The 104,922-nt window shown below is 35.4% G+C and overlaps 4 protein-coding genes and 1 long non-coding RNA gene across 8 annotated transcripts; 4 read left to right on the forward strand and 1 right to left on the reverse strand.

Moving 5' to 3' along the window:
• Positions 1 to 20,629: 20,629 nt before the first annotated feature.
• LOC123533077 (DBH-like monooxygenase protein 1) lies at positions 20,630 to 52,748 on the forward strand. Of its 2 annotated transcripts, none has more exons than XM_045314697.2 (11): positions 20,630 to 20,727; positions 21,935 to 22,130; positions 37,575 to 37,707; positions 38,088 to 38,186; positions 38,624 to 38,803; positions 40,949 to 41,115; positions 41,837 to 42,080; positions 48,008 to 48,104; positions 48,792 to 48,955; positions 51,235 to 51,322; positions 51,760 to 52,748. In XM_045314697.2, the coding sequence occupies exons 1-11, from the start codon at positions 20,714 to 20,716 to the stop codon at positions 52,109 to 52,111; spliced, it is 1,734 nt and encodes a 577-aa protein (XP_045170632.2). In that variant the 5' UTR covers positions 20,630 to 20,713; the 3' UTR covers positions 52,112 to 52,748. The 2 variants fall into 2 exon arrangements, with proteins under 2 accessions (XP_045170632.2, XP_053375722.1); XM_053519747.1 differs by lacking the exon at positions 20,630 to 20,727 and adding an exon at positions 33,448 to 33,650 and having other exon boundaries at positions 21,991 to 22,130.
• Positions 52,749 to 54,030: 1,282 nt separating this feature from the next.
• Positions 54,031 to 57,081, reverse strand: LOC123533078 (uncharacterized). Its single transcript, XR_006682809.2, has 2 exons — positions 55,846 to 57,081; positions 54,031 to 55,136 (listed from the first exon to the last, which is right to left on the reverse strand). It is a non-coding gene; the product is annotated as an uncharacterized LOC123533078 (long non-coding RNA).
• A 5,661-nt stretch (positions 57,082 to 62,742) lies between these two features.
• Positions 62,743 to 71,804, forward strand: LOC123535190 (beta-1,3-galactosyl-O-glycosyl-glycoprotein beta-1,6-N-acetylglucosaminyltransferase-like). Its single transcript, XM_045317748.2, has 3 exons — positions 62,743 to 63,991; positions 65,948 to 67,074; positions 71,360 to 71,804. The coding sequence occupies exons 2-3, from the start codon at positions 65,982 to 65,984 to the stop codon at positions 71,641 to 71,643; spliced, it is 1,377 nt and encodes a 458-aa protein (XP_045173683.2). The 5' UTR covers positions 62,743 to 63,991; positions 65,948 to 65,981; the 3' UTR covers positions 71,644 to 71,804.
• A 10,098-nt stretch (positions 71,805 to 81,902) lies between these two features.
• Positions 81,903 to 88,260, forward strand: LOC123535137 (general transcriptional corepressor trfA-like). Of its 3 annotated transcripts, XM_053519750.1 has the most exons (7): positions 82,007 to 82,540; positions 82,755 to 84,042; positions 84,691 to 84,731; positions 85,178 to 85,212; positions 85,975 to 86,100; positions 86,657 to 86,672; positions 87,281 to 88,260. In XM_053519750.1, exons 2-7 carry the CDS (start codon positions 83,836 to 83,838, stop codon positions 87,546 to 87,548), a joined length of 693 nt encoding a protein of 230 aa, XP_053375725.1. In that variant the 5' UTR covers positions 82,007 to 82,540; positions 82,755 to 83,835; the 3' UTR covers positions 87,549 to 88,260. The 3 variants fall into 3 exon arrangements, with proteins under 3 accessions (XP_053375723.1, XP_053375724.1, XP_053375725.1); XM_053519748.1 differs by lacking the exons at positions 84,691 to 84,731; positions 85,178 to 85,212; positions 85,975 to 86,100; positions 86,657 to 86,672; positions 87,281 to 88,260 and having other exon boundaries at positions 81,903 to 82,540; positions 82,755 to 83,827; XM_053519749.1 differs by lacking the exons at positions 84,691 to 84,731; positions 85,178 to 85,212; positions 85,975 to 86,100; positions 86,657 to 86,672; positions 87,281 to 88,260 and having other exon boundaries at positions 81,905 to 82,380; positions 82,755 to 83,827.
• Positions 88,261 to 92,958: 4,698 nt separating this feature from the next.
• On the forward strand, positions 92,959 to 95,724 carry LOC128545959 (uncharacterized). Its single transcript, XM_053519751.1, has one exon. It carries the CDS (start codon positions 93,043 to 93,045, stop codon positions 94,204 to 94,206), a length of 1,164 nt encoding a protein of 387 aa, XP_053375726.1. The 5' UTR covers positions 92,959 to 93,042; the 3' UTR covers positions 94,207 to 95,724.
• The last annotated feature ends 9,198 nt before the right edge of the window (positions 95,725 to 104,922 follow it).

Genomic DNA, 104,922 nt, shown 5'->3' on the forward strand with positions numbered 1-104,922 from the left:
TCAGGATCCAAGCTGTTCGCTTTCAAAGTCTATTGCAATTAGAGAAACTGTTAGCGAACAGCATGGATCCTGACCAGACTGCGCGGATGCGCAGGCTGGTCTGGATCCATGCTGGTTGCAAAGCCACTATGTTGGTTTTCTCATGGCTCGGCTCATATTATGAAAAATTTTCTCTCGCGGCCTTGGTGGTAATAATTTAGTGTTATTGAAAAAAAAACAACAACAAAAGAACATTCATCAGCAATACCCATCTTAAGGCGGTTGCCTCTCAACTATCCGTTCAACATTAGCTTTTCGGTTTTTAAAAATGAATATTACGGAGACTTTCCTTAACGCAATCTAGAAGTATTTGAATAAATGTTATGGTAAAAAGAGGATTACTAAAATCAAGTAAAACAAAATATGATAATAAAAATTTAAACGGAAAGAGTGTAAATTATTCCTTTCCGCTTTTAAGGTTCTGGATAAAATTGTATGTTTCATTTCCAGTGTTTGAACAAGTGCTGTAGATCCTGCTGTATTAATATACGAACAAGTAAACCATTTATTAAGATGCAGATTTTCATAGTCTAGATCTCCCATTTTAGTATAATTTGTAAAAAGGGAAATCATTAAAGATTTTTTCCGAATTTCGTGAAACTTAAACAACCGTTTACAAGCGATATGTAGGTTAATTCAATGTAGAGCTGCTTTCTTTCAAAATACTTATAGTATTTCTACTTACCTTTTGCAAGCCATAATTATATCCAATTCAAATGACCACTAAGACGTGTGCGAATATACTTACACCGCTTTAAGCTGCTGGATCAATATATAATTATTGGACAACCTCAATTTTGAACTTTCCACTTATGCTTCAATAAACACTAACTGATTTCTAAATGTGTTACATTATAGTCAAAGAATGGTGGATGACACCCTTGTTTTTTTTAGCTCATATAGCCGCGAGCAACCATTTTAAAACTACAAACACCTCAAAGAAATTACGCGGATATATGGTGGTTTTTGCTTAAACACTGTAGTATGAAACAAATGGTAGCAAATTTGAACCTTGGTTGTCCAGAGTGTAGATAAAGTCATTTTTGTACAGATGTGCCGATAAAAGAAAAATATTCAAGCACTCTCTTTTCAACAAGCGTCCTTTAATTAAATATTTAACCAGTTATTTCATTTCAAAACACACACAAAAACAGTATATAATCGACTAGTAAAACTTTTAGGGGTCTCCGTGGCCGAGTGGTTAAGGTCGCTGATTTCAAATCACTTGACCCATTTCGTGTTGATTTAAAATGACTGTACCAAGCATTTTTGTGTTGATTTAGAATGACTGTGCAAAGCCTTTATTGCGGTACCCGTTTCGTGTTGATTTAGAATGACTGTGCAAAGCCTTTATTGCGGTTCCCGTTTCGTGTTGATTTAGAATGACTGTGCGAAGCCTTTATTGCGGTACCCGTTTCGTGTTGATTTAGAATGACTGTGCAAAGCCTTTATTGCGGTACCCGTTTCGTGTTGATTTAGAATGACTGTACGAAGCCTTTGTTGCGGTACCCGTTTCGTGTTGATTTAGAATGACTGTGCGAAGCCTTTGTTGCGGTACCCGTTTCGTGTTGATTTAGAATGACTGTGCGAAGCCTTTGTTGCGGTACCCGTTTCGTGTTGATTTAGAATGACTGTGCAAAGCCTTTATTGCGGTACCCGTTTCGTGTTGATTTAGAATGACTGTGCAAAGCCTTTATTGCGGTTCCCGTTTCGTGTTGATTTAGAATGACTGTGCAAAGCCTTTATTGCGTTACCCGTTTCGTGTTGATTTAGAATGACTGTGCAAAGCCTTTATTGCGGTACCCGTTTCGTGTTGATTTAGAATGACTGTGCAAAGCCTTTATTGTAGTACCCGTTTCGTGTTGATTTAGAATGACGGTACTGGGCCTTTATTGCGGTACCCGTTTCGTGTTGATTTAGAATGACTGTACTGGGCCTTTATTGCGGTACCCGTTTCGTGTTGATTTAGAATGACGGTGCAAAGCCTTTATTGCGGTACCCGTTTCGTGTTGATTTAGAATGACTGTGCAAAGCCTTTATTGCGGTACCCGTTTCGTGTTGATTTAGAATGACTGTACTGGGCCTTTATTGCGGTACACGTTTCGTGTTGATTTAGAATGACGGTGCAAAGCCTTTATTGCGGTACCCGTTTCGTGTTGATTTAGAATGACTGTGCGAACCCTTTATTGTGGTACCCGTTTCGTGTTGATTTAGAATGACTGTGCAAAGCCTTTATTGCGGTACCCGTTTCGTGTTGATTTAGAATGACTGTGCGAAGCCTTTATTGCGGTACCCGTTTCGTGTTGATTTAGTATGACTGTACTGGGCCTTTATTGCGGTACCCGTTTCGTGTTGATTTAGAATGACGGTGCAAAGCCTTTATTGCGGTACCCGTTTCGTGTTGATTTAGAATGACTGTGCAAGGCCTTTATTGCGGTACCCGTTTCGTGTTGATTTAGAATGACTGTGCAAAGCCATTATTGCGGTACCCGTTTCGTGTTGATTTAGAATGACTGTACTGGGCCTTTATTGCGGTACCCGTTTCGTGTTGATTTAGAATGACTGTGCAAAGCCTTTATTGCGGTACCCGTTTCGTGTTGATTTAGAATGACTGTGCAAAGCCTTTATTGCGGTACCCGTTTCGTGTTGATTTAGAATGACTGTGCAAAGCCTTTATTGCGGTACCCGTTTCGTGTTGATTTAGAATGACTGTACTGGGCCTTTATTGCGGTGCCCGTTTCGTGTTGATTTAGAATGACTGTGCGAAGCCTTTATTGCGGTACCTGTTTCGTGTTGATTTAGAATGACTGTGCAAAGCCTTTATTGCGGTTCCCGTTTCGTGTTGATTTAGAATGACTGTGCAAAGCCTTTATTGCGGTTCCCGTTTCGTGTTGATTTAGAATGACTGTGCAAAGCCTTTATTGCGGTACCCGTTTCGTGTTGACTTAGAATGACTGTACTGGGCCTTTATTGCGGTACCCGCTTCGTGTTGATTTAGAATGACTGTGCAAAGACTTTATTCCGGTACCCGTTTCGTGTTGATTTAGAATGACTGTGCAAAGCCTTTATTGCGGTACCCGTTTCGTGTTGATTTAGAATTACTGTACTGGGCCTTTATTGCGGTACCCGTTTCGTGTTGATTTAGAATGACTGTGCGAAGCCTTTGTTGCGGTACCCGTTTCGTGTTGATTTAGAATGACTGTGCGAAGCCTTTGTTGCGGTACCCGTTTCGTGTTGATTTAGAATGACTGTGCGAAGCCTTTGTTGCGGTACCCGTTTCGTGTTGATTTAGAATGACTGTGCGAAGCATTTATTGCGGTACCCGTTTCGTGTTGATTTAGAATGACTGTGCGAAGCCTTTATTGCGGTACCCGTTTCGTGTTGATTTAGAATGACTGTGCGAAGCCTTTATTGCGGTACCCATTTCGTGTTGATTTAGAATGACTGTGCGAAGTCTTTATTGCGTTACCCGTTTCGTGTTGATTTAGAATGACTGTACTGGGCCTTTGTTGCGGTACCCGTTTCGTGTTGATTTAGAATGACTGTGCAAAGCCTTTGTTGCGGTACCCGTTTCGTGTTGATTTAGAATGACTGTGCAAAGCCTTTATTGCGGTACCCGTTTCGTGTTGATTTAGAATGACCGCACTGGGCCTTTATTGCGGTACCCGTTTCGTGTTGATTTATAATTACTGTGCGAAGCCTTTATTGCGGTACCCGTTTCGTGTTGATTTAGAATGACTGTACTGGGCCTTTATTGCGGTACCCGTTTCGTGTTGATTTAGAATGACTGTGCAAAGCCTTTATTGCGATACCCGTTTCGTGTTGATTTAGAATGACTGTGCGAAGCCTTTATTGCGGTACCCGTTTCGAGTTGATTTAGAATGACTGTACTGGGCCTTTATTGCGGTACCCGTTTCGTGTTGATTTAGAATGACTGTACTGGGCCTTTATTGCGGTACCCGTTTCGTGTTGATTTAGAATGACTGTACTGGGCCTTTATTGCGGTACCCGTTTCGTGTTGATTTAGAATGACTGTGCAAAGCCTTCATTGCGGTTCCCGTTTCGTGTTGATTTAGAATGACTGTGCGAAGCCTTAATTGCGGTTCCCGTTTCGTGTTGATTTAGAATGACTGTGCGAAGCCTTTATTGCGGTACCCGTTTCGTGTTGATTTAGAATGACTGTACTGGGCCTTTATTGCGGTACCCGTTTCGTGTTGATTTAGAATGACTGTGCAAAGCCTTCATTGCGGTTCCCGTTTCGTGTTGATTTAGAATGACTGTGCGAAGCCTTAATTGCGGTTCCCGTTTCGTGTTGATTTAGAATGACTGTGCTAAGCCTTTATTGCGGTACCCGTTTCGTGTTGATTTAGAATGACTGTGCAAAGCCTTTATTGCGGTACCCGTTTCGTGTTGATTTAGAATGACTGTACCGGGCCTTTATTGCGGTACCCGTTTCGTGTTGATTTAGAATGACTGTGCAAAGCCTTTATTGCGGTACCCGTTTCGTGTTGATTTAGAATGACTGTACTGGGCCTTTATTGCGGTACCCGTTTCGTGTTGATTTAGAATGACTGTGCAAAGCCTTTATTGCGGTACCCGTTTCGTGTTGATTTAGAATGACTGTACTGGCCTTTATTGCGGTACCCGTTTCGTGTTGATTTAGAATGACTGTACTGGGCCTTTATTGCGGTACCCGTTTCGTGTTGATTTAGAATGACTGTGCAAAGCCTTTATTGCGGTTCCCGTTTCGTGTTGATTTAGAATGACTGTACTGGGCCTTTATTGCGGTACCCGTTTCGTGTTGATTTAGAATGACTGTGCAAAGCCTTTATTGCGGTACCCGTTTCTTGTTGATTTAGATTGACTGTGCAAAGCCTTTATTGCGGTACCCGTTTCGTGTTGATTTAGAATGACTGTACTGGGCCTTTATTGCGGTACCCGTTTCGTGTTGATTTAGAATGACTGTGCAAAGCCTTTATTGCGGTACCCGTTTCGTGTTGATTTAGAATGACTGTGCGAAGCCTTTATTGCGGTACCCGTTTCGTGTTGATTTAGAATGACTGTGCAAAGCCTTTATTGCGGTACCCGTTTCGTGTTGATTTAAAATGACTGTACAAAGCCTTTATTGCGGTACCCGTTTCGTGTTTATTGAGAATGACTGTGCAAAGCCTTTATTGCGGTACCCGTTTCGTGTTTATTTAGAATGACTGTGCAAAGCCTTTATTGCGTTACCCGTTTCTTGTTGATTTAGAATGACTGTGCAAAGCCTTTATTGCGGTACCCGTTTCGTGTTTATTTAGAATGACTGTACTGGGCCTTTGTTGCGGCACCAGTTTCGTGTTGATTTAGAATGACTGTGCAAAGCCTTTATTGCGGTTCCCGTTTCGTGTTGATTTAGAATGACTGTGCGAAGCCTTTATTGCGGTACCCGTTTCGTGTTGATTTAGAATGACTGTGCGAAGCCTTTATTGCGGTACCCGTTTCGTCTGGATTTAGAATGACTGTACTGGGCCTTTATTGCGGTACCCGTTTCGTGTTGATTTAGAATGACTGTACTGGGCCTTTATTGTGGTACCCGTTTCGTGTTGATTTAGAATGACTGTGCAAAGCCTTTATTGCGGTACCCGTTTCATGTTGATTTAGAATGACTGTACTGGGCCTTTATTGTGGTACCCGTTTCGTGTTGATTTAGAATGACTGTACTGGGCCTTTATTGTGGTACCCGTTTCGTGTTGATTTAGAATGACTGTGCAAAGCCTTTATTGCGGTACCCGTTTCGTGTTGATTTAGAATGACTGTACCGGGCCTTTATTGCGGTACCCGTTTCGTGTTGATTTAGAATGACTGTTCTGGGCCTTTATTGCGGTACCCGTTTCGTGTTGATTTAGAATGGCTCTACTGGGCCTTTATTGCGGTACCCGTTTCGTTTTGATTTAGAATGACTGTGCAAAGCCTTTGTTGCGGTACACGTTTCGTGTTGATTTAGAATGACTGTACCGGGCCTTTATTGCGGTACCCGTTTCGTGTTGATTTAGAATGACTGTACTGGGCCTTTATTGCGGTACCCGTTTCGTGTTGATTTAGAATGACTGTACTGGGCCTTTATTGCGGTACCCGTTTCGTGTTGATTTAGAATGACTGTACCGGGCCTTTATTGCGGTACCCGTTTCGTGTTGATTTAGAATGACTGTACTGGGCCTTTATTGTGGTACCCGTTTCATTTTGAATTAGAATAACTGTACCAAGCCTTTATTGTGGTACCCGTTTCATATTTCATTTAAAAATCTGTACTGGGCCTTTATTGCGGTACCCGTTTCGTGTTGATTTAGAATGACTGTGCTTCGACTTTATTGTGAACGGTCGTATCTCGATCAAATGACCTCATTTTTTTACCAAAATTGCAAAGCCAGTAAAACGATATAATATGATTGTGCAATATTTCTGTCGTATAACTATTTCATCATAAGATGGTCATAAACGCTTGCATGTGCAAAGTAACATCTCTGAAAAATTATTGTAACCTGGCATCGGAAGAATTTTAAAAGAAAAAACTGTTTTCTTTAAATACGAATGCGTTAATTTTCAACAAAAAGTAAATGCGCAAATGTTTTAAGTCGGACAAATATGAAATACAAGTATTATTAGTATAGCATGTTTTTGTCATTTCTAAGCTGTAATATCGTGGATCGGTTATGAGTAACGCCTAAAAAGGCTTGGTGAAATACTTGTTTTGTTTTTCTTACTCTTTCCGTGTCTTTCACAATGTGATTCGTTAGATTTAGCTTTAATCAATATATTATAAAATATAATTAAGCACTAACATTATTTTTTGAGCGACCCTCGTATTACTATCGCGTTTTAAAGGCTCATAAATGTGACTGTCACATTTTCCATTATGAACATAAAATACATTAATATCTTGTTAAATCCTATTTCGGATAATTAGTTTCTTTAACATTTGTCAAAGGCATGAATATTGCTGAATATACAAGAATGTTTTATTTAATCTATTGTTTTATTACCTCCCTGTATGACTCTAACTATAACAGTTCAAAGTAGTGCTTTTCTAACCATGTAAGTACGCATAACATCTATTTGGAAAGCTATTTCATCTGTTTTTAAGATTAAAATTTAAAGCACAACGGACCTGTTAGTTCCCCTAAGGATAAAATAAAATCTCATCTCACGTTTATAATACGCATCAAATACTTTCTTTACAAAGACAAGTCGCATATTTTGCTGAATAAACAGACACATGCGATAATTGCAGTGTTTTCAGGCGTTTACAACTATTTTAATGCTTTTGAAAAGACAACCACAGTAAGATAGTGATAATGCAATAGCTATTGTTTCCCTAAAATATTCCTTCAGGGTAAACAGGTCAGCGGACGGATTTTATCTTCATTATTTAGCGGAATTCAATGTAGTCATGATTTCATTTCAATTCTTTTTTGTTATATACGAAAGCTCGGTTAATAATGCATAATATGTTTTGGGATATATCTTGTCCTCTAATATGTATATAAGAAGAACCAATTGAAAACATAAAATGCTACGAAGCAAAATACATAATAGCAGAATCGGTTAGATTGAATTTATTCATGAGAGGTAAGTCGCAACACCACTCCCATCCCCAGCACTGACTCAAGAACCCTGTTGCACATAAACCTTGAATGGTCTCCATGATCCTAAAATGTCAGAAAACATAACGAAACCAAATCCGAGTATAGGAATACCTTTTACGAGCAGCACCAAACCCTTAATTCCGGCGGAAAATTAAATATATCCCTTTAGACTATATTTGGAATTGAAGTGAAATGTTGATAGAATAATTAATATGATTAAGAACAGGATGGAACAGGGAAAGAACAATTATCAAACCATACTGTTCTTTGTGAAGTTTTAGAGACACACGTTTACTCTCCTGTTAAAGCACATCCTGAAAACAACCGCCTCGGTAGCCTAGTGGTAGAGCGTCCGCTTCGAGTGCCGGAGGTCGTGGGTTCGATCCCCGGCCGCGTCATACCAAAGACGTAAAAAAATGGTACTAGCAGCTTCTTGGCTTGGTGCTCAGCATTAAGGTGGTAGTGCTAGGACTGGTCAACCTAGTTTCAGTATAATGTGACTGGGTGGGGTGTCGAGCCACGTGTCTACGGTATAAAGTTGGGCATTGTGCTCACTGCTGCAAGTAGACACCGTCGTTTATATGACTGAAAAAATGTTGGAAAAGACGTTAAACCCTAACACATACATCCTGAAAACGTCAAAACAGCAGTTTCATGATTACTTTATAGTAAGGCTTATTTTGCTGTTATATTATTTGGTTATTTGTCAGTCTTGCATTTTGGCGCTCTTGAAAAGCGCCCTCTTGAAAAGTGCCAACACGCCTAAACGAAATGGTAGAAATCAGCCACCATAGATATATGTCTTAGACTGTTTACTTCGTTTTTCACGCAGGAAGTTATACGCAACAGGATAAAGTTTGGTTTCTTATTAAAAATATTACGTCAACTATGCAAAATAATTTTTGAAAGAATGTCGAAAAGTATCGCATTTTTACATTGTGTGCTATTTATCGAACTATGTACACTGTGTGCTGTTTACTGAACTTCCTTTGTGATTTCGAATTCTTTTGTTAAACCGCAAAACTTCAAAATTTATGTAAACCCTATTTACCCTTAAAGCCGCGATTGAGGGCGTTAAAGTTTTCAATAAGAACATTAACATAAGATCGTTTACGCTAAGTGCTTATTAATTCATGTCAGATGTTTATTGGAGGTTTTTTAGAAATTTCTTAGCCGAATTAAGACGGATTAATTAATTTTAACTTGATTAATATGCTAAACATATTTAGCCTAGGAAATGATAAAAACATATGAAAAATTGTATTATGTTCGCCAAAGGTTGCATTTAAGACAATATATTTAGCCGAAATTTTTAAGTAAAACAAAATATATACTAGCAAGTAACTTCTGTTATTACCTTCTTTTGATCATCTTGGTTGCAACCAAGATAGCTCGGAAATAAATTAATTCCGAAACTATATAGATGCAGTTTAGTTTTAAATCTTACCTGTGATTCAAATAGTTGAATACCCCGATGACTATCAAATGAAAACGTAAAAAAAAAGAACTTTTATTGAAATGGATATTTTTCATATTACAGGTAATAATTAGCTTACTATATAATTATGTAAGGGGTTCCTTTGTTCCTTAAGGTATCCGCTCTACAAATAAGCAAGTTCTATATAACAGTGCTATTAAAACATATCAAATATTGATGCATGGTATAGTTGTATTGTCTACTGAAAAAGGAGTAATAATTACACATCATTGTGTCATTTTATTTAAGGTTTCTCTACCTTGGTTATGTAAGTACGTTTGACTGGTAGGATGAACTGTGAGAAATGTCAGTGAAATATATGTAGAACATTGCTACTAAGATACAGCCTGCTAGCTAGCTTAACGTCAATGTATGGTGTTGTTATGGCTTGATAGTTAGTTGCACATAAAACTTTAACCACATTTCTAAATCGAAAAAGTGCATAATTTACATTTAATAAAACCAGGAGTTATATAAGTTAGCTATGTTGTAGCTTGGTAAAGTTTCAGTCCAAAACATACAATGGTTACTGAGATTAAAACAAAAGTATAGTACAACCCTATCAGGAACAAAGATTAATACAACCTCGAGATCTGCTACATGTCGGCCAAAGTACACCCAAATCGATGTAAGCACGCCAAAACTACAAACGCGGTGTAACTGTATAAGAAAATGACGGCGTGACACAAGTAAAAACGTGCCTTTATACTAGAAGCCACAGAGTTTTAGAGTTTATTCAAATATATTCCACTGGGTTATAAGCCCACGGTGTCACACATATACATAATATAAACATAAAATAGTCACACATGTTTACCTGTGAGGCCCGTAACAGAGGGTGAATAGTTTCGTTTGATGAAATCATATTTAACTACCAAAGCTTAGAAATCGTCAGTTTATTGTGTGACTATTCCAGAGGCCTGCTTAGCTTAGTGGGGAAAGCGCAGATCTGCGGATCGTCGATTTGATAAGATACATGTCTGAAATCATTCGTCCTCCACCTCTGATTTATACGGAAAGCCGTAGTTCACCCCCGGAGTACTATTCAGATTTCTCTATATAACCATATTTGTCTGTTCTTCTACTTCCCTTATTCATTGTTGGAGAAGTAGACAGAGAAGTATCGCGTTGAAAAGTTGTTCTTCATCTCAATTTTTAATTTAGAAACCGACGGAGAAGAACACAACATAGTTCGGGAGTTGTATTACATGCGGTTGGTTGTTCTTCGTTTCCTTACAAACATCGATGGAGAACACAGCATAGTTTATATGCTTCGTCGAAAATGTACAATACCGTTGTTGGTTGTACTTTGTCTTTCTTAAAATCGGCGGAGAAGAACACGATATTGTCTGGATACTGCTTCTCCGACAATGAATAAGAGAAGTAGAAGAACAGCCATATAAGGTTATATAGAAAAAAACTGAATAGTACTCCGGGGGTGAACTACGACTTTCCTAATTTTTTTATTTAACAACCGACGGAGAGGAACACAACATAGTTTGGAGTATCGAGAAAAAACGAGCGAATTGTATAACATGCGGTTGGTTATTCTTCGTTTCCTTACAAAAAGCGACAGATAACACAGCTTAGTTTAGATGCTTCGTCGGAAAATCTTTGGGAGATGACAATACCGGTGTTGGTTGTTCTTCGTCCTTTTATAAAATCGGCGGAAAAGAACACGATATAGTCTGGATACTCCTTCTCCGGCAATGAGTAAGGGAAGTAGTAGAACAGCCATATATGATTATATAGACCATATATGATTATATAGAAAAAAATGAATAGTACTCCGGGGGTGAACTACGGCTTTCCATAGATTTATATGGGGAAGATGGCAGTTTTTAACAGGTTTGTACTGGCACAGAATCTAGGAAGTCGGATACACAGACTATTTTCCGCACACCTCTCGTGCGCTAAAGGTCGATGGTTCTATCGAAGTGCCTGCGTTTGCCTGGTGTCTTTCTTAACCTTTAAAGTTGAAAGCCGCAGTAAGGGCCACAAATGCAAAGGCAAACCATACCATTGAAATAGTTGACGCTATATTTTAAGCTTCGAGAAGCTACTGCGGCAGTCCGACCCTATATAAATCAGACTATTCTCAATCAATCGCATAGTTGTATAATACGATTATCTATGACTGCTTATATAAAACAATTGTGTATGGATGGGCCTTTACCCACGACATAAAGATACATATACATACAAAGAAGTATTGAAAATTATTACAGTTTTTGTTCCTCTGTTCTCACGATTCTACTCCATTGCTCCTTAGACTTTTTCAGACTGCAAGTCATATATTTTCAAAACCAATTCTGCGATCATATCCCTTCAACGGAAATATTTTGGATTTGAATTGATTTTAAATACTAGTGTGTTTAATTGTTTTCAAATAGAAATGTTTTAAACAGCAATCTTTAGAAAATAATTTTGATTAATGATACTTAGTTGGTATCACAACTAAGACAGACGAGAAGTTCTAAAGGCTATATACCAATAAAAGAAATTGTACTTTGTTTCATATAAAATCCATCTACTTCAGTACAATTTTGATACAGTTTCTAGATTTTCACTCCGTCGTAGACCTATTTTCCACAAGATATCCATACATTTGCTTCAAGAAAACGAAAAGAAAAAGGGGTGTTGAATAGTATGCAGTAAAATGCAAGCAAACTGAACTCAGGTACCCTCATATTGCCGCATTTCAGAAAGCGGTCTGCAGAATAAACACCCTACTTTCGTTTTCAAGTAAACAACTCGAAAACATGCGAATATTAGCATGAAAAGTATCTTATTTTATGTAGAATTCATTCCACGAGTGAAATAAAGTCCATTTGGCCCCCGATTTACGCGCAAATGCGCGAAAAATGGAAAAATTAGGATCTATTTATTAGGGACTTCTTTCGACTACACCAAGGAAGCACATTTTTGACCGAATTACTGCTATATAACCTAAAATTCGCACTCCATTTCCACTCTTTCATACCCTGTACTGTGTTGTAATACTAGAAAGCTAATTCCCACAAAGGCGGAAATTCCCGCATTTTTTACGCTAGGGATAATTGTCTGGCAAAAAATACTTTCGGATGTGACTATTTCATCATGTGTTATCATTTTATGCACACGTGTGCAAATCTTGCACAAGTGAATAGCATTCACATGATAAAATATATTCACCAGAATGTAAAATTGGCGCCTGTGGACCATCGTTGTTACGCCTTTTTGCCCTTTCGCCTTATAGATCGGTAAGGGCGGCAGTACGATAATACGACGCAAAGACGCGAAGATACGACCCAAATCTCGCGAAATTACAAGGCCAAAACACGATAACGTGATAACGACAAAGGGGTGTTGTGCTTTTCATTGCCTGTAATGAACGGGATCTGATATTATTTTGCTTGGCTGCATTATATGTCAAAATTTTAATGGCTCCATTAGCATTGTTTATATTGTAATACAAAAGATTTTACTAGAAAACCATCCCATTAATCATGAATGCGTTTGAAAAAAAAGTATGATATTTCAAATGATCAAATCAAGATGAAAGTGATATTAATATACTGTTCCGCATTTCAATGTGAATTTTCCACAAAATTAAAAACAAAATGACTGAATAAAGTCTAAGAGATTTGATAAAATTGACTAAATTTGACTTATTTCTATATTTTTTTAAATCAAGAACCTGGACGGAAAAAACCTTTGCAGGATGGACTCTGATGGTGATGGAACTTGGATGGTGATCGAAAGGCAATTTTGATCCTTACCGCATCTGGAGCATCATTGCGTAACAGAGGTCTACCATAAGGATCTCTTTAGTTGTTCGTCTCAGGATTTTGACGAACAATCAGTGATGGATGAGACTGAATCTGGAATAAAGGGGATTTAAACTTTCACATCCCGGTACATTTTCATAAATTCAAAATAAAAAGCTTTTTATTGTTATCTTAAGCGTTACTGTTGTGATTAATTGTAGGTAAAAGTGTTTCCTTTTTATACACCTGTTTTGAAAAAAACGGATGTATCATGTGATGGCGCGTGCGTCTTTTCGTCCGTCCGTCCATCAAGCTCGTATTCGTAGCATAACTTATTCAAGGTATTGACTTTAAACTTGACATACAGATAAATGGCAATGACACAATGTGCAGAGCACATAACATAGGTAGGTAGGTCAAAGGTTTAGATCACAAATGAAGCTCTAGGGTCAAATTTGACCTTCATGTTTCGTGTCCGGAGCATAATTTGATAACTGTTCAAGGTATTGACATGGAACTTGGCATACAGGCAGGTGGTGATGAGACAAAGTGGAGAGCTTATATGTAATTGTTGGTCAAAGGTCAAGGTCGCAGATGGAGCCCAAAGGTCAAATTTTCCCTTCATATTTCGTGTCCGGAGCATAACTTATTAACAATTCATGGTACTGACTTCCGTCTTGGCATAAAGGTAGGTGGCAATGAGACAATTTGCAGAGGGCATAAACCAGGTCTGTAGGTCAAACGTCAAGGTCACAGCAAATTCAGATCTGTCATATTTTATGTGCAGAGCATAACTTGATAAACATTCCAGGTAGTGACTTCAGACTAGGCAGCGATCAATTGATGTACATAGCACATAAACTTAGTCTGTAGATCAAATGTCAAGGCTACAAATATTGAGTTAAAATCTGTTCTTTGCATTAAGTGTCCAGAGTATAACTTCAAAACTCCTTTAGATGTTGACTTAAGTCTTGGAATACAGGAGGATGATAATGAGGTGTGGAGTGTATCAATCCACATCACTCACCGCCGCTCCTCACCCACACACACTAACCGCCGCCCTCGTCCCCTTTAACCCTTAAATTTACTTTTAGTTTCTTTTGCGTTAGTATTTCATCACCGCTGCCGCTCAACCCTGCTCACACCCCTTCTTTCAACCAGCCCCCACATCCACACAAGAAAACAGTTCTTTCAAGTTTACTTCCTCCTCCTTTCTCCTGCTCTCATCAATACATCGGACGTAAATTGCCCCGCTTTGTGGAACTCTTGTTTTTCTTTTTTTTTATAAACGAACCATTGTTTAAAGTATTTATTTAAACATCATTATCAGAGCAGCAAGTAATCGTGACTGAATAAAGTATAGCAGTATAGCAGTAACACTTAATTTGCTGGTCCAAAAATACTGATATTCTCAGTATCTCCAAAATTTCTGGGAAAACGACAAAAGCCCTTCTAGACTGCGTTACCACAGCATTCAGAGCCCTGCTATAATTTTGACAAGTTCAAATATAAAGTAACTTCACTCTGATTCCGGCCAGTCTCGTCGGCGTCCGACAGTGAACACCAGATGCGATATTGTCACAGTTGACTTGGTCTCAAGGAAATGTTAGATACAGTGCCTATTTGATAACACTATGTTTTCAACCGTTCCACTGGATAATTTAAACAGACAGGATAACACAAACTCCTTATACCGAAAACACACAGAAAGTGATAAATTAACCTAATAAATGAATTTAAAAAAAGTGTGGTAGCTCTGAAGTTTTATATCTTGTAAAAGCATTCATTGCGCCTGTAGTGGCAAGGTTTTACGGGTAGATATGTTCTATTTATTCAATGCCATTAAGCACAGTTGTTTCTCGAAAATGCTTAACGAAATCAATTGTATTAATGTACTAGGCGTATCAGCAGTAACCAAGGCAATTTCCAATGACAAGGAAGAACACGTTATAGCCAATGGCCAAAAATACATCTACGACAGCCCAGTGTTGTATGTGTAAGTGTTATTGTATTGCATCTTCGGAGATAAAACAAAGTAACGATGTTGCTCATTGCAGAACTGTAAGTGACGACATATTTGAAAACAGCTGCACATTTCTGTTAATTAACGTTACAGACAGTAAGTCAACTGAACAAACCGGAATTTAAAACACGTTACACGTGAAAACGGAGTATAAGAAATCAGTTTCTTTTGATTTGTCTTAACAAAAATTGATCTAGGTTTATGGTGCGCGTAAATCTACACGTTCAGTTAAGTACAGTTTCAGAATTTTTTCACAGCAATGTCCCTACAAAATGCCTACTCTCTCTCTCTCTCCTCCTCCTCCTCCTACTCCAAATTATTTATTTGAAACTTTAAAAGTATTCCTGTCCTCGTATCCAAGTTCAAAAGAATTTTACAGATATTTACTGTAGACTGTGTATCAAGTGCTGTGAGTGGGAAGAGGACTACGTGGATGGCTGCGACTTGAACAAGTTAGTAGACCCAACGAACGTAAATCCAAACACAAGTCCTCTTATTGGGAATTGGGTAGACAGTGATGCATTATTTGACTGAGAGAATATTAAATACATCTCAATTGTTTTTGTCTCCTTATTGTTTTGTAAAAGCAAATGTATGGCTTTTTCGAAAGTATTTCAAATAATAGTTTGCCGCAAAAAATTGAACAGTCGAACATGCAATTAAATCGTCATCAGATTGCGTTCAGATCTATTATACAATTAATTTTTTGATCCAGGATATCTCTTTATTAATTGATTGAAACAGATATTAAACCTTCTTTATATTACATGGTCTTATTAGGAGATTTGAATTGTTTCTTTTCAATCAATTTTCAGTGATCAAGAAAATATAGCAAGATATATTGCCCTTCAAGAAAACTGCAGAATTGGAGTATGTCTTGAAGAATGCAAGGAAGTTGTCCTTGAGATTTTCAGACATCCCTGTTATATTTCTTTTCAGTAATTCATGCTGTTGAACCAAATATGACGGTAGAATTTCCGATTACCTCTTTGAGTTGAACTTTGATATACCCTGTTTATAGCTACACAACAAATCATAAGTCAAAGTCTTTATATTTTGCTGTACAGTGAAATACCTCGCTCAGAAATTCAAATGCCACAAATGTAAATGGATGGTGAAAACGTTTTACTTTTATCCCTTTATGGTAGATACACTGAATCTTATACAAGCTTCTTTAAAGCCACTAGAAAAGGTTGCCCACACAAGCATGGGATGCATGGAAAAGTCACAAGACTTATTGTAAATCTGCATTAACCCATGTCAACAGAGTTGACTATTTATCAGAAAAAGTAAATTTCCTGATACAGAATATGCAGAATGTACCATTGAAAACATTGTTCATGTAAACAGCCTTACATAAATGCATTTCATCACTTGCCCATTTTTTAATTTGGATAAGTTAAAAAGGGTACATATCATAGATATACTTACTGAATGGCGAACAGTGCAGATCTACACAAGCCGCAAGAAACAGACTATGTCGTGTCCAGCATGAAAAGGCTTAACATTTTTACAAGAAATATTTGTAAAACACTTAAACGTACAAAATGTATGCTGTTTAATTATTTCAATAGTCCATCTTATATATTAATGCTTGTTACTTTTCCAAATCATACAGATGTTTTTATGCAGTAAATAGATCGTTTCTCCATGATATCATGTTTAATTACACCGTGAAACACACTTATTGTCCCACTTGAACTGTCTTCTTCAAGAACAGGTATATAGAAAACATAGGGACATACTGGTTACCTCAGTAAAGAAAAACTCTACTTTACTTTTTATTATCTCCTTTCATTTAATTTACTCGCAACACTTTGGTCCGGAGCATAACTCCATAACTATCAAGAAGATTTCGTTAGACCTTCACAGAATAGCAGATATCATTAAGAAAAAGCTCAGTCTATAAGATATATAATTCTTCTTTACTTGACATTGACGTTTTGGCAAAAACAAAGTGTTGCATATTAAGTGAAATTATTAAATGCACTTAGGGTAGAAATATGAGCTATAAAAATCGAAACTATCAGTTATCATCATAAACGATTTTGATAGTACATATCATTCATTTTGTACAAAAAAAAAATGTGTTACTTCATATATTGTTAAACTTTCAGTATAGCTCTTGCAAGGTAGCCATTTTTATCACCAGAGATTCTGTCTTCAGTCATTCTATATACCATGGTTCGTTTCAGTCGGCTTTATAGGTCTAAGGTACCATTTTTTGTCGAACTTTTATACAGCAGAATGCCGCGCAGCTCTTCGATTCTTCAGCTGTGTGCTTATAACGGATTTGAGGTATATCATATCCGCAGATATCTTTTATCCGAATCAAAATTAGCTGTTTATGGATTAGCGTCTCTCATATGGTTCAGGATCAGCTTACTGTTGATTGATATCGGGTCACTTTATCGTCATTTTACTACAAATGTTCACTAAAATGTGAAAATGCGGCATTAATGTGCAAAATGAATAAAATAAACAGTACAGATGCAGACCAATGTACGATTTAAAATTAAAGATCATATACAAGATGAATTTCAAACATCATTTCCAGTTTTAGTGTAAAATTGTATTTTTTTTTAAATTCTGTTTTTGTTTGTTTACATTTCGCCAAACATGTGCACACTGCCGTGACCTCTAGACCGGATGTTCATTAGGGAAGGTCAAGCAAGTTTTTTTCTGTAACGTTGACGAAAGCATAAAATATGTTGATAATCTCGGCAATATGGAATATTGAGACAAGGTGACTGGTGCACGATGGAAGATAAATTATCGCTTGTTAAATATACTAGGTACCCGTTCACCGAACTTCGCGTTTATGTTGAGAAATTTACGATTGAAACGGGTTGGTATATTTTCGCGTTGATGACCATGGTTCTTATAGAATACTTAGGGGTAGGGTATAACATATACAGAGGCATTTTCTTTCTGATCTGGCGCCAGTGTACCGGGTGAGCAAAAGATTATCACGTTGCCGTTAACATCTCCATGCATGCTACAGGCATTATTAGATTGAAAATTGGAGACAACGAGTGATTTACAGTAGAGTTCCTCACTGAAGATGCGGTTTGCTGTCGTATTAGACAGTGGAGGTGAACAAATTTGTGTCGATATTGTCATTCTGTACAAAGACTGTTTCATACTCACTTCTTATTTGGTGTATCATGTTCACTAGCATACCGGTATCTTTTTATAGCCTAAACCGTTGATTTTCCAACTTAGAACAGAGATTTGACGTGGTTTGCCGTTTTTGTCAAACATGCGGCACTCAAACATCAAACGAATGACGTGTACAATGGCTACTCTTGAATGAAAGAATGAAGAAGTTGTTTTTCTTCTAAGCAAAGTGATGTTGAAGCATCAAAGAACTGGAGAGACTCTTTGATGGTATTATGCCGAAGTAGTCTTTTTGTCAAAACAATGATAAAATGGCGTAGCCAATGTTTAGTCTTGAATGTAAAGTTTACAAAGTAGTTGTTTATGACAGAACTAGGATAGCATCGGATAAAAGACTTGGCCGTACGTATTTGTATAATACTTTAAAATTGGGAATGTGAACTATTGCAAGAAAATTGTTGGTTCTGAATCTTGCAATGCAGAAACTGTTATTGAATATTCAAATCATCAGCCCACATTTCCGAACCCTGCGCCAATACCTGCGCTTGGTGATACCGCATAGAAATGTTAATTCATTTTCTTGCGGTTAGTCAGATGAATCGTTTCTTCTTTTTTTTGTCATTGACGGTTGTACTAAATAATCTCTTCCTGTAAACCTCCATCTATTTCTGAATAATGAATGTTCATCTTTTGTTTTGCGTAAGAACTTATTAATTTAGAAACCCACCTACAATATTGCAAAATATATATTGAGAGTACCTGGATATCTATGGTATCCGATCTGCTACGAATTCTTTATCGAGCTTCAGAGTTGCCGTACTGGTTATTCACTTATTGCGTTCTATAATAAATACATAATGCCGTTGTTATATACATTGAATCTGAAATTCAACATGTCTACATGATCATGCAAAAATGATTGTTTCGTGAAGGACTAAAGTTTTTTGTTTTTTGTTTTTTCTTTTTCCTTTCCTTTTTTCCTTTCCTTTTCTTTTCTTTTCTTTTAAATACGTATAAATCTTCAGGTAAATAAGGTTTGCACGGCAACCGCTGCAATGTATTATGTAGTTATGAAATTTAAATCTTTTGGCCGATCTATTTACACCGAAAATACGATTTTCAATTTTGTAATACATTCAGTAAATATATCCGTTAAAGTAGTATCTGTTTTCACTATTATCACATGAACCAGCATTATGTACTAAATGCACCACTGTCTTTATAAAGATCTGATGTGCGTAAACAGGTACAAATGGAGTACAGTCATTCGGATATGTCTAACGCAGAAAGAGAGAGAGAGAGAGAGAGAGAGAGAGGGAGAGAGCCTTATTGACATAAATGTTGCTATGTTAAATCACCCCGAGTTGGATGATACAATAATTAGCTGTTAGCTAAATACTTATATTTATATTTATATTTGGGTTTTACGGGGCACCGACACAGTATAGGTTATATGGCGCCAACCAGGACTATAGTGGACGCAACTTGACCCCGACGGTTGACCTTTGTATTATAATACATAATGAGACACAACCTATTATTGAAAAGGAGTGTACGTAAAACGCCTCATTTCTTTAAATTCATAAACTTTAAAATTGACGTAGATTTATCGTGATATAGATTTACTGCAGTCGTGTAATCCTATCAAATGTATGTATACATACTTTGAAACTGCATTGTATACAAACTAATTCCATATAAATATACACGGCTACCCTAAGCAGTGTAAGCACACCTTATTTCTACAATGAAATAATCGATATGAATAATCAGCCTAAGGTCAACCATCGCGGTCAAGTTGCGACAACTATACAAATTTTCGTTTCACATCTCATTTACATCGAAATAAAAACATGAGGTATGGAATCAAAATTTGCATACCTGCTGGATTCACAGAGTTACAACAAAACCAAGTGTTAAGACCCTATTAGTCGCCTCTTACGATCATGCAAGGGTAAGGTAAACAGATCGTCCCAGAACCACATTGGGCGTTAGCTAAATAAATTATTAAAGAGACTGGCGCTTACAAATATGAACACTTTTTTACTAAAGTTTTATAAGTCAACATGAAATGGTTGGTAAACGTACGCAATCAAGACACGCATCGGTAGACCTATTACAATATATTTATTTATTCAATTTTGGGTTTTATCTCGTACCGACACAATTATAGGTCATATGGCGACTTTCCAGCGGGCATGTGGGTAGAACCACCGACATCCCGTAAGCTTGGTTGCTTCCTCACACCGATGAGAAGCAAGTGATTTGAAGTCAGCGACCTTAACCACTTGACCACGGAGGCCCTAACCTGTTACAAATGATTCTTAACATGTTACGTGTAAACTGCCTACCCAAGATAACTCGGTTTAAAGTAACCTTTGAAAGTATGCAATGACACCCGCTTGTTCCGTTGCATTGTGGGTTTTTTTACGTTATTTCTTTTGTGTTGACATTAGAGGTGTGCATGCTGAGTCACACTCATTTGAACTGAAAAGTAAGGGTGTCATTCCCCCATTCTATTATATTCACATTTTAGAATTAGTAACGATTTTTAGAACATCATGTGATTTCTTATTTCAAAACGCCAAAGTTTAAAATTGAGGTGATCTAGGAGCGAGCACTTTAAGTGGTATAAATATATTCATACACTTGTCTGAGTTGTCATTTTGCATTGGATATAATGGCTTATAACAGGTATTTTCAAATTAAAGTATATAAGACGAGGTCTGCATGGATCAAGGCTTTTTTTCTTCTTAAATATTGTACTAACGTCTCATACTAGTATAAATTTTTGTTTTAAAATTTACGGAATGTGCTATACAAATAAATTGTTGGTAATTATATAAAAGATGATTTATACATAAAATTGCAGCATTTCGGGAAACAGCCTGTTCCAAGGATTATAACAGAAGCACACATTTTCCATTGTGCTTATCAACCAACACTGAAAAAAATGTAAAAAAAAAAAATGAATAATTTTCACTAATTTCTTTTGGATTTTCAATATATTTATTGTGCTGATTGACTTAAGAGTCTGCTTGGTAACTATATTGTTAATTTGTTACTGTTTAAACGGAAAAAAATCGTATTTTTATTTTATTTGTTTTTGCAGTTTTAGTACGCTAACAGAAATGCAAAACATTAGACTTTACAAGCAAAATATTTACTTGTAGTACTAACGTTAGTCAAGAAGGTTGCACATGATGGTCTATAATACGGTGCCCCTAAAGTGACATGTTACGCACTTTTTTTCCACTTAGGTAAACGAAATAACTAATTCGTTTAAACGAAATAACTAATTCGTTTAAACGAAATGATTTCGTTTTTACGAAATGTTATTTCGTTTAAACGAATTAGTTATTTCGTTTAAACGAATTAGTTATTTCGTTTAAACGAAATCATTTCGTTTAAACGAAATAAAAAAAGTCTCACATTACCTAAGTGGAAAAAAAGTGCGTAACATGTCACTTTAGGGGCACCGTACTATATCATGTTTGTCCGCATTTTAAGAAGAAACATAACCACCAAATAAATTGATACAAAAATGTCATGATGGAGCGCAAAGCATTGACTTTTGCTGCATGTAAATCTTTACTCGCTTCGAATATATACAGAGGAATTCCATTTTGAGAACAAAATATACACTGTACTGGGATTTTATAACGGTCGAGATGGTTCTGCTGTTGCTGTGTTTCCCCGCAAATGTGCGATCCAAACTAGTCAATATTGCCTTGTAAGGTGTTAAAAGCAAGACAGGTAAGAACAAATGTGTTTAACACGAGAGATATATTTGCAAAGCTAAAGGTGTGTCCAATGAACTTATGGTAATACTTATACAAATAACTAATTATAGAACGCGCATCTCCAACTATCTAATAAAACGTACGATATTTTTTATCAGTTTACAGTTACTGTTGGCGCTTGGCTTGTTTCGTTTTGGAGAAAGTTACCCATCTTTTCAGCAAAACATTCCAAACGGTGAAATCATACCGAGCCCATGCAACCCAAATCACGTCTGGCAGGGTGTCGGACATAAGGTCAAGGGCGGAGGAGGAGATAGGAACCAATTTGGAATCGATTTTGATGAAAATGGATACGTAAGTTATTATAAGCTTGGTAAATTACTTAAGTTATATCAATTTATATGACTTTAAGATAATCACGTTTTAACATTCGTCACCGCTGTAATATTGTAGGGGCCAGACCTGTTTCTTTTTCACAATGTAAAATCTTTCCGCGAAAAATTGAGAGTTACCACAGGCAGCCGATAGCTGCTGGATTGTTTATGTTTGAAAGGAAATTTAGTAAAAAAACGTACGTCTATTGCAACTTTCAGTTCTTTCTATAAAGCAGCTTTGAAAACTAAGGATCGTGCTTACAAAACACTCTAAGTATTTCGTCAGCACCATAGTTTAACAGGACAGAACCATACAGGGTAAATATATCAACAGAAACTGAAAAAATGCAAGTTACAAATCCATCCAAGATTATGGTATGATATTTTAAACTGTGTGATCAGTAAAAGGTCCATTACTAAGGGAAAGTGAGTTGGCAATTTTTTTCATAGCCAGTGCATAGACTTCTGCAAGACACTAAATAATGAAGATTGACAGGTCAAAATTTACAGAAGGTCTTTGGAACTCAAAGAAATGTATGTGTATTATGTTGAAATTTCAATGAATCGACAGAATGACCCCCCAGGTCTTTTTAACTTTCTTCATACTTCATAGAAAAATAATTGTACATATACTGCGATTTATTTCGAATTTCTACATACCAACTTTCATTTTCCAATAAAATGAAATAGTTTCTGTGCTTTTTAAAAGAAATTAAAATGTTCACTTTCCTTAGTATTGGACCTTTAACCTTCTATTTATATCTTACACAACGCGATATTGCTACGGGTGTAACCGTGTGTATGAGATATATATTGAACTCCTTACCCGACACTCATTAACCTTCGTCATAGTCTCGGTCGTTTCCATTGTTTTTCGCTATATTAGTATTTTGAAAATATCTACATTTATTAAAATAACCTATATAGTTTACTATAGGTTTTTCAATATTTACATCGCTATTTAGGATACGGAATAATTATGAGTGCCAGGGCAATACTTACGGACAAATACAATAAAATAAAAACGTTTCGCATTTTTAAGCAAACATATACACTAGACCCGTCACGTTTAGAATGATAATAAACCAATGACATAGGTAATAAAAGCATTCAAATTTTAATTTTAAGTGATTCCTACAACAATTTTTAGCTATTTTTAAATGAATGAATGAATGAATGAATGAATGAATGAATCAATCAATCAATCAATCCTGAAAATAATAAAATAATAATAATGATGATGATAATAATAATAATAATAATAACTATAATAATAATGAAATTGACAACAATAAAGTTTAACAGACACAATTGAATAAGCCGAACTAACTTGAGGCTCAAACATATATTAAGAAATGCATACTTACCCATCAGTAAGAAAAGAATTTATCTCAAGTTTGCAGCACTGTAGGTTAAAAATGTTTTTACTGAAGTACTGAAGGTGGCCATTCCAAATAGCTGAAATAGAAGACAGAAACTTTTTTTTCTGAAAGATTCGCTATTTGGTTTTGGTATATGAAGTTGGAGAACGAACATTAGAAGCAAATGGATCTTTGTGATACGCAGGAGGCATCAGGGGCATAGGGACGATTTGAGCATTGGGGCGGCGGAGGGGTGGGTTTGGGAGGGGGTGTCCCCCTCCTATGAACCTAGTCCGGGGTGGGCCCGGGAAAATTTTGCATATAGCTAGAGTAAATGGTGCAATCTGGCGACTTCTTAGACTGCTCAATAGCTGTTGAACATACTCGTTTTTTTTTCGAGTTTTCACCCCTATTTACAGTTTACTATGTTTAAACACTGTAATGGAGATACGATGCTAGATATGGACAATGTCTTGCCAGGGTAAAACCAGTAATGTCTAAGTAGGGGATCGAGCACAAGACCCTGACTTAAAGGGGTAATCCCATCCTTATAGCATTTTAGTCATTAAATGGCATTATAAAGGTAAAACGCAGTTCACTGTTTTCTTTGAACCATTGAGGGTTGGACGGAGTTCAGGGTTCTTTTTACCAAATGATCGATTTGGAAATGCAAAATTGCGAGGCTGATTGGCCTTTTATTTTTTATGTAGAAGCTGTAATACTTGTTAATTTAACTAGATCTGTAAAATCTATGAGGATTTTTCTACATTTTATGCGTTTTATTTAATCATTATGATTTGTGCCTTTGATTTTCTTTAATATATTTTATGTAAAGACATCTAAAGATCCCGATTTGCGTTTGTGTTTTATTTAAGATACTTTCCTTTGTCGGCAGAATTTGAGACACAACATTTAATTTAATTAAATTAACTTTCATTAATTAAATTAATGTATTGCCTATAATCCGAGTCTGCGGGACGTGAAAATACAGCGACCTTGGTCGTTGCGGATTACCTATTTTGTACAATACCCTGTCACATTTCGCCGCTCCTCGAAATATTGGGGCGGGGGGCGCCGCCCCTGCCGCCCCAGCTCCTACGCCCTTGGCTATATATGCCATATATGGTTTTATACATGAACATTGTCTTTCTGTAATTGGACTCTTCTCTGACAAAAGGTCATCCACCAGAGTCACAAATTCCCTGATAGTCGAATATCGGTTATTTAATTTTAAAGCAGTGCCACTTATAAATTGCAAAATGCAAGTTGGGATTTTAATAGTAGTTAAACCACCAAAGAATGGTACTTGACTTATTTGGTTCTTACAGCAGTTGTTTTTTGCAAAGTTATAAAAATTCGATAAAAAACGTTTGTTCTGTTCATATAAATGAATGTAGGGATAATACACTTTTTTGTGTATTAACGTCTGCAGAAGCCCGCGGGATTGTTTGACCTTCGGTCGAGGTCACAAACATATCCCAAGGGCTTCTGCAGACGTTAATACACAAAACAAACGACGACTTTATGTCTTGTTTTCATATGTGATGACTTGAAGATTCCGGTACATTTTTTATTTACCATTCCTGTTGTTCTTGGAAACGGTAAACATGTTATAAATATCCGTATCCAGGGCCCAGAAATAAACAACACATTCAAAAGCACATCCTGAGGGTTTTTAAGCGATTTTTTATATCTCTCGTTATTACAAACATAAAATTACCAATAATTGTTCATATCATTTCACAATTTGGTGGACTCGATCACAATTTAAAGAATATTAACTTTACATTCGAGTCATATTAAATACAGACGCAGTTGGAGTACGGATGAGTACGAACGTAGTGTCAAGCTTGCAAGCTGTTTATATGAATTCTTCGAGAAATTAGATAAAAACATACCGGCTGATACTTACCAAAATCATAAATATGATTCTTAAAAACAAAGAATCGCACAGGTAAACACGCGATTCTTCCACATTCACGGTTGTCTACAAAATCTGAAAGTTGACGCCGAGTTCTAAAAGGGGAGTAAACAAGGGAAGAAACGAGTACGAACATTGTTGGGAGCAGCGCATTTGGCCATGCCATGAATATACTACCACTTTAGATTCCCTAAAGTTTGCCGGGTTGTAGTGATGAATATAGCCAGTCTATCACTCTGATCCGTGACATTCCTTGCAAAGCATGGATGTAAATTGTCTAAATACATGTACACTGCTGACTATTGTACAAAAACCAACTAGAGCTAGTGCGGTCTCAATCAAATCGAGTCTGCAATATTCACTGTTTGCCTGTCCTCGGTGCTTCCGAGGTTTTGTTAATATATTATGTTATTATTAAGTTATTATGTATATCTCTATTTCAAGAATTTTACAAAAGCAGTTGATACAATTTTAGGTTTTTATTTATCAATAACATCTTTACATGTTTAAACGATGTTTCAGCAAATGACTTTTTTATTTACGCACAATATATTCTTTGACTTTTATGCTCCCGAAGGTGGGCATATTAAGATCGCATTGTCAGTCCGTCCGGCCATCCGGCCGTAACTTTCTAAATTCTTGTCCGGGCTGTAACTCTGCCATCCATGAAGGGATTTTGAAATAGTTTGGCATAAATATTAATTTGAATGAGACGACGTTTCACGTGTAATACTCAAACCCCTAGCTACAAGGTCAAGAGCACACTTAGAAGTCAAACGTTAATAAGGTTCAAGTAAAGTCTTTTGAAACCACCCCTCGGGTGAATATTTGTTTTAGTTTTTTACGCCGCATAGGCCTTAGTCTGTCATAAAGAATACATCAAATTGTTCATAATAAATAGAAGAAACTATTAAGAGAGGTTATTCTCCTTTGGACAACACATTTTGTCTTATATCACATGTGCTTTGCCCGTTCATGTTCTATTTTGTTGAAGATATCAAACTTCTTTTTCAAAAGTATTTTGTCATTACTTTTCTTATCATTTTGCATCTAACATGTTTGTCCAGGTACTCCGGGGGTTGAAAGTGTTACAAACCACGTACATTTAAAAAAAAAGCAAACAATGCAATATGAAAGTGGAAGTAGAGCTGTCAAATTGACAAAAAAAACTGCAGTATTTCAACAAATATAAAAGTAAACTATTTTTTCATTTCCCGGAGTATCTAGATAAGTATGTAAGACACACAACAAAAACAAATTTAGAAATAAAATATGTTTGTAAAAGAAGTTTGATATTTTGTACAAAATATAATGTGGACAGTTGAAGTACATGTTTTGTAAGACAAAATACATATTTCCAAACAAGGTGACCTCTATATAAAGTATTTTCTACTTCGTCTGAAGAACTCCGTATATATATGCTATGAATATTATGGGTCTTTTGGGTATAATTTCCAAAATGAAAATTTACCCAAGGGGTGGTCTCAGACACTTTACATGAACCTTAAGGTCTTTTTCGTGTCCGGTTCGTAACTTTGCCATTCATCAAGAGGTTTTGAAATTACTTAGCATTAATGTTTATCATAATGAGACGACGTGTCATGGGCAAGACCCATATCCTTAGCTCCAAGATCAAGGTAAGACTTAGAGTTCAAATGTGAACAGGGTCTGTTTATGTGTCCGGTCCATGAAGGGATTTTGAAATATATTGGCATAAATGGTAACCATAATCAGACAATGTGTCATGAACAAGACCCAGATCCCTTGCTCCAAGTTCAAGGTAATACTTAGAAGTTATAAGTTATTAGGATGACGGGGTAGTGAAACAACTTGGCATAAATGTGTACCATATTGAGGCAATGTGTTACGTGCAAGACCTAGACCCCTAGCTCCAGGATCAAGTTTACACTTAGAAGTCAAGTCAAAGGTTAATAGGGTCTGTTTCATGTCCAGTTCGTAACTCTGTCATTCATCAAGGAATTTCGAAATTTTTTGGCATAAATATTCCTCATAACGTGTCACGCATAACAACCAGACCACTAGCTCTAAGGTCAAGGTCATATTTAGAGGTTAACGGTTTACATGGTGTGTTTCTTGTCTTCCATCGATGAAGAGATTTTAAAATTACATGGCATAAATGTTCCCTATATTGGAATGACGTGTTAGACACAAGCCGAAGACCCATAGCTTCAAAGTCAAAGTCACAATTAGAAGACAAATGCTAACATTGTATGTTTCTTGTCCAGTCAATTACTCTGCCATTCATCAAAAATTACTTGTCACAATTCTTCCATATGATGAGTTGGTGTGTCATACTCAAGACCCAGATATAGCTCCAAGGTCAAGATTACCTTCGGAGAGCCTTTTTTATCTGGTCCAAAAATAAGTCATACCTAAACTATTCTGGCATATTTTGCTTAGACAACTGTAGCATTCTTGTCCCCCCAAGTACGATACTTCGGAGGCGTTTGTCACTAATAGTGCCAGCTCTTGTTTGAGCTTCAATTCTAAATGCTTAGTATATTTTGAGAGTTATTTATACTTGTATTTTTCGCTATAAAATGTCAATGTCAGTAGTGGCTGTTGTCAAGTACCTTAAAGACACGTCACAAAATAACTGTAATTTTTTGTATTTACCATTCTGGCTTAAGTACATCTCCTATTATGCTACGCTTAGGATCTGAAGACGTGCTATTGATAACCTAGTTCTGACGACCTTTCCGCTAGCCAATCAGAAGGCTTACTGACAACATTTTGTAAGTTTTCAAAATCTATATTTAGCCTGGTTTTTTTGTTTGTTTGTTTTTTCTTTTTTCATATTTACAATTCTTATGACTACGCCCTCGTGTTTTGAGAGAAATCATAGCCATGGTACGGACTTGGTCACGTAAAGTGTCAGTTAGCCAGTTAGCTCAGCCGGTAGGGAGCTTGCCCTGTAAGCCCGGGTTTGAGCCCCGGGCTAACTTTATATTTTTCTTACTCTTTGACAGTCGACGCTGTTTTGATGTTTCAGCTGAATGCTTGTTGAAGCAAGTTCTCTGATTGGTTCAAATAAAAATAGATTTGCGAAAATAAAAATTGCAATATTGGAAATCCAAAATATACAGAAGACGAATGTGAATGGGTCATTCTCAGATCTTCGTTTAGAAGATCAAGTACTTTAGTCAGATTGTTGTATTTCCATGTCAGATGGTAATAATCACATTTTGTATGGAGAAATGAGAAATAACAAGTACCTAGTTACAATTTGACAGCAACAGATATAAGGCTAAGACAATGTATTTAATATCTAAATATATTATTCAATTAATGTAGTAGTATGTACGATACTTCATTTATTAAGGCGAGTTTAGACCACACTTTGTTTCTATAGTGTATGATTGTTTATTCTATGTTTATAAAACTATACTGAGAAGAGAAAGGCTGAATAAGTTTGCAGATGAAGTTGTGAAAACAGGGCATAGATTGCCCACCTGTCATCTTGTAGAATAATTGTATTATACCAGTATTATCACAATTATTTGCACAAGGTTCATGTGGGAGGAAAAAGTAGACCACGTGTATTGGTGGGTCTTTAATACTTCCAATGCCGTAACTACGTTGAGGCACACACCGAGGCAGCTGCCTCGGTGTTTTTTAAGCAACTTTAGTTTTTTTTTTGGTAACATTTGATATATCTATGAAATTCACAATTTCTGTTTTCGCTCTAAACAAAATAGATATACATTGTATTTGATACAAATATCTAACATGATTTGTCTCATATTTTCTCTGTTTTCATGACATGTTCAATAGAGAAATACTCGGTCTAGCAGATCTAGTCTATATATTCAATGAGGCAAATTTATTTTTGTAACTGCTGGATATTTCTTTTGTAATGACTGTATTTATTTCTTTGTCCATTTTAGAATTTTGTGTACTGTGTCCCATTAAGAAATGCCCGAGACCGCAATTTATGTTTGAAACTCATGGGAATTGGTTAGAATGTTTGTCTTGATGACTTCTTGGTCAAGTTCTAATCTTAGTCATGTGGGATAAAAAACTAGGTCATTTGGCCAAATCAAAGAAAAAGCTTGCTTACACTCTAGAGGCCACGTTTGTGACCATATCTTCATGAAATTTGGTTTGCCTTGATGATCTCTAGGTCAAATTTCGAATCTGGGTCATAGGGTTCAAAAACTAGGTCACCTGTTAAAATAAAAGGAAAACTTGTGTATGCAATAGGGGCTGCATTTTTGTTTTGAAGTGCATGAAACTTTGTCAAAATGTTTGTCTGCACGAAATCTCGGATGGACTTTTATCTTGGTCATGTGGTCAGCAGGTCAAATCAGAGAATTAGCTTGTTTACACTCTAGGGGCCAAATTTTTTTATTCTATCGTAATAAAACTTGGTCAGAATGGTTTTTATTATAAAGCCGAAGATAATTTTGAATCTGGGTCACATTGGGTAAAAAACTAGGTCACTCGGTCAAATCAAAGGAAAAGCTTGTATACACTCAGATGCCACTTTTTTGCTCCAATCTTCCCGAAACTTTGTCAGAATGTTTGTTTTTATGGAATCTTGGACAAGCACGAAGCTGGGTCATGTGGGATCAAAAAGTAGGTCACTAGATCAAATTAAAGAAAATGCTTGTTTTCACTCAAGAGGCCACATTTTTGGTCCAACCTAAATGAAAATTGGTCAGAATATTTGTCTCCATGGAATCACTAGGTCAAACATGTTTACACTGTTATGATGTGTTTCTCAGGTTAGCGACATAGGGCAGTCTTGGCCCTTTTGATTGTACTGACTTACAGAAGAGACAATGAGTTCTTTTTTTGTGTGGTGGTAGAATCAACAGCTTCACATATTTCCCTCCAAGCATTTCTCATGTAAGCATTTAATTTTGTACTTTTTCTTGTGAATCACATAACGTTTTGCTAACAAGTTCATGTTTTAACTGGCTTTAAAAACAAACCATTTTCTTATGAAACTTAACAACTTCTGAGCCCATTACCTGTTCTCCGATTCATCAGTCTAGTATGGTAAACCTGTCAACCTGAGTTGCTCAGATTCATTTGTCTGAAATGACTGAAATGCATAGTTTTGCGTTATTGAATTTCCACATTTCTCTAAGAGGGTCCAGAAGCCAACCTCTACTTTTACTCAAGTTACACAGATGAGTAACTGGTGCATATGCGTACATTTTAACCTGATTTGCTAAAATGTTTTGTAAGAGATGGCGTAAATGTCCCATTTTATCTTGTATCAATTCAAAATTTCCCGGGGAGGACCCTGGACCCCCATCCTTACTCAAGTTATGCAAGCGAGTACATGTGTGCATTTCAACCTGACTCTCTCAAATTCTTTATCGGAGATGTCTTAAAATGGATTTTGTCTTTAATAATTTCAAAATTTCTTGGGGAGGACCATTGAAATCCCATATTTACCTTTATTCCAATTATTCAGGCGAACCTTTTTACCTTATTTGCTCAGATTGTTTTCGAAGGTTGCTGTATAATTTCAAAATAATTAATTTCTTGGGGAGGACCCCGATTCCAACCCTGCACGTGAACTCCAATTATGCAGGCGTGTAGTGTGTACATTTTACTCTAATGAGCTCAGATTTTTGTCAGAAATCGCTTGAAACTAATAGCGTTGTATTGTATTGTGTCAAAACTTTTTAAGGAGGACCGCTCCAATATTGTAGACGTGCTGTGTGTACATTTCAAAACCGTTTTGTGCAGATTTTTTTTTATCTGAAATAACTTAAAACACACAATTTTTATGCCCCCGAAGGGAGGCATATTAGTTTTCAACTGTCCGTCCGTTCGTTAGTTCGTTAGTTTGTTTGTTCGTTCGTTCGTTCGTCACAACGTTAACTTTTTGCATGAAGGCACTTTACTCGCAAACCACTGCACCAAGGACCTTCAAACTTCACATGCTGATAGTACTCATTGAGTATACCATCCCTACTGACTTTGGAATCACCAGGTCAAAGGTCAAGGTCACAGAAGCCAACGTTAACTTTTTGCATGAAGGCACTTTACTCGCAAACCACTGCACCTAGGACCTTCAATCTTCACATGCTGATAGTACTTATTGAGTACACTACCTCTACTGTCTTTGAGGTCACCAAATTAAAGGTCAAGGTCACAGAAGCCAACGTTAACTTTTTGCATGAAGGTACTTTACTCGCGAACCACTGCATCCAGGACCTTCAAACTTCACATGCTGATAGTACTTATTAAGTACACTATCCCTATTGACTTTGGAGTCACCAGGTCAAAGGTCAAGGTCACAGGGGCCAGCGTTATCTTTTTGCATGAAGGCACTTTACTCTCGAACCACTGCACCCAGGACCTTCAAACTTCACATGCTGATAGTACTTATTGAGTACACCACTCCTACTGACTTTGGGGTCACCAGGTCAAAGGTCAAGGTCACAGGGGCCAACGTTATCTTTTTGCATGAAGACACTTTACTAGCAAACCACTGCATCCAGGACCTTCAAACTTCACATGCTGATAGTACTTATTGAGTACACTATCTCTACTGACTTTGGGGTCACCAGGTCAAAGGTCACAGGGGCTAACGTTATCTTTTTGCACGAAGGCACTTTACTCGCGAACCACTGCACCCAGGACCTTCAAACTTCACATGCTGATAGTACTTATTGAGTACACCACCCCTACTGACTTTAGGATCACCAGGTCAAAGGTCAAGGTCACCAGGTCAAAGGTCAAGGTGCTGCGGGGGCATTTGTCACCATTAGTGACAGCTCTTGTTTTCTCGCAGAATTTCAAAATATTTCTCAGGATGGGCCCCTGACTGTAACCCTACCTTAACATATGCCACAACTCCATGTGCTTTTTATAGTTGTAGAAAAATGTTCAAATCAATTGTTGAGTTGTAAAAGTGTAGTCTGTATCTAAGCCCATATATGCAGCACTATAGCGTAGTCACACCCGTGATCGTATAGTTACTAACAACAAGTTCTGTTACAAGGTTTACTATAACTTTTATTCTTACTTCATGTTTACTCAGACAAAAAAAAATCAGAAAAAAAAAATATTACAAATCTATAGATCAATTTTATGCATCGAGGCGTGTCTGCACTTTTAGCTCATAACAATACTGCGGTAAACACCGAGGAAAGCGGATAAGTCACGCTTCACTAATTGACGTTGAATTATAGGAACACAAATTTTTATAGCACATATATCTTGGGGCCTCGAAATTTGATCTCGTCCAAAGGACTTACAGTAAAACATCTTTGAATGGCATTTAAGTTATAATTTCCATCTACTTTGGTGGCATGGCGGATATTACACATCACGCATTAGTTAGAATATTGATTAGACAGACATCATATATATCACGTCTGAATTAACATATTACTAAAGAGTTATAAATTAGGAATTTAAACGCATGTGATAAAGAATATTACAGAAATGTTGATAAGGAACGTGATGTAGCACTAATATAACATCTGTTGTTTACAACAAATTACATGTATAACTTTCAGACAAAATTGAAATGCAATATAGATGTTATACATGTCGACGACCCTGAATAAGAAGGGCGTTAGTGTTATTTTCGCCCTTTCATGAATTATATATTTTTTGAAACTACATAACAAGGGGCACAATCCTATTAAAATATAATATATTTTACAAACTGCTGTATTGACCAAATTCACCAATAATGAAAGGGCGTAAGTAAAAACATTTTTCAGAATCATAGTAATACAAAGGCGTATCTGCACTTAAATGTTATACCAGAAAGTGCCACTTACATCCTTCTGTTACTTCTATAGAATTAGAAGGGCATATCTGTCATAGACAGGTTTTTCCGTTTTGCCGAAAACTATGATTTTCCACTTACGCCCTTCTAATTCTGAGGCGTCGAGTGTATACGATTAGAATGGACATCAAATGTAAATAAAATCAGTTACAAAACAATATTTTATAAACACATGAAAATACAAACATGTAACTATGTTACAACTCTTCTGCCTCGGTGTTTTTTTCAGGGCTGGTTACGGCACTGACTTCTTATTTCTTGAATACCGATGGATAAAGATAAATGCTATAGCCTATAATTGACGGTTAATGCGAATACGATAATGTTACACACCGATAGCCACACGAGAACTTCGTGCAGATAAAGACTTGCCACAGTTCGCTACTGCGAAAATCTAAAGTGGTAATATTGGACTGGGAATTCATGGCATGCGTAAGTTACGGATACAGTAAAACATTCTATGGTTTAGATTGCATCTTTAATGCTTCAAGAAGAGGTTTTTATGAAAGAAACAAGACAGAGGTCAATCTGCGCAGAAATACATATACGTTACTGGGAAAGCATTTCAAAAATAAAATTCGGGTATTAACAGCACGTGAATTGCCTTGTTTGCACACGATTTTTCTCCTGTTAATACATGGGCGGATCCAGTGAAAAAAGTAGTATTTATGCAAGAATATATTTATACACATATCATTATGTTCTAAATTTTAGCTTCCTTTCTGTTTTCACTTTCCTCGTGACTGAAGTTAAATATTTATTTACGCTTTCAACATATCCAGTAGATTTTGATTTATCCAGTATTTACCTAAAATCGCAAATGCATTGATAGTACCAGCCTTTAATAAATAAATGCCTAGCTGAATTAAAATACGTATAAAGTGGTGTCTTTACATGCAAGCATTAAATTACATAACACGTATATACACATGTACCGTAGTAAAGAAACATGGTAGCACGTTCATATTGTAACAGAAATATTAACTTTAAGCTCGTGCCACCTCCGGTAGAATTAGCGAGTTTATCTATTACTATTTTCTCTTTGATCGTGCAATAATGGGACGCTTGTGTGGAGGGTGCGGGGGGCAATTAGCTTTTAACCACACCCAACACACGCACACAACTTAAGGGTCTGGCTTCCCATGCTCTATTTTTCCATGCCCTGAATGATGTTTCATTGATGTTTTATCGTCTGAAACGCCACTTAATATGAATATGTAAAATTACGGTTCCACGGGGTTTGATTGTATTTCGTAATGAAAAGCATTCACTGTCTAAAAATAATTGAATATACATTGTCTTGCAAAAAAAGAAAAAGAAAACAATGGGTGAGACAAACAGTTGAGGTTTTTCGCCAAAAATATTGTTTAAACTCACTAGAGGTATTTTAGTCTCAGACAGTTTTAAGGCGGTGGCCTGGTGTATTCCCTGTTCATGTATGCTGTGTTTGTTACTTCAATGATATTATTGTCAACATCGTGATTTTTATACATGAACATAGCGTGCACGTGTATACATTTACACGTGTACTTATTCCTTATTAATAGGTTACATTCTACCAATTCAATTCCTTATTTATTTCATATTAATAACAAAACATTCAGACCTCATTTTCAGCACTTTACAGCATTTCAGTGATATGAAAACCATATATGTTCATTTAGTATAACATGTCTTCTTATCAAAAATAGAAAAATATTGACATGTTATGTTGTATATAAGAAAAATAATCTGTTCTGACAAACATCACCCTCTAAAAATGCCCCCATGAAAACAGCCGTTAAGCAATTACGCGTAGGTAGACATTTTTCGCAGAGAATAAAACTTATTCCAAGAAATTTACAATGAAAATGGTCTAGATCTATTCTCAATACTATAAGCAATAAACATAAGCCAAAAATTTAACTGTCACCTCCTCGTGTCACTAATTATACCAGATTTCATCCATAGCATGGAACTACATTTTGGACTACTTCACATGTAACATTGAGTAGTCACTTCCGGTTTGGTGTAATCCGTCCTTAAAGGAAAATTTTTCATATTCAAAATGTGTTATTTTCACTTCAATTGTACCAGTAACCTAAATGCATGAAAAAATACCAGTTTCAGTTTGATACAATCAATTTTCAAGGTTTTATTACTTTTTCAGTAACGTATGCTAGCGCGCCAAATTTCCTGGAAAAAAACTGTCGCGACATCATTTTTGACCACTTTTCCATGCTTAAGCTTATTTTTGCCATATTTTATCAAGTTTTACCATAAACTGCACTCAAATCACACACTGTTACTGTAAAATATACCCAAACTCACCCCTGACACCTAAAACTTACCAATATTTAGTCAATAAATATGCATTTTTTGAAAAAAATACACCCAAAACAGTGATTTTGAAATATTTTTAGTTTTTCTTCTTTTTCTCTGCTAAATTGCACAGAAATTGTCATTTTCTATCATAATCTGGCCAAACTTGCCTATTTACAGCCACATCTAAACAAGTTTCAATTTTTACCCCTGCACAACTTATAGCTTACATTCTATCAATTCAATTCCTTATTTATTTCATATTAATAACAAAACATTCAGACCTCATTTTCAGCACTTTACAGCATTTCAATGATATGAAAACCATATATGGTCATTTAGTATAACATGTCTTCTTATTAAAAATAGAGAAATATTGACATGTTATGATGTATATAAGAAAAATAATCTGTTCTGACAAACATCACCCTCTAAAAATGCCCCCATGAAAACAGCCGTTTAGCAATTACGCGTAGGTAGACATTTTTCGCAGAGAATAAAACTTATTCCAAGAAATTTACAATGAAAATGGTCTAGATCTATTCTCAATACTATAAGCAATAAACATAAGCCAAAAATTTAACTGTCACCTCCTCATGTCACTAATTATACCAGATTTCATCCATAGCATGGAACTACATTTTGGACTACTTCACATGTAACACTGAGTAGTCACTTCCGGTTTGGTGTAATCCGTCCTATTAAAGTCTTATTCTTATGTAACAACAATATTTAACAATAAAAATTGCAAGACCTTTTAAGATGGGATCGTAAGAGACACCAACATATGCAAAATCAAAATTATCTAATCTGAAGTCTAGTGCTAATCCTGATTTAATTTCTATCATTCGTAAGGCTAAATTCTACTGTATGAATATAATACAAAAGATGAGAGGCAATATTAGGAAAACGCTGATCTAGGGTAAAATTACTAGCACCATTTTCTCAAGCTCTTCAAAGTCTCAAAATAGAATACAAAAGTACAGAATTGCACCATTAATAGAACCCCCAGGCTGAACACTTCCAAATAATTATACAAAGGCGAATCCTAGAAGAAACTGGTATCACATACATACTAAGCAATTGCTTAAGAACTTGTAAATATGTGCGCTTAATTTAATTGAAAAAAAGAAACACCTGAGTATTGAGTATTAAGTATCTGAGTATTGTTGTGTGGGTAGCTGCGTTCTTTGAAAATGACATTTTCTGTTGGGCATGTGTTCTTGTTGTTTAGGTGGTTTAGCATGGAAACACTTGTTTATGCGCCCATGTTAGGTTTAACCTTGACTAAACTCAGATGTCAGTCAGTCGAAAAAATAGAGCGCCAAGCTGGCTAACAAATGATGTCAGTGCTTCTACTCTGCAAAGCACACGTCCTTCTTTGAAATGATAACAAGAAGCACTTAATTGGTTCTCTGATATAATTATAAGCTAAAGCATCTGCTACCACACTAGTAACGATATGGCTTAAAATCTTATATCAGCCTCCCCACCCCCGACAAAACCAAAAAATAATATCAATTCCAAATAAAAAAAAATATGTATTTAGCACTTGTTTCGTACAAAAGTGTATTTAAGGACCGGCACTGCATTAATAATTTAATTTTAAATAAACTTAAAGGGTGTGAAGTCAAATTTAAGCCTATAGCTAGAAGATATGCGTTTTAATAAGTCACATTTAATAAAAATGAAATTCTGTTAATACTTAACGTATTAATAGAATTTCATTTTTATTAAATGTGACTTATTAAAACGCATATCTTCTAGCTATAGGCTTAAATTTGACATTCTATTAATGTTATATAAAATGTAAATGAACTTGCATGGGACCAGTGTTGTTTGGCTGGCCCCGAATCATTGAGTCCATTCAATATATCTGAACTACAGAACTCAGTTTGAAGCGGTGCTAGTGCGCATGAGCAGTGTTGCATGTCTGATAACCTCTCACAAAGACCGAGTCTGCTATCATTTTTCTTGGCTGTATTTTACCCTTTCGAAGGATCTTGTAGATTTTATTGTTTACATTCAAACGATAATTTTGATCCGCTTTCACAGACCTGGACTGAGGAACTCTGCAGAATGGACTCTGATGGTGATGGAAAGACAAATGGAGAAGAACTCGGCGACCCCAACTGTAACTGGAGTAAAGGGGCTACACCACAAACCAGCCTAGGACTGTCACATCCTGGTATGATAGTTGAAGATGTCTTGTCGCAAGTTATTATAAACGGAATCACGTCAACACTGTCTTTCTAAAACCAGCAACAGTATTTATTAATCATTTCATGAATTGATAAACCGATCATTAATTAATCATCGAATAATATGGAAGTGTATTGTAGTTATTTCTAGAATACTAGTAGTAGATCTACACGTTTATCAAATAAAACATAAAAGTATATCAGCTTTATTATGAAACAAATAGGGCCTCATTAGTTAATATAACAACGATTTCTCTAAAATGAAATATGAGGTTAAGAGCCAAGACTTTTAGGGAAGAAACACGTTCTAGCATCATTGGTCATAGTTGTTATCTCTTATAATATCAAAAGTAATTCTATCTTTCAGGTATATGCGAGCCACTAGGGTCCTCTGCATGCCAGGGGAAAACCGACTTTGTTGATTGCACTACCGAAGATTTCCAGTGCAATGCACTTTCAGATCCTGGTCAGAAAACACATATCATTACCTTATAACCTTTTAAGTTCATATATTAAACTAGAAAATGAAAACTGCATGTGATACTACTATGATTACAATTTTATTTGTTACAAGACATTTGGTGCATCAAAATGTACCGTGACCAGAAATTATACTGCTTTAAAAGCTCAACGTCTTTATGCTATTAATCAAAATATATGGACGATTCCTAAAACTACACTTTTCTGATAATTCTTTACAACATCGTATATAAATTACAACGACATTTTTCTTCTGTTGAATACAGAAGCACAGTTTATACATTAATCCGTGACTGATAACAATTTTGTGAAAAAGGAAGCAGTAAAGTTTAATAAATAAATCAAAAAAGGATTTAACGTAAGAACTTTGAAAAATTCAACTTTACAATTTTACTGACCAAAAGATGTTTATACATTTTACAGACATTGTGAGTCACACTGTCAGACTTTCTGAGTCAGACGTTCCGGCACAGGAGACAACGTACATGTGTCAGGTGCTAGATGTTCCTGCAGATAAAGACTACCACCTCGTGGCGGCTGAACCTTACATTGATAACGTGAACGTCATGCATCATATCATAGTGTACGGATGTAGTGATAAAGGTAAGTCATGCATCATATCATAGACTACGGATGTAAAGACAAAGTGAGTCGTGCATCATATCATAGACTACGGATATAATGACAAAGGTGAGTCATGCATCATATCATAGACTACGAATGTAATGGCAAGGTGAGCCATACATCATACCATAGACTACGGATGTGATGACAAAATTGAGCCATGCATCAAGTCATAGACTACGAATGTGATGACAAAGGTGAGCCATGCGTCATATCATAGACTACGGATGTAATGATAAAGGTAAGCCATGCATCATATTACAGACTACGGATGTAATGACAAAGGATAGCCATGTATCATATCATATTGTACGGATGTATTGACAAACGTGAGCCATGCATCATATCATAGACTACGGGTGTAATGATAAAGGTGAGTCATGCATCATATCATAGACTACGGATGTTATTATAAAGGCGAGTCATGCAGAATATTATAGTGTACGGATGTAACTGTAAAGGTAAGTCTTATCTTATGAACGAAAATGATGCTCTGGCTGTGTGTTAATGTAATAGTATGAGAAAATTATTATTAGGATCTTACAAGCCTGATTGTGTAAGACCCGGTTTTCCCCCCAACCCGAGGGACGGCGTGGAATGGAAGATCCAAGCGCTAGCAATGATTTTTATCTACGCTGTCTTGACGGTTGGGAAACACCGTTTGTGTCGTCAAATTGTGATGTCATTATGCGCATAATGTGGCTTATCTTTTCCCGAGGGATCTTCTTCCCGAATAACAAAAATCTTTCCCCAAAATGAAGTCTTTCCCCAAAATGAAGACAAAGGCAGAAAAAAATATGTACGCACGTACATGTATAGCTCGGTGTAAAAGTTTAAATATGAGCATACACTTACTTGTGAAAAATGTTGTACGATTCGAAGTATGAGCGTACGTTCACTTATAACATGGTGATCTAATTTTATGCCAATGTAAATATGAGACACGGTCACCCTTATACTTTTATCATAGACTACGAATGTAATTTAGACCGTATAATCACTTACAGCTTGGTACAAACAATGAGGTGTGTCAATTTTTTATTTGTATCATATAGTATACGAATTAATTACGGGCATGGATGGGGCTTATAATAATTACACGTTAGTGTGGTAATTAAGGCAAGATTACTTCATTTCCTGCTAGCGTTATGTAGACTACACTAACCATAATAAGGTTTGCGATTAATGCTTGTACGTGTAGAATTTGCATTATTTGGACTTTGCTCTATAGACTGAGAAAAAACTAGTGAAATGACATTTGCTATTTGCGAATATCTCCGAACGTGCGTATATAAAAAGGTGTTTCAACAGCACGTGAGCTGGCGAATCTCTCTGTTACCATACGTTTTCTCTCCTGATACAACACCCGCGAAAAGTGTCAGGAACAGCAGTTTTATCCTAGAATGGAATTTAGCGCGAACATTCAGAACAAAATCCTATTTAAAACATGTTAAAATTTCAAACATTATCTTTATCAATTTACTCAAAGTTATAATTCTATTCATTTTATTACCTCGCCCCGTCTTTAAAAAGTAACAAAGGCACACATAAGAGTTGTGTTTTAGAATTCTAAAAAGAGTAAATGAGCCGTGCCAGTATACGCGCAGTCTGGTCAGGATCCATGCTGTTCGCTTTTAAAGCCTATTGGAATTGGAGAAACTGTTAGCGAACAGCATGGGTCCTGACCAGACTGCGCGGATGCGCAGGCTGGTCTGGATCCATGCTGGTCGCAATCCCACTATGTTGGTTTTCTCATGGCATGGCTCAAATATCAATTTTAAAAATGCTCAAATGCACATACCGATTTTAACTATATAATGCTTTAGATAGGAGAGAAAAGCGATGTTGTTATTTATTTTTTTGTTAGCATTTTTTTACGTTGTATATTCTAGACCTTTAAACGTATGAAGACCTGCAAAAAGTAGAAATTCTGCAATTGTTCTGCTTTACCTCTCAAGAACAGCAACCTCTACATAGCAGTCAATTCAAAGGGCGTTGCTGTACAGAGGTTGCACTGTACAGTGTAGACCTATATATAATTGTAAACCTTAACATAGGATTAGTTTATTATTGAAAGATTGGAATAAAATAATGAATAACACTATTTTACAAACTTATTTTTAGCAAATATTACCGAAAACCTGCGTCAGCCAAATGTATGTTTCATGAACAGAGTGCCGGGCTGTGAAGAAGTGTTGGCTATATGGGCAGTGGGATCAAACGGAGTTTGTTACCATGAAGACGCCGGATTCAAAGTAGGAATGACGGGCTACAAGAAAGTTCTTATCGAGGTTTGAGGATACTGCGTTTTTTGTTGTTGTTGTATTTTTTATTTTTATTTTTGCAACGTGAACTTTTATATTTGATACATAGTCTTTTTCTGTATATCTTTTATATAATGATTTTAAATTTGAGGAGGAACGTTCATGAGCATAGAAAGATTATATGTTATAATATACATAATATATATATATATATATATCTTTATATCGGAATTATATGCTAACAAATTACTGACATTCGTTGGGGATTAATTTTCGTGGATTTCATGGTTTAGTCGTTCCACGAATATTAATCGAAACGAACATGTGAAATTCAAATTCATTTTATGTTCGAAAATTAGAATCCACGAGGGCATATACACACGAAATTAATTGACGTTTTCACCAAAACCATGAAATCCTTACCCACAAAATTACATGACTTTACAGTATAACGAAGTCACACAGTGATGAAAACTGCGGCTAACCTAATCTAAATACAAGATGTATGGTTTTCTTACTTTCATATTTATAAATACAAAATGCACTCCAGCAGACAATTGTAAGAATACAAAAATGCTACCCATATGTTGTAACATTAAGTAACTTTGTGCAATGTGATGTAAACGTAATGAAATATTTATTTGATTTGCGATTCAAATAAAGTTTTCGAATCTTTAGTTATATTTTTTCACTGTAAGTACATTTTACCAACATAACTGAAATGTTACCACCTACTTTCGCCCTACAGATGCACTGGAACAACCCAATGAAGGTTGACACTTACAGGGATTCCTCCGGCATGACCTTACACTTGACCCCTAACCTTCGCCCGAACGAGGCTGGAATGAAGTTGATTGGCCAGAATTTGCTTGTGATTCCGCCAGGTCGTGAAAAATATTCCGTCAACTCTTCCTGTAGCTCTGAATGTACAAACAAGAAGATGACCGGAAATGTCAACATTATAGGAGCTCTTAACCACATGCATTACCTAGGTATAAAATAAATATATTTTATGAACCAGTTATGGGCCGACAACGGCATATAAATAATATATAAGTGCAATATGACAAAATATTTCATGGAACTTACAAATTTCATAGGTTTATGTACATGGTATTTGTATATTTGGGTGCCCATCTGGGAATTATTTCAGTCAAGGGCAGACACGAGTGGTATTGTCGCAAGGAAATGTTAGTTATAGTGCTTATTTGATAATTTGAATTTAAAACAAATATGTTTTCACAGTGAAAATTGCTGGCTACGTTTCTTAAGTTACTGAAAAAAGTCTTATAAAACATGCTACATTGTATTTCTAAAGACAGAAATAGTTCCATTGATTAATTTCAAGAGACAGGGTAAAACAAATGCGTTATACTGTAAACAGATAGAAAATTATTAGTGATAAACCTAACAGATGTATGAAGTCCTCCACCTCTGATTCATGTGGGGAAGTTGGCAGTTACTTGCGGAGCACAGGTTTGTACTGGTACAGAATCCAGGAACACTGGTTAGGTTAACTGCCCGCCGTTACATGACTGAAATACTGTTGAAAAACGGCGTTAAACCCAAAACAAACAAACAAAATCCTTATTCGACCAGCTAATAGCCTTCAGTAGTTATTCTGCAATAAACAAACTTAAACTATGCTGCGCGCGCGCACCATGTTTTTGGCTAAATGTCGCGGGTTAAGCTACGTTTACACTATTTTCCCGGCGGCCACGGCAATCACGGTTCAGCCCACCGTGGAGAAAACGGGATGAACGTGAGACAACGCGGGGAACGGTAGCAACGTGAAGAACCGTAATTGCCGTAAATAGGCCGCCAGATTTTTAAACTGTCAAAAAATTTGCCCCGCAGCCACGGGGCGGGTGAGAACCGAAATAGACCGTTAAAACGGGGGAAACCTAAAAACGTAACATACGTAATAGCCGTTACAAAACTGGAAGTTGTCCGTATGGGACGGAATCATATGTAACCCCGGCATCTGAAGTTCCGTCCAGTTTTGCACGTTGTGCACCGTTCATTCACGGTTCTCACGCAAACTAGGGTGCATAAAGCCGTTTTTTTACTTTCAATTTCGGGGGCGTCCCGGGGGACGCTTCACTGGCCGGGGGTTACGAACGTTGAGTTCTACTACGGGTTTACCCCGGTGACGCGGTTTTTTAAAGGGGATAAAAGGCTGCGGGGGCAAGAGCTTCATTTAGTCTGAGCAGCTGATAAACTTTATCAAAATTTGAAAGCCACCAGGAAACGACGAACAAAGGGCCCCCCCCTGCCCGGTAAACATTGAGGGCGGGCTAAAAACCCCTTTTCCCCATTTTACCGCCGCCAGATCAAGAGGGGTTACTGCTCCTGCTGACCCGGCACTACAAATGAGACCGGGAGGGAGAAGAAGACGCATGGGTAGAAAAGGGCCCCCTGGGGGCGTTACCAATTTTTCGGAGGAAGAGAAGGAATCATTATTGACTTTTGCAGCAAATCCAACCTGTACTCCAAGAGCTTGCTGGTTTCAAAGACGCGGCGGCAAAAGACAGGCTGTGGGCGGAGCAGGCCGCAGATGAAACGCACCCCTAACGAACTCAAGACGGGTACACAGCATCCACCAACTTGGGGAAAATAAAGAAAGCGGGCCCCCAAGTCAGGGCAAGCTGCAGAGGCTTTACTGCTACCGAAAAGGTAATCACATTTTATTTCTGCCCGGGGTTGCTCTAAATCCCTTTTAATATTATTTTTATGACAGCTTTACCTTTAAAATAGTTTAATAATAATAATAATAATAATAATATAACAATAAGAAAAGATTATAAATTATACAGATATTTTTTGTATAAGAAAAACTTTCAAATTCTATTTCTCAGGTGGATTTGGCACACTTCCATTCCTGTCGGCCACACTCAGATCCCAAAGGACCGTTGGAGCTTCAATCCCGACTTCAACCTTTTTCTTCGCTACATCTTCCACATATTTACCCCTCCTGACCTCAAGAAGAAACCCACTTCTCCAGCTCCGAAGACGCTCCATCTGCCGGGCCCCCAGATTTCTACCACACGTCGCTACAGCCAGCCTAAATCAGGGGGCCCTTATAGGCCTCTTTGGGGACTTTCCTGACCCAGCGACAGAATAACACACCCATACACGCTTTTGGGTGCTACGGGGGGAGGAAAATCTTCGAAACCTCCCACCACTATCCGACGAAAACAGAAGCCAGAATTTAGGACGTTGCATGGTTCATAACGAAACGGAGAACAGCAGCTTTTGGGCCGGGAATTCACACACACGACCGGCTGGGCCCGCGACACCTGCGCGTGCGGAGGGGGCCCCCACCCAACTCCAACCGTCGTTTCCCAAAGGAGCCCTCGGGCCGGCAGTGGGAGCCACCTCCCCCCAGGGCCGCTGAAGTGCCAACTCACCCGCCTGGGACCAATGGGTCGCCCTGGGTGCACACAATTTCCTGGAAGAACAACCCCACCGCCAACACTGGAAATCCAACAACCACAACGATCGTCGCAACCCAGTCGCAAACAACATCAGCTTCGAAGGGGAAAAATTCATACAGCCAATGCCAAATCCACTCTTATCTCGTTCTGGGGGGTCAACCCGGGAACAAACAATCCCCAAAAAAGAGAGAAGGGGGTCATGCTCTACTTTTTGTTTTTTTTCTAAGAACCAAATTGAAAATAATATGTTTGTGGGTTTTTTTTTTTTTTTTTTTCTTTTCTTTTTAATTTTTTAATAACCGCAATCGATGACAATTTAAACTGAGCATAATGGAAGAATTCTTTATTTTTTGAAAGACTGCCAAAAGGGAAAAAAAATAACTATTAAACATTCTTCAATGCTATTTTTTTTTTAAAAAAAGTACAATATAAAGTAATTTACTTTTACAGAAAAGAAATGTCAAGAATTTTTTTTTTGTTTAATTTCCCCTTTTTCCCTTATTTGTTTTACTACATTCGTCAAAAAAGCAGTATCTTAAAATTTTTCACAAACTTGGTTTTTTTAACTTTTTACGTAAATTTTGAACGAGGGAATTTTTACTTCAGAAAAAATTTTTCGGTGTTTTCCCCTTAATAATCAGGAAGCCCAGTCATTTACATAGACTACTTTTAGTTTTGGAATTAGAAACACAAATTCTACAAGAAAGATATTATCTAAGAAGCGAAAAACAAAGGCACTGATTAACTGCGCGGATGAACAGTCGGCGGGGTAAAATTTTTTGGTCGCAAATCATTAAGTTTTTTTTTTCTTTTACTGGGGATTGATCATTCTTCCCCCCCCACTCTACAGCACCACCTGGAGTTTTAAATCTTTAAGGGACTCCCCCCTTGTTGCTTTGCGTCCCGGGGGTCTCTGTTCCCTTTCCCCTGGGGTATCACGTCCCCATTGAACCTCATCCTCCCTTGCCAGGAAACCCAAAGGTGTTCCTCATCCCATGGTCCACCTCGTTCACTGGGATGACTGGAACTTTTCTCCTCAGGAGATTATGGAGCACGACAGCAGCCTCAATTATGTCTCGCATTGTAATTTGATTAAAATTTATTATCATGATTTTAGATTAGATCACTATAGAAAGTTTTCAAAAAGGCCTTTGCTTAAAAAAGGAAATAAGAAAGGGAAAATTTTTTTTGTACTTTTTTTGCATTTTTTTAAAAAACTTTTATCTGCCGACAACGGCATATAAATAATATATAAATGCAATATGACAAAATATTTCATGGAACTCACAAATTTCATAGGTTTATGTACATGGTATTTGTATATTTGGGTGCCCATCTGGGAATTATTTCAGTCAAGGGCAGACACGAGTGGTGTTGTCGCAAGGAAATGTTAGATATAGTGTTTATTTGATAATTTGAATTTAAAACAAATATGTTTTCACAGTGAAAATTGCTGGCTACGTTTCTTAAGTTACTGAAAAAAGTCTTATAAAACATGCTACATTGTATTTCTAAAGACAGAAATAGTTCCATTGCCTAATTTCAAGAGACAGGGTAAAACAAATGCATTATACTGTAAACACATAGAAAATTATTGATTAACCTAACAGATGTATGAAGTCCTCCACCTCTGATTCATGTGGGGAAGTTGGCAGTTACTTGCGGAGCACAGGTTTGTACTGGTACAGAATCCAGGAACACTGGTTAGGTTAACTGCCCGCCGTTACATGACTGAAATACTGTTGAAAAACGGCGTTAAACCCAAAACAAACAAACAAAATCCTTATTCGACCAGCTAATAGCCTTCAGTAGTTATTCTGCAATAAACAAACCTTAAACTATGCTGCGCGCGCACCGTGTTTTTGGCTAAATGTCGCGGGTTAGCACGCAGGTTGTAATTCACGTTTTATGAAAATACTCCTGACGTTGCGTACGTTGTTGGCGAACATCGGAAATTTTTCAGTTTCGTTCACTTCAATGTTTCATGAAATTCGTTTTAGAAATACGGTTGTCTATCTTCTTATATCACAAGAAAGGCAAAACAATCTCCCTGTTAGTAAATATGATCGCATTTACGTTTAACAATTAGTAAAAATTTAATTCGACATAGAATCATAGAAAACAACACTAAAACGTCATGTAAGATGTAACAGAATTCACCAATGCGCATTATTTAACGGCTTGGTAAATTCATAAAATTATTTTTTTCCGTCAAATAAGAAGACTCGGTGACGTGACGTTAACTATATTTGACGTCATTGCAGTCATTTGCTGTTCAATACTTCCTGTAACAAACAGGAAGCAAAAGACAGATCCAACTAAAAACGTAAGATTTAATGTCTTCCCTCGACAGGATTTGTTAAAATTTCTGTATTTTCTTTAACTATTGTATGCTTTCTATAATATTTATTTTGACAAAAAAGTACATAAATTCTACTTTTGAATTAGTACGTTTTTGTCGTATATTGACTTTGATAATGGCGTTTAATATAATTATGTATACTTTAATCTAGCCGCGATGTCACACGTGTCAAAAAATGCAAAAAATAAAATTACCATGTTGTTACGTGCCGAAATATTTAAAGAAATATGTATTTGTTTACAAAACAGCGACTACATTCTGAAAGTACATACAATTGTCTGCAAATTGATATGCATAAGTCTTACGTTGAATATGAATTAAATTTAACACATGAAAATTGCAAAATCTAGCCGAGATGTCACAGCCGTGAAATTAATGTAACGTCGACGTTACGTTTGAAAACTAAATAATGTATATGTATTACAATTATATCTGAACACCGCAATATAATTCACTGTCTGATAAATAATTATATTGAATAAATATTATATAGTACATCTATATCAAATATTTCCTTAAATATCGAAACGACATGATTTATGAAAACTGTAGTCCAACCACCCCAAGTACTCCCTGTAACGTCTAAACGGCTAAAAACGACGATAACATCAGTTACGCTAATGTACGCCAACAATGAGCGTAACGTCTCCTATGATTCTCGTTTAATTTTATTAGAAGTAAGTCGTGTTAGAATCGAAATAATAAGTATCTAAATAAGGTTTATCGCAGAATAACCATCGTTTGTCGTTTTTATGCGTAGAAATATATCACTCAGGCTTTCGGTGTTCGTGATATATTCATATGCATAAGAATTTCAAACTCAGGTTATTCTACGATAAACATAATTTTAATACTTATTATTTCTTAATTAACACATACATAAAAACAAACTGTGGTTGTTCTGAAGTTTCATATCTTCATACATTGACGGTCCGAAATTGAGTCAAGGTTGCGAGAAACCTTTGGGTTCATCTAGCATAGTAATAACTTAGCTGGGTTGTTTTAAAATGTATGTTGTGTAAATAATTGTCAGGATTACAGGCAGATGTGTTTCATTTATTCATAAAGCACAGTTGTTTCACGAAGATGCTTAACGAAATCGATTGTATTATTTTACTAGGCGTATCAGCAGTAACTAAAGCAATTTCCAATGACAAGGAAGAACACGTTCTAGCCAATGACCCAAAATACAGCTACGACAGCCCAGTGTTGTATGTGTAAGTGTTATTGCATTGTATCTTCGGAGATAAAACAGTAAAAACCAGAGCAAAGAAAGTGACGACATATTTGTATGCAGCTGTACTTGTCTGTTACTGTAACGTTACATAATTACGTTAATTTTACCAACCGCGATTTGAACAGAAATTCCACGCTAAGACAGAGTTAAAGAAATTAGTCTCTCTTTTGTTCCAAAAATTTATCTAGATTTACGTTGCGCGTTAATGAGCACGTTCAGTTTAAATCAGTGTTTTAGAATAACTTAACACCAACGTTCCCTACACAACGTCTACACTATTTGTGTCACTTTAAGTTTATTATGCCTCTCGATGTTTTCTCTTAGTATAAAGTCATCATCCCTACTCAAATTCTCATCATCCTTACTCAGTCCTGTTTCTCGATACTGTATCGTAGTGTTCTGTGTCATAATTCTCCCCTCTCCACCCCATCCTACTATTCTTTCTCTCACTTATTTATTTGAAACTTTAAAAATCTTCCTGTCCTCATACCGGAGTTCAAAAAAATTTCACAGATATTTTTCTTGCGCGATCTTCTACTTAAACTGTTCTGTGAAACTCATGGCTCTCTGGCATTATGCATAAGTGAGAATTGCAACGGCACATTATGACATGCATTCCTGATAAAAAAAAGGGGTATACATTTAAAAAGATATATGAATGTTACAGATTTGATGAACCATTGACATTGGAACCCGGATACGAGCTTCAGCTCCACTGTGACTATAAGTCGACTTCACGAAGTAAAACAACATTCTTTGGCGAAGGGACCTATGACGAGATGTGTTATGCTTTCATTATGTACTATCCTAAAAACAACTGGCTCGGTGGAAGTGAGTTACACGAATAAATTAACTTAAGTACTGAATGGCTCTGTAGTGATAGTGAGTTTAATTTCACAGGTTAAACACGACTTAATTAGACTACAAAGTAAGGACAGAAATTTTCTTTGATATTCAGACTATATTGTCATAAGGCTTAAAAACTGATTGTTTCCGGTAACATACATATTAAAAAAAATTAGGGTACGTAAGTCATTATTTTTTCGGCGACGCCGTCTAAATTCGTTTTCATTACCTATGCCACGTGACTTCAGTTTGCAAATCAAACTACTTGATAACGCATTATAGATAATTTATCAAAATGGAAGATTTATGCAGCACTCTGCCTGATTGGACGAGAGTGTCAATTTCTTTCACTCTGTTGATTGTGCTACGCTGAGTGAAATGTAGACAAAGCGTTTATCCTAAACGATGCTGTTCACAGTTTTAAAGCTAACTTTTGCTCAGTATATTTAGCAAGAATATTGATATATCTCAAAATGATAAGTAAGTTTAATAAATATGATAAAAACTTGTTCAAATACCAACATATATCAAATTAAAGAAAGAGCTGAATACGGTCTGCGTATCACATGAATAAGGGTGTGATAAGAGTCTTTTATGTAGAGAAGTGCTTTTTAAAAGATTTTTTTGTTACAGTTGTCGTCTGTATATGAAAAGGTTTATTGCTTTTTTGACTTATTCAGATTGCATATTAAAATGAGTACTTGTTTGCTTTGATATATTTGTTATAAATTATTTAACTGATTTATTATATATGAATACTTTTCTTTAGTATGGTATGCAAATATTGAACTCAGTTGAAATCTGTTTTATTATATATATGCTATATAATGACTGAATCTCATGTCCAAAGATTCATGAATAGCGAATATGCATTTGTGAAAGCGGGATCAGTTGGCCTATTTCAGAAATAAATAAAAATAATAAATAAAAAAATTCTTTAATTGATTTTTTCTCATGTATTCTAATCAAACTTGATTTGTAGCATCTTTATTAGGCCCGCAGCCAACTTTGTTCAGCTGGGACATTTAACCCCTTTTAGGGGCTGCTAGTGCTAAAACTTGAAATGCCTTTATACAGCGTCTCATGAACAGCTTGGTGGATCTTTGTCATACTTGGTTTGGAGCATCATTATAAGGTTCTCTTCCAAATTTATTTATATAGGAACTTGGGCCCTATTAGGGACCACTATAGCTAAAAGTAGATATGTCTTTCTTCGCATTAACCACTAAAATGTAATGGATTTTTATCAAACTCGATGTGTAACAATATCGTAAGGTCTCCTGCTATTTTGTTACAAATGGGGATAGGGACCAATTTAGCTAAAAATATAAACACGTTTAATGACCTCTTCTCATGAACCGCTTCATGAGTCTTCATCAATCTACTGCTGTAGTTATTCGTCTAAGGATAAACGAAACAAAATTGCAACCCTACGAAACCTTTGCGAAAAATTAAAAGAGAACCATTTAAATTGTTAAAATGCGGTGTTTAGTTTTGCAATTTGAAAAATGTTAGATGAAAGATGAATGTTAGATGAAAAATTCATAAACTTCTTTCCTTATTATAATTCGCCGACCATCATTTTTAAAGATATTTCTTGTTTTATTTATTTTTTTTTATTAACTGAGACTTTTCGGAAATTATTTTTTGTATCATAAAATGAATACAAATAAGGAGGTTATGCCTTAAGTGCATCAGTAAGTTGAATTCTAACTTCTCTGAACATGTTTAAAGCATAAAAAGTGCAGTAAGTTGTAAAATATTAGGCGAGGCCATAAAAAACATTTAGGGTCGGACAAAAATTTAGGGCAGTCGGGATACAAACAAACCATTTTTTACGCCCAAAGAACTCTATATCTAGTAAAGAAAAAAGAACAATGTGGTGTAATCATTTATATGAGAATTAAACCACAAATCTCAAATAGCAGTTTACAGTGCCTCTTCTCGAGATGTTTGTATTATGTCGCGTTATAAGAAACATGCAAACTTTAAAATCCTGTAAATACATACAAGAACGAAGTGAAAGAAAACAAAATGCGCATGAGAAAAGAAAGAAAGATTAACTTTTTTTTTGTAAACCAGTGAGGGTTTTTATTTGTTTTGGAGCCGGCCTGCCTGCAAGATGCTATGTGGGAGAGAATAAAATTATATACCAGTTTGGCCGAAAAGAATGTTATGTATGTACGTCTATATGACTGTTTCAATATAAATGTTTTTTATAAATAAATTTATTTTAAGCAACACGTATTGTTTTTAAAATACAGACTGTGTATCAGTTGGTCCGATCGACTCCTGTGAATCGGAAGAGGGCTACGCGGATGGTTGCGACTTGAAAAAGCTTGGAGACCCAACGTAAGTAAATCCAAACAAACGTCCCCTTAGAATGATTAGGGTAGAATTTAATGCATTATGTTATAGAGAGAATATTAAATATATCTGAAATGTTGTTCTCTCCTGATTGTCAAAGCAAATGTATTGCTTTTTTCGAAAATATTTCGAATAATAGTTTGATTCAAAATATGAACAGTTGCAGACCAAAATCAGCCTGCACTGTTCGCCATTCAGTCAGTATCGTTTTTTTTTTGCAAGCACCGCTTTTAATACTTACTGGCACTGTCCATATTAAAAGATAGGCAAGTTCATTACAGAAATTTTACAGGGTAAGGATTAATGATCCGGAATAGATAGTACTTTATTGATTGATTTAAACATAAATAAAATCTTCTTTATATTACATGCTATTATTAAGAGATTTTACTTTGAATTGTTTCTTTTCTATACATTTTCAGCGATCAAGAAAATATAGCAAGATATACTGCCCTTCAAGAAAACTGCAGAATTGGAGTATGTCTAGAAGAATGCAAGGAAGTTGTCCGTGAGATTTTCAGACATCCCTGTTTTCAGCCGCCTCTCAAGTACATAATGCAAGATGCCTCACAAACTTACAGTGACCAGGCTACTAAACACTTGGTGCTGGAGTATTATTACCTCATGGATTCATGCGCCGCTGAATTGGCATTTGAAAAGTGTGACGGTAATGGTGGGTGGCATAGACCGGAAGTGGGAGGCGCTGTTGGTGTACGATCTACATCGTCCTTCTTATTGATTATTGCGACAGCTTTGGTTATTGTTTTTCAATAATAAATGCCGTTGATCCAAATATGACAGAAGAGTTTCTGATTACCTATTTGAGCTGAACTTTGGTATTTATCTATCGCTTTGGAACAAATCATACGTCAGAGTCTTTATGTTTTGCTGTACAATAAATGCCTTGCTGAGCAATTTAAATATCACAGAATTTAAGTGGATGGCGAAAAGCGTTTTACTTTCATCTTTTTGGGCGCAGCTTCTATAAAACCTCTACACAAGCATGGGATGCATAGAAAAGTCACAGGAGTTTATTGTAAATCTGCTTTAAACCCTTGTCACAGCTGTTTGGTAGATCTATTTATTTGAAAAAAGTAATTTCAGATTATAGAATATGAACAATCGCCCATAAAAGTTGTGTTCATGTAAACAGCATTTCTTAAACATATTTAACATTTTTACAATAAATATTTGTAAAACTCTTAAAAGCACCAAAATGATGTTGTTTACATATATCTTTAGTCAGTCTTAACTGTTATTTTTTCGAATCAAACAGATGTTCTTATACAATAAATAGATCGTTACTCCATGATGTCATGTTTTATTACACTATGAAACACTATTGTCCTACTCTGAAACAGGTTTGTAGAAAATGTACGGACATACAGGTTATATAAATACACCAAAACTCTGTTTTACTTTACTCTTTATTATCTCCCTTCGTTTGATTTACCCGTAACACATTGGTTCGGAGCATACCTCTATAACTGTCAAAAAGATTTGGTCGTACGTTGCTACAGCTTAGGTAATATCATAGAACTGAGTTGCCTGAGGTATAACGTGTCCGTAAATATCTTTCATCAAAACAAACTTGTATGTTTGAGGATTAGCATCTCAGATACTTTTCAGGATCAGCTTACTGATGCGTTTGGCACATAGGCAATGTTCGATTGGTAAGGGCGAGTTTGTCACATTAGCACTCTTCGATTGCTATGAGTATGTCACATCGGCAGTCTCCGATTGGCATGGATAAGTGTGTCACATCGGCAGTCTTCGATCGGCAAAATGTGATTGTAACATTGGAAGTTTTCGACTGACAAAAGTAAAAAAAAAAAGTGTTTGTAACATCGGCAATCTTCAATTGCGAAAAATAAGTTTTTTAACATCGGCAGACTTCGTTTGGCTTATTGAGCTTGTTACATTGGCAGGATGTATTTCTTACATCAACATACTTTGACTGGTAAGGATGAGTTTGTCAAATCAACATACTTTGACAGGCATGGATGGGTTTGTCACATTGGCAATCTTCGACTGACGAAAATAAGTTTATCACAATGATCAAAAGTCTTTGAAAAGTAGAGATAATTTTGACATAAAGGCATTCCTCGATTTGTAAAGATAAGTTTGTCACATCACATCTGCAGTCTTCGATTAGCAGGGTAACGATAACATTTTTGTGATGAAAAGTTTGGTATTAAATTTAAGAATGCATTAATTTGTTTCATGTTCTAAAATCACTTTATGATAAAAAAGTATTGTTTAGTTGGATAAAATATTGACAATTATACATGACACCTTAAATAATTCTCCGGCCCACGGCTTTAGCTGTATGACTAGTCTATAATCAACATTTTCTGGGTAAATATGCAAAAGAAATAAAAAATTAAAAAGTGAAATTAATTTCCAATGGCATATAATTGAACACTTGCTTGACAATAGCCAAGTATATTGCCCGATGGCCGAAAGATCAAAACTGTAATTCATTTGTTTGTAAACAAATACCATATTTTTCCTTACTAGTTTTGTATAGTGCTCTTAAATTTGAGGAAAAGAAAACAACAAAGTAGAAAGAAAGACACTACATGTAAAGCATTTTCTCACTTAACGAACGGAAGTCCTTCCAAAATTATTGTATCAAAGATAATATTAAAAGTAGGGCTAACATGTCAGAAAATACTATAAAAGACATCAACTGTAATGTAAAGATTTATTTCTAAGCAAAATGTATAAACTTGAAATGTTGAAATAAATGCAAAAAAATGTAAATAAAAAAATAATGACGATTTTAACGATCTTGTGACGCTTTAAGAACATCTTAAACAGCATCATGAATTCTTACTAGAATATGGTGTTCCGTTTGGACAATCGTGACTTTTTATTTAATTCTAAATCGCGATGCACGATGATACGATGACGAAAACGCGATGGCGCGATGGCACGATGATGTATAATCAGAAGAAGTATAAAGAAGATGTATAATTTGTATCGAACTACAAATATGAATATTAGAAAATTGTGCTGTAGCTATAAATATATAAAATATTGATACAGAACGTTGAGATTTTATGTCGTTATTTCTAACGTGCTAAAATGGCAGTTAACAGTGCACAACTGTGGGTTTTGAATATTTTTTGAAACGGAGACAACTAAAATATACACAGACATAAAGATTCATGAAAGTGTTTTTGGTTATCATATGTAAGATGGTATTTTTACTGATTTACGGTTCTATTAAAGTACAGGAAAAAATATGATGATGTCAGAATATAATCAGCTCCAGTAGTAATTGTCAAGGCAATACACCTGCTTGCTAATTGATCAAAGTGTTAGAATTTATTAAACTTAACGTTGGCATATATATAAATATTCAATAAAATTATGTTATGCTCTGTTCTGTTAACTTTGGTGTTTACAGCAAAAACACTCTTTGATGAACAGTTAGAATGTCATTATTGTTAGTAGCAATTTGTGGAGTATCCCCAGCAGTCGCTGGTCTAGGCGATATAATCCGCGGATTAATACACAAATACGTGGAAAAAAACGACGTATACATTAAGCCGTCAGAATCCCATCATTAAACTGGTTGTCATTGTGATCCACTCTGGCATGCATCCATGCACTTAAACATCGGCATCTTCTCCCAATCTGTGAACATCGCTCCCATCTTCCACAATGTCTTCTAGCACAGCAATTCCGCTGACGCCAAGTTCGTCTGGCCGTAGATTCTTCCATACAAACTACCAATACCAGGCAGATCATTAGAATTATAATGCCAGTTTTCTGCATTTTCATTTGTATCCTGAAATAATAACAAAATACTTTCCTGCAACATTTTTGTATTGTTATCTACTACAAACTCTATAGAAGAGCTGTGCATATTTTTCGTAGTCTATACTCATTTATTTTAGCTCGATTGTAATGAAAACTTTAAGCTTATTGCAAATTCTCGAGTCCGCTTCCTGGATAAAAACAGTACTAAAGCGTGACTTTGACTTCTGTGGGACTCGAGTTGAACGGCCAACACCTTAACCACTATTGTAACGAATAAGTTTGTTTCTTTTTTTTTTGAAAAAAAAACACGAATGCTTGCAGATTAGTTCCAAAATAGTTCTCCCTTGAATATTGAATAGCAAAGCTTATATTTATATATAATTATGACAAAGAGAAACTAAAACATTGTTTAATTAGTGTGCACCTACATCGTGTCTGTTTTATTGATTCCAATCCTATCTTTACCAAATCATATAATAGAAGTTTGAAAAATGATCAGATTTACTAGAAACTAATACTGCGAAAGAAACATACAACTCATAAGCTAAAAGAAAAATACTATAGAGTCTAATGTGATATACTTAGACACCACAGTATGATAAAAAACTATTTTCCCTGACACAGCTACCAGGCATTGCACTTCAGATCGCATTATGGCCTGTCAATCAATCGACAGCATTTTCCAGAATGTATTTTCTAAAACCCAAACAAAACCTAACTGAAAGAAATATACTTACAATGTGATGAAATTTTGCAGGTTAAATTTTCTAGTTCCAAACGAAATAGCCGAATATACTGCTTTATGTGTCCAGTGATAAAACAGACCCTTAAGTTAAGCTTATGTAAACGCAAATGGCCGGGATCACGCGACATTTTCATCACATTGCAAATAAACGGAAAATGGTACTTTAAGATCCAATAAGTGCTTGTTTTTCTTTATCGTAATTGTTTAGACTTTGGACGATTCTGTTGTTTATGTAGTATAGCTTATAATAAACAATAATGTTAAGCGTGCATATAATGACATGTATCGATTAGACCAGTCGGGATACGTAATAAACAAATGAAATACATTCTTCAGCACAAACGGGAAATACAATGGCTCCGTATACATCAAGAATGTTGAAAAAAAAATGCATTGCCTAAGTATTTTAAAAATATAAATTATGGAAAACTGCGCAGTAGATTCTACTTATCTACTTGTATCAAATAAAGATAAAATGCGCTCAATTGATTTTATAGTATGCCCTTTATTAATACATGTATTTACGGTGGGTGCATTTACTTTTTTCAAGACTAAATTATCTCATGTGCACGACCTCTTGTTTCGTTTATACATGTACTTATATCTGTTTCACGGGTTCGCAGGGTAGTCATAATAAAAAGAAAGCAAAAATTCAGTGATGACGCGAAAGTATATGTTTATGTCCTGGACAAAATAAAGATTAAATATGTAGGCTTCGTCCATATTAATGAATTCTCCCGTTTTCCCTTAATTCATGAGTATAAGTTTTATGGTATCCTTTACATCTTTGCCTAAACTGTCCAGCTTTTAAAGCTTCTCGAACTGCATTCGCCTGCTGGACATTCAAAACATCCAACAGAAATCTGTTACCACACACCTGAAATAAAAAATATTGAGCATAAAACATGACAAAATGTGTCTCAATACAAACAAACATTTAGTTTTCAATGTTCGAGCTCTGAATTTTACGATATCTTGGTAGAAAAATCTGATGCCAGTTTTAAATTATCTAAATATGATAGCATGAGCTACTAGGCCATTTATTACTCCAATAACACTGAATAATGCGTCAACCGAAATGACAGCTTTACAATGAAGGCATGTATTCGTATCTGCAAGTCATTACGTTATTATTTCAAGGTCAAGGCGACTTAATTGATTCTGCTCAATAACTGAAACTTATTAATTTCCATACTCTAAAGTAAAGGAAGAAACTACAAATTTTCACTAAAACCAGGTCCCAATTTCACGAAAACGCTTAAGGTATCCGATCCGCAAATAGGTAAATTTCGATGCCTGGTGTCGCCATGATTTTTTGGTATCATTTGAAAGAGTTGTGTCTGCTGAACAAGAATTAATATATAAAATGACCATAAATAATATGCAAGAATAATTACAGTCCTGTTTTATGACCGCAAAATGATAAATCTTACACTGTAACAACTGGATTTCTGTTGAAGTATCATTGAAGACTATAAAGTAAAAAATTAAAAATTCTGCAACATATTTTTATCATGTAATTAATATTTTCTTTTTCAGTAGACAATACACTATCAAATGATACCAAAATTATATGAGGTTACCAGGCATCAATATTTGATATATTTATATAGCAATGTTATATAGAACTTGCTTATTTGTGGATCGGATACCTTAAGTAATTACTTAGTTAAGTCTGTTATTTAAAAATCGTACTATTGCTTAATATATTGGTATTTAATGTTGATTTTTTGCTATAAAAATGTATTTAGAGATGAATTATACTATGGTTAGTAGTATTTGTCTGCAATACTTATTTCGTTCATGAAAATATGATATTTCTATTTAAGCACGATATAATGAACTTAAGTATTTGCTTAAGTATATTTCTTATTTCTATATTTAGTTTTAAGTAAAATTCAGAACTGTTATATTTTTATCTATGAAATAGTCATATATGGTCCTGTTATAGATGAAAAAGTCATGACTGAAAACACATAAAGGGGGAAAAGAAGCATTTGAAATAACAGACTTTTTCGTGAAATCGGGACCAGGTTTTCAAATTGGCATCATGCTATCATGTTCGGTTTTAAAAGGTTATGTTCTACATAAATGACTGCACCAAGTCATACTTGTTTCGCCGTAGTCGGTGATTCTAACTCGATTTTCTGAGAAGAAACTGTTTATCTATTTATAGTAACGGTGACCCTAATCTTGACCCTAAATCATCAAAATCATAATGAACCGACTGACCCTAAGATACAGTCGCAACCTTGTATTTGATTAAAGTTATTTTCCTCATCAAGTTTGCTTTAAAAAGATAGATCTATATCCTATCTAATGATTTTAGTGGAAACCATTTTTTGAGTCTTTAGTAATGGCCAAAAGGTAAAGGTCGCTGACCTGAAATCACTTGCCCTTCACCAATGTGGGTTTGAGCCTCACTCGGGGCGTTGATTTTTTCATGTGAGGAAGGCATCAAGCTGGCTAACGAAAGGTCGGTGTTCTACCGAGGTGCCCGCCCATGATGAAATAATGCACAAAGGGGCACCCGGGAATTTCCTACACCATCAAAGCTAGAAAGTCGCTATATGACTTACAACTGTGTTGGTGCGACGTTAAACCCAACAAAACGAACAATTGTTGTGTAATAGTGATCACAAATGCAACCCAAAGTCAGTCTATTCAAAATTTGAATTGTGAACTTCACACCAGTCTGCAGTTCACAAGATTTAACGCGTTCACGATGAGTCATCAGATTTAGTTTTTGAAATCTTTATCAAGTATAGTTCTAGCAGCTGTCGTTTGAAAAACGAATTCAGAAATCTTCTATATCAATAGACAACTTCTCCAATTTTCAAAACAGTAGTCAAATTGAGGTAAAACGTGTGCGTTATAAAACATTTAAAAGGAGCAGGTGTCTTATACGTGACACACAGCTGCATTTCAATAGTCTAAGTAAACGTGGCGTCACTGTTACGCATGTTAATATATTCTGTGCCTTCAAGCTTTAAGGGACCGGGGTTTTTTTTACCGTTACCAGAGTTGTAGGCATACTTTTGAAAATCTTATGTAATCTTTATTAGAATCTTTAACATATCCAGAAGAACTCCATGCTCAAGATAAAAAGTAGTTCTACTCTGTAATTACAGCACTGACTGCATTCAGGCTGACCATTTAGATCACGTCAGATATTTCAATGATAAAGTAGTCCAGCTCAACGTTCAGTTATTGACATGAATACCAAAGCTCCTCCCTATTAGTCCTTTAAGGCTTTGATTTAATATAGTTTAATTGAAGTAAAGGCCAGATCTCGAACCACTTGCACAGTACCTCATTTACAAATATACCTCTTATAATAAAGCAGGTTATTCTAATCATATTTCTGGGATTTTGTCTGTTCAGTGTTCTATTGTATCCAATGAAGATTTTTATCTCTGTAAGTTTGCTACAGAGATAAAAAAAAAAAAAAAAAAAACATAACGTTCTATTTCTTGGCCTTTGTCGATATTACCTAAATACTTTAGTTGAAATGTTCACGAAACAGTATTAATACCAGATGTTCATGTAATTTCTTCAGTAGTTTTAGATAATTGTTTGACATTAGTTGTAACTCCAGCAGCGGTGGGAACAGCCTGCGCGACGGGAGCAATCTATATCTTACATTTGAAGTTTTTAATATGTTGTTTTGATATGAAAAGTCAAAACAAATTTTAGCTACAAACAACTAAATATTCAATTTTTGCTCTTCCATTCCGCAACTTTTTTGCCTGCCTTGAAATGTAACATGATCTCGTAAATCAAAGACTAGGTTGCCGCGGAGGGAGATGGGCGGTGTGTATTAAACAACTAGGTGGATCTGCGTTCAATGCTGCTTTCGGACAAACTAGCCACTTGACCGGGGATGAAGGTATTTCTCTTTCTTTTTTAATTCCATTCTATTGTGACAAAAGCCAGTCTACTCTAGATATTTCGTTGAGAAGTGATAGTAAAATTATCATATGATATGGGACGTAGGATATAGACTCGCTCAATTCACTATCATGACTAATAAAAACGTAAAGCGGTACATCATAGTCTAGGTCCTATTACAACTGTTGAACTACTAGACATTTAAAACTGCGAGTGGATCCCGTTTACACATCACTACTGGAAATGCACTCTGATCTCGTTTACATAGCCTGGCTCCCTGACTGCATGGTTATCTTTTATATAAATACTAGAAACATTCTATAAGAAAATTTTAACCTCTAAAATAGCTCAATTTTATCTGATGGCTGAACCATACAAACCTTTGTTTGGAGCCAGGGGCAATAAAAAATGTCAATGTAGAAACAACCTGTTGGGGTTACTTCCCTCTTAATGAAGAAAACTGATATATGTAAATAAGAACAAACATAGGGACGGGAGCCAGTCTATCGTTTACATTTCATAGTGAACTATTGATATTTTAGAGTAATGTAAGTGTGCTAATTTCAAAGTGAAAAATCTTAAACTAACTTATCGTTCACTCGTGAACGTTTTCAAACGTGTAAACACGCTACTCAAGTAAATATAGCATATCGTGAAATTGTTAAATGATTTCGATCTTTCACAGGGATAAACAAATCTGTAATTAAAGATAACTCCACCAACTTTATTAGTGGTGAAGCCTCCACTTTCACTTGTATGATATTTCTGCTGACATAGTAATTTCCTTTTATTCTGCATCCTTTACTGTGAACACAATGGAACCTAAAACAAATATCTTAAGACTCAAAGTCTTTTGTATGTGCATGCACCAAAAACCTTTTCTCAACTATTTTTTATTTCATTATCATGGAATCACCTGTTAATTAAATAGTCATTGAAGAATATATTAATCTGGTCACATGCCTTAAAATACATATGTGTTAGGCCAGTCATTTGCAGATAATACGATACAGGTCGCGGAGACCAGACAAAAATAATGGTGGGAACAACAGCGTCTCATTATCGTTCAAATTTTCCTCAAATTTGAGCTGAATCTGGATGGATGGATGACCGTTTCCATATTATCTGAATTCGGTAATCTACGATGGCATACTTATTTCACATTTTCAAACAATAAATGCAAAAGATTTTTTGTAACCGAAACATTTCGACAACTTATATTATACATGTATATGTTCTAATGAAAGTCCTATGGTTTGATAATAAAGTGAAAAAAATAAGATCACGAAATTCAAGGATATTCATATGTAGACTGTGTTACTTCCCTTGTGTTAGAGACCGGTTAGTCACATAATTTATCCACAGACTGTGTTACTTCCCTTGTGTTAGAGACCGGTTAGTCACATAATTTATCCACAGACTGTGTTACTTACTTTGTCTTACATGCGCTCATGTGGATCTTTTTTCCGTCTGCATCAGTATGATTCCAAATATAGGCCTACACAGTGTGACACGGGTAAAAACTCAGCAAATCAGTATTCGCTGAAAATCTTTAGCACACGGCTTAATAAGATAGGGATAAGTTCTTTATACTTTTTTCCTATTTTCATAAAAAGTTGGCTTTTGAAATAATAGAACTCTGATGTAATTATCTGCTCCTAATTTCTTTACGTAATTCTTTCATTAACTGCCTTATTCATTTTTAATTTACAATATCTTTTTTTTTTTCATTGTCAAATTTAATAACTTCTCCTACCAGCGGAAGAAACTTAAAGCGTATCAAGTATAGTCGCCGGCGACTTAGATCCATTTGAATATAAATGCCTTTAAAATGCACGAAATTGGTCCCCGCCATTTTAAGTAGGACCGGGTTTTGGAAAGTTAAAATTCCGTCATGTTTGAATACGTCTCGGTCGAGATAGGATATCGCAAAACATTTAAATTGTATTTCATTCGGCCTAATAGCCTAGTTAATGTAAAAATTTCTTCCGTTGTTCAGTATCGTTTCAAGTGTTCAAGATAAACTGACAGGATGTGAAACAATACAAATAAATGCTTTTTTAAATCTCATTTTCTATACTTCATATTTAGTTCAGAATATGCTGATATATATATATATATATATATATATATATATATATATATATATATATATATATATATATATATATATATATATATATATATATATATAACTGGATAAAACAATAACTAAATACCTGAACAAACAAGGAGTATTAAAAGAGCAAAAACGAAGTTTTATAATTTATGAAATGTAAGGGATAAGTAATTCATCCATGGTATTTAAAAGGTAGTGAATATCAACAGCCGACAGCAATTCCATTTTCACCCTTATACTTTATTTTCATCGCATATATTCGGCATTATAGTGACCCCAATTTGGCCGTAAATTGGTGTCATGTCCGATTATTTGAGTGTATGAAATGTCAAAACTACGCTAAAGATACAATTATATATTATGGTAAGAAATCTTTGCCAAAATTTCGTTTCAAGTAAACATTACTATGTTGATTATGTACATTTATAGTGTAAAAGCTTTTCTCACATTGTTCTAAAAATGTGTATGGTCTGTTTTTGCATGTGAAATATTTTCAAATACATTGGAAGCTGTAAAACTCCGAAATACACTCCTTCAAAAATTTGCTTGACGTGATTTGTATAAGATCGTATATACTTGCTTAAAATATAAAGGATTTAAAAATATGTTGCCGATGTTATGTCGGCAAGTGTTGTCTGAAAACTCATAATCATGCATATGTGCATGCCAACAAAGTTTAACGCGCAGTTCATTTGTACCTGATTCTCGAACAACGCACTGATATTACCGAGAAACGTCAGGAAGTTTACCGTTTTACTCATAAAAATAAACACCTGTTCATGTTAACAAAATGGCTCAGATGAACATATACACAAATGATAAAAATGGGATTTGCAGCACATGCGTCTTGCTTTATGTTTATAAAGCTTCTGCTGTACAAGATTTACAAACCCAGGTAAAGATAATTTAGGCGTCGACACCTCTCCATAGATTCATTTTTTTTTGTTTATCCAGCTGACTCCCAAGCATGTAAAACCTAACGTTAAACGATATAGAATATGAACCTGGAACTAACGTATGCAAGTTTTTGCCACGTAGTTCCAATCTTCGGAGTCTGCAGACGGATTACATAACATCATTTCCAATCAATAGCAGACGACATTGTACATGATTTCAGGAATTTAGCAGAAATCAAAATAAAGGGCGTGCTTTAAAGAAGATGCTGAGTAATATTGGAACTTATAAATCTTTTTCTGGAAATAAACTGGAATACAGTGCATCTGTGAAATGGATTAGAAACAAATAAAATCGATGAAGAATATAAATATAAACACATTTTGTCAATTTCACAAGGAGAGAAGACAGGTTCAAGAGATAAAGCACGCTATCGCATACTTATCAGTGTTTTAATCAAATACAGGATAAAAATAGCTGAATAATGGATTATTTCGGTGTATGTTTATAACAAAAGAGCAAAATTTGCTTTTTTAATCGATTTAGAATATGGTTTAGGGGGAAATATGGCATACTCAAACATCATCTATAGATGGAATAATTCATTAGTACGAGCTGTCTATGTTGGAATTATGCAAGGCAAGGGACGCTATTATTTCGTGTTAAAAATGTGTATAATCTATTTATAATTAAGTATAAGAGATAAATTTTCAGACCCAAATCGTGTGGGAATTATGGCTGCTTCGGAAGATAAGAATTACGCAAAGGAACATAATTAACCTGGGACGTAAATTTATGTTAAAGATCTGCCACATAAATGTGCTCTATTATGACTCCTTGGTGATAATTATACATGTTTTACATACAAAAATTTGAGAAATAAGAGGGCACCTACTTTATTTACAGATACAAGATGACAGCGACATTTAAGATAAAAAAAAAGCTCGTTTCTACAATGTTAGATATATTTCAGCTTTGCTTTCAAAGGTGCAAAATAAACAGACCAAAGTTTCGAAAAATGCAAGCCTTAGTGGACAGATTAAATTGTGAAAATGCAACATTTGTCCATCTGGCATTTTATGGTACAGTATTATCTAAATGAAGTGCCATGAAGTTCATAAACAAGGTGGTGTCTTTAACTGTCTTTGAGATAACACTAATTTATTTGATGTCAGCTGGAGCTTTCACTGTACTTTTGAGACAGGGAATTCCTTACATTCGCCGCTCTTAGCAGGTACGTTTTTCATTTAAATAGAATCTGTCATGTTCCTATCTGTTTACGCTGGACTGCATAGATACAGCTGTTTCAGACCATTGTTAAATGCTTAATCTTAGGCCCGTCGAAATTTGTAGTTGGAGATCAGAGGCCCGTTTCGTGAAACCAATTTGGGACAAAGTTAGAATTTAGGTGTAAAGTTTTCACTTATATCAGATTTATTTCAACTATTCGGATATTCTGTCATAAAAAAAATTGAAGAAAATACAACTTTATTAATGCATCGAATCTTATGAAAGAAATGTTTTAAAGTCCGTACCTAGGGAAAAACTCTAGTGAAACAGGCCCCTGTTTTCAATTTAAGGTTGATGTTGAGGTACAATTCAAATACTATAATATTGTAGTGGCATCTTAAACATGGGTCCTGATTAACATTTGTAGCGTGTATATATTCATCATTCAATTTGGGCAATACCATTTATCATTCGAAGGGGTGTTTACTGAAAATTTACTGACTGAATAGCGAACAGTGCTGACCATGATCAGCCTGCACGGATGTGCAGGCTGATCTTGGTCTGCACTGGTCGCAGAGGTATAATCGCTTGCCGCGCAGCAGGCTAAAAGTTAAAGGCATGTCTATTAATGTGACCGTCAACCGTCATTTGCGCATCTTAAGCAGGTTTGTTAAGTCCGCTTCGTTCTGTATGTATGTATATTGTCCTGTATGGTGGTAGTGGTACTTCGCTTTACCACCCCCGCACCACCTCCACCTCCCACAACCCCCAATTTTTTTACCCATTTTTATGCCCTTATCCCGTTTTTCCCCATCCCCATTAATATAATTATTATATTAATATTCAAATAATCAAAGTTTATATGAGCATGAAATTGGTTAGAAATAACGGATTATTTTAACTTAATATATACGAATACAGACCAGTTATTGCTTTATTTTAGTTTTTAGAATATCTTATTTATTGACTATTGTGGTCGCCCAAACAGAATAACGTAGAATTCCCTTTGTTACTGTATATCAACTATACGTACTCACTTTGAATAATAAAGAAAACAAAAGTATACTAACATGATTCTTTGAGATTCCTAACTTAACGTTGTGCATTTATCAGGACTATGTTATAATTAATATTTTGCATTTACCGCCCAGCACCTCACAAAATTATTAAACAGAATGGTTTCATATATTTTGGTGGTGCATCGGCTACAATAAAAGATAAAATTACTCTTTAAAAAAGGTGACCGGTTATATATTATTCTTTTCGGCGTTTTCTAGTAATATTAATCAGATAAAATGTATTAATTGTCGAGCCCGACAGATTAGCCAAATTTTGCCACGTTGGCAGTTGAATACGTGCCCTTCCAATCTTGTACGGGCTATATCTTCATCAGTCATACAATACCTATGACTTTATGTCCAAGGTCACAGAAATCAAAGGTCAAAATATTGTTGTCCAGGGTATAACTTCATTAAGTTATGCGTGTATTTGTATATAACTTGGTACAAATATATACAAATGAGTAGTACAGACGTGCCGCGCACAAGACCCACAACTGTGTTGATTGTCACACTCAGATGTCAAAATGTTTTATTTATATACTGTATGGGAATATCTTCATCAGTCAATGTCGTATTTTCATATGACAATGCTTAAGAGGCTTTTCACATACAAGACCCATGAGTCTATGTCTCAACAATGGTAGTTTATATATTGTCCAGGCTATAACTTTATCATTAGATATCTTATTTTAATATAAAAGTTGACCACGATAAAAACCTAACCCGTTTCCGATGAGGCAAATATCACAGAAGTCTTCCTGAAATCCTTGACACTTAGCACAGAAACCCGTTACCAAGTGTCGTCCGACATTCGTTTGTGTGATACTTATGTGGTGTTTTGGTATCGTCTGACATCCCTAAGTGTGAAACTTACGTGATTTTCTTTTTTTATCTTTCAGGCATCCTTCAAAGATCTCCTAGACTGAACCCACGATGAGGTTTTTGCGAATTAAATTCGTGAAGTACTTCACATACGTCTCGCTAGTGATGTGTTTGTCCCTAGTCTTCTCATTTATGTGGCTTGAAAAGTCATCTGAAAATGTGTTTTTTGATGGACCAATTATGTTTACAAATAAAAATCCAAATTTTCAAAGATCTCAACCAGAACAGTATATGACAGATCGTCAACTGAATCCTATATTGAGAACGTTTGACTGTGGTAAACTCTTTGAAGGAGATCATTTAGAACTCAACCGTGCTGATGAATATCTTAGCAATGTTCGAACTTTTCATTATTTTCAACATCGTGATAATGACGATTTTAGAGTATTAGCATTGAACTGTGAAGAGTATAAGAAATCTCGTGGATATTTCGCTGCACCTTCTAACAAACTTGAAAAAGATTTTCCAATAGCTTTTAATATTCTCTTCCATAGAAATATCGAACAGTTTGAACGACTTTTACGTGCAATATATAGACCTCAAAACCAGTATTGTATTCATGTGGACAAGAAAACACCGGACGATGTTTTAGAAACGATGGAACTGTTGGCTGATTGTTTTGATAATGTGTTCATTGCATCTAAACTTGAATTTATTATATACGCAAGTTATACAAGATTAATAGCAGACGTCAATTGCATGAAGGACCACATTGAAAGAAATTTTGAATGGAAATATCTGTTAAACATGGCAGCGAGTGAATTTCCAATTATGAGTAACTTACAAATTGTTCAAATTTTGAAAGAATTTAATGGTGCTAATGATATACACGAAGTGTTCATTACCATGGACAGTCAAAGGTTTAAACAAAAACATTTTACATACATCGACATTAGAACCAAGTCAGGGTATATTATTCACACGAAGAAATCTAAAGGAGATCCACCGCACGGCTTGACCGTCACAAAGGGTAATGCCTACAATATTTATAGCCGAGCATTTGTAGAGTTTGTGCTCGAGGACGACAGAGCACGTGCTTTGTTAGCATGGTCGGCTGATACGTTCACTCCTGATGAACACTACTGGGCGACGCTTAACAACTTGTTCAGCAATCCCTTCTTGAACACACCCGGCGGATTTAAAGGTACATAAAAGTATTACTTATACTTTTACTAATTTCATGACAACCCTTTTGATCCCAAAGTGAGGCGCATGGTAATCACACTGTAGGTTAGTTGGTTCGTTAGTATGTCCGTCCAAAACACGTTTTTCAACCAATGAAACTTAAGTCAAATGTTACGCATTATGAGTGTGTGTCACGTGATAGATTCAGATCATATGCCGAAGGCCATGGTCAGCGGCAGGGGCATGGGTTAGAGTCAGTCTTATAAGCCATTTAATATGTTTGCCAATACAGATACCATTCCCTATAAAATATATCAGAAGCGTTGAATATCTACATTTTACCACGGATGCAGGAATAGACTGACCGTCTGTATGCCCCCTGTACTCATCCCGTCGGTTTCTGATCGATAACTGAAAAACTTTTAGCATAATAAAGCACACATTGGTTTACAGTTCACAAACTAGTGGACGCTTCCTTTGTTGGGGGGAGTGATGGGTCGGCGGGGGGGGGGGCGGGGGCTTGTGAGCACGCGGGCAATTCCGTAGGATAACTAAGGACTGAAAATTGGTCATGCCATCATGGGGATAACAATGTCATATTTCACAAGCAGCTCTTGTTGAAATTGAACCTGAAACAGTCGAAGAAATAAAAAGAAAATTTTATCAATTTCTGTTACCCTCCTGTAACTTCTATAGAACTACGTGTAATAATTATAGTATTTTGTATTATCAACAAAGCTGTTTCAAAGAATTATTGAGATCAGTAGTCGCAGAACATGCACATGTGTACAAATGTTATATATCGTTGTGTCAGCAAATAACGTATTTTCTATTTTTGTAAAAAAATCTACTGTCGATTTCCACATTTAATGGAAGATAATGTTAGTTTCCCATAGACAGATAACGTTTTGTACTGTTTAACTATTTTGTATGCAATTTACATACATTTAGTTGTAAATATGTTACCAATTGTTTCAAGTTTGCTGTGGGAAAAAGGAGATTTAAATGACTTAAGTCTTCTACGCTTGTTCGATGTCAACCTCTGTATTTCATTTCTGTTTCTTGTACACAGAAAACAATGTACTGATTATTTGTTTCTACAGAGAATAGACTCGAGAGTTTATTATTTATTATTCTATTATGAAAACTCTATGCGCAATTCCGTTATAGCATTGAATTTGACTTGACGTCAGCATATTATTTTGCGCCATATAGGCGCCCAGAAAGAGTGCTTTTGGTCTATTTAAGAAATAATTTCTAGCAAAACAGTGCTTTATCACTATTTATACACGATGGGCGGTTATACGTCGGGCGTAATAATTTCACGAGGGTGCAGCCCGAGTGAAATTATTTCGGACGATGTATAACCGCCCGAGTGTATAAATAGTGATAAAGCACTGTTTTGCTATAAATTATTTCGATTCTAATATGTTCTTTATTGTAAAATTTATATCAAATATGATAGAACTGTTTCTTTGCGCAAACATGGCGCCAATAGTAGGTATTTGTTAAAACACGCCAGAACCGGAAACAGTAATACGTCTTGCGGCAGAATTCAGTTCGAGTAAAAATTATTGCGAATTATTCAGCAAAGCGAATAACTAACTCAGTATGTGTATAAATTAATTAAAACATTTGTGCAATGTGACATTTCGTTTAAAAAATGTTATTAAGTAAAATATTTCATGAAATTTGAAAGCGCTATTTCTTGATGCGTACATGGCGCGCTAAATATCACGTTGACGTGACGTCAACATAACATCGTTGTGATGATTAAAGCATTGTTAGCCATATTAGAATACTGTATATAAAAGACGTTTCAATTCAATTCAATTCAATTTATTTTTCGATCATGGCATATTACATGCATGTGATCATGACAACACAAGTAACAAAATATAACAGTCAAGAAACAGTTACATAAACATATGAACAGTATGCTCTTATATAATAAGATAATGTTATTAATTGTTACAAGTATCAGACTTGAAAATATTTTGCCTAACAATACAGTTACTAAATTATCTAAATCAAAAGAAATTTTACATGGAGGATGAATCTATCGAAAAGCAGCCAAAATAATTTTGCAAAATAAAGCTAGTTTAGTAAGTTTTGGTCTATTATTATTGTTCATGAGTTCCTCAAATTTGTAAACATTAGGGTGAATTCTGTAATAAGCTGCAATGTATTTCTTTCTGTCATCATTAAAAAAATTACATTCAAATAAGTAATGAAACTCATCCCCTAGAGAATTGGAATTACACAAATGACAGAGTCTCTGATTTTGTTCAATATCCAAATATCGTCCTTTTTCAATTGGCAATTTGTGATTAGTAGTTCGAAATTTGCACAAAATAAAAGCTAAACTACTAGGAAGTAAATCAAGGTATTCTTCAAAACAATGGTTTGTCTTAAATAATCTGTATGTCAAACATTTAGAAGAGTTAAAAACATTGCTATTCCAATTCTGCAAAAACTGATCATACAACCTTGACTTCACTAAAGATTTGAAGTGAATAGTGTCATTTACAGATTGATTTATGAAATACTCAGATAATCCTAATTCATCTAGACATTTTTCAATAGAAGATATCCATGGTGACTTGATAATATTATTAGAATGTAAACTATAAACAGTGTTATATAAAACCTTACATATCTTTTCCTCCCTTGCATTAATAACTTTACTCCAATAACATAATAATCTGGATTTAACCAGTAAGCTAATGGGTTTTATACCCAATTCACCAAAAACCATACAATTTGGTGTGGAAGGTTTAAGTTTAAGTATAAACTTACAGTATTTTAATTGGAACTGTTCAATGATTCGAATATTCTCAAAGCCCCATACTTCCGACCCATACAACAAAATAGGAGTAATCATAGAATCGAATAAATGAATCTGAATAGAAATTGGAAGGTTAAGTTTGCGAGATTTTGTAATTAAAGCGAACATAGCTTTTCTAGCCTGGTCAACCAGTCTTTTCTTTGTTTTTGAGAAGTTACCATTATAATTAAACTGTACCCCAAGATAAGAGAAGTCTTCTACAAGATCAAGTTTTAAATTATCATAGAAAAATTCAAAATTTCTACTACCAACTTTAGATTTTGTAAACACAACAACTTTTGTTTTAGCAGCATTTACTTGTAAATTCCATAAGGCACAGTAATCTTGCATAGCATATAATGCATTTTGTAACTCAGTTTGACTTTCAGCCAAGATCACAGTGTCATCAGCATATAATAATAAAAATAATCGTAAGTATACTTCAACATCCTCATCGCTTAAGCAGTCAAATGTAGTTTTAGACAATGTGGATAACCCTTCAAACCTTGTAGACATATATGTTGTAAGATCATTTAAAAATAGTGAAAATAAAACAGGCGAAAGATTTTCTCCCTGTCGTACACCAGTATCACTAGAAAAGAAATTAGATAGTGTATTACCAACTTTAACACATGATTTAGCTAGTGAATACATGTTGTATATTATTCTTAAACATTTACCATCTATGTTGTTATTTAACAGTTTCCGCCATAGTGCTAATCTGTTAACAGAATCAAATGCCTTTTTATAATCAATAAAGGCACAAAAAAGTTTTTTCTTTTTACTTAAATAAAAATCTATAATAAGTTTCAAAGAGAATATATGATCTATTGTACTGTAACCTTTACGGAAGCCTGCTTGTTCTTCACGTATTACATTATTACTTTCTAAAAAACAATTTAATCTATTATTCAGAACTGCCGTAAATAATTTACCGAAACAGCTTAGAATTGTTATACCACGATAATTATCTGGATTATTCATACTACCTTTATTCTTAAAAATAGGTAAAATAATACCTTTACTCCAAATTTCGGGAAAAATTTCAGAATCGAAATCACAGCAGACCGGTTTTACAGTTAAATTCAAACGTACTGTATCGATTATAATTAAGCCGCGTACAATAACTCACTGAACGTCTACGCACTCCCAAGTTATTCCGCGGGACGTATTATTTCCCATACTTTAAAAATGTTAAACACTGCTACGCGTCGACGTCACATTAACCTACTATATTTGGCGCCATACATGAACCATGAAATAGTGCTTCCCCATTTCATCTTTTTATCTTCAAAGAATGCATATTAGAATCGAAAGAGCCATATTTTTATCATATCTCAACAATACGAGCGTATATATCATTCACTCGAGCTACGCTTTCGTAAAATTATTCCATAAGCGTATAACCTCAGCGTATTGTTTCGATTTGTTTTATATAATTTCTTAAATAAGATCATGCCATTTTATTACTTTATAGGTCATCCGGACAAGAAACCGTTTTTCGGACGCTACATAGGCTGGAACACAACCCGTCACGTGACCCGGTGTAAAGGAGGACATTACGTGCATAACGTCTGCGTGTTTAGTGTCCTTGACCTTCCAGCGTTAAAAGACAGACATGAAGTCATAGCTAATAAGTTTGATATAGAATATGATCCAATAGCTTACATGTGTATGGAAGAATGGCTTCATAACAAAACATTGAATCAAGAGGGCATTAAAGATGTGAGAATGTATAGAAAAATTGCCGTTCAGAGCTAGTCTGTATTTTTATTTTTTATTTTTTAACAATATGATTGTTACATTGGATATTAATTAAAAAAAAAGATTGACCTCTAAAATCAGAACATACTTGTTATATTTTATCATTTACATTATACATTTTGGTTTAAAATTATGGTGGCTTTTTTTTGCCATTTCGTGTTGGCTTGTTGGCGGGGCGAAAACGCGACAACACGAAAACTCGACAAAAAACCGAGTTGTCGAGTTTTCGTGTTGTCGTTTCGGCGGGGCGAAAACACGACACATTTTGCGTGAAAACTCGACATTTAGAGGGCGCCGACACGACACATTTATCTGTCGAGTTTTCGTGTTGGCGGGTATAAATATGTCGTGTTGGTACCCTTTATTTGTCGTGTTGTCGTGTTTTCGTGTCGGTGGGGCGGAAACACGAAAACTTGACACATTAGGTATTTGTTGAGTTTTCGTGTTGTCATGTGTTCGCCCCGCCAACACGAAAACACGAAAGCACGACAAATATATTTTTTGTCGAGTTTTCGTGTTTTCGCTCCACCGGCACGAAAACTCAAAAACTCCACAAATTAGGTATTTATCGAGTTTTCGTGCTATCGTGTTTTCGCCCCGCCGACACGAAAACACAACAAACACTTTTCAAAACATACTTATAAAAACCTTATAAAACGTACAGTTAACATATTCTGAAACAAATGGCATAGGGTTTTAGAAGCACTTTTCTTTCTATTCGAACGAACCGTCAATTCAGAAGTTATTTATATTCACTAAAGATCAGATTATAAAACAGTACAGTAATATGTCAGAGGTCAGTTATCCGCGGTTAAGAATACAAAGTGTATGTATAACAGACCCGATTCCAGAAATATTTCATTGGGGTGCGGTGAGCGGTAACAGTTAAAGAATGAAGGCGGTATCGGCGAGCTGAGAGGGGTTAGGTACGGAAGGGGGTAACCCCACATGTTAGGCAGGTCAGGGCGTGGCCGCTTGGAAATGTTTCAAATATATGAATAAAATGGTGGCCCCTGCTGCATTTTTTTAGTCCAAAGTTTGAGGTACGGGGATTAATAGGCTATAGGTATGAAATGGTGGTTCCTGCTGCATGTTTGTCCAAAATTTGAGGTACGTGAGAGGGTCATGCCCTCCTATTTAGGGGGCAAGATGGTATTCCCACGGACACTTTTGAAATATAGGAATGCAATAGTGGCATCTGGTGCATTTTACGGTCTAAATTGTGAGAAAATATTATTTTGATATTCGACCTTCGTCTTTCGATATCTTTTTATGTAAAATAAATGGTATTCGGTCGAAATATACATAGAACTTAATTCAATTTTTATTCTTAAACTTGTATTTTCAAGCATGCAGTTATGTTGTGTTCAGTTTGCATGTCTAACGGAAGATGCCAAAGCGAAAACACGAAAAAACGATAAATAAGATATTTGTCGTGTTTTCGATTTTTCGTGTTTTCGTGCCGGAGGGGCGAAAACACGAAAACTCGACAAATAATGTATTTGTCGTGTTTTCATGTCGGCGGGGCGAAAACACGAAAACTCGACAACTCGACAAATACTAACTTTGTCGAGTTTTCGTGTTCTCGTGTCGGCGGGGCGAAAACACGAAAACACGACAGCACGACAAATAAAGGGCACCCTCTAAACGTAGTGATTTCGTGTAAAATTTGTCGTGCTTTCGTGTTGTGTTTTCTTGTTGTCGTGTTTTCGCCCCGCCAACACGAAAACACAAAATGGCAGAAATCAGCCACCATATTAAAATGACTTATGAAAATAGTAGCAAAAACAGCGACTAAACAGTAATTTCCTTTTAATTTGTTATATACCTACGAATGTTTCAGAGCCTGCCAGCTTAGCTCAGTAGGGAGAGCGTTGGTCTACGGATCGCGGGGTCGCGAGTTCGATCCCCGGGCGGGGCGTATGTTCTCTGTGACGATTTGATAAAAGACATTATGTCTGAGATCATCCGTCCTCCACCTCTGATAATTCATGTGGGGAAGTTGGCAGTTACTTGCGGAGAACAGGTTTGTACTAGTACAGAATCCAGGAACACTGGTTAAGTCAACTGCCCGCCGTTACATGACTGAAATACTGTTGAAAAATGGCGTTAAACCCAAAACAAACAAACAAACGAATGTTTCAACTGAAAGTCAGTTTTATCGCTTGTATTACATAAACATAAACGACGCTTGTAATACATAAACATAAACGAATACAAAACTCTATATTCAACTACCATTTGATACGGAGACTTTTTGCTTTAGTTGTGACGTCAAATATAACGTCAGAAATGATGGCATTTCGACGGTCCATGCGTCAAAAAATATTTGCTTAAAACTATTGTCAGTTTTGACTAACATAACACTATAAATAGATATCATTAAAACAGAACCTAGATTTTCAGAGATGCATTCACCTGTCATTGATTGTTCAGGCATATACTATGCACGAGCTCTGTGTGATGCGCCTTGTGTCATCCTGTGTTGCATACAGACCTTGGGTAATTAACACTGTAGTTGTAAATAAATACAATTTAATTACATTTGCTGATTAACTTAATGTAAATTGTAATTCGGGGATTTTTTTTCAGTTACAGATAATTGTGATTTTATCAATTAGAATGCAATTTAGGGGTGTAATTAGCAATTACATTTCAATTACTGCCAATTACGTGACACATCCATTAAAGCCTCGTCTACATATTGCAAGAAAATCTTGTGGGGCCCATTTATCACTAAATAGTTTATCTTGTACAAGCAATTAATGCTTTGTAATATTTCTTGAAATTGGAAACATGACAGGTAAATAAAGAAAATGGCCAAACTCACTGATACTTAGTGTTTATAAGTATAAAATATTTAGACATTTAAATAATGAATCATTAGTGAAAATAGAAGAACAAAGCTACCTAAAGATATTATTTCAGGAAATATTATAAATTAGTCATATCTTGCCAAAGTTTTGAATAAGGTTATAGTACAACAGTGCTCTGAAAAAGATGTTCTAATATGTTTTAGATCTCAGTACACATTAAATGAAATTATGTAAACAAAATACCATACTGGGTAGGTGCTCCTCATCAAAAACCCTTTTTCAGAGCATTTGACAGCACAACCTTGCAAGAAAAATAGGAAGAATTCTGAAGGCTACAAGATCTTGTAGCCGAAAATTATCTGGAAGCTGCCACTCAAAAAGACACTGATGTGCGACACAATGCACTATCTACACTATACAAGTTGCCATCATTTATGTCTTGTGCAAGTTTTATTGAAAGATGTAGATTTGACATTGAATCAGTAAATATAACTTAATTTGTTGAACATAAAGAAGTATACAAATTTACTACCATGGACAATGCCCCTTTTACGTCATAGCTGTGAAAAATTACGGTAGAATGATATCACACTGAATTAGCTCACTTATTCTGACAAATTGCCTTATTATATCCAACTACTTATCTTTGACAAAGTTTCTCACTATCTTTTTTTTGAGAAAATGAACAGATTCTAATTTGGAATTTGCACAACTGCTGTTCAGATTTTTGCTGAATAAAGAAATTAAAAGAAGCTTAGCACAATCAGTTAAAGCTTTTTAATATCTGATCTAATTTATTTTTTAATATAGATTTCAAGATTCCAAGATTCAAGATTTTATTTCATATAAACCAGAAGGTCATAGTCCCATGTGGCAAAACACAGCATTTATAAGTATATGGTGACAGCAAACGAAAGTTAACAATATAGACAGTAATCATATCAAATGTGACGTAAAGTTTATAACTAGTAATACAGCTGATTGTAGCAATATAGAGATTGGCAATATCAAATATGACGTCAAGTATAACGTTAGACAATTGACTGCAGTATTGAAGTTTAGAATGAAATTTAATAAATCGCCACGGACTGATCCGAAAGGGACACTGAATTTGGAAATAAAAATAATCGGTTGTGATATATTCTGTACTTGTGTACCTGAATGAGAGCAGTATCTACTACTTCCAGTACATAGTCTGTATACTAACTACTAGTATACTAAAAAGATTATATTGGTAAACTTATTGCTACAATTTAAACATATTATTAAATATCTGAATACTAATACAGAAGAGCTAAACATGAAAACTTACTTCAGATCAACACTCAAACTTTCCACTACGTTGTAAACCTTGTCCGAAAACGAAAGTTGACAAGATAACAACAGTGAGACATACATCTGCTTACAAAATGCTTTGCAAACTGAATTACATTTACAAAATACACGAAAATCTCAGACAAAACATGTATCACAATCAAACTAGATCAAGTATAACACCAACACACTATTTACCATTACGTTGTCCATCTTGTCCGAATGCGAAAGCTGACAGGTCCGCCTTGTCAGGGTGTGAAAGCTGACAAGATTAGACCACTTGGTCATTCATATGCATAGGAAATGCTAAAGAACTTAAATACTGAATGCATGAAATTTACCTGCATGATAGTTATACAAAATACTGAGACAATAAAGTTAATAAAGCTAGTTAATATTTACATTATCATTCGAGCTACTGTATTGATGCTGATGACAGGCTAATGTCTTATATAAAGTAAGCGAGATCTTAATTCAAACACTTTTTCTACAAAGCTTGCGAGATCTTTTACAATAACAGTGTCTTCTTGATTAATAAGATTGGTGAATTTAAACATACTTGGTCTTTTCCAAAATCTTGAGGGTATAAATTGTTTCCTTAAATCTGCGTACATATTACACTGAATAACAAAATGGTACTCTGATCATCTTCCAAACATTCACAAAAGGTACATTTACGTTCATAAATGGGAGTACTAATATGCTGATTTCATCTACCAGTTTCAATACAAAGGCGATGTCATATAAAAGTATCTGCACTATAGTAAATAATCGTCACAAGTTATAATTTAAACACAGCACTGAACTATGATCGTATAAGGTGCACTGTAAATGTAAGTGTTAAGGAACTGAACACGCTTTGAACGCCAATTTGCAACAGATATTGAACGCGTCTTTGCGTTCAAAATTCTAATACTAGTGTTCAAATTTTTAACACTAGCTGCTCAAAGAAAGAACGCCCGATGAACAGCCAGCTGTTCTGTTGTGGAACACCTTATGAACAGCCAGGTGTTCTTTTTTAACGCCAGACATATTCTATTTTTTAATGTTAGTGTTCAGATTGGTAACACCTACAGTTCCGTAAATGAACAGTCTGTGAACACCCAGGTGTTCCTTTGTTTAACTCCGGACGTGTTCAATTCCAATGCAACAGATATCGAACGCCTAGAACATGTTCAAAGACATGGACGTTAAGAATATGAGCATTAGTTGAACATACTGCATTCAGTTTTGAACACTGGATAAGAGACATGTTTTTCTAAGGGATATTTGTTATACATAATAACATTTACTGCTGAAAAAAAAATTATTTCAAAAAACATTTTGAAGAAAAACTACCAATATCATGTGCAACAACTTAATCTGACTATTTTACAAGCTTTTTATGTACATGTATAGTGTTCTTTAGTTGTATTTTAAACATACCTGAAAAAAAAACTGTCATAAAAACCTTAAAAGAAGATATTATGCTTTGAACATAATCTCCTGTAAAAGTGTTCCCTGTCCTAAAAATTTTAGAAACTGTGTAAAAAATTACCATAATGAAAAAAATATTGACAGAATTTTGTACTCTTGCAAATAGACGATGGTCATAATCCAAGTTTCAAAGATAAAATGGTACTTAAGAAAAGTTCAGGATATTTTTTTTAACAAAAAGACACTGGCGCATGACTATGACTTTTTCCCAAAGCAAACAAATCAGGTAAGGTTGGAAATACTAGTTACAAAATTATTTCATCAGTGGCACAAAACCAACATTTCGACCAGACATAACCTTGACAGTCTTATACAATAATATAGAAAGATATGCTACTATTTTTTTATTCTTGCATACAGCTCAGAACATAAGAAAGTACACATTTATTTATGAATTACTGTATTATGCAATAATACATATATACAATTTCATTTGTAAAATGTTAAAAAAATCCGCAGTCCCAATTGCATTTAGAAAATACCAACATGTCTGCTCAGAACTAATAGTAACATTTTGAGAATGTCAATCAACTTGTTCAGTAACAGTAAGTCCATTTTGTAAAATATGTCCCTGCTCAGTACCAAAAACACTATTTTAAAAAAAACCCAGTAATATTATTTGAAAAATGTCAATCTATCTGCTCAGAAGAGACTAATTTTATTATCCTCCCAATACCTTAACCATGTAACTCATTTATTTAAATACTGTTCTATACTTCTCACAGAACAAAAAAGATTTTCTTAACTTTCATTTGTATACTGTTCTTCAAATACAAATTGCTGCAAGAATCCTAAAGACATTGCTTAAGAATGATATTCAATATGTTGCAAATAACAGAACTGCAAATAACACTGAACTCTCCCTATTGCACCTAGTGGCAGTACAATTTCCTACTAAATAGGCTGTCTCTGCTTTGTCATTTCTGGTAAATATCACTAATTTTGGAGGAGTGTTTTCTTTTACCTCCAATATGACCTCAAAGTCCTGTTCTTTAACAACCTGACAAAAGAAAAATGGATTTCATTATATAAACAGCATTTAAATTTCTCAATATTGGAGCATTAATAAAACTATTTGCTGTTTTAAAATAGGTACAGAGATGGATATTTGAATGGTAAATAAACCTATTAAATGCGAAATAATGATTCTAGCGTACTAGTTTGTTTAACAGAACAGAAATATCATCTAACTTTAACAAACAAACCTCAGTGATCACTTTAGGAGTCTGGAAATGACAAATGCCCTTCTTATTCCGATCAAACTTTGTTTCAACTTTTGTCCGTTATACGCTTTATGTAGAGCTATCAGACAATTTCATTGTTTGAATAAGCAGCCAATTGCACCTGCTCAAGATGTGACCTAAAATAAAAGTTAAAGTATTTCATGTTCTTTAGTTCAGCATTTGCAATACAACGACAACAACAACATAAGTGCTGCCTGTTTGAATTTACATGGAATATCTATCTAGTAAACACTATAGATCTGGCGGGTGGAACTTAAATATAAATTATGAACAAAGTATTCAAGCTAAAAAGATATGCAAAGAGCAGAAAAATTACTTCATAACAAATTATTCCGGATTATCTTTCCAGTTTCCTGTTTCCGCCAAACTTGAGACGCTTGTTGATGACGTACTCACGGTACTGATAGACGCTTTCTTGAAAAAATCTATTTTCAGACATAACACCGGCGTTCTCAGATAGAACATGCAATGAATGCCCCTGTTCATATAAAATTTCCTGTCAATGTTTTAATATAGAGATCTAGTTATTTCATTTTTATGCATTCACTGAAACTTCAGTTAAGAATATATCGGTAAAATAACTTACCCCTAGTTCATTAAAACTCAAAACAGTAAAATATGTCTAGACTTTTCTTGAAAGGCGATCTAATATTGAATGCTGGCGTTCAAATCAAGCGTTCCAATCGTACACAGAACACTTGTACTAAACATCGGTGTTCAGAGTATAACACGTAGTGTTCCAAAATTGAATACAGATGAACGCGTCCGGTGTTCTCTCCATTTACAGTGTGGCAGGGGAGCGGTTTCGTAGTTTGGCCCCGGTCGATTTTCTGTATAAACAGGACAGGGTAGATATAAAGGCATATCTATCTTACTGGTTATTTATCATTATTAATTCTTTAATATATCTGGGGAATGAGGAACGGTTAATGATTCTACATGGCGGGTGTTTTAAAATTCCTAGCTCCGTACTTCCGGTTGAGGCTAAAACAGAAACATCAGAACAAAAAGTCGGCCAGACGCTCGGCTGTCATCCATCCACATTTTTTCAAGTGAAAATTAGGGAAATAAAGTGGTGGTTGAGAGACACATTCCACACCACCTGGGTATGCATCTATGTTCGCACTTTACATATATGCTACGAAATTGGATTTAAAAATACAAAATGGAAGAATGGCAGAGTTCAAAGTGAGGCCCGGTTAGGCTAATTTTGGTCTATAAAATTTGGGTGATTTGGCCAATTTTCACTACATCTGGCATGGAAAGCGACAAGTGCATAGGACCGGAGAGTCGTCTTTATGTAGTCTATAGTATCTGCAATAGTCCATAGTAGTTTCAAAGAAAAATAAGCAAAAACGAGATTTCTATGGATATTTCAACACTGGTACCCACACGTCAATGTGGAATTCGCAAATCTGCACTCCCCTGCCACCTAAATACACCACCATCGCAGAAACTGGGAAAGTTAAAGATTACAACACACTACATAGCTGTTCTTCTTTATTCTAGTATAAAAAATGGCATATTTTCAATGGCCGCAGCACACATCAGGACCCATTTTAGATGTCTGTAACTTACATTTTCTTGAAAAATATTGTCAGTGCTGAATAAAAAATCAAAGGAAAAGTGGGGGTCATGTTTGATGCAAGATTTTTTTTCAGTCAAACACACAAACTGCAGAATCAGCTAAAAATGAGACCCTAAATTTTAGTGGTGAAGTGTGATCTAAGTTTCCATGACAAATTCTGTCATGTTATTATTTCAGTATGAAAATGCTATCTTCATGTTAAGCATAGATCTGTCATGTGATTTCAGCAAAAAAAAAGCAAAGAGAATATTAAGTAAAATAACTCTACAGAGCAAAAAAGGACTATTTGAATCAGCCATTATTTTTCGCACCATTTTCCCATTTAGTGTCTTTATGCCTAAAGGCAGATATATTCCATTTTACTTAATAAAAATAGACATACATCCAGTAAGCAGGTATAAATGGAAAAAAAAGATATTATTAGTCATATTTTTATTAAAGAGGAAACAGTGGATTCCTGAATAGACCTACTTAAATCCTGGGTTCACTGCCCTTTGTAAACTACCACAGTGAAAGAAATACCTGACTTCATTTATATCTACTGTATCTGTAGATAGTCTTTGCATTGTTGGCAAAATATTAATGCCCGGTTGTCTGCTTCTTCTGTGCCAGTTTATTTCATATATTTATTTTTTAATACTTGGGACAGAGTGCTCTTCTCTCACAGGCACACATTTTAGGATATTTATGTTTCTTTCTACAATAATGCAATTTAGAATAACATATAATTGAAATCAGTTTGTGTGCTATCATGTGCATGCATAGGGTGATAACTTGTCTATAAAGAACTTCGATACAGTGTTCATGTAAAAATAACATCCACAAAATTGGTGTAATTGTATATTATAATTTAATTGAACATTCACTATGTAGTTGTAAATTAATTAATTAAATTCTAAAATAATTGACCCCAAAATGTTCCGAGATTGTGTTGTGTCACGAAAATAGCCACTCGGCACTCATGAAATAATACACCAAACTCAAACGCAGTGATCGCTTTCATGGCAAGGGAGATCACTGTGTATGAGTTTGATAATATACATTACTTTATAGAAAATAGGTCTGCGCAATATTTTGGCCGCGATTACAGTATACCTTCAGAACGTATACCGATAAAATATATCAAATAGACCGCAACTATCTGCGAATGATTCTTAATATCCTTATTTATTGCTCGCAGTAATTTTGCGGCAACATAGAATAGTTGCTAAAACCTAAACAGCCAAAACTCTGCCCCGAAATAAATTAACTTGCAGATCCGTACTGCACACGCATACACACGCGCGCGCACGCACGCACGCACACACACACACACACACACACACACACACACACACACACACACGCGCGCGCGCACAGAGAGAGAGAGAAATGGCTCAATACGCGATTCATTACAAAATAAATGCGAAAAAAAAACATTTTGGTTAGACGGACGAACGGATGTCGCCGTAAACATTTATGTTCCGTTTTCTTTTTAAACGTACGTATAATAAGTTCTAAAGTTAAGACGGTCACTGGTCCAGTATTTCATAGTAAATACATTTTAATGAATATTCAATAACTGGTTTGTTTTATAAAGATTCACAAGAGATATATTGTTCACTACCGCATGATGAATCAAGACATTGTGTAAAATCGTTGTTTATATATTTTGAATTCTGAATGAACAGAACTGTAGCGTAAAATTCAAAATATTTTTAAAATGATGGCGTCATGTGATACGCCTGTCATACACAATTGCGGTCAACATAGATCTTACAGAGATAGAGAAACAAAGAAAGGACAATATCAACCCGATAATTAAGAATGTTTTCAACCGTCTGTCAAACTAAAAAAGATAAGCTATAACTAAATTTAAACTAAAATAATAATATTTTCATCTAAATATAAAGGTTGGTTTTTTGTGTACAATATTGATTTCTGTTTTTACAATGATGTTTTAATTGTAAACGGTTTGTTTTGAAGACTAATTATATTTTGCAATTTTCAATAAAACACGACTTCAGTCACGCAAATCTCTTTTTTAAAAAGTTCAACGGAATGTACACTAATTTTAAGAATAAAAGGGCTGAAAGAAAAAAAAGCAATTAAAATGTTTCGGATATAATTGTTTACAGTAGCATGAAGAATTACACTGATTTATTAAAACATTCCATGGTAAAGTGGTATATAAACAAATGTATTTTAAGTGAAGAGCAAACATCGATTTAACAGAGGATCTTATTTATTAAAACTGTGTTTGTTTCTCTGTTATATTTCGTTAAGGATATAAGTGATTTTGTCTGATACAACTTGCGTAAGTATAATAATACTTGCTTAAAACGAAATGAATCAGAGTGTTCACGGTGACTTCGAATAGCAGATATCGAATCTCTAAAACGCGATTACAATGAAATTAAAAGGCGGAGTTCTGGAAACTGTGGTAGCTCAATTGGAAAATGATACTGCAGAGTCAGGTAAATTCTCAAAATGTTCATTTTCAAACAACATTTCCTCTATTAAAACTAACTACCTAACTAAAATGTATTTGAAACCGTCTTCATTCCTTTGACTTATTATATCATTGTCTAATTCTATATCTTTGTCTCTTCCGTGAATCGATGAAATTTAAGTAATGTAACTAAAGTTATGTGAAAATCGATGAAATAATGTTTTCGTTGCTTTTTCCAGAAATTTCGATTCCTGATGAAACAGTTGACACAAATACGAATATAAAAGACAGTCTGCTTGAAAACAGTAACAACACTGACAAATTTATAAACGCAAACAATGATAAAAATGCGAGTCGAGCTAGCTTAGAGCTTAGAATGAATTACCGCGAAAGAACAGATGAACACTTAAATAGCGTCCCAAACGGAAACGCTAACTTGCAACAAGGCGATAGGGAAAGTATTCAAAATTATACTAAAAGATCACCTTACGCAGATAGTGAAAAAGAACTTTTGACAAGTCAAACAGAGATAACATGTGCAAAAGGAGAAGAAAACGATACAACTAAAAATTATCCACTAACAGTTCACACTGTCGTAGAAAACTCAAATAGTCCTGATCAAAATAGACAGTTTAAAGATGAAGACTTTCCGAATGATGACCTTTATACATCACAACAAGTTGCATTGTTGACACGGGCAAATTTAAAACAGCATACAAGAATTTTGAAAGAACATAGCTCAAAATATAAAAGGACACATGAGGAATATGAAAGTAAAGAAAATGCAAATGATTCAGTTGAAGATGTCACAGAAGAACGTATACACATTGCAAGTGAAAGTAGTGCGTCTGAAAATAGATCAAACGGACAAAAGGCCAAGGAAGATCCAATTAAAACCGTGTCCGAAAGACTAAAGCACGATATAGAATACACTGGGAACTCTGAATCAAAATCAACGAACGGAAGTATCACACAGTTTTCCGAAAAGGTTATTCAGTCATCAAGTAAAGCATCTTTAAAAGATAAGGTAGATACGCCACAGCTAGACAAGCCTGATAGTCTAGATATTGCTCCTTCATTACAATCTGGTCGTCATCAAAACCACTCGAGCGTAAAGAAATCCCCGCAATCAAATGTAAAACGCGAAGTGAAAAAGATTCAAAAGATAAACATCGATGATATTGAAACTTTGGTTTCAAGAGAGAAATATTCTAAAGCTGAAAATAGAAAACGCACACAAAGAAAGGAACGGACTTAAAGAGTCAAAAACGTGTGCAGGATACTAAATTGGTAAACGATGATTCAGGCAGAGAGAAAGATATGGAGGAAAATATAGATTCTGGAGGAAAGGAAACTGTTGAGAAAGTAGCTGAACATCATGAAGATGATGGCATTGACGAAGGCCCTGAAGTTGTTCATAAAAGACTTTTGAAGCGAGCCAGACAGCGGCGGCTTCCAAAGAGACCAATGTATGACGCCACGAACACAAGTACAAACATGATCTTACTGAATAATAAGTATGGGAAGGTAAGAAAAGTTTCCAAATTTCTCGATATTGTAAGATGAGACTTCAAATTTCAATACGTATGTATTAGTCTCGTAAAATCTGTTAAGATTAAGTTTTGTAGAAGTGGCCTTTGTTATGAACGCGTTGACTTCCTCAAAGTCATTCCAACTACGTTGCAACATACGTGCTGACATCGGACGTCATTATTATATCTATGCTTGGATTTTTTTCCTCTGTAAGAATTCAGATCTAGATCGACACACATCACATCAATATTAAGAAAATAAAATTACAATTACATGACGATGACGTCATGTATAGACTTAACGTATTTGGTAGACACTTAGCCATTTAAGACGTGAACACAAACCAACAAAACAAACTTGAACGAACAGATGAACATCATAACGGCTCCATGAACTCAAATATCGGATACCGATATCATTTTTTTCTTATTGAATATCTATTTTAAAATTTCATTTTTCGCGTATTGAATATGATTTTACATGCGAAATATAAATAAAATTGAAAAAGAAGCTTTAATGAGCATACAACGCCTAGTTTCAGAACGTTTTAAATAGACACAATGCATAGTGTGAACAAAATTAATGGAATATTTGGTTTAGGATTCTATTTATTACATAATTATCTCTTCTTATGTTTTTCAGTATTCGCGGTTATGGAAAAATCAAGAAAATCAACTCGACAGGTACTTTAATACTTATTTGCCTTAAACTCATAAATATGATAACCATTGATTTCTTCACCTTTTTGCTGCAACTGTAGTTATGTCGGTTCAATATGGATTGAGTAAAGTTAGCAAGCATCTTCCATCGGTTGCTTTAATCCCCTGTCGACAATGTCTGTTTTAAGTTTCTTTCAAAGCTGTCCGTGGTTAATAGTTGCTTTTTTGACTGTATAATGAGTATTTGCAAACCCTTTTTTTAAAATAGCCAGAATCATAGAAAGCTCATTTTTATTTGTAGACTTTTAAAACATTACCCACTTATTTAATACAGCCACAATATATTGCCGATTTAACCTTGTTCAGATGCACGAAATTACTTAAATGTAAATATTTGAATAGCTGAATGAGTTAATGCATATTTTCTATTACTTTAACTTTGTTTCTCTATTACTTTAACTTTGTTATAGGGGAAGCCTTATCAATCCACAGAGACATTTAAAAGGTTAGTTTAGCTTTTGATTTTTTTCTGCGACTTGTAAGCTTTTGGTGGTTGAAGAAGAACCCAGGTACACCTCCAGGCAGTGTTTCAGGCATGAGAAGGCGCCTGGGGTTTTCCGTAAGACAGCTGGACGATTTTCTAACACATGAACTATCCTACACTCCAATCGAGGTATCGAACCCAGATCGGCGAGGGGCTAGATTTTCGAAGTCTGCGACTGTATCTTCACGGCCGCGGGCCCTCCGTTGAGTTTCAAATTATATTAAAGGGGTTATTATGCATTGGTTTATAATGAGGCTCACGCCACATTTTTGTAACCGACTCAAAATATACTAATGCTTTGTTTAAATCTGTTTCTAATATATTTGTTAAAAGTTTGATCATTTATTGAAAAGAAGAAAGTATTATTGAATTCATTGTTTTATTACCTCACTTCATGCATAGTACTGAAAGCAGTGCTTTTCTAACTATGCAGTTATGCATAACCTCTATTTGGACAGCTGCTTTGTCTGTGTTTACTTTGTGGAACATTTCGCAGGATGTGAAATTCTGAATTCTACCAGAAAACCGGACAGCCTATTTAGCAGTCAACAATACCCTATATTTTCTTATGACTGAATTTCCTTCGGACATAGTATAGTTTAATGAAGCTATACATTGTAGAAAAAAAAACCATTAGTTTGAAACGTGCACAACTACTGAAATGTGCAAAATTGTATGACAAAATAAGGAAACAATGGTATAGCAAACATTTATTAATTTCAGAGCCATCATTTTATCTGAGCGGAAATTTTCATTCTCGCTGTTCTACATCTGAGAGTTCACTACGACGTTTACCTGTGACAAACTTAAAATTTGACTTTAGTGATAGACCACATTCTGACAAGATTGGTAAGTAGTAAATGCATTAGCTTTTACATTGTTGATATATTATTACATGATATAAATTATTATCATACAGAGCTTCTTCATAGTTTATATTTTTCAAATGATGATAAACCCAACCTATCAATGTGACGAGCGAATGACCTAGGGATGGATGTAAATATGTTATCTATGGATGGATGTAAATGTGTTACCTAGGGATGAATGAAAATATGCTATCTAAGGATGGATGTAAATGTGTTACCTAGGGATGGTTGAAAATATGTTATATAAGGCTGGATGTAAATGTGTTACCTAGGGATGGATGAAAATATGTTATATAAGTATGGATGTAAATGTGTTACCTAGGGATGTATGTAAATATGTTATCTAGGGATGGATGTAAATGTGTTACCTAGGGATGGATGAAAATATCCTTCCTATGGTTGGAGGTAAATATGTTATCTAGTGATGGATGTAAATATGTTAATAAGGGATGGATGCAAATATGTCACCTAGAACAGGTACTATCTATTGTTCAATAAAACTTCAAGTTACTTAACTTCGATTATTCTTTTTTCAGGAGACCGGCTTTACGAAGCTAAATTTTTTCTAAAATGGAATGGTCCATCATTCAATTTAGACAGTAAACCGTTTATTATGCGAAGGGGTGTTCAGTAGGGGAGCGAAGGTCTAGTGGATATGATGTCGACTGTCGGCCGCTCAATCCAGGGGTCGTGTTTTCGAGCCACACTGGGGTCACGACCATGACCTCTTATGACACCTGTACTGGATTTTTTCCAGGGACAGGGAATGGACTCGAGAGTGGTTCCAATAAGCTAGAAGCTTTCATCACAATCGAGCTAAAACAAATTAGTATAAACTAATAAAGATTTACTGACTGAATAATGAACAGTGCAGACCATGAGTGCCTGCACTGGTCGCAAAAGCAATTATACTAACAAAGGTTTGAAACAAAACCTTCAATATATGTTATTAATATTCTTTTTAAAATGTCATCTGTCTTTAAAAGTTAGTGAACGAAAATGTCAGAATACTATTTGCATTTTCTTTATAAGGTACATGTATGCAGATAGAGTTATGTATTTGTTAGCTTTAAGTTTAATTTTCGTTCAGACCATATGAAATATATTGTCATGAACGGTTTCACAAACAAGAGAGACAGCATAATATTTACATTTGTTTCAGCGAGGATGTCTGTCAACCAGCATCGGCACCGTTCCTGTCAGTGTTCGCTTCCAACTCTACCCAAACCTTTAGACTTCTCCCCGCTCACAAAACAGGAGAGATCGAACAGATACGTGTTTGCCTGGGAGAGACTTTATGCCGAGCCCTTAGCACGACCTTCAACATCTGTAAGACCAGTTTCTGAATTGTCTGGAAAGAAAATAGGGACACCCGCAATTAAGATACCACATGCCATGCTTGCATTGCCGATAAAGGAAACAATTTAATGTAACATGAAAGAAAACTGACTGGACGAAACATGAAAACAAACGCTGAATTTTCTTGAAGTAAAATGACGGATTATTGAAATATTATGGACCATATTTTTGTCGAGCCCGCTTGCGGAAGCAGAGACATAGTTGCCTAAATGGCTTCCGGTGTATGTGCGTGCATGTGTGCGTCAGTGCGAGATGGAAGTCAAAGGTCATGTCAGATCTTGTCGGGCGGACGAGCTAAACATGTTGCCCTAGGGCATCTAGTTTATCAGTAATGATGATAATTCATAATTTTGTTCCAGGTTTTTGTCAGTTCTTAACTAGCTTTCATTCGATGTAGTCTTTGATAAATAAATTGATCTAAACATTCGAAACAGTATGACAATGTTTTGCTGATTATATGAGCCGCACAATGAGAAAACCAACATAGAGCATTTGCGACCAACATGGATCCAGACCAGCCTGCGCATCAGCGCAGTCTGGTCAGAATCCATGTTGTTCGCTAACGTGAACTGGTATAAGCAGTGACTGCATATTCCATGTTACCATGATCATTCGGGATCAGCGGATAAGATTCTATATAGTGAAGGCAGTCAAGAAAATAATGCAAAAATAACAACGTCATTTGGAAACATAGAACGCAACAAAGCAATATACGGTATTATTTTATGCTTATTGGTGAAATACTGAAAAATAGCAGTGACATATAAATTGATATCACTCACAGTGCCGAACTTCTTTTTTTTTTCAGATAAATTATCTCCCTTGAAATATATTCTTTAATTACCTCCCTTTGCTGCCTTTAAAATTACTGGATTTTACTAATACTCAAGCCATACACGAGTCATGAACTGCTAGACAATCCTATATAGAACAAGCTAGCTATATAATTAAATTTGCAAAAGAAATAATGTTACCTTTGTCGGCTTGGTTGCTAGGCCTTGCCATTCATGTAGCTACATATGTGTGTTTCCTCTACTTTTTTCCATTGGTTCACTATCGTGTGGTAGATTTTACTGGCGACAGCACATTTAGTTGGTTGTTGTCTTAGTTAATTATCACAAGACATCAACTCAACCTTACGTAATATGCCAGCATTTTCGTCGAAGTATTCCTACTCCAAGACCCAACTCCAACTCCAAGCCCAGCCAGTGTTCCAACTTCCATCCATTTTGTTATGCTATGCAGCTCCTAGATCAATATTTCCTAGCTATTTCTATTGAATGATGATATTTAATTCTGCAGCTTGATTTTCCAAGGACTTACGCATATTCCACAGTTGTTTAGATTTTTCGTGTTGTTTTTTCAATCTGACCTTCAGCGTGTGTGTTCTGGTAAACAAAGCAAGCTTCCGGTTATTCAACGAACTGCCGGATTGACCCGAAAAGTTTTAAATATGCTTCTACTTAATTAACTACCGGCATTTGTCAATGTCTCTTTAGCCGCGGACTGTGTATTTTTACACAAAATATTTAAATGCAGTTTTTGTTTTTAAAAACAAAATGGCGTCGTGTTGATTTAATGAACCTAATCACCAATATTCGATATTAATGTGCCTTTAGAAGTGTCCATGGTAATTTAGCGGATGTATCAGATGTAACACGGTAGCTTAAATAAATCCGAATTTAGTCATGAAATATTGGATTTATATGAACATTTATGCACGTAATAAACAGAAAATTCGTTGATCTTCACAAACTAGCATAAAATAAAAAGAAAATTTGTTTGTTTGCAGTGAGATATCAAAATATATCATCACCGATAAGGGAGACAATTCTGATATTTTCACTCAGGCTCCGCCTTCGTGAAAATATTCAATTGTCTCCCTTATCGGTGATGATATATTTTGATATCTCATTGCAAATAAACAAATATCCTCTATATGTCAGGCTTGATTAAATTAATCCGAATTATATTTTGCATATCTCGAAAAGTGTTTGACCTAGAGTCATAAAAACGTTAATTATATGCAGGGTAGTGGAAAATAGGTCAGAATATATCGGCACATGGGAATATGCAATGTAAGATATGACAGATGTAAATACCGACTATTGTAAAACAGACATTGAAGTTTAATTTTTCTCTTGAATTGCAGAATATTATCTAACATGTTTTACTTCTTCTTGTATTGTTCTTCTGCTGTTTGAACAATCGTCAAATTTTTCATACTGGAACTATACAAGAAAAATATAACTAAAGTCTTTAGTCAGGTTTTGTGAAGATTTCTATGCGGTAAATTATAAAACCGCATGGTAATGATTCTTTTATTTCATATGAAAGTTTATTACTAAGCATTAAAATTTACGTCTTTTAATGAAAATTTCAAGCATTAAATTGGAGATCATGGCCACTGTGCATTTTTTTGCCTGTAATATGAATGTTGGTGTAACCTAAGTTCTTACAAAACGGTATTAATACCAGATGTTAAAATGATTTCTTAGGTAATTCTGGATAATTGTCTAACATTAATTTGTAATAACCGCAGCGAGAACAAACTCTGTGACTGCTGGCAGTCTATTTATTTTGAAAATCTGTATAATTGAAGTTTTCAGTTCTGAAGTGGTAGCTGCTAAGAAAACGTTTTATTCTTACATTTAGCACGTAATGCTATATTGTTCATTTCCATGCTTGCCAGATCATGAGAGTTGTTGCGTCTGTTTAAATGACTGCATGTGAATTTTTCAAAGATATACCGTTATAACCAAGGTGAACATAACATCAAATAGTCCGAAAGCCTGCTTTTTAATAATGAACTAACTCTAACCAAAAACCCGAAATTGAAGAATGAACTAACCTTAATCGTTATCCTGACACCTTAAGGAAATAAAAAGAATGGACTCATTTATGACGCCATTGGTCACAGACCTTTCATTTGCCAGTCATAGTCTCTTCTTATATTTTATGTTAAATTACTTCCCTTTATAGTTATAACATGGTTTACTTATCCTGCTGCCTAATGTAAGGTCTGATAATACAGCCAGATATTCATCAGGGAGCAATCTATGAATGAAAGCTCCTGACTAGGGAATATGAGCATATAAAAAACCTCATTATCAGATTAGTAGCTAGTCTAAAAACTTTTTCGCAGTCTTGACCAATACACCACGAAGGAATACGTATAAAGCGATCTTTATAGACATCAATAATTATGATGTTGACGCGTTCCTGCGTACCTTGGTTAAAGTTTTGATGCACTTTCTCTTTAGTTCTGTTATAACTTGATGGATTTGCTTAGAACTTAAAATAGTTGTTCTAAATCATCACCCACATCATATGACTAAAGTCTGTAGCTGCAGCTGATATATTTCATGAGTTATGTCCCCGTCTTACTATGAATTTCAGGTTAAAGCTATTTTTCATCTTCACTTTAGCCAGGTTATTACTATATGGATATGATTCAAACTTGACATAGTTGTCCCACATCATCACTGACATCGCATTATTCTGACAATATTCCATTAACCCATTAACTATGTTCCTGTTATCCTCAGGAATTTCAAATTGAAAGATTTAAAAAAATATAACTGCAAAGGGCAGACAAATAAGTCTGATCCAGACGCAATCAGATTTCACATAAAGGTTGATAATCATTACGAAATGAGGGTACCGTGAGCAAAATGGTGGAATAACTATGTTTAATTTCTCAACTGGAATCTTAACTTTGGCTGGATATTGGAATAAAGAAAGAACTGGCGCTGAATGGGAGGCTGATAAGTATATATATCACTTCCATTCCAACTGCTCTTCGAAGAAATTCAGTATATTTCACGTGATTTTTCCACAAAGATTACGTGTCATTTGAGCAGTTCGATATCAAAATGATTATCATCTAACATGAGTGAATTAATCATATATATTGATTGGTATATTGTGGTGGTGATTTAGTTCGTATAAATTCTCTCTACTATATAATAATTTATAACGCGAACTTGTATCCTAGCGGATCTCACGTATGGGAAAGTCAACTGTTCTGAATATAATTATATCCCTTAATGCAAAATATCTATATATATAGCCAATGTATCCCTGAGATCCAGTTAACTTTCAGAGAGAGAAAATATAGCTTCTCTGGTCCCAGTCAGTTAAAAAGACTAAAATGTCACTGCTGATTTATGAGACATGAAAACAGAGATTTGAGTATATATATGCAAATGTTGAACCAGTACGAATGTGTAGTACAATTCGGGCTCGTATATAAAGCAGCACCGAAACTAATCTTATTGGGTTAGTGGACTTACTGTGGCATGTGCATGTTCGTCTATACTGCTAGGCGCTTTGCCGTAATTGGTCTGGTCTATTGTGGTGGTGATTTAGTTCGTATAAATTCTCTCTACTATATATATATATATATACATGTATATACACACATATCATCTATTTTCTGACAAATCTTTGTAGGAACAAACGATAGATGTGTCCTCAGTACTAGCCTGTTTATATCTATCTTCTCAACTGCCACGTGTTCCTAAATTTTCAGTATACAAGCCAACAGATGCACAGAATTTAGGTCTATAGCGAAATTAACTGTCAAACTTTTTTTGACGGCATACAATTTTCAACCGTTTAACTTCGCACACCTGCATCGCAATCAGACGTATGCATTTTTTGTAGTTTTTAAAATCCTTGCCAATCTAAATCGTCAAATTTTACAGCGTAATTAAACGGACCAACTCTTAATTACTTTAAAGCTTTACAGCATTTCAAATTAGACATTTCACTTTCTGCCAATACTTTGATGAATTTTTTCCTCGTCATCAGAAAATGGTTTCATGTTCTAAATATCTTATCAACAGCTTGTCGCTGTTTTGATGTTGTTGTTTTTTAATATGCAGGACAAAAATATTTAAACGATACAACCGAATTCAGATAAAATTTTGGATGATTATTTTCTTACCTGCATGGGAAAATGTTGATTTAAAAAAAAAAATTATCGAAATTTTGATCTGAAAAATGCGTTTTTCCCACGCAGAAACAGTGATATTTACGTCAACATATGCTAGAGTTGAGTACATTTAAAATGTACTCTTTTTGTACATTTGGCGCAACGCCACTTTAAAGAAATAAGTTAGAAATGTTGTCCGATCTTACGTTTTCCGACACAAAACGTTGATATTTAGGTACAAATACCGTTCAGGTTTAAAAGCTGCCAAAACTGCAGCTACCCGCTTAATAGAGAATAACAGGCTACTGTCTTTTGATATCAATGTTATCAGGTCCAGGTTGATATGGACTTGAAGGGTTGAGGTTCACCGAATATATTTTGTAAGTTTAGTCAGTATTTTAAGTGCTGTATAGCATACTATTACGATTTTAATAGGTCCCATGTAATCGTGTATCTAACCACTTGAGTTAATAGTTAGAACGTGAATACACTTTTAATCGAGGACTATATATATCTTCTTAACAATGATAAATTTCAACTCTTGACCTCATAACGCTGATAACTGACTGAAGTGCAAGTGCAAGTGCACTTTGTATCTTTTAACAGTATAGTTCAAATTATGAAATGGATTTAAAGGCGGTTTTTACATGTTTTCTTGCTGTTTTAGCGGTGAAAGTCACTTCTGCAAGTCTTTACGATCCCCATATGTTTCCGGATAAAGGACCGTTTTTTGAAGGATGGTATATGAGAGTATCCGATTTATATTCTCGTGACAGTTTCGGATTGTTATTCGGAAGTGTTTTGCCATCTTCGTCAGGAAATATTACCGCCCCTTTGGTGGTTGCTTCGGTTTTGCTTAGAAGCTGTGACAAAACAATTGACACATGTAAACTGGTATCATCTGATGGCAAATTTACACTGAACGATTTAAATATAACAGTAAAGGGACAACCCGTTCAGTCTGATCCTGACAAAACAGCGCCACCTGACTTCAAATGGCAGGTAAATTCTGGATCACAAGGCGGGTATTTTGAGCAAAAAGGTGGGATAACTACGTTTAATTTTAGACTTGGAGACTTGATTTTGAGAGGAAAGGCAACAAATCCCAGTTACTGGAATGACCAGGGTACTGGTCCTGAAGGGTGGCTGATAAACCTACCACTTCCGCTCCATTGGTTTGTGTACAGCTTACGGTCTGAACTCAGCTCCTGTGAAATTCAAAACGTAACAAGTGGTGCCGTTACCAAAGTTTATACTGGTGCCGTGCATTTGGAGAAAAACTGGGGGAACTCATTTCCCCGGCAGTGGATTTGGTCGGAAGGGGTTTCATTTGACAATGACAATGCAACCTTTGCCATGTCTGGGGGACTTGTTGACTTCCCATTTTTATCAGTGAATGCTTATTTAATTGGTTACCGAAATCCAATGAAAAAGTTGTCTCTGGATTTCAGACCTGTTGACAGTTTAATTTCTACACAGATCGACGGATGTACGGGAAATGTGAGCGTGTCAGTGTATAGTTTACGATATAAGCTTGACATAAATTTAGTTGCACCGGTAGCCACGCTGAGTTCTTGCCTCTTAGGACCAGAAATGCATGGTTTTGTACGCGCATGCGTGGAAAGTTACGATGCAACAGCAACAATTCAAATATATGAGAGAAATCTACTTCTTTTCGGATATAAATTAATCGAACAGAAAAAGTTTGAAAAGATTGCACTTGAATTCGGAGGCATGCATGTATGCGGTGGAAAATGTTCAAATTCAATGCCTCCAGAAGAATTATAGCATAACTTCACTGGCAACTGTATTTGGAAATTTGGAAACTGATTATTGATTTTTTTCTCCATTTTTGACATTGTACTTTATGTTCCAACATAGTGGACATTTTTTTTTAAATAACAGTGTATTAAAGTTTTCTTCACAATAATTATTGTTCTCATACAAAAAGTTTTAAGGTAAAACAAGAAAATCAACTTAAGAAATGAATTTGAAGACAGCAAACTGGACTGTTTCGCACTGGAACTGTCTAAAAGTGCTAAGAAACGATGCTTTTTATATCTATTAAGATGTATAGCCGGTACAGGTTGTCAGTATAGGTAACTCCTCAACACGAGTGTTAAAGGTTTAGCGTGCAAAATATAGATTGCTCAAATTCCAAACGTGTAATGCTCCCTAGTCTACACGTGACACTAACTTGAAACTAGAGTTGTCACAGGAGCGACGAATCATACCCCCACAATATGGCCTTGTCACAGAACTAAGCCAATGTCAAGGCCGAACTTGCTTGACCTTTGACCTACTGACCTCAAAATTAATAGAGTTCATCTGCTGGTCATGATCAACCTCCCTATGAAGTTTCATGATCCTCGACCCAAGCGTTCTCAAGTTATTGTTGTGAATCCAGGTCACTCTAACATTTGACCTCTGGAATTCAAAATCAATACGTGTCATTAGCTTGTCACAATCAACCTCCCTAACAATTTTCTTGATCCTAGGCTCAAGTGTTCTCAAGTTATCATCCGTAAACCGTTTAACTGTTTCGCGTTATTGTGACCTTGACCTTTGACCTATTAATCTCAAAGTCGAACTTGACCTGTATTTTATAATGTTACACCTGTGTACAAAAATTCATGATCCTAGACCCAAGCGTTCTTAAGTTATCATCCTGAAACCGTTTAAATGTTCCGAGGCACTTTGACCTTGACCTTTGACCTATTGACCTCAAAGTCAAAGTTGACCTGTATTTCAGGATGTTACAACTGTGTACAAAAAATTATGATCCTAGGCCCAAGCGTTCTCAAGTTATCACCCGGAAATCTTTTAACTGTTCAGGGTAACTGTGACCTTGACCTTTGACTTACTGACCCCAAAGTCGAACTTGACCTGTATTTTCTGATATTACCCATGTGTACCAAAAATTATTTAAATTGGTGAAACCTTCATGAGTTATCATCCGGAAACCATAAAACCAACGGACCGACAGACCGATCGACAGACAGACAAGCTGACTCCTATATACCCCATCCCTCAAACTTCGTTTTGTTGGGTATAATGACACCCGAAAAGCTATTAGTGCCTTTATATACGAACAGTCAAACCAGTGTTGGGATTTGTAACCAAGGCATTTTGTTTACGAAGCCAGTGCATCGCTGAGCTATAGATGATTCCTTTGGTAAAAAGCTAATGAAACATGTAATTGAATGTACATGTAATCAGCTAATTACCATAAATGTTTGTATGAATTTGATATCATATCAATGTGTTAAATGATTATTTAAACAAATATACAATTCTGATAAAACATGATTGTGTTGATTTTCTACATTTTGTTTCGCAAAATAAATTGATGCACTTAAGAATATCGATATTTCACTATTTAATAACCAAGTCTATATAGAAACAATATATCCTGGACAATGCTGTTGTCCAACAAGGATTGGCATATCTTTAAGAAGTGGCCATCATAAATAATACACCCACCATCTCTGTTTCATGTCAGTTACACTCATTAATGCATCTTAGGTCTTCTGACCGCCACAATTAAACAAAACCAGGGGGAAATAACTAGTAAACAGCATATAAACTATATGGCGATTTACTTCACAAGGCTAATTGATTTACTGCTTCGCGCATAAGTCACTGTAATGAATTTGTATATGAACGTGTTAAAATGTCAAAGGGTTAGGCTGCAAAAGTTTTCCAACATTAATGACAGCTCGCACCAGTTTTAACACTTTTAGTAATATCATTTATGCAAGCTCCGTAGCATTAGCTCCATATAACCAAGGTATATATCTTACACTCACTTTATGAGCTCTGTTTGATGATGTAGTAAATCAAATCAAAACCCAACACGTATCTTTGATTGAAATCTGTCATTTAATATCTAAATGACAAATTTGAAAACACAACAATAAATGGTTCTGTTACAGCATCATACATAATATGTGATAGGTGACTAATTTTATCAAGAAAAGACAAATATTAACAGTTGATATGCATCATCAAAGGTGGGGATCTAACCTTTATGCCAATAAGCAATGAATGATAGTCTTACATCTAGGAAAATACTGGAATACATATCCATTAATTAAAAACGATCAGTATAATATTATGTTGAATGTCAGTCTTATAGTCAAAAAGTAATGGCACAATAACTAGCATAATAATAATAGCACGCTGAATGTCAGCCTTATAGTTAAAAGTAATGATATCAATATATTTATATTGACATGTGAAGTATCAATACAGCATTTATAAATGTATGTTGAATGGCATGCTAACAATTAAGAAGTATGAGAAATATCTATTATAACAAGGACTACCATATGTTGAACATCATTTTTACAATGAAACTGTAATGACATATCTATCAAGACAACAAAAATTGACTGGCACATGTTGAACTATCTACAACTATAGGTATACTGAGCATACCAGGGATGGGAGGGAGGGTTTGAAATTCTTGATAATTTGCGCGTAAGCTTTTCGTGCTCCGCAATTGAATAATATTAAAACCCGTACCGTCCCGTACTTGCATAAATATATTTATTTTTCAATAAATCTGTATTTATGCAAGCTCCGTAGCATTAGCTCCATATAACCAAGGTATATATCTTACACTCACTTTATGAGCTCTGTTTGATGATGTAGTAAATCAAATCAAAACCCAACACGTATCTTTGATTGAAATCTGTCATTTAATATCTAAATAACAAATTTGAAAACACAACAATAAATGGTTCTGTTACAGCATCATACATGATATGTGATAGGTGACTAATTTTATCAAGAAAAGACAAATATTAACAGTTGATATGCATCATCAAAGGTGGGGATCTAACCTTTATGCCACATATTGCAAAAACATAATAAATGGATTTCATTTATTAAGTTATTAGCAATAACCCCATCCGAAGAAAGTGAGTGTATCATTTATTTATCAACAGCTTACTCATGTGTTGTGATACACCCTCTAACATGCAAAAATTGTAGAAAATGGTATATTTAACATGACAAAATAGAGGTGAGCAACCCTTGGCACCATCACTCAAGCAAAGTATCAGTAACTCATAAAAACATGCAAAATTGCCTACTATTAAACTTTATGTAACAAGATAAAATAAGTGCGAGAGACCCATGACCCCATCGCACCATTAGCAATAAGAATTATAAACATAAGAAAACTAAATATTTACTTGATAACAATCATTAATTAGAATTACAATATTAGAAAACTAGATATTAACTTGATAAAAATAATCCACCCCAAACAAAAGGTGTATGATTTCTAAAATCCAATACTGATATTTGTCTTAAGAGGATAACAGAAAAATACTTGTTGAAGTGTTACATCCTCTAACATGCAGAAATTGTAGACAATGATACAAGTATATTTAACATGACAAAAAGAGGCGAGCATCCCTTGGCACCATCACACAAGCAAAATATCAGTAACTCATGAAAACATGCAAAATTGCCTACTAATAAACTTTGTGTACATGTAACATGATAACATAAGTGCGAGAGACCCATGACCCCAACGCACCATTAGCAATAAGAATTACAAACATAAGAAAACTAGATATTAACTTGATAAAAATAATCCACCCCAAACAAAGGTGTATGACTTCTTAAATCCAATACTGATATTTGTCTTAAGAGGATAACTGAAGAATACTTGTTAACATGATTATCACAAGGTGAGAGACCCTTGACCCCATCACATTTGTGACCATGATGTACCTATATTATTGGAGCTTGGACCCCATCTAATTTTTCTCCCATAGGAATGCGAATATACTTTTTATAAGCGTTTGAAAACCACCTGCCAAAAGGTCGATTTTTTCTTCTGAAACTCCCCATAAACCTCTTTGCAGTGCCGCACCAATGCGGAAACTATGACCTTTGTAAAAGTCATTACTATAACCTAACCGAGTGAGTGACATTTGAAGCTTGGTACAAAAGAACTATCTTGTCACTGGATGATTATCAAAAACGAAAATAGTGGGCCAGGTGGAGCGTTACTTAATGTATAATGCGAGTACAATGCATGCAATGAGCACATACCTAATTCATAGTGACAACATGATATATGCAGTTTATGGGTCTTGCCTCGACTATATTTATAGCTTTTCAGAACCAAGTCAAAGCTAGTTAGTTCGATTGAATGTTATATATACATGTTCTACTACTATAATATACCAGTCGGGAGAGGAAGAAGTAAATTCTCCAACTCGAAGGAAAACATGAAAGGTCAATAAACAAATGGCCGTTAGCAGTATACGTAGAAATTGCGAATTGCAAACTACGTCCATTGACCGTATTAAGTTATGCAACTGGCAAACGTGTGTCTGTTTTAGGAACTAAATTATGATAACCTTTCAATGCTTTTAAAACGTGTGTCTTAAAACAAAAAGTTATATTTCAAACATTGTAGAACTAGTCTTTTTACCAGGCATATAATACTTAGGTCCTGAGATGTTTGTTTATTTACCAAGCCTACAACTGAATTGGAATGATTTTAAATGCATTTTGGACATAAATTTTGACAGAAGCGCACCAGGTCCAATAGTTTTCACAAGTTCTACTGCATCATCAATATTTTGATATTGAACAAAACACAATTCTGATGCGATTCCAACCTTAACAGATTGACCTTCTGGAAATGATAAATAATGTATTCCATGAAATTCACTGGGTTCCTGATTTGGTACTAAACCCAGAGTTGAGGTCATAAAGTTGCTAAAAGGTGGTTCATTCAAAGGACCCGGAACACGACCCGCATCAATTTCAACAGTGATTTTATGCCCTCTAAATTTTCAGTCGCAGATTTCAAATTCCCAGAAAATTTATTAGAATGAGTACCTGTAAAAGGTATTTTAAAGCCCTTTGTGAAGCCATTCATCAAATATTCAGTTAATTCCAAGTCGTACTTTGGAGCCAGTATCGTAGGTTATCAGAATTAATTGGTGTAACAATATGAAAAGTAGCCTTATTTAAGACTGCACCTTTTTAAAAACACACAATTCGTCCATGAGGACCGGGGCACTTTTGACATCTGTGCTGAAAGATGCACGATTTTCTGGCACTAGACCCGTTGTTAAAATCAAAGCACGGGTTGTTTGGGTGGGATCTTGCGCCAAGAAAAGAATGTTTTTGTTTTGGTTTAATTAACCCCATGACCAGTGCCTGCGTGTATAACTTGGTATCGATTTCCCCATATGAAATCGAAGCCAAGCTTGCTTCTTTTAAGAGACTAAATTGTCTATCGTAAAAATGGCAGCGGAATCCCCCGATTGCTTTGCAAGTTTACGAACTGTGTCCAATGTTTCATTAAAGTAGCAGCAGATGTTGGGTGTCTGTCTGTGTAAACACTTGTAAAAATATGAAATGTATTAAACCCTTGATCCAGCGTTTTTATACTGGTCGACGATTTAAAACTTTTTTGAACGAGAGTTCCCCACTGCCATTTTCGACTAAATGATATTGATAGTCACCTTTATTTTATATGGAATCTAACTCCACAAACTGATCTGATACAATCTTAGCTTTGATTTTTTCACCAATACCAAGAAAAAGTGGATGCAAAATGTGGCAGAATTTTGATTCATAACTGAAGCTGGCAAAGTTAGTGATGGAGCAGATGTTGAAGTGCTTTGTGTGGATTCCAAAGGTATCTGTTCTTTTCCGAAGTTTTGGTTCTGAATAGTCAGGCGGTAGTACCTTCAAGTCTTTTAAAACCTACAACATACCTTGTGTGACATCAGGAACAACATTTGATATAATTGTGTTCAAGTCTTTTTCTGATAAATTGGATGTATTAGCTTCTGAAACCTGCTCAATTTGGTTTGTTCTTCGTTCGGTTTTAGCAGCTTCCCCAGCTGCAGCAGCCTTCGCTGTCTTGGTGGCATATGAAATAGAAAACCATATACGAGAGCATGTAAAGATCAACTTCCACGAGAAATACTGTATTTACAACAATCTCTTCTTGTAACATGTTACAAATGTATGGCAGTCATCCTGTGTTTAACCATACAGTAAAAATAATCCATCGACTAAATAAAGTAGTCCATATGACTACATATATTCCATTTGACTATACGAAGAAGTCCATCTGACTATACAAAGTAGTCCATCTGACTACACTATAGTCCATTTGACTACATCAATACGGATATAATATCTGAGTAACATAGACTTAGTAGCCCATTTGACTCCATGCAGCCCATTTGACTACATAAATGTAGACAGCTGTCAAGTACAATCATTTTTTGTTGTCCATTTGACAACTTGCGGTGTATTTGACTACAGATTATTTGTCTGTAACCATTATTTATATAGTGGAACAGAATATAAGAAAATAAAGACAATGTGTCTAGATTTTATAATTCTAGTAGACCATTTAACTAATCGGCCACAAACGTATAAACAAATACAATCTGTTTAGACTAATTTTATTAGTCCAGTTACTTATATTTAGTCTTTTACTACAAACGGGCAGAAAATTTGTGATATACAAGATCTGCCATGTCCATAAGCCTGCAGAAAGTCTTGTTTATCTAACTGAAATGGTTCTATCATATATGACAGGCTAATATACTTACTATATCTATACTTACTAAAAGAGCATGTAAAGATCAACTTCCACGAGATAATACTGTATTTACAACAATATCTTCTTGTAACATTTTACAAGTGTATGGCAGTCACCTGTGTTTAGCCATACAGTAAAAATAATCCATCGACTAAATAAAGTAGTCCATATGACTACATATAGTCCATTTGACTATACAAAGAAGTCCATCTGACTATACAAAGTAGTCCATCTGACTACACTGTAGTCCATTTGACTTCATCAATACGGACAAAATATCTGAGTAACATAGACTTAGTAACCCATTTGACTCCATGCAGCCCATTTGATTACATAAATGTAGACAGCTGTCAAAAACGATCATATTTTGTTGCCCATTTGACAACTTGCTGTGTATTTGACTGCAGATTTCTTGTCTGTAACCATTATTTATATAGTGGAACAGAATATAAACAAATACAGACAATGTGTCTAGATTTTATAATTCTAGTAGACCATTTAACTACATTTAAACTATATAAACAAATACAGACAATGTGTTTAGACTTTATAATTCTATTAGTCCATTTAACTACATTTAGTCTTTTACCACAAATGGACAGAAAATTTGTGATATACAAGATCTGCCATGTTCATAAACCCGCAGGAAGTCTTGTTTATCTAACTGAAATGGACCCCATATGGGTTTGGTTCTATCATATATGACGGCTAATATACAATGTACTTACTATGTCTATACTTACTGTTATATGATAATATAGATACAAATGTGCCACCAATTAGAATACAGTATCTTCCAGTACATGTGTGAATTACATATCTGCAATGCACTTCAAAATCATTTCTCTCACATTGTGGAAAAATTTCAAATCCTAGGTTGTTGAAATGAACACCATCTATCTGTAAAATGTTAGCATTAGAATGTTTCATTCCTTTCAAATTCCAGTACGTTAAGTATTCCAAGTTCTTGCTTAAACACCCTGTTTGCTTTTCTCAGTAATAAAATCATTGTATATGTACGCTGGGATGTGTCGGGTGTGTTGCCTTAGAATAAATTGGCAAATAAAGATATGTTTCGGATTTTAGCAACGTAAGAAAAGTTTAGCAATTGAAACATTTCGTAATGCTATGGTCTCTGCATTTAATGCAGTAGAGCCTGGTTAATCAATATCGTTACCACCAATGAACATGACACCATAGTCAGGACGATGCTTCACTAATCAATCTTGAAAGAACAGGACATGGTTCGAGTTTGTTAAACAACCGCCACTAATTCCACAGAACTTCACGTCAATTGCCGAATCAATATTAAGTAAATCATATCTTTGCAGTTTATAAATATACGCCAGAAATTGAGCTCTATGAGAATCTCCCATGAACAGCAAAGACATCTCTAGCACCAAGTAAACTATATTACTGGGTCGAAAATGACCGAGTACGAATAAAGAAAATTAAAACCATACAAATACGATTGTCCAGTGTTGTACACTACGGCGATGTCTGCAGCATAACATTACATTGTGTTGGACATCAAATTGTAGTAAAACACCAGAACTGTACGTGCTAGAACCTCTTCTATTGACAATTTTGAAGTTCTTGATAATTTGCGCGTAAGCTTTTCGTGCTCCGCAATTGAATAATATTAAAACCCGTACCGTCCCGTACTTGCATAAATATATTTATTTTTCAGTAAATCTGTATTTGCACATTGGTGAGGGACGATATTTACCTTCCATATAATTACCTCCCTTGTCGCCTTAAGTAGGTAATACCTACGTGTAATTTAAACGAATAAGTAAACATATACTTTTTAGTGAATTATACATTTTGCCATCAACGCCATATGCTAGAAGCTTGTATATGAGCATGTTCCTGTCTATCAAATGCCTTTCTTAGGTCAATAAATGCTGCGAATACTTAATTATTGTTTCTGATGATGCTGTTCAGTGTAAAAACGTGGTCATCACATGACCTATTTCGCCTCAATCCGTTTTAACCTTCGGCCAACTTTCCAAATAATTTGATAGTCTCTTGTTCCAAAGAAAAAGAGCCATAAATCTTGCTGATACACGATAGTTGGCTGATACCCTATAATTTAACGGTATACGACGATCTAAGTGTAAATCCTTTAATATTGGACATGAAATAGATTTCCGCTAATCACTGGGAATAATACTGGTCACTGTAAAAAATATGTTTATGTATTTCTGAAACATTTTATTGTTGATTAAAATGCTAGTTATTTTCTATCTTTGCCTTTGTTCGGTACAATTTCAGTTATCAAGATAATTAATGGAGGGATAATACACGTTTTTTTTTGTGTATTAACGTCTGCAGAAGCCCGCGGGATTGTGATTGTGACCGAGACCGCTATTCTTGCATAAAAATATATTTCACGACGATTTATGTATTGTTTTCATATATGATGACCTGACGATTCCGGTACATTTTTTATTTACCATTCCAGTTGTTCTTGGAAACGGTAAACATGTTTTAAATATCCGTATACAGGGCCCGGAAATAAACAACACTATCAAAAGCACATCCTGAAGGTTTTTAAGCGATTTTTTATCTCTCATTATTACAAACATAAAATTACCAATAATTGTTCATATCATTTCACAATTTGGTGGACTCGATCACAATTTTAAGAATGATAACTTTACACTCGAATTATATTGAATACGGACACGCAGTTGGAGTACGGATGTGTACGAACGTAGTGTCAAGTTTCCAAGCTGTTTATATAAACTCGTCGAGAAATTAGATAAAAACATACTGACTGATACTAACCAAAATCATAAATATGATACCTAAAAACAAATAATCGCACAGGTAAACACGCGATTCTTTAACATTCACGGTTGTCTACAAAATCTGAATTGACGCAGAATTCTAAAAGGGGAGTAAACAAGGGAAGAAACGAGTACGAACAATGTTGGGGGCAGCGCATTTGGCGTTAGTTACTGATGCAGTAAAACATTCTATGGTTTAGACTGCATCTTTTTAAATGCTTCAAGAAGAGGTTTTCATGAAAGAAAAAAGACGCAGATACCAGATGTCAATCTGCGCAGAATTACATATACGTCCCTGGGAAAGCATTTCAAAAATAACAAGAGCTGTCGGAGGACAGCAACGCTCGACTATTCAACAGCCTTGTCGAATGAATACAAAAGTCGAAAAAGGGGCATAATTTTGTAAAAATGGGAAAAAGGGTTATGGAACCTTCACAGTGCTTATCAGCTCATAAAGTGAACAAGTGCGTGAAGTTTCAATCCTTTCCCATAAGTGGATAATGAAATACCAGCTTACATACAAAAACTTAACCAAAAACTGCTTAGTCGAAAAAGGGGCATAATTTTGAAAAATTTGCAAAGTTATGGGACCTATACAGTGCATGTCAGATCATGACAGTGAACAAGTGTGTGAAGTTTCAATCCATTCCCATTAGTGTGTACTGAGATACCAGCTTACATACAAAACCTTAACCAAGAATTTCTAAGTCGAAAAAGGGGCATAATTTTGTAAAAAAGCAAAACAGAGTTATAGAACCTGTGCAATGTAGGTCAGTTTATCACAGTTAATAAGTGTGTGAAGTTTCAATCCATTCCCACAAGTGGTTACTGAGATACCAGCTTACATATAAAACCTTAACCAAATCGGGACGCCGACGCAGACGCGGACGCCGACGCCGACGCATGAGTGAGTCCAACAGCTCTACTATTCTATGAATAGTCGAGCTAAAAATCGGGTATTAACAGCACGTGAATTGCCTTGTTTGCACACGATTTTTCTCCCGTTAATACATGGGTGGATCTAGTGAAAAAAGTAGTTTTTATGCAAGAATAAGCGTTAACTTCATTGACTGGACGATGTACACCGAAGTTTTATTTTCGGTGCCGTCT

This window comes from Mercenaria mercenaria, chromosome 12, assembly GCF_021730395.1.
Source record: "Mercenaria mercenaria strain notata chromosome 12, MADL_Memer_1, whole genome shotgun sequence".
NCBI lineage: Eukaryota > Metazoa > Mollusca > Bivalvia > Venerida > Veneridae > Mercenaria > Mercenaria mercenaria.

Coding starts and splice junctions, on each gene's coding strand:
- LOC123533077 (XM_045314697.2), top strand. Junction 41,116..41,836: donor ACAAGAAAGTTCTTATCGAG/GTTTGAGGATAC, acceptor TTCGCCCTACAG/ATGCACTGGAACAACCCAAT. Junction 48,105..48,791: donor GACAGCCCAGTGTTGTATGT/GTAAGTGTTATT, acceptor TGAATGTTACAG/ATTTGATGAACCATTGACAT.
- LOC123535190 (XM_045317748.2), top strand. CDS start 65,982: ATGAGGTTTTTGCGAATTAAATTCGTGAAGTACTTCACATACGTCTCG. Junction 67,075..71,359: donor CACACCCGGCGGATTTAAAG/GTACATAAAAGT, acceptor ATTACTTTATAG/GTCATCCGGACAAGAAACCG.
- LOC123535137 (XM_053519748.1), top strand. CDS start 82,474: ATGAAATTAAAAGGCGGAGTTCTGGAAACTGTGGTAGCTCAATTGGAA. Junction 82,541..82,754: donor AAATGATACTGCAGAGTCAG/GTAAATTCTCAA, acceptor TGCTTTTTCCAG/AAATTTCGATTCCTGATGAA.
- LOC128545959 (XM_053519751.1), top strand. CDS start 93,043: ATGGATTTAAAGGCGGTTTTTACATGTTTTCTTGCTGTTTTAGCGGTG.